Below are 144,179 nucleotides of genomic sequence, written 5' to 3'. Positions count from 1 at the left end.
GAGATGAAGTAAGATGAATGACATGGGCCAATGATGTAAAGTTAGGATACTATGTAAGAGCTACTTGAACACAAATTCTGTGATACTGCAATAATTCATCTGATAATTGAGAGGATCACTGTTGGGTAGGTATTATCTACAACAAGGATACACTCAACAAAGGGACGATATCTGTGCAAGATCTCACCAGATTTTGCCACACAGCTCACACCATCATGCAACTTAAAACTTGCAAAAATGTTTACTTCTGACACTTTCCATTCAGGTTGCATTTGACAATGGGTGACTAACAGCAACAGCAAAACTATAAATTAAAAAAAAACGGTGACTATAGAATGAATGGGAAAAAGGTGTTAGAGAAGAGAAAAAAGAACAAGTTATGTGGAAAGGTTACTTCAATTTCCTACTCAATTTTGAAAATCATGAATTCGTATTTCCCAAAGTTTTGTATCATTTTGAAAGTTGAACACTGAAAAGAAAAATGTTGGTATTTTTACTTATAGGTTATCAATTATTTTCTTTAAAGACTAAGAATTGTGAACGAAGTTCTTTCGATGGGGGCAAATTTTGGTAACAGAGAATACAAGACAAGACTCAAAAAGTTCTGCCCATTTTAAGTGCATCATTTGAAACTGAGACTGCATCATAATGGCAATTGGCAGATAAAAACATGAAGCAGCTAATAATTTTGAGCCTTTCTTGCTTCTGCAGCATAGTGTAAAATACACAGATTTGACAACTGTGATTTTTAAAGATTTATTTATCTATCAGAAAGACAGAACAAAAGAGAGAGGCGGGAGGGAGGTAAAGAGAGAGCTACCATCTCCTGGCTCACTTGTCAATGTCCACAATAGCCAAGTCTGGCAAGTCTGGCAAGTCTGGGTCAAAGCCAGGAATTTCTTCCTGGTCTCACATTTGCCTTTGCCTAGCAGAGACCCCATTACTTGGGTTCTCTTCTGCTGCTTTTCTAGGTAGACTGGCAGAAGTAGATTAGAAATGGGCCAGCTGAGACTTGAACCAGCACTTGGATATGACATGTTTGCATTGCCAGATGTAGGTTAACCCACTGTACCACAAAGTAATCTTTAGTTTTAATGATACATGTTATCGAACGAATCTTTGATAAATGATCGTATATATGTTTCATATCCTTTGACTTCACCTTCCATTTTGGCTTTACCAAATAGTAATTGCAATACCAGGCCATGTGGCAATTGGCCAAAATGAATATTCGGTGCATCATCACATGTATAATAAATACTCAGGGGCATTGAAAATCTAGTTTGTTTTCAAGGGCTTCGAGTGCCTGGAAGATGAGATCATGCTTAATTAGCAAAGGAAAATAACCGAAGACACTTGCTCAATTCCACAATGAGCTAGAAGTTTTATACTTTAAGTACATATTTAGTATGTGTTATAAAAATAACACTAGTTAGCCCGTCATTTTAGCTCAACTATGTTAAAGTCTCTCCTTCAATTTTAACATTCAAACAACTTGTTGGTTTTGCTATCACCACATTAAGAGCTTACTCTTATTTAAACTATAAATAACAATTATTTGTAGTCACTATGCCAATACCTCTGACAGGCATGATCTCTATTAATCCTTGAAAAAGCTTTACAGTAAATAAACTGTAATTACTCTCTTTATACTGGAATAAATAGGCAAATGGGGTTGCTCACTAATAGCAAGGATTGGAGTCCAGAAATTATGATTTCTCTAGTGTTAAAATGGCTTATAAGATGACGTAGAGCCTTAAATCAGGGTAGTTTGTAGCCATAAATTGTAGCCATTAACTGGTGTCCCTTGTTGTTTGTGTGTTGTAAGATTGGCTCTTAGGCAGGGTGGGAGGATCGGCGGAGTGGGGAAGCGATTCTCTCTATGACACGCTAATAGTGAATATGCATTTTACACACACGCACACACAGAGCGTTCTTCAACCTGCTCTCCTCCAGCTCTTGATCATCTTTTCACTTCTGGAGTCCTAGAAAAGTCCCTAAGTCTTGAGTCGGCCACCTATTTCCAGTCTGCCTTATGCCTCTTAAGTGATGTGAGACATTGTGAGGCGTGTCTCACCCATCAGCCTGTGCTAATGGCTTTGATGCAAAGCCAGGGTGTGGACTTAGAATCTCAGTGCTCAGCTAGGGCAGTGTTTTTTTTTTTTTTTTAAAGATTTATTTATTTTTGTTACAAAGTCAGATACACGGAGAGGAGGAGACAGAGGGGAAGATCCTGCCTCCAATGATTCACTCCCCAAGTGACCACAACGGCCGGTGCTGTGCCGATCTGAAGCTGGGAACCAGCAATCTCTTCCAGGTCTCCCACGTGGGTGCAGGGTCCCAAGGTTTTGGGCCATCCTCGACTGCTTTCCCATGGAGCTGCCGGGATTAGAACCGGTGCCCATATGGGATCCTGGCACGTTCAAGGCGAGGACTTTAGCCGCTAGGCCACACCGCCAGGCCCAGATAGGACAGTCTTAATGTGACAATTCCCAAGGAATTTTTTTTTCTGACTCTCAGCCAATCAAACACAGGTATGTGCGGTTAAAATCAGGACCAGACAACTGCTCCTAGGAACGGCACTCATATAACTTCTCCATTATGAATGCTGTACAGAGAAGCAATAACCTCTCCAATAAATCTACTGTGTGTACTCCACAGCCTCCATCAGCAACACAGGTATTCACTTAAGAATAGAAATAGTTATTTTGAAATATATATTCCTTTCTAGTGGAGCTTAAAAATGTGTGTGAACTCGATGCCAGCCTTTGACAGGGAAATTTAGTTTTAGGTCACTCCGTTTATGCTGCTGAGGGGAACAAATTCCCCAGAAGATTAAACTTTCATTAAGTTCTTTCTTTTATTTCCTGCCTTTGCACCCATCATATCATACATTCCATAACTGATGTCTTACTGTGGTCATAAAATGGTTGCACTTGAACTTTAGGGACCTGTCAAACACCTCTCCCTCTCCCCCTTACCCTCCAATAAAAAACCTTTTAGAGAACAGTTCTTAAGTTGACAGTCTCGATGGTCACTCTACCTGGCCTACGTCAAGGAGAATGTGCCTAGGAGAGGAGAAAAAGTCAATGTGCACTTTAGACAGTCACTTTGTGAGGCCAATGCAGCACACTCCTCTCGCTTCTACCCCCCTATTGTTTTGACTAGACAGGGGATCATACTGAATAGATTAACCAGTCATTGACTTGGGACACCTACTGTGTGGAATGCCATTGCACTTGGAGTGAAAGGGGATAAAAATGTCTCCCCTCTACCCCTGATCCCCTCCTCGGTGGTAATATTTCTGCCACAGAAACACTCGGCTGTCAGCTCCAGCAAAGCAACCCTGGAACGCCACAGTAGTTTGTTGTCAGAATGAAAAATGGCTCCGTGCAAAAGGTCTCTGGGTTGGGATGCTAACAATCAAGGAGCCTTAAGTCAGGCATTTGACACACAACTTTGGTCTTCCTGTTAAATACCACTTAATACTGTCCTGCCTGATAATCCCTGCTGTTAAACAACTGTGCAATCGTGGGCTAGCCAGGGCAGAATGCTCTTCCCATAGAGAGAAAATGTCCAGATGTCATGCATTGGCCTGGAAGAAAAGAAAATAACACATCTCTTTGTATCTAATGAAATAATAATGTTAGGAGTAAAGAAAGACAATGGTCAATCCATTATAGCTTTACTTCATCCTAAGAATTCACAGTCAAGAGAGAGAGAAATGAAATTCTAGCTGAGGTTGCATTAAGGTGAAGGCAAAGAATCTAGTTAGAGACGTCAGTACCCCAGTCAGTACTGCTGTTCTGAAGAGCTATCCGCTTAAGGAAACAAGTTCAGATTTAATGCCTCGTCATAAGCCGTCTTCTTTGCAGACTGCGTAGTTCTTGGACTTTGCATTCTATATATATATGCAACCGACAACAGCTGCTAATGTAACAGGTCAATAGTTCCTATAATACATGATAATAAGGGACTTCCACTAGTATTTATAATGTTCCACATGCTTTGTTATGGAATCAGTCCTTCAGTTGTCACGCAAACCTTCCAATCCCAATTTTTTAAATGAGTGAATTGAGATTCCAGGCTGTGAAGACATGTTTTGAAAGTGACATAGCTAAGCTCAGCATGATGGCTCAATTGCCTAATCCCCCACCTACAAGCAGCAGGATCCCCTATAGGCTCCGGTTTGTGTCCCGGCTGCTCCACTTCCCATCCAGCTCCGACTTGTAGCCCGACGAAGCAGCAGAAGATGAGCCAAAGCCTTGGGGCCCTGCACCAACATGGGAGACCTCGAAGAATTTCTTGGCTACTAACTTCAGATTGGCTGAGCTATGGCTGTCACAACCATCTGGGGAGTAGACCAGAGGACTGAAGATGTCTCTCTCTTTCTCTCTCTCTCTCTCTTTCTCTCCTTTTTTCTGTAAATCTTCTTTTCCAAAAAAAAATAATAATAAATCTTTAAAAAAAAAAAAAGGAGGAGGTGCTACAGATGAGTTGAATACCTGGATTAGTTGGATTTGAAAAAGGGCTGGTGTATTTTTGTTTTGGTTTATTCTATCCTAAAAACAGTTGAGGGCTAATTGCCAAGGATTAAAATTTGAATCAATAGCGACTATATAAAAGATGCATCCTAACCTTATTTCAGCCACACTCAACATCTTTAGGAAAACTGAAAACTGGTCTCAGTTATAGTAATTATATCCAAACTCGGCTTATTTGCTTTTCTGGTTGTACCCTCTTGCATCTTGGATCTCCAGACCATGTGCAGAAGAAAGCAGCTCAAACCCCTGTATCCTCTGCAGACACACCTAACTCACCAGGATGAGTCAGCACTGCCCCAGGACCTGTGTGTACCCTCCCAAGATTCCTTTCCTGCTGTCTCCTCGCTTTTGTTTGTGGTATATACCTTTGTTATCTGGAAGGATCAGCAGATGGAAACTCTAAGACTTGCTCATTAGATTCCCTACGGATAGTGTCAAATTAAAACCTGGGCCTTCAAATTTCACATAAACATCAAGGGATGCAGTGGCCAGAGATTAAGCTCTCCATGTGAGCTGGCAGCTCTTTTCTCGCTCTACGCTGAAGAGACCTGCCTCCAGCAAGCCATTGCCCCAAGCAGGTATTATACTTGAATAACCAGCAGTGATGCTGAGCTCAGGGTGTTTTCCTGGCCTTGGTGCCTCAACCTACTACAAATTAAATCCAGTGCTGAGATCTGGTGAAAGAAGTTAACATATCTGCGACTCAACCCAGTCATCATCTCCAGCCAGATCTCTCGGTACTTGAGCCGTCGGGAATCAGGTGGATTTGCCTTCACTCTCTGATACGCCATCATCTCAAGCAAATTAAACCCTCTCGTCTCCTGCCTGGTCCCCAGCTTTCTTCATTTGTGTAATGAAGATAACCGATTTCACAGGACTAATGTCAGTTTGGAAATTGCAAAGCATGCAGCCCAGGCTGGCTCTTCCAAGAGTCTTGAACAACTTAAGCTCTCATCTGTTATGCCTTTCGGTTTAGTTATTGTCCAGCTTGCTGGAAGAATAAGGGGAAGCATTGCCAAATCTTGTCTACAGACATAGATTTAAGCAGGCATGGGAGGTGACCTGGACCCAAAGATCTTGTCTCAGCCAAGAGATGAGCTAGAAATCTCTCGTGAATCTGTCACTTGCTTATTGGCTGGGTATAGACTTGAAGGGAGACTTGGGAGGACATGCCAGACACACACTCGGTGTGCAACATGGTGGAGAACAAAGCAGAAATTCTTTACACTCCAACACTCTTCCATCACTTTTGTTACGTTACTGCCCTCATACCTCAGTTCCTGATTTCTTTTTTCAAATAACTGTTAAACATTTCAATATTTCCAAAATGCTGCAATCTGTGCTCCCATTCCCCAGTGAGCAATAATATTACTTCTTTCACCATTAAATTTATTCCTCCCTTCACTCAAGTGTTAATATAAACGAAAGTAAAAAATATGTTGCATCAACATGAGCAAAAATTATCAGCAGAACTAATATAAACAGAAAAAAACAAGAGTATAAAATGAACTTTTGAAAGTCAAAAAATAATACAGTGTAAAACATTAGGCCAGTTCAGAGGGCGTTCGTTAGGATTTGGAAGTCTGATCAGTACAAAACACCATGTTTTCCAGCAAGGCATCCATGCCGCTGTGAGAGGTAAAATTATATTTTCATACCAGATGAAAACTGCATTACAAGTACATTTTCATACTGTGATATTCCAACATTTCAGTCTCCACAATTGATTTCACAGTTCCACTAAGGTCACTCATAATTTCAACCATACATTTATTTCAGAAACACAGCATTAACAAAAAAAAATGAAGGGGCATTCGCACAGTGATGGAATCTGCAGCTTTGTTTTTTTCAAGAGACTGAAGGAACTCGTAGTTTTTTCCCTTAGTCCCATCAAGGGCTCCACTCATTCTAGTTAAATGCGATAATGAGTAGACCTGCTTGCATGGACCACACAGGGGCTGCATCCTGACGCAGTGACTCCACAGGGCACCTGACGGATTGAGAAACGCTGGGCAAGTCAGCTCTGATTCATTGCACCTGATCAACAAGATATCATCATTCACCTTTTCCAGAGAGAAATCAGACCCACAGTAGGAGCTGCATCCCCCATGTCCCAAATGGGAAAAGCACCCAGGAAAGAAGACTCAAAGATATCTACCTAATTTTCAAAATCAAAACACATATTATCAGTACGGGTCATGCTAATTGAGATGAAAGGGAAGAATCTTTCATTCAGTATTCTTTATCTGTTCTATCATTGTAATTTTATAATCGTCACACCAGTCCTGCCTCGCAGGCAGTGTTTGAGAACTTTTCTTAAGCAATGCACATTGACCCAAGTGGACAGGCTATGGGTAAAAATTAGATTTTACAGCTTTTCTACTTGTTCATTGTATGTTAAACGTTTTCATTGTATTCCCTTAAATTGTATTCTTGACATGTGAGATTTAAGAGTTCCTAAATCCTTAGCCTGGTGGTATGGAGTTTGAAACTAGTGCCTTGGCCACTGTAAGAAACGGCAGTCAATCATTGCAGTGAAAGACCAATTATGCATGAAATGAGAAAAGCTCAGAGTTAGCTTGGTTTTCCTTTGGTGAGATGTGGCAGGGCTTTCTGTTCAGAGAACACTGGAGAAGGAGCATAATGATGAACTTGAAGAATTAGAAAAATCACCAATTGCCTCAAACCTACTTCCCAGCTCCGGGTCATCTCACATCTGTGCGTGTGTCTAGAGGATGTACCGTTGGGTACCACATGTGCAGACGAGCACTGACATCTTCTGGGCTGTAGCAAGGGATGGCAATAAGCATCGCGCAGTACACTGGCTAGCTCTATCTTCCCCCATTGCCCCACGATAGATAGATAGATAGATAGATAGATAGATAGATAGATAGATCAATAGATAGATAGATAGATAGATAGATAGATAGATAGATAGATAAAGCCGTCTGGTATTATAAGGTCAATAAGATTGCAAACTCTTTTGGAGATTTTAAACCCTTTGAGCAAAACTATAGGAAGATTAAAGGAGTTGGATACTTGCAAATGAACAAATGAGTAAATAAATGAATGAATGGTAAGATACACAAAACAATGACATGTGAACTAATACTTCAGTTATTAAATAAGCACATCTAGTTACACCAATAAGCCATGGGAAAATGGTCTTATGTTAGATGTTGTGTAAATGATATGTACAGTTATAAGCAGACAATAACTTCAGTTCATCAAGTGGACAATGGTGAAAGATATATTCACCCTCACCTTCAACTCTATGATAGTTTCTGCAGGTAATTAAGGTTTAAGTGAGAAACATATACTTACATATACCTCTTAAGGTTTCCAATATTTACTACATTATTTATTCTTTTAAAAAAATGTTTGAAGCCCATGTCTTTTACCATGCATGTTGCCCTAAGTTTGAATTCCAGAGGATACCACTATACCCTGGACATCGCTTGCGTTCATAAAGCAGTTGGGCTTTTCTAATTCTCTCGCCTTCGAGTAAAGTTGAGGCCACATCTTCAGCAGACATTAGTCAATTGTGAAGAGACAAGAGAAAAACAGAGTAGTATGTTTAACTGCACTCTGCATACGTGGAACACAGCTAACCAATAACTTTATTCCCTGGTATGATTGGTGTTATTACTGCGCAGCTCTTGCTTCTGAGTTTCATTACAGTAAACCCACAGTTTCACACGGACATTTTCCCATGAGAACATTTTAATTAATTTATTAATTGCAAATGAAACTACAGGTGTTTGAGTGGGTTGACTGTAGCGGTGCTGGGGTGTGTGGCACACAAGCAATACAGCACATGCGCTTCAGTGTAGCTGTGCTGTAATTGCTTCCATATCCAACACTCCGGTTCAGCCTGTCCAGGCCAGTTAGCAGTTCCCAGCACCCAATTCCCAGACAAGTCTGTGCTGGAGGCTCATCACATGATGGGATGATTTCATCAGGCCCCACAGCTCTGCAGGAAAACAACACTCTGATAACCAGTGCTAGCTTTTGGCAACTGGACGGCAGTTTGGGGGAAAAGGTTGGCAACAGTCGGTTTAGATTAAGGTGTTCCTTCTGACTGTGATTAAACGTTTAGATTTTTTTTAAAGCATTCTCTTTATGCAAAGGAAGGTTTGCTTTCGCACGCCAGCATTAGCACTTTGCAAATGATTTCCACATTATCAGTTTCCAGATATATTATTTTCTAACCTAGAGATATCACGTAAGGGGCGGGCCTGATAGCTGGGTTTTGAGATTTTGGCAAAATGCCACAAAAGACTGAGAAATATTTGAATATGGCTCTTTCTTGGGACCAATGAGGTATGGTTAAGGAAAAAAAAAAGCTAGGACTTAGGAATAAAATGAACTCAGCCTTAATCCAAGTTCTCTTTTCAGTTGGATGTTCAGCTACTTGCTCACATACTTTGGAGTCTTGCTGTGCCCATAACTAAAATGCCAATGAAAGTTTCCGACCATTCCCAGTACCAGCAGAATGTGAACATGACCTGTTTGATACATACTGACACTCTGTAAAGGTCTATTATCAATTACTATTGTTACTTTTAAAATTTTTATTTTTCATGATACAGTCCCGTAGGTTCTGCCCTCACCATTTATGCTCCCCTCCCCCGCTGTTTTCTCCTCTATTATTACAATAGTATAGTCCTTCAGCAAAGTCTTAAGTCCATCATTCTTCTATTTAAGTGTATCATGACATTGTAGGTATAGACAACAGTAGAGTCCAGCATCCTATTGTCAAGATATCTTTAAGAGTTCCATCTTTTGTTCAGAAGCAGAGATGCGTTATACAATATATATTCACTTCTCATTGTTAATAGTCTCCAGTATACAACTCCTCTGGAACAATATATGTACACGCATGTTTACTTATATGTCTATTGATCTTATATTTTCCTTAAAGGTTGCCTTATATCAGAGAGCGCATGTGATATTTGTCCAGTAGGGATTGGTTTATTTCATTCAGCGTAATTTACTACAGTTGGGTGCATTCGATTGCAAATGGTAGAATTTCATTCTTTTTAATGGCTGAGTACTAGTCCATGCAATAAATGCACTGCAATTTCTTTATCCATTCCTCTTTCAATGGGCACCTGGATTGTTTTCATGCCCTCACTATTGTAGATTCTGCTGTTGCAACATAGGATTACAAGTCACTTCCTCATATGCAGATTTCATTTCCTGTGGATATATTTGTGCAAGTGGGATAGCTGGTAGATCAATTTTCAATTGTCTCGATACTGATTTCCTTAGTGGCTGTACTAGGCTACATTCCCACCAACAGTGGAGTAAGGTATTTTTCTCCCTACATTCATGCCAGCAGGTGTTGCTAGTAGAGTTCTGAATGTAGGCCAATCGCACTGGAATTTTATTACGTGTTCTATTACTAATTTATTATTACTATTATTTTTCTGTAAGCCTTACAATTACTACTGATCTGTTCTCATTCCCAACTCTATGGCTTCCATTAAAAAATGTATTTATTTCCACTTTTCAATTGATTATGGAAAATCAAATAATTAAAGCAAGACTGTCTACTTCTGTACTGCTCTTTCCCTTATAATCTTATTACTATCCTGGAATGATGCATTATTTATCAGTGTGGTTGTTTTACATTGCTTAGATCAAAATGTAAGTTCCTATAGAGTAGAAAACACCCCTTTATTATAACAGGAACTATTAACTGTTGGTATATCTCTAAGATGTTTTTTATGTATCATAATCAACAGCTTAGGCAGTAAAATCACTCAATTTAAAACTATTATATTACCAATTCATGACCCCCAAAGTGTCTCCCAAACAATCTCAAGTAGTGATTGTAATTCTTAAACAGGTAAACAAATAAACAATTAACACAGAGAGTATTTTTAGCATTTATCTTGCACAGGTGGAATGTGATATGGTAATATGATATATATCCATGTGTTTTCCTTTTCAAAAGCTTGTTACTAATTAAAGTAAATATTAGATTCCTGAGGTCTATTGGAACTTCATTGCATTAAAAAAAAAATAAGTGTGTGTGTGTGAGAGAGGGAAAAAGAGCAAGAGAGAGATAAAAGTTAATTAATAGAATCTGGCCTTCCTCCAAAATATACTGTGTGAGTTTGAGGAACTTGAGATTGGGCAATTCAGATTGATTGGTATGTGGAAAACATCTGTCATGATGGATCTTGCTATAAAATACACCTCACTGGGAAGGCACAGCAGCGTCTTCCACATCTTCCTGAGGCCTTTGTAAACGCAGGACCTCCTATATGACACTAGGAAGTTTCTGGGTCCTGGTTGGACAATATTCTATATTGATTATAATGCATTTCACCTTCTGACATTGTCATAGAAAGTTGAATGGCAAGAGAAATCATTAGTTCTTCTTGCTGATTTATGTTTCTACCAGGAGCTAGTCTTTCCACCACTTTTTCTTACATGAAGTTGGGTATGGGGTACCCTATCTGCTCCTCTTTATAATCTATTAGTCCCCATTTACTACAGGGGCTGGAACTAATTGCACATAAAAATTCCCAACTAGTTTCTGAGTTGAAACAGTTATTTTTATGGCTACATTTGGGTTTCCCAAGGGGTGTTCCATGAAATAGTAGTACCATGAGATGCTCCCCGCAAAGAAGTTCATTGTTAAATAAATTTAAGGATAAAATGGTCCATTGAGTCTGTTAATTACATATTATTAGTTTTTAGGATCCACTATTGTAGGATCAGTGTAAATACTACTTATCATGGTAGCACCAGTAAATATTACTGATGAATAGTACTGATACATTTTAAATTAGTGGAAGTTTAGAAAATCCTTTGGAAAACTTATTTTGCTATGCTCAAGCATTTTCCAAAGTTTAATTATTCCAGAAGCACTATCTTTGAATAAAGCTATTAATGTTGTGCAAAGCATACCTTATCTGAAAAAAAAAATTAAGGACCCTATCATCTAGGGTATTAAAAATATTAACTCTAAAAATGTATTGAATATATTTAAGTGTAATTTTTAAATGCAATATTTTTATATATATGTATAAAAATTCATTCAAGAAATGTTTTAGTATCTACTATGCATTATGCTCTTGACTCATACCAATAAAATCTAAGTTCTGTCCTGTCTGTTGTAATGTAGTGCTGTTCCCTACCTGTGAAGTTTTTACCTGTTGATCTGCAGCCCATGTGAGATACAGGGTCTATGGAGTGAGGCACAATAGACAAGGGCAGGAACGTAGGTTCTATAATAAAAGCAAGAGATCAAAGAACCAATATGTGTGCTGAATCTTACAAAAAGGCAACCTTCACACAACCTTCCTTCTCCACTTGCCTCTAAAGATAATGGTGGTCTAACCTTTAATTGTTACAGAGGAAATCTATTCTCTGGCCAATGTCCCCCTCGGATACTGATATTATGGCTTACCAAATAGTTCTGTTAACAGTAATATTAGATAAAAAAAGAAACTGCAAGATGAGGGTGAAAGGATGGAGTTGTTTATGGTATAGATGAAGCAGGGAAATCTATAACACAAATGCTACATGTTTGTAATGTCTGATTCCTCTTTAAACCAAATAGCAGAGAGTACAGGAATACCAGGCAGGGGCTCAACTATATTCATCACTTGCTGACTCTAATTCTTCCTCCCCTCTCAATTCCCCACTGTTTGGGTAAAACTAAGATATTTATTGCATGTGTATTTATGTATTTAGATTTTTATTTATGTATATTCTGCTTTGTTTTGGTTTAGAGCTAGAGACAGTCCTCTGTGAATTTACTTCCTGGAGCTTAGAAGCGAGTGATACTATTACAGATTATGTAGTACCAAGCTAATGCTGTAGCTGTACCAGCTGCCCCTGCTCAGTGAGTCTTCAGTGACTCAAGTCTTATTCATGAACTTGCTCGTTGGTTGATCCAGACGATTTTGTAAACTCTCTGGGAACTAACTCAGGTCTTCTGCTTTGCTTATGTTATCTATGGAATTCTTATTTAATGTGCAGCAACGCTGCCCTTTTGTGACACAGGATAGCAATGGATGGTTTAGATATACACGCTAGGTGACACTACTTCGCAACCGAATGAACCAGCAGGTGAAGGCTGATTCACGGATGTCAGGAAAGTTTTTATTTCTGGGAGAGGGAGGCTGTATTGCATTTCTTCAGCTGTTATAATAAATTTAGTGATACAAAATAATGCAAATTTATTCTTTCACACTTCTAGAAGTCAAAATTTTGAAAACAAGACTCCAACAAGAGTATATATTTTTTTGGCTCCTTTGGGGGAAAATGATTCCTTTTTGCTAGCTTCCATACATCATACATCTTGTGCTACCTCTGATTATATATATATATATATGTGTGTGTGTGTGTGTGTATTTATATATTTATATATATGTAAATGTTATATGCATGTATATATATGCTTTATACATATAATTTATATAATTTTCTGATTCTGATTTCCTCTGTATCCACCTTAAAAAACCTTTTTGAGATCATGGAGCCATATAGATAAGCTAGGGTCATCTTTTCATCCTTGCTACCATTGATTCAATGACATGTGCAGAATCATTTGGCAGGGAAGGTGAACTATTGAAAGGTTCTGAGGATTAGGACACAGACATCTTTGGCGGGACGTTCCATTTCATCCTAAAAGAGGCTGTAAACCAAGTAAGTCACTTGCAGGCCCAGAGGGGTTCCTGAAGACAGTTTTCTGTTTCTTAAGCTGATCATGAGTGGGACATGTCCATTTGGTTGTTTATCCCTAATGTGAGCCTGGGTGTTCTATATTGTTTTCTATACCTTCTGGGACTGATTTTCTAATTTCCTATTTTTCCGTCTGACTAATTCTCTGTTCAGCTGTGGCTGTGAGTGAGGACATATCTCTGAATCAAGCCTGTCTCCTGAAATGCAGTAAGTACTTCATCAGCACTGACAACCTTGCTATCTGGTCTTTCGGATTAGACTTTCACACTAAGAATGAGTTTTTGCTTTGTGTTGGGGGAGACATTCCAGGGGGTCTTTGCAAGAAACCAACAACATCCAACACCATTTTGTATCCTTCACTTTTCCCATATGTTTCCTCACCTTAACAGGCTTTATGAAGAGCCAAGTGCAGGGCTCCAACAAATATTGAGTTTCAAGGCAGATGAATAATTTCTCTTTGCTTGTGACACAATAGAATTTTCCTGGCCAGTCTCTTAAAGGTTTCAGATGCCAATTTTTTTGTTTTTCTTCCATGTAAGGCAAGCAGTTCTCCAGGGATGTTGGGAAACCCCCAAGCTTGTATAATACATAACTTGAAAGTGAAATATCAGTTAAAAATAATAATAACATCAAAATCTGACCAGAAACAAAGGGGGCAGGATATCTGTTAGGTGAGGATATTCCAACAAAAGTATCCCCATCTTAGTAGCTCACTTTTCATGCAACAGAAATAACCTGGAATAAGCCGGGGTTGCATCTAGGAGCTGGGACCGCAGTCCAGGCCTCCTACATGGGTGACAAGAATCCAACTATTTGAATCATTGCCACTCTTTCCCAGAGTTGCATTAGAATAAAGTTGGAGGTGGGATCTGGATGTGGACATACAACTCAAGCACTACAATGTAGCTTGCAAACAGCTTAGCCAAGTCTGATTTCCAGTTTCAAGAGATCACAGCTAGTCTTGGCAGTAAATGGTAGGTTCTAGCTCTGATTGAAGGGATAAATGAGTGACGAAGGTTCAGAGAAGCTAACTTAGGCCAATATTATTTATAGCAAATCACATATCTAAATTTCAATTTCCTAATAGGCACTTTTAAAAAGTTTGAAAAAATCAAGTGCAGCTCAAACTAGTAATACGGTGACTAACAGTGGCATGAAGGAGCTGGCTTGTACTTTTAAGAGTTGGTAGTTACATTTTCAAGAATTCTGAGAGGATCACATTGAGCTTGAAACTGATGGGTACTTCTCTAACGAATATTCATGCAATGGAAATGGGTGTACACCATATATATGTATGTATATGTATATATGAAGGCTGAAGATAACAGGATGACAATGATGATTTGGGAAGGCACTTATTAGGGAAAGACAAGAGCGTGAGAAGAGAATATGAAGAAAGCACCTTGCACATACATTGAACATGCAAGAGCACGCCGTAAAACAGGAGAAAACAATGACTACAACAGGACCATAACCCCTCAGGTAACACGAATGAAAAGAAACTCAGGACAATGTATTTGAGCTGAAGCATTTAGGCACAAAATTATTCATTCTGGAAGAAATATTGCTGATACTGTAACCCCCTTTGTCCCCATCCTAAATACAAGGGACCTGGAACCGGGTTTCCCGTATGTTTAACCCCAGATTTTAGAAGGGTTATCTAATAATCTTACTGTTAATAAAGTCAGATTGAACTATTGTATGTGTTGTTACAGAAATCTGAAATTGCATATTCAATATCAAAATGTAAGGTTAATCCTGAAAGGATAAAAGCAGTATGACTTGCAAACAGTATTGGAAGGAAAATACATTTTTAAAAATGAAAAGATCAGGAACGAAATAAAAAATAATTAAATGTATTTTCTATTTTCATTTCCTATTTTCTAAAAATTAAGAAGGCAAAATTCACAATAGTAACAACTAGAACTTGGATAGGCTAAACTTGCTATTAAATATATAAAAAACATGGAACTTTTAAGTTCCAAACACATTTCAGGGAAAAAAATGACATGTTTTTTATAATTGCAACTTCTAAATAGATGGAAAAGGTATGGTGCACAAATGTTAATGAATATAAAGCTGATAGGTCAGCATATTTATAGAAAAATACAAATATATAGAATATTAGGAAATTATTTTTATCATTAATAATTATGTTATAGTAATTGTAGAAACTATGTAATAACAAGAATTAGCATGCATATACCAATGCAGTAAAAATATATATAAGGCGATAAGTGACAGAATAAAAATGAAAACGGCTGCTTCACTTCTAGCCTTTCTATCCAGCTCCCTGCTAATGGCCTGGGAAAGCAGAGGAGGATGGCTCAAGTCCTTGGGCACCTGCATCCATGTGGGAGACCCAGAAGAGGCTCCTGGCCCCTGGCACCTTGCTTCAGACCAATTCAGCAATGTCTCATAGCAGATATCTGGTGGGTGAGGCAGCAGATGGAAGACATCTTTTTCTCTGTTTCTCCTTCTCCCTTCAGGCTCTGGAGTTCAATATTCTCCAAGTCCATTTGTTGTAGCCATTTGTGGAGTGGACCACAGTATAGAAGGGTTGTACATGTGTGTGTGCACACCTCTGTATCACTTGGCCTTTCAAGCAGATGACAAATAAGCATTAAAATATTACCAGAAAATCTTTAAAATAGTATACAACATGTTTAAAGAAACCAAGACTAGATAAATTTAAGAAACCATAGTTGAGCAAGAAAACTTCTATAACCATAAATATTTGCAATAAAAACTGGTTCAGGATGGTCCTGCTCACCGCAGCATCTAGGTTATATTGATATTCAGAGGAAAGGAAGTGACATATAGAAATAACCCGATCAGATGAGGTTGCCACTTTCTATAATCAAGATTTGACAGCTTTCAACGTTTGATTGGTTGGCTGCTCAGCTGCTGTAATTCGCTGACATTCAGTTGATTGGTTATTGGGTCTTGGGCAAGGTTACAATCTACATGGTCAAGCAAAGATACAATGCGCTGTGTGGGTTGCTTTGCATCAATCTATTACCCAAGTACAGAGACAGGTGTAAGCTACACTTACAATTTAGCTTCAGCAATTCACCAAAGAATGAAGCTCACTGATCAATAAGTGAGTGAGAAAATGCACTCTAATAAAAAAATATGAAACAGCATAATATGTCACTTTGCACATATTAGATTTGCAAAAAAAAAATAGATGAAATAAATGGACTACTAATACCAATAGCTGAAAGTGCCCTAAATGAACAACAGTGTTCACTCACTATAAGAGATTCAGTTACTATGCAGCCGTATAACTCATGAACACACATACATTTCCTTATGTCCTGCTAATGCATTAGTGGGGTTGCAGATTTGTGGGACTTTATTTCAGATTTAAACTTACATACACAGGCTCTTTATCATACACAAATCATGTCCGTAGCGGAAGCAGGGACTGAGACAATCCACTCCGCTCCCCACAAATCCTCTGCCCACATCCGATTCTTAACGTCTACTCTACAACTGGCCCTCGTGGAACAATTTTTTTTTTTACATTGAAATCAAAATGGGCTGGATTGGTTTTGTTGTATTTTAAGTAGCTTTCCTTCCTATGTGAGATTTCTGGCACATGGCCTGAGAAGCCTAGAGTAATGAAATGCCATTTAGTGCGGAGAAGGGAAATAAAAAAATCTTTTTCTTAATTTTTTTTTCCATGCCTGTAAACACTCCATTTCACCTGGCAGAAAGTTGTTCGTGACCAAAGACTCATGGGAGAAGCAGGTTCGGACCCAAAGAAAATAAAAGAAGTTCTTGTCTTTCCTGTTCTGCGGGGTGATTTCATCCGGCACCAACCCATTGACGGAGAGAAGGAAGATTTTTATCCCCATTCGCTTTCCCAGGATGGCCTGGCCCAAGTCAAACAGGTATGATTTACAAGGGTAAATCCCAAGGGACAGCCACAGCCTGCCTTTTTAGCAGACGGAGTGCCCTTGTGTCAGGTTTGCTCTGGGAATCCTTGCCAGAAAAACAGTCCACGGCTTGCTGTGTTCCTCGCCACTTGTGCGTGTGGACGACAGTGCAGCGAGCCACGCGAGGCTGAGTTTATCAGATGTGTTTACAGGCTAGTGCTTCACAAGTGCTTCAAGGTGTAGCAAGGCGGAGGAAACAGGGCTGTCTTGCTGCCTGAATCACTCTCCCAGGCGCAAGACAGAGTAACACAGGTGTGGCTCATCTCCTCAGGGGGTTGATTATCTTCGGATAACCACATCCTCTGTAGTTCCCTAACTGCTTCCCCCGCCCCCCAGGTTCAGATACAAAGGAGTGATTTAGATGATTGGATTGACTGACAAAAAACTGTCAACCGGTCTGTAACCTGACATTCTCAAGGAGAGTATCCACTTTCTGTTCAACTGCCAATACCCCCGTGTCAGCACGTTCAAGTCTTCCTGGATGAAGGCGGTTCCTTCCCAGGGCCCTTTGCACAGGCGCTTCAGGACTTGAAAATGTTCACTGCTCTTGAGAGTATAAAGGACAGAGTTTGCAAGACTACCTGAGAAATGAGCTCCTGTGTCTGAGTTTTATGTTGGATTTGGGGAGGCACACGGGGTGTCACTATGACCCCCAAAGTGACAGAGGACTTCGGCTACTACATAGGACACTTTCTAAGATTCAGGCTGGGGCAGGAAAAGTCTGTGGGTAGAACATAGAGAACAGAGCAGATCTTTGCGGGATATTGGCATATCTGATAGCGGGATACAGCAGTTGTTACTATATCAAACCGGCTTGACTCAAAATTAGAGATTATGACAACACTTACTTCCTGTTGTTGCCTGAGCTCTTTTTAAAAAAAATTTGTGTTCATTATTTTCAGCGACTTTACAAAGGGAAAATTAAGTCAATTCTGGAGAAATGGCTATTCCTTTAGCATTTGTTTTCTCTCTCAAGTAGGAGGATAATGTAAGGAACTTCTCACTGTGGCCATCTTTAAATGAAGAAGATGCAGTGACATATTTTCATGTTCCCTTGATTGCATACAAAAGTATCTTTAACTGTAGGTAAACTGTTTTCTTTAAAGTAAGTGCCATTATTATTATTATTATTATTGCCTATAAACTAATGGCGCCCATCATCACTAGTTCTTGTTTCCATATTTCCATCTGTTTTTTTTTTTTTGAGAACATATGTCTGAAAAATATACTGTATGTGAAGGTCTGTTCTACAAGTTGAGAATACATGGGAAGGCAAAATCTCTATTCAAACCAGTACGAACAGCGTCCTATTCTAGGCGGCTTGTTATTAGGGATAAGATTAGGTAGCTGACCCCACAGGTTTTTTTGTATAGGATTTCTACAGCAGCCATTCTTTGCAGCACTAAAGTATCTTGACTGTGGGTTCCTTTCTTGGACATTTTTACAGGCAAATAAATACTTGCATGGTACATCAGCATACAGAAGACAAGTTTTATAAAAACCCAGCCCAACATTACTGTGGACAACAGCGGCAACTGGAATGATGGAACAAAGCATTACACGGATACTTAAGTTAACAGATTTTTAAATTACATTTGTTCAAATATCATCAGACTTTCATAATGTTTCGTGAACTTTTTTTCTTCTATCTGTTTGGAAATCCACACTCAGATCATTGCATATAATAAGGATTTAGAAAATGCTTGTCGGTGGGTTAACTGTCATTTTCCCTTAATATCTATGGTTTTATTGCCTAATAGAAGAAAAGCAGCAACAGCAACAAATATATGGATTCATTTGCTAAGTCAGCATGAATTTATAGAGAGATTAGAATATCAAGGAAGAAGCTTCTCACCTAGTTGAATGACAGTTCAGCCAGAAAACATACACGGTTATCAAGGAGCCTGACCAGGAAACAGTGAGATACAACACATGAGAAGATGGGCTCTTGCAGGTTGCAACTGAGGGGCCACAAGACAAACTTCTCTCTTTACACGTAGGGATAAAAGACATAACTGTAATAGGGATAATATTTATGTAACACTGACTGTTGTGTCTCTGAATTGGAAGAGTAGGTGTTTGCGATGGTTTATTATAGAAGAACCAGGTATAAATTCATTTTACTGAAAAACAGGGCAGCTAGCTGTGGACTACATATTTTTGTCATGATTATTAATAATTTTACAGATATGTTTTCATTTACACTGAAATAGTTATTAACAGTAAAATGACCTAAAGCAAATACATACAAATTTTCATTTCTTTTTTCCTGCCATATTTCTGAACATCTGAATGAAACATTTTTATGAATGGAAAGCTAATCTACCAAAGCCTAATTGCTTAAAACATTATAAGAAATTAGATGCGTTTGTGGGGGGGGGTACAGATTTAGTAAGTCACATGGGAATATTGTGCAAAATGTTAGGATAGGGACTTGATCTCAAAGTTCAGAGCTTGAGTAATAATCGAAATAACCACGGTGTGTATCTCCTTTAGTTTGTCATGTGTATGGATTCAAATGATTGGCTTGCTCAATTTCTACCCAGAACTAAACACACTGTGTAATCCCAGGATATAGAATTATCATTGCAGATGAATGACTTCTGCTGACAGATGTTCTTAATGACATGCAGAATGCAGCATTCTGTAATTCCTGCTCTCCGTGGATCCATCTGGTTGTGGATGGACTGGAACGCAGCAGGGTTATGCAGTTCTCTGGTGTGCCTCATTAGACATGTAGCCTAGGTAAACAAACAACAGGCTAAGCTTCAGACAGAGATATGCACTGTATTATCTGAGCAGCCCCATTCACATATCTTTTCGTTTGTTTTGTTGTTTTAACATAATAGAGACAAGGTTGTAGACCTTTGTTGAAGGTAAGATGAGCAGTTGAGTGTCAGACTGATACCTTGATCTTGATTAGACTCTAACCGTGACCACCACCATGACGCACAGCTCTAGCAACATGCTACTGGATAGTTTTATTCCTGCCACTAAGTAGCATAAGATGAAATTAAAGGTGAGTAGGGCTTACAAAAAGAACAAAGCAACAATAATAAACCAATAAATATAAACAATTGCATACATTGACATTTTGGCTTATTTTATACTTCCTGGTAATTAAAAAAACTTGCAAAATATACATAGAGTGCAAAAATAAATATAATAATGATGATCCATTTCCCTATCATAGCATTTAGGAAATCCTATGTTTTAATTGTTCTTGGCAGTCAATTTTTATGTGAAAAACTGAGAAGCAAATAAAAAATGTACTTGATGGGCTGGGTGCAATGGCTCAATTGTCTAATCCTCCACCTTCCGGCACTAGGTTCCCACATGGGTGGTCGCTCTACTTCCCATCCAGCTCCCTGCTTGTGGCCTGGAATAGCAGTTGAGGATGGTCCAAAGCCTTCAGACCCTGCACCCGCATAGGAGACCTGAAAGAAGCAACTAGCTCATGAGTTCAGATCACCTCAGATCTGGCCATTGTAGTCACTTGGGGAGTGAATCAAGAGAAGAAAGATCTTTCTCTGTGTCTCTCCTTCTCTCTGTGATATGTCTTTGCAATTAAAAATAAAGCTTTAAAATATTTTTACTTGACTAAAAGATATAACCGGCCATAGCAGGATGTTGCTGCTCAACTTAATTTGCATGATTTTGAAAGCCAGATAATGACCAAAGATCTTATTTCATCAAAACATTTGTTTTGGGGGTCCGAATTGTGGTGCAGCCAGTTAAGGCACTCCCTGAAATGTCAACATCCTATGTTGGCTCTGGTTTGAGTCTTGGCTGCTCCACTTTCAATCCAGCCCCCTGCTGACGGACTGGGATGACAGCGAAGGGTGCTCTGACTGCTTGGCATTAGTCTGGCTTAGTTAGGAATGAACCAACAGATGGACTCTGTATGTGTGTGTGTTCGCTGTTCTGTAATCCTATTTTTCAAATAAGTAAATGAACCTTAGGAATAAAGACATACTGAATTTTCAAATTTTTTATTTCCCAAAGCACAAGAATCAGGCACAGCAAAGATGTCCTTACAATAAAGCTAGAAATTATTTAATTCTTGCAACAAATCAGCAAACAAAAATCTATCACCAATATTCAAATGACATTCAACATATCTGTACCTGACATGTTCTTGGTAGTTAGTCTGTATTTTTCACTTTGGAATTCTTCTATAGCCTACTATCTGTTTCGGTTCTGTTTCAGTGTCTTCTACAATAGAGATCCAACATATGAAGAGGAAGGAAGGAAGCCCAGCATATGAAGAAACACTTCTTCAACCCATTCTCTGCTTGTGTTCTGTGTTAAGGAGAAAGTTTCTGTTGCTGTCACCACATGAGTGTGGTTGCATTTGAATTTGCCCTGGGCTATGAGGAAGGAGACAGCATCGCATAACTGCAAATGAGGAAAAATAGGGAAAATTAAGCAAAGCATCCTGTTTACTTTGAGTTGGAAAGCCACATAGAACAACCTGTTAAGCCACAGCCTTGTTTTTGGACAGATTATACATTTCATTAGCAAAAAGGTGGTTTTTAGAAGAATCTTTGTGAAAAAATAATCACAGGAGGCGAAGAAAAAAAGTGTCATTTTAGGGACCTTTCCTGGAATAGGTAGACCTCTTAATTTATTTTAACTACTTAGGCAGGAGTATTTCAAAGATAATCTCTGGGTACTTTGGCCAGAAGGATAAATTGGGATGTTGAAATAACACTATTGCTGAGCAACTTAATTTGCATGATTTTGAAAATAACATGATAGCCAAAGATCCTACTTCATCAAAACATTTGTTTGAGGATCTGTTTTGAACTGTCATTCCAGTCCATTAGCAAGAGTTGTATCTAAGCTATTCCTTAGGGAGCAGCAGCTGTGCACCGCTTCCACAGCCATTCTTTCAAAAGTGCTCACCCTGAGTAACTCTGCAGAAAATTATGCCTCTCTCTGTAAATAACATGGGTTATTTCAAATTGGGACGAAGTCACTGATGGTTGCGTGTGAAAATTTACAAAATAATTACTGCCAAAATATGAAATCTTTAAATGCAGTAGGGAGGCTCAGATTGAGAAATTAAATGACAATTTTGCTATGCAATCTGGCCACTTCTACAGGGAAATTGGGATAGGCTTAATTTCAAGAGATACTGAAGAATGCGGTGGGAAAAAAAATCCCAGGATAAGAGGAGAGGGACATGGCACTTGGTCCTCAGTTAATTTTACGGTCAAAAACAAGAGACAATTTCACAAATTCGTGACTCCATGAATTCACACATTGTAAAAGGAATTCTCATCAAACTGGTGGTAAATGGATTACAATGAGAGCTTCATGGCGTGTCTGTGAAACATTGAGAGATTGATGCACCATTGCATTTCAGCTTGGACACAGATTGGAGATCGATTGAAGGTGGAGTAAGCATGGTCAGTTTTAGAACAGACATTTCATAGCAACCACAGCAGAGAGCTAGACTAAAAACAATTGCTTTAGAAGATCAGAAGAGAACCTATCATTCAGGTAGCGTGGCTGGAAGCCATGCGAGATACAAGGCATGAAGAAGGCACTCTAGGTGTCACTCTAGGAGTTAGGTGGAGAAATCAGTACGTAAATAAAAGAAAATTGTGACAAGTAATAGAAAGCATAAAACCTCCCCTGGGGGAGGCAGGTTCTAAAAACATTGGACGGAATAATTGAACACAACTAAGTAAGTACCTGTTCACTACTGGTAACCTTTCCCTAACGTTATATCTAATTCTGCAGTTAGAGTCATAGAAAACAGAACAAATATGTTATTCTAAGAATAGAACTCTCTTGGCTCACCTATGAAGAATTTATTGGAAATGGAAGAACTTAATCAGTTGGTCTACTACTAACCTTCTAACTTTATTAACATTACTGATAAACTCTTGAAAGAGTTGTCAAAGTAGGATTACTATTTTGACTGTATGGAGCCAGATTATATGGGATTTCCAGCCTTCAAATTCAAGTGCTGATGGATAACTCTGACCTGGGGTCATTTTGTCCTTTTTACCCAGTTACTCCACATCATCAGCCTGTTCTCTCTTTTCAAGGGATTTCCCCACAGAAACAGGGTGATGCAGCTTAAAGGGGGGTTATTTATAGTTTAAAAGGATTATTGTAAGTGTTTATGAAATTATATTCATTCAAGAAAGCTAATAAAATTTTAAGTGGAAGATCATTGATAGATTTATTTCAAAATGTTTCTATATAGTCTTTATAGGGAAAAAAAAACCTAAAAACATACATTTCTTGTGATGGTGGAAGAACGGCAACCTGAGCCAGAAGGAACTCAGAAATGAGAGCTCAGGTGTGATCACCGCTGGTTGGCCATTTTCTAGACCCTGATGTGACCTCATCCACCATGGGTTGAGTGACAGTTTCTTATGTGAAAAAAACAGATATGCAGTAAACATAAAGTTTCTTGCAAGCTGAAAATTCTTGGAGGCTGAGGATTATTGCTGCTGCTGCTGCTGCTGTAATTATTAAGAAATTATTCATCAACATGGTATTATATGTTGATAATTTTTTATAACATATAATGATGAAGTAACAATATATTAAAATATCATTTGCTTTCATGTGTGTGGTTATGATATAAACATCTAGCACTGAATCTCATGGACTTAGTAAGAAATGACTTGAAAATTCAGGAAACGAATCCCAGAGAAATTATGTGTCTGAACTTTCAGCAACTAGTAAGGAGAAATCATAGCTTTGTGTTTCCAATTGAAAAGAGTGCTGTGTGGGCCCGGCGCGATAGCATAGCAGTTAATGTCATTGCACTGGGATCCCATATGGTTTCTGGTTCTAATCCCGGAGGCATCATTTCGCATCCGCCTCCCTGCTTGTGGCCTGGGAAAGCAGTCAAGGAGAACCAAAAGCTTTGGGACCCTGCACCCACTTGGGAGACCCGGAAGAAGCTCCTGGCTCCTGACTTTGGACTGGCTCAGCTCTGGCCATTACAGCCACTAGGGGACAGAAGATCTTCCTCTCTGTCTCCCTTCCTCTCTGTATTAGCTGCCTTTCCAATAAAAATAAATGAATCTTAAAAGAGAGAAAAGAGTGCTGTGCAAAATCATTACTGTGCACACACAGATTAAAATCTAATCTTAGAAACCTGGTTAAAATGTCATGCGCTTATCCATAACCTTGCTTCAAGATTCAAACTCTGCAGGGGGGCACTCCAGAGTGGAGCAGGTGGTAAGGAGGAAGCTTGGATCCCAACCATGAAGACTCCCAGACCTTCACCGCAAACTATTAATACGAGCAAGAAGGACTATATCCCAACTGCCAAGGAGGCCACAGGGAATTGGATGCCGTCGGAGGCCGAGTACTCTGAGGTCACCCACCCCCAACCGGAGCTTCCGCAGGGGATGGAAGAAGTCCAAACACTACCATGCAGAAACCAACGTCATCGGAAAGGCAACCAGAAGCCCTGAGCGGTCCGCAGAAACAGAAGAACAATAAATGTCCTTCGGGACCAGGGAGGAGAGCTTTCTCTGGTCCGAGCCTGGCTCCAACTCTGGACCCCCACCCTCCCTCGCAATGACCATCGGGATCGCTTCGAAAACCCCACAGCAAACGAACAATCATACAAACTAAAAAGACCTAAAATAAGTAGACAAACAACAGAAAGTAGAGCTTGAAATTTGACAGGAAAGAGCTGGCGTGGATTGGCTCATGCCTCGCTGGGTGGGACACAAAGATTAGTTACTCCTCACCATGGTGTTGAGGATTTTCCTGCACACCCCCCCCCCAAAAAAATGTTCTGCACCTTAAATGTCGACAAATGTCTTGTTAGAGTTACAAGCCAGTCTAGATTATCCTAAAATCTGCCAAGATCAGCAAAATTATACTTCAACACAACAAATGGCTAAATACTAAAATGAAATAGACACGAGACAGCTGAATGGTACCTTATAGCCATTTTAAGGTATATAGCAGCCGGTGCTGTATATAAACTAAAATTGAAATGTCAATGAGCTAATCATAGGTTGTGGTTAGGACTTGCTTTTTTTTTTTTAACATACTGGTTACTCAAAACCATGTCAATTCCATAATATTGCAAACTGCTGTTGATGTTCTATTGGGACTCTTAATTGACTGGGATGATATTCTACCAGCTCTAACTTTGGACCAGAAATGGTCTCCCCAAGAAACTGTTCAACCCATCTGGACAATAAGTAGCTGGACTCTGCTTGGTATATGTTTGCAAGGAAAGAATCTTGATTGAATTTGAACTGTAATACTGCATCAAGGTGGAGGAATCCACCAGGGGTAGGGGAGGGAGAGGGGTAGGGGAATTCCCAGAGCCTATGAAACTGTCACATAATGCAAAATAATTAATAATAATAAAAAAAGATTCAAGCTCTGGGTCCTGTAATCCAGCACACATATATGAGAAGTTCAAGATGATTCCAAGCTCAATAGATAAGTGAAAGAGAAATGTAACATTTGCCATTCAAAAGTGGCTCGGAACCAATATAGTTATCATACTTACATCTATGAACACTTGTGTATTTGAAACCACATATTTCTATATGTTTACTTAATTTTATACTGATGAATCATCCCCTTAGAAATGAAACCACTGAAGATTCCATGAAAGGTTGGATGCTTTTTATTTTTGAAACAGAATCCAAACCCTGCAGCAAGAAAACCATGCTCATTGGAGGTGCAGGTGGTATTTTGGAAAATGAGTGTGGGTAGAAGCCTGCTTTGCCCTCTGCAAGCTTCAACAGGGTCCTACACATGAAGGTCCAGTAAAAAACTGGAAACCCCCCACCTGCGTAACACTCCAAAGTTCTCTTTTGGCATATCAGAGAGGAATGAGTCCATTCTGAAGATAGTTCTCAGAGCGAGAACCTGTATTATCTCTCCTGAATCAGTATTTGCTTCAAAAATAGTTCTAATTATAGATACTATCCAGTTGAACGCAGAAAAAAAGAATTAGACACCTCTACCTTCATATACACCTGAAACAGAAGGGGGCTCTGGAAAGATGATCATCCAGGTGTTCTGGCTGTGTGTCAAAATCGGCAACTGTCACCAAAATTCCCCCAGAATTTTGATTGTCACATGAAGTTACCCCTTCCTTTGTAACGGAGGACATCTGCAGCTGGTTGGTAGGAGCCTGCTAAAGTTACTTTCAAGCCTGTTGGGTGAGAAAAAAGGCTGTTCCAGTGAGGGAAGCACCCTGGCACAGAGCTGTCCTTCCTCCACCTCCAGAGAACGCTAGGACTGAGACAGGCTGGACACCTCCTCCTCAGCATTCAGGCTGACTTCAGATGGTTTTGCAAAGGGTGTCTTATAAGAGTGATTTCATTGTATTGTATGGATGTACTTTTGAGGGAAAAACATAGGTTTATAAATTCTCATTATCTAAAGAATATAAAACTAATTTAATTTCTAAGACTAGGACAAGCCATGAAAACTATTAGATATTTTATAATAATTTAAAACATCATGTTGGATATAATTTTATGCATATGAAGGTACATTCATATTATATTTATATACATATGCATATATGTATGACATACCTTATGCCCCTGCTCTATCTGCTCTTCTACACTTCTCAGTCTTCTCACTTGTTTCTTGTACAACCATAGACTTTTTAAACCAGTAGAAACTATTATATGTTTCTGCTTTTGGAAGTTTTGTGTAGCTGTGGAGAGATGTGCGGAGAAGCATCCATTCACTCATTCATTCCTCAAGTGCCAATAGCTGGGCCGGGCCCAGAGCTAATTCCAGAAGCTGGAAACAATTTAGGTTCCCCACGTGAGCGACAGGAACTGAATTTCTTGAATATCACCATTGCTCTCAGGGTCTACATTGGCGGGAAACTACGAACAAAAGCCAGAGACGGCAATGCAACCCAGGTAACTCACCGTGTGGGGTGGGTACCTTAATCACCAGGCTAACCATCCACCCGTTGATATGCTTTTATAATCTTGCATTTTTATACAAATGACCTGCACTAACCCGTTCTGGTGTTCACCCAACGCTATACCCCAGAAGTTGAGACAAAGGGATGGTTCATGTCTCCTCTTATTCCCCACGCTATGTAAAGCACGGCCTAGACTTTGTAAAATTATGGATCCTTGAGTAGTGTCTGATTATTTAAAATTAAAATATGTGAGCCCAGTACAGTGGCCTGATGGCTAATTCCTCACCTTGTACATGCCAGCATCCCATTTGGGGGAGACAGTTCATGTCCCAAGTGCTCCACTTCTCACCTAGCTTCCTGCTTGTGACCTGGGAGAACAGTGGAGGACTGCCCGAACCCCTGAAAGCCTGCATCCACTTGGGAGACACGGAGGAGGTCCTGACTCCTGGCTTTGGATCAGCTTGTCTCCAGCAGTTGTGGCCACTTGGGGAATGAATGAGTGGACAGAGAACTTTCTGTCTTTTGTGTTTTCTGTGGATCTACCTTTCCAATTAATTAATTGGTTAATAAACATTAAAAACCAAAAGGATAAAATATGTGTATTTTCAGGTATACAGATAAAATGGATCATTATAAGTGGCTTTTCTTGCAGAAGCACATAAATTTGTAATTTCACACAATTATTGATTTGCTTATTGAACATTATTATACATGCTTGAGACACAAGTACTAATTGTATCTGAAACATTCTGTGTGAATGGATTTTGACAAAACTTTTCCTTTTTTATGTTTCGTAGTCATGTATATTATATGTATATATATATATATATATATAATATATATAAATAAAATATTTACTTTTTATTGGAAAGAGATTTACAGACAAAAGGAGAGACAGAAAGAGTTTGCATTTATCCACTGGTTCACTCTCCAAATGGCTACAAAAACCAGAGCTGAGCCAATCTAAGCCAGGAACCAGGAACTTCTTTTGAGTCTCCCAAATGGGTGCAGGGTCCCAAGGTTTTAGGCCAACCTCTACTGCCTTTTCAGGCCACAAATGGAGCTGGATGGAAAATGGAGCATTTGGGACATAAACTGGCACCCACATGGGATCCTGGCACATGCAAGGTGAGGATTTTGTCACTGAGCTGTGGCACTGGGCCTCTAACAAAACTCTTAGTGTCAGTGCAGGCAAAAAAGTTGACTCTGATTCATTTTTTCTTTAAATTTAAACTTATAATGTTGCTTACATAGTTGTTCAGCATGCATGCCCCTGAGGACCACTGATTAGAGTGGGGAGGGTTGAGGCATGGGGAAAGATGGGTGGGGCAAATGTTTGTTTCCTTTCCTTTTCTGCTATATCCAGCCATTGAGGGTGGAAGTGGGGTGGAGTTCATAAAGAAGGAGGTGGGGGATGCTTCCAGTTGCCAAACTACATGAGCACCCGGGGATGGGGGATATTCACTTAATGCTGACTTAGAAACTCCAATTTGGAGAAGAATGTTCTGAGGGTATTGTTTGAATGGTTTTGGTTTTGTTGCTCCAAGTCTGAGAAAATCCTTCCAAAGACCATTGGCTAATGAATCCCACCCTAGTGCATCCACTCATCCAGACACTTGCTGCCCAATTTAGCCAGGAGAGTTGCTCTCCATCTTCTGACATGACACTCAACATCTTCCGCAGGCTTAAATGAGCTGGCCATCATGTCCCCCATACTCATCAGTGCATAATATATACTACATAAGCATCGGCCATCAAGAAGGTCCAGTCCCAGTACATGCATTCCAATGTTGGACCACAAATCCTAGGAATTTCCCAGTGGCCAGAGTTTTGAGTCCAACAATCCATTTGGGGGGATCCCCCAAGAAACCTCACCTGATTCACATGTGTCAGGCAGTGCAGGGTCCACTTCAGTCTGATGGTTGCATTTGCCTGGTCAGTTCCATCTCCAGACCCATGTCTTATGCAGGCCAATGGGTGCTATGGTGTTGGGCTGGTGTTGGGCTAACATTAGGGAGGAAGTGAAGCTGCTGTCTGAATGGCTTCATTTCTACAGACTAGAGATTTCATCCCGGTTTCCACAATTCACACCATTGGAGTGTGGAGAGGGTTTAAGTAAGAAACAGAATGAGAATGGAGACATTCGTTTTTGTCCCAACTGCCAAGAAATGACAATTCAAATGGGTGCCCTGCCAGTGGCACCCTGGTCTGTGTGTGTGTCGAGAATATCTCCCCAAATTTTGAAATGAGATGTATTCCTATTTTATCAGATTCTCAATTAACTTTACAAATATATAATAAACACATAAAATAATAAAAGGATATGGCTGTACAAATTGCCCTGATACTCCCATTCATTCATTAGGTGATCATTTACACTGACATCAATGCAAAGAATCAGCAAATTTAATTTTAGGTCTGAATCTGCTTTCTTTGGTGTCTTTGTTGTTTACATTTTTAAATCTAATTATTTCCACCTATTTTGGAAAAAGTTAAAATTCAAATGAGAGTAATCGAATCACAAGATCACAAATTATTGATGCCTTGCTAAAGTGGCCTTACAGTACAAGCAATGTCGAGGACTTAAGCGATTGTTAGAGTAACAGACTAGCCTTAGAGTTGTTTATATTTTTGCCAAAAAGAAAAAGGAAAGTGATTTCATGGAGATATCGAAACATGTGGTTATCCTGGTACACTCATTAAGTAATAGCAAATTGAGGAGTAATTGCCTCTATGTTAGAAATTCTTAATTTTGGGCATTGCAGAAGCGTCACAGATCCATCACGAGTCAGTCGGTTTGCATTATCAGTCACTCATGCTTCAAGTACCAACAAGTGGTAGGGAGTGTAAGAGAACTTGCTTTGGTAAGGGATTCAGACTTTGAGATAAAGACTTCAGAAAGAATCGAATTACTACATTTCCTTCGTCTCATTTGCATTCAAGTATAGCAGTGACTAATAGGGAAGCCAGGTAAATTTTCCAGGCAGACATGTGGGGCTACGTTGGATGGAAACTTTTAAAATTCCATACAGTTTGTTCAGGCAGAACCAATGATTTTAAAATGAACAGTGACAGATCAATTTTTAATGGTAACTCTATTATTTTTCTCCATTATGAATACTACTTCTTACCAGACCATGGAAATTATGTTGACATTTGAAAAGCATGTGATTAATTGTAGCAGAACAAACATTCTGAGTGAAGCCTTCATTGAGGAAGGTGATACCGAGTAGGGGCCCAGATTATAATATTGTTGGCACACTCGGATGTCTGCTGGTCTACCCTGCCCCTTGGTGTATGAAATGTTAAAGATTCTAGGTGGACCACTGATGAACTGATACACATGTGAGGCCCAGCTGGTTGTAGAGATGCTGTTCTGAAAACAGCCATGCATTCATCTAGAATCTGAGTACATTTCAGAAGCGAAAACAAGCAGCAGGAACAACTCTGAGGTACATAGGCCAAAATGGTCAGCGATGTTTATAGCGTAGCATCTGCAGTGTTCTCTCGTCTTTCCTGAAAGGTCTTTGCTCAGGCACTACAAAGCAATCATTGTGTGCCAAAATTCATGCGAAAAAATTTTAAATTTGGGGGACCAACTTTGTGGTGTAGTGCGTTAAGCTGCCCCCTGCGATGCCAGCATCCTCTATGGATTCTGGTTTGTATCCCAGCTGCTCCACTTTGGATCCAGCTCCCTGTGAATGTCCTACAAAAAGCTATGAAAGATGACTCCAATATGTGGGGCCCTGCCACTCATGTGGGAGACCTGGAAGAAGTTCTTGGCTCCTGGTTACAGTATGGTCCAGCCCAGATCATTGTGAGTGAGAAACAGAAAGACAGAGAGTAGCAGATATAGTTCTGGTTCACTCTCAGGAAGCAGCTGCGGTGGTAGGAACTCTGTTGCTTGAGCCATCACCTTATGCCTTCTAGGGGCATATTAGCAAAATCAGAATCAGGAACAGACCCAAGCCTCATATCCGGACACCGTGATGTGGAAATGTAGGCATCCCATCAGACTGTAGTTACCAGGCCAAATGTCTGCATAAAAAAGTTTAGATTTAATGTGACGTAATCATCCCCTGTGCTTCTTCCTGAAGATCTGCATTGTTGCTGTAAGTAGTGAGACACTTGCATAAGGCTGCAACAACTGTCCATATCGTACTGATAGCCCTGGTTGTAGATGTCTTGTCCAGCTACATTGTTTTCTTCGATATTCTGTCTTTTAAGTGCATGGTTGAAAGCTGTATTAGCCACAAAGAGGACACATTGAATCAATCCATACAAGAATCAGAAAGGAAATTGCATGCATTGTCACTTAAATATTCATGAAAAATGAAGTCAAATGTATTAATTTATTATGCAAATTTATAAAAATATATGTAAGCTGTAATATTTAGCCCCTACATACTATGAACAAAAACTTCTCATACCCCCCCAAGAAATTTTGGACCAAAACATTAATCAGATTTTCCATGAACTATTTGAAGTACTCCCACACTTAGTGTCATACAAAAATCACCTGGGTTAAATGGCCTGGAATACACTATGTTTATAAACTCACTTTTTATCCTCTTATGTAAAAAGTCAAGGATTTAGAAAACTACCTTGTGGAAAAGGAAACCTGTGAGGAAAATCAAATTAGAACCAGAATGAGAACTGAACCACCGAATGATTTGACTCTGTCAGGACGACTGAAAAGTCTCCAATGTTGCCTTTTCATCAAAATCTACCAAACTTAGAACAATGTCTGCCCCCAGTCTGGGCTGTCTGGAAGCCCTGAGTATGGAAAAAGTGTGCATGACTGGAGTAGTGTTGAATGTGGAAGGGAAGCCAAGGTTAACCAGCCAGCTTTTGCTGAAGGAAAATACAGTTTTGAGGATAATGTACACAACATTGTTTCATGTTCTTAGCGGAGACAGGAAGTATTAGAATTTTAGTTTCTGGGCCCCAGTGTAGGTCTGCAAGCTTTTAAGGGTAAAGCTTTCTCACAAGACAATGAATTGCATGGTACTGAATAAACCTAAGCCATGTGGCATTGCGAGACCTGGAAGAAGCTCTTGGTTTCTGACGGTTCACCTTCAACCTTTGCAGCAATTTGGGGAGTGAATCAGAGGATGGGACATCTCTGTCTCTTTCTTTCTCTATAATCCTGCCTTTCAAATACATAAAATAAATCTTTTTAAAAAAAAAATAGTGTAGTGTGGTACAGGTTTTGATCTCTGCAATGACATCCATATGTGCTCATTGTAGGAAAACATGTAGAAAATTCATTTTCACTATCAAAAATTCAGCTCTACTCTCCTGTTCTTTAAATCCTGAAGAAATCAAGAAAATAAAAAAAAAGAAACATAGCTTAAGGTGAACTGCTTTTGCTAAGAGGGAAATATTTGGGCTAATACAAGCCTAGGTCTAACAAGATTTCAAGAAAAGAAGAAAGAAAAAAATCTCTTTAAGCTTCTTGTTGCCATTGTTGCTGTAGAGCTCTACTTGAGTGTCAACCGTTTCACCATTCTGCAAGTGGGATTCATATACTACTATTGATCTTTTTGCAGTGAACGAGATTTGGAAGGGTGGCAACTCTGGAAGCTCAGTGACTGGATAGACAGCACGGAGTAGAATTGAGGGATCCATGCCACTATTATTACGGTTGTGTACATTGCTAATACAAATACATGTGTATTTACGAGGAGGTGTATGTTATTCAAGGTTTTAATTTTTGCATCCGCCTGCATAGTCACCTAATGGGTTTTGGTGACAGGCGGTGGACTCAAGATGACTTTATATCTGCATTTTGTGCCCTGCGATCATTGCTGTGTCCCGAAAGGCAGGCTATTCTTTCATTGTGTTTCTGAATGAATGGCTTTTGAATATGAAGCTCACTTATCTCTTGGTTTCAGACAAGTCTGGGCCATTATTTATTTTAGTATCATTTATGGAGGATTTCTTCTGTCCTTCAGGGTTCTATAACATGTTTGAGAAAGAGGCTTACATCTTGTTTCTATCCTCCCTCTCATTCTTTCTTTCATCTTACTTTCCTCCCTTTCATGTTATTTGTAGGAAAATAAATTAGAAAAATTTGAGGTTCAGTTTTGTTTAACTTAGGGGTCACTGGTTCTGATAAGTGCTTTTCTGTAAGTCTCTCGACTTGGGTGTCCCTGAAACATAACAATAGTTTGAATTTTAGCTTCAAATCCATAAGAGTCTTAGTATGATAGGATTTCTATCTTCTCTCCAACTTTCTCTGTGTTGTGCAAGGGTTTCAGTTCTACTCTTCCGCACTGCATTGTCTCTGGTCAACCCCACTGCCGAGTTACAAGATCTGAAGAGCGTGTCTCCAGACTTCCAAAGCATGACACACTTGTGACAATAGTCTTCAAGCCACATTTTCCTATCTGTTTGAAAATTCAACCGGAAGCAGATCTCATAAACACCCCCCAAATTTAGTCTTACTTATTCAGAATTTATGGGTGACCATAATATCAGATGCTCTAGACATGGTGTTCTGATTTTTACAGCTTTAACTTTGACAATAAGGAAAAACCCTCTCAGTTTTAAAATCTCTGAACCCATTGTAAGGAGGAATACAAGAGTATTTGGAAATATTCATGGGAAGATGGAATTATAAGATAATGTGCATATCCCATCAACTTCCTGCAACCCCTTTATCTGCATTCCCCGGGATCATTTGACAACATATCTGAAACAGAATCCAGTGAGCAAACCAGCTGTGTTTCAGTCACCATGGGTGGGTTGAGCTCCTGCCTGCCCAACCCGACAGAGTCTGAACTTCCCGTGGCTTGAGCTTTGAGCATGTGGTGGATTTTCTCTTGCTATAAGGTCAGGCCTCTATGTTCCTCTCTTTTCCTCAACACTTTTCACACATCCTCTCCCCAGAGAAATGTGAGACGCGGTCTGGAAAAACACCAGCGTTACCTATGTCAGAGACTGCTTACACAGGATGCCAACAGATGGCAATATTTTATCATTCTTACACAATCCAGAGACCCTTCCTCTGTGGCCTCAGGAAACATGAGGAGTCAGCTCTTTGGTGTTGCCGAAGCTTTACCCCCCATTAACTGTGCTGTTGTTTGTGATGGTTAAGCTGCGTGTCTCGCCGTGTGTCACATTCTTGACTTGCACAAGGGTCCATTAGTAAGTAGCATCTGAGTACCGTGAGTCATCGAAGGCTTCATTCTTGGAAAAATAAACATTGCACATTCGTCCGAGATTAGAGCCACTGGCTGGTCGTGAACGGGAGGGTGTTTCATGTAAAGCTGTTCCTGTGGTTCTTCAAGGCCTTCCACCTCTATCCATACCAGAAATGCACACTATGGTGACAACACACTTCCGGTTCACAAATGCACACTGTTGTGGAGCTGGTAGGACTTGATCCACAATGATACAGCAATGCTTTGAAGCCATCAGCACACATAATGATGTTGGCTTCTTGGCTTTAAATACAAGAGATTGGATTTTCAGGTCAATTTTCCTGGGACTTGCTTCTTCTTTTACTCCCTGTGTTTGTAAATCACTTATTGATTCTTTATTTTTTTCTTTCACCCCTTCTGACTTCTCCTCGTCTCCCTTTAACTTGTCTTTCCCATATTTTTAGACTTGTCACACCAAACCCTCTCAGTCTCATTTTTTTTTCTTCTCCCCAGCTTGCATCTCCAAACTCTGATCCACAGGACTCCAGCCCAGAAGTGGTGTCCTGGTTCTTTGCAGCTGGTGCCAAAAGCGTATAACGGTTATGCCAACATCACCTACTCCAGGAATCAAGTTTAAACAGAGAATTCCCTCCAGTCACCATCTAAGCTGGCCATTGCCAACACTATACTTGTAAATCATCTAATAGTTTAAAACTGGCCTGAGACAAAAGAAAGCGAGGCAGATAAATGACCCTGGGTGGGTGCAGGGAACGAGCCAGGATTTCTCTGTGTACATTCAGCTTCTGAGGTTGTATTCCAATCCTGGATCTCCCTCAGCCATCTGGCTCCTTTTTTGTGTGTGTGTTTCTCTTTTGTAACTCTCTCTCTCTCTCTTTTTTTTTTTTCCCTCATTCTCACTCTCTCCAGAAGCAAAATTCTGGCATTTCTTCAGGAGGGAGGAACTGGAGGGCTTCAGGCACTGCTGGGAGGCATGAAGGCGAAACTGCAGGAGCATCTTCACAGACCATCTACCCCACTCAACATCAGGTCATGACCACAGAGCCAAACGACACAGGGTCAGAGGGGAGAAAGCAGATGGGGACCATAGGGCTGCAGATCGCATGCCTTTCAACACCCAACAAAGGCAGCAGTTCACTGTGAACGTCCATTTCTGAGGGTAGGATAAACACTCTGCTTACGGCTTCAGCCTTCCAGACGTGTTTTGCATGTGAGCGTTTGTCATCAAACAAGATTTTTTTTTTTAAATCATCTTTGTTGTTTTTGTAATAATCCATGCTGATATAAACCGTGCTCCATAAAATGCCATAATACACACAACTGGGCAACGCCACGAGGCCGACTCAAGCAAAGGCTCCTCGGGCAATAAAACAGAGCCCGCCAGAAACCAGGCTGCCATTTATTTCCCCGTAATGTGCTTTCTCTTTTTCTCTCTCTAGGCAGATTTTCCTCGTGTTGAAAGGGAACCTCTGGTCAAAAGTCAGCAAGCAAAGTTGTAGAAAGCTTTGATAGTCAGTGAAGTGAATCATGGCTACACATGGCGGTGGCATGCACCAATGGAGCCTCTTGCTGGGCGGACCTCCCTCTAAGAGCTACTAACGCTCATCAGTCATAGGGCCCCCAACGACTTCTTATAGCCAATGGTTTCACCAGCTCCATGGTGCCGGGTCCCAAGTTGCCCTTTTCCACAGGTATTGCTAAAGCAAATAGCAGACGGTATTTACTGGGTGTGATGCTTTCAATCACATTAATCTAGCCAGTAAAAAAATTTATGAGCAATAAAAATTCCACCATGACATGGCTGATTGGAGGGAAGTCTGTGTGATAGAAATCCAAGCCACGCCTCTGCCTCTGGCTAGACTGCCACAGGCCCCTGGAAGGAAGTAGGAGTCGGGGAAGAGAAAGACAGAAAAATCTCTGGGGTTGTTAAAAGTAACTCAAGGGTAGATGGATAAAACTCTTAAATCATTTAATAAAGCCAAACTCGGGAGAGCGATTGACTGAACACCTACTTGGAAAAGCGATCTGGGAACATACAGATGGAGTCTTGCATCCACTAGAAAATTGCTCTGGGTTCCTTATAGTCCTATGATTCCATGGCTATTTGCTAATAATACAGTAAATATTTTTAAAGCTAGCCAACTTACAAAGGAGCTAGAACGATGGTTGGGCAGGGCCTTGCTCCCTCTGATTTGGTGTTGGCAAAGAAAGCACCTTCACATGGGCGTCTGGCCCCTGGTTGGCTTGTACATGGTTTATGAAGATCCAGAAGTATAGCAACTAAGTTCTGTTAACACCTGTGAGTCATTCTTTCTTTTTCTGATCCATGGCGTCAGTGCTCAGACTGCATGGTTCTCAAACATGCTGTCTCCAAATCCTCCCATTCCATGGCTTTTCCCTCGAGTGGGCAGCTGATCCAATTATTTGTTAATGATCCCAGACCACACATGGCAATGAGGATGTTATTTTAATGAATTCATATTGGAAGTTTTGCCACTGGGACCGAGTACCTGATTAGCTAATTGTGGTTAATACTTCAAGTAGCTTATCCAATATCCATTATCCCATTCTTTCTTAGTAATAGAACTCCCAAATTTAATCCATGTGGCAATATGCCCAGCCAAAAGATTTTATTTCCAAGCTCTCTTACTGCTAAGGGTGGCCAGTAAGATGTTAAGTTGAAATTGGTGTGTACAAATTTTGAGAAATCCCCTAAGAGGGGAAGAACAGCTGATGTCTGTCCTCGTTGCATTCTTCGGTCTTTTCCTGCTTCCTACCTAAGAGGAAGACCCAAAGGCTGGGACTCTGGTGTCTCGAAGTGTGTGATGAGTGTGAGTTCAGGAAATCTGCCCAGCTCACATCCTGGCAAGTTAATCTGATGCTTCTTCTGTTGGCATTCCAGCTGTTTTCTTTCTCCTCTAGCTCCCTGCTCACACACTTAGAAAAGGAACAGGTAATGGCTCAAGTGCTTGAGTCTCTGCCGTCCGTGGGTAAGTTCTGATGGAGTGCTGGGTTCATGGCTTTAGCCAGCCTGGGAGTAGCCTGAGCCTAGGCATTTGGTCGATTTTGGGAGTGAACCAGCAGATGAGCTTGTATTTCTCGCCATCTTTGTCTTACTTTTTCTCTGCTGCATGCTCAAGGATAGAGAAGAAGATGCGTGGAAGCAGAGGAACCCGTATTTCTGACGACCTTTTGACCACATACCTCTAGGCTATTTTATTTTAACAGAAAAAGAAACTTCAGCTATATAAGCCACTAAGCGTTCGAATATTAGCACTAGAATCCTATCCAAAATCAATGCTGTGCAGATGTAAAATGGCCCCAAAAGTCATTTTTAAGCATCTAAAATGTCCCCAGAAAATGTGCCTTCAGTCTCCCAAAGAGAATGACAAAAAAAAAAAAATCACTTGAAAGAATTTTCTAGTGATCAGCAATTTATTCCAAAGACCAGCCCTTGCCACACCGTGTCTCACATACAAAACATCTTAAAGTGTTTGCTGAGTTATGATTGACAGCGTGTAGAACTGATTTGGTCACGAGTTTTATCACAGAAAAGATCTGGCCTTTGAATCTGGGATATCTCTCACTAGCTACTAAGCTAACTTTAAAAGTTACTAAAATTTAGCTCTCAATGTTTCTGACTCTAAAATGAATACAACAATGTCAATTTGGCAAAAACAACCATTTACTTCAAGTAGATGTCCTAAAGCAAATGCTTAAGAAGTTGCATTTTGGGGACCAGCACAATGGTGGGGTAGCCTAAGTCCTCACCACCAGGGCTGCCAGCCTGTATGGAAGCTAGCTGGAGCCCGGGTAACTTCGATTCTAATCCTGCTCCCTGCTTATAGCCTGGGAAACAGTGTGCCATAGGCCAAGTGCTTGAGCCCTGCACCTGCTCAGAAGCTCCTGACTCCCAGCTTAAGACTAGTCCACCTCTGGCTGCTGTGGCTACTTGGGATGTGAAGTAGTGGATGGACTATCTCTCTCTCTATCTCTCCTTCTCTCTGTGTAACTCTGCCTTTCAGATGAAAATAAATAAATAAATAAATAATATTTAAGCACAAGCCGCTCCTGCCCCGAGAAAAAGAAATTACATTTTCTTCTGTTTCTTCACTTCTTAGCCAGAAATTCTTGTTTATCTGAAAGACCGAGTAAAAGAGAGAGGGGTGGGAGGGCAAAAGATAGTAGCAGAAAAGAGAGAGATGTTCCTCCCCGCTTGCTCAGTTTACTGCCCCGAATGGCTGAGGTGGCTGTGGTCAGGGCAGGCTGAAGTTTCCACTTGGTGACAGGGCCCCAAGTCTGGCCTGCCTTAAGATCAAGGCATATTAGCATTTTGCTGATTTTCTTTTGCTGTCACACCACACCGAAGCTGTCACATGTCCGTGGAAATGTCTCTGAAGTGACATTGCATTGCCCAACTAAGTGGTGCCTTGTTATCGCTCAGATGTGGAGAGTAGAGTCCAGTGAGGGAGGGTGAGAACAAGTCTAGACAGACTCGCTGGCTCATGGGTCCATGGAGACACCAATTAACTAACCAGTTAACCAACACCAATTAATTAACTGAAGCTAGATCTCTCGTGGGGTTATTGTGAAGATGTAAGGCAACACTGCATGATGCCTGATGTGGTTACTTTATCATCTTTGGATTTATTGCCCTTGGTCTTGAAGCAGACATGCCTCATTGTTAATATGAACTTGAGAACTTTCATCTCTGTCCCTTTTCCCCCACAACAACAGGAATATGTTTCTACAACTTAAACCAAGGAAAACTATCCTGTATGTGTATTTTCTCTGGAATCTTTAAAAGTATTTCTTTTAGAAAAATATGGAAAAGTTAGGCAGTCATTTCAGGGTCTAGAAAAATTTATGAAGAGCTCTTTAAATCAGAATTCATATCATGTGATTTTTATTACACCTAAATTAGATTTTATGGAGAGATCTTTTTAATAAACAGATTTTGATTTGGATCTTAACCCCACCACTAACCACTGTGTGGCTTCTTTGACCCAGTTCATCACCCCTGAGTTTCAGCTAGCATGTCTGCTTCTTGTATGTTCAGGATAATCAGACGAACTATATAAGCAGCGTATCTGGTGCAGTTTGGAACTATATATGTAGTTGCCATTTTTCCCCCCTTGCCCACGAAAAAGATTCTAGTGACTGTCAGCAAAATTGCAGGTCCTTTCTTGGGGAGAAATCAGGAGAAAAAGTGAAACTGTGAAGGTGGAAGAGGAAAGACAGAAGGTACGCAGCCAAGTGGCTCTGCAAACACAGACATAAAATGGCTCTGCTGTGTTTACCCTCCCTTGCCAGTCCTAATGCCAGTTTCAGCTTGGCACCTTGCTACTGTCTAGAGGTAGTATTTGAAAAACCACACCCAAGCCTGAGATCCCATCACAAACCACCACCTCTTACAATAATAGTCTCCTTGGTCTTTGTGTTTCTTAAACCTCTGACACAGGAATTAATCTGGAACAACACCCCAAATTAACCGAAATAGTCTATAATAGAGGTTTGCAACCCTATGATTTGGGACATCTGAAATCAAGATACTCTACCACTGTAACATTCAAGGTATTTTTCTAATATGTATGTGATGTGTTTTAGAATAAGAAATAATATAAAATAGTCCACACATGCGGGAAATTTTATTTTCCTTTGCAGCATCTAACATAAACCCCTCCCCCCATCTTTCTAGAAGTCTATTGCTCCCCAGGAACAGTAGGAGGTGTGTCAATTTCCCAATGAATGTTCACAACTTTCACAACCTGAAGTCACAGGGAAGGAGTGGTGCAGGTTTCTCATGCTCTCAACTACCGCTCGGATTTCTATCTAGAAATCCTGAAGACAGTTCTGAGCTTGAAATAAAGTCTCCAGTTTGGAGCTTGACATCATCCAATGAGTGTGGTCTAGAATAAAGTGGATTGTTAAGTATCCAAGCACATTATCTAAATCCATTTCAGGACAGGATCTGCAGACTCAAGTGCTGAACAGTACTTACACCAGTTGCCTTAATGTCATTGTCCAAGAATGTGAAATAAATGCTAGATATTGAGAGATGACAAGGGTGATCTATTATTTTCTTAGGAACTTAGGGGAACACTAGGCTGAATTATTTTTTCCTGCAGCATAACTTCATCCAATACTTTGTTCTGCTTCAGTTTCGCGTAGTCAACGACACCACACAGAAGATGAAGTCCATGTGGCAATGTCTTGGAAATTGCCATTCTGCAAACTCGTTTCTGTGACATTCGCAAGACAGCGGGTAAGATTCTCTCGCAAGAGAAAGAAACCCACAATATGGACGGCTATGTTATTGGAAACAGATGGCGTAATCATCTTGGCTAGGAATCTTTGCTAAACCATCGAAGGAGAAAATAACCTACCTGTGCTTCGGTTCTCCAGAAATTGTTTGCGGCTGACTGCCTGTGTACCCCTCCAAGTCTGACACAAAGCTAAACATTGACTCTGTTGCCTGCTCTTGCATGATTTTATGGCACAACTGTAACATGATTTTTATCTGCAATTGTGTCTTGGTGTGTGCGCAGACCATCCGTGTGACCGTCAGTGCATCTCCAAACTGCCATGGCCTAGATAGGGAGCTGGCAGGAGAGGCCGTCCACAGGAGTGGTGGTAACATCTGAGGGAACGCCTCGGCTTGCAAGAAGCACCAAGCTGGCCAGTACTTTCAGAAACAAAGATGCAAGTGACAGTTTGGAGCTTGACATCATCAAGATGCAGGAGAGAAAGCGACAGCGAGAGAGAGATGGAAGTCACATGATGATAAAAATTGTACTTGGATTCCTGAAAATGTGATTTTACTTTTTCAGAAATACAATTTTCTGAAAATCTGGATTGAAATGAACTCATTGCTTCCAAATTTCCCATAGGGTAAGAACTCTTGAATTCTCTGAAAAGGAAGGAAGGAAAGCAAGCAAGTTACTTTTGTCACAGTAGGCGATTATAATGATACAAAGTGCTACGGAGTTGAGCAGAAGTTACTTGGCATAAAAAGTATACACAACAGGAAAAACCCTGATACTTTCCTTACCATTGGATATTAATCTCTACAACTGCTCATTTCTGAGCAGGCCACATAGCACCGTGAGCCAGGGATGCATAAGTTTGAGAAAGCTCCACTGTTTCTCAAAAGACTGTGTTGGGACAGCACCAATAATCCCTCTACCTTTTCATGAGTGTCAAAGTAAAGATCTCAGTGTAGAGAAACAGGGCAAAGGAAACAAAAAATGAGCCAGGGTAAAGGACCTGGTATTCCCCACGCTGTCCGCCATTGCCATGAACAACATTGAATATCCTGCTTGAGTGTCAGCTTTGTATTCAGTTTGTTGTTATAACCAGGTATCTTGTTTGTTTAATGATACCACGATATGTTCCAGGTTTTATTGTGGTCTATTCAAAAGCCGAATGCTATGGGAAGTGTGGATAATAAGAATACAATGACGGGTTAGTGTCTAGATTAGTACAGGGGTTTTAGATGTGTGTGTTTGTTAAACTATCAAGGTAAGCAGCAGTTTTGAAGACTGGCTTCATGATACAACAGGGAAAGCCACCACTTTTGATTCTTGTGTGACCGCCAGTTTGAGTTCCAGCTTCTCCACTTCCTGTCCAGCCCCCTGCAAACATCCCTTGAAAAGCAACAGAAAATGATCCAAGAGTTCGTGTCTTTGCTACCTTCATGAGTGACCAGAAAGGAGTTCCTGGCTTCCTGGCCTTGTGACTGTGGTGGTCATTTGGAGAATGAGCCAGCAAATCAAAGATGTTTCTCCAGCATATTCTTGCTGATTTGGTCTTTCAGAACAAAAAGTAGTACTGATGTAGGAGACAGTTGAAGAAGCAATTGAAAAGAGAATGACTCCAGTCGGGCAGACTGAGCCTCACCAGGTGTGACTGACTTTAACTTGTCTAGGCCTCATGCCTTCCATATTCCTCAGTACCCTCTTAATCCCATAGTAGGTTTCCTAAAAATGCTAACAGATCTATTCATTGCTAGCAAAAACAGGCCTCGGTTAAGCCAAAGTCAATAAAGTCCCTGGTTTGAGTGTTGTATTTCATGGGCCATACATTTTTACCATTTATAACACATGCTTTTGAAATTGCAAAATAGAATGCATTTTAAAACTGAAATACCTTTTAAAGTCCTGCCCTGCTGATTTTCGGGTTGTTACTCATGCTTATATCTTAATGGATTCCACAAATCAAGTCTGTGTTTCTCTTGGTGAATGTTGCTGATACTTACAAATGAGTATCTTTTACCCCTCCCACTACCACCCCCACAGCATTTAAGGAAGAAATCAAAGCCCAAAGTTATAAATACAGAACCCCGCTGTTGGGGGCCTCCTTCTCCCTCCCTTACCCCCCCACCCAGGAGGTAATGGATTTCTCTTTTCACAGTGTTAAAAGCATCAGTAAATCATTGGGTCACCTATTGATATGAAAGTCTTTCATTTGCAATCATTAGCTTTAGCAAATTGCAGAAGAAAAATACAAAAGAGCAAATAAATCTAGGAAAAATTACACAGGTTTTTACGAAGTATGGGTGGAGTGGAAAAAGTGATGTTGGCTTAATTACCCACACTTAGTCATAAGGTGCAGGAAGCAGAGGCTTTAAAAAGTCCAGTTGGGGCTGTGTTTTATATATATACACACACATCCACGTAGATTTTAAGGTGTTAATTTCCATCACATCATTCTGTACCGGGTTACCATGTTAAAAACTGCTGCATCTTGACCTTCGTGTGAAATGTTAAAATCACACTCTCTTGGAAAGCCCAACTGTCATGAAACACGTTTTCTGCACAGTCATGGAGGAATTGCTCTAAACAAGCAGCAGACATGGGTGTCCAGGTGTACTGCGGAGGGAAGAAGACCATGCAGCCTGATATGTCTGGATTCCCTGTGTTTTGGCATCATCTCATTTTTACATCCATTTGTTGACTCACACCATGATGTGAACTTTAAGTATCCTAATCCCTATTGTCTCATCTGCTTCTAAATAACAGCCACTCCTTTAATGGCTCAAGTCAATCTAGGATCCTATCCATTGTACCACTAATTAAACAGTTGCAGCACTCATGGGCAGAACTACAATTGATTGTACACCAGCATTTAGTTATCTAATTCTTTGTACCTTATGTTTTCCCATGCCTGCACATGTCTCTCAAAGTTACTGAATATTCACTAAGGATTTACATGTGTCTGGAGTGTTTCGCAACCAGTCATCATCCTTGCAGAACACTGCATATAATAATTTCCAGAACAATGTCAACATGTGTTCCTCTGGGAACTTAGTATTTTCATTTCACTCAACTGAGTCTTTAAAAAAATCATGCATCTTTATTAGAAAGCAGATTTACAAAGAGAAGCAGAGACAGAGAGAGAGCTCTTTCGTCAGCTGGCTCACTGATGAAATGGCCGCAGCACCTAGGGCCTGGTTGAAATGAAGCCAGGAGGGCTTGGCAGTGTGGCCCAGTGGCTAAGGTCCTCGCCTTGATCCCATATGGCTGCTGGTTCTAATCCCGGCAGCTCCACTTCCTCTCTGTCTCTCCTCCTCTCAGTATATCTGACTTTGTAATAAAAATAAAATAAATCTTTAAAAAAAAAAAGAAATGAAGCCAGGAGCTTCTTTCTGGTCTTCCACAGAGGTACAGGGTCCCAAGGCTTTGGACCATCCTCCACTGCTTTTCCATGCCACAAGCAGGGAATTCGATGGAAAGTGGAACAGCCAAGATATGAACTGGCTCCCATTTGGGATGCCAGTACTTCAGATGGGAGGATTAACCTGTTATGCCATCACACAGGCTTCAGTCTTGAGTCTGAATAATGTTGAACTAAACTAAATGTTGGAGCAGGCAAAAATTTTACGAAAGTTGTGGGGCAGATCACTTCTTTCCTCAAGAAACCTTTGTTTTTGCTTTTAGAATCTTCCGATATCAGGAGGAGACACATCAAAATATCAAAGGTAATTTTCTTTACTTAGAGCCAATTAATTGTAAATGCTACCTTCACAGGCAACATTGGAACTAGTATTTGACCAAACAACTGGGTACTATGTGTTAGCCAAAAATCACCTCCAAAATTAACCACTGAAGAAACTTTATCAACAACGTAGAGGTATTACTTCATTCTTACCAATAACACTAGAGTCTCTCCTTGCAAGAGGTTTCTACAAGTAGACTGCTTTTTCTCTAACTAGTCCTAGGCTACTCTTCAATCACTTTTCAACCAACAGCCTTCAACATAGGGAATACTGGCATCTGATCCAGAGAGGAGCACAACACAGAATCCCACGTTGGAAAATCGGGAAAAGCCTGTGCTGAGTGCTCAGTGGTGATCCGCAGCATTCATTCTGATTGACAACGTAGGAATAAAAAACTCTATGTTCCTTTTTGGTTGAATACAAACATTTAACAAAAATGATATGGGAATCTAGGCTAACATGTGAGAGGTCGTTCTTGAATCTCCATGCACTGGCAAGTTACTACTGAATATAGAACAAAGTAGAGGTGCCTGTGCAGGGGATGGCAGAATTATGGGGAGATGGGATTGGCTTAGCTGCTTGACAGCCTGTGCACCTGCTGGGAGCTTGTGTAAATGCAAACCCTCAGATAACACTCCAGGCCTGCCATACCAAAGTTTGCATCTCTAATGATGTGTCCGAGGAGACTGTCACACACATTAAAAGGTGGCAAGTATTTCTGCAAGCATCTAGAATCTTGCCTTCGTTTCATCATTTCCTCCAACCAGCTTTCTGAGACATACTGGTGCCTTTAAAATCCAAATGAAGATCAACTTGTTTGAGTATCAGTAGTGGATATGAAAGACAACTGTCGTTGGCGTGGTGATTCACTCTGTGCGTCTCCCCCACCTCTCCTTTTGCTCCCTTTCCACAAGTCAATTAGGAAATGCCGAAGGAAGCACTAATATCAGACGATTCAGATCGCCTTGTTCTGATACAAGTGTGCTCACGTGCGCATTTGGGTATGTGTGCAAAGTCTGTGGGGGAAATGTGACTGGTTTGTAGGCTCTCTCAATAAAATAGAGGCATTGGGGAAAACAGCAGAAATGAAAGGTGGCTATCACGGGGTCCTTAGTATCAGCCTGCTTAGCTGTAAACTCCGTAGTCCTCCTGGCGGCTGTGCATGCTTCCGGTGTAAGCCATGGGCAAAGAGGAAGAAACAGGGCGTGGTCAACAAATGCTTCAGAACTTAGTAGAAGGAATAAATGCTAGAAGGGAAGAATTAAATGAGAAGCTGTCTCTACTTCATAATATTTGCACATACATTATATTATATATACACTATATATATGTTCATATATATAATTGGAATGCAACATTTTAAAGTGTCTTAACAATAGCTCATTAGGCCAAACATTAGATTTAGATTTATGTAGCATTATACATGGATAGTTTTGTCCTTCTCCATTTCCTTTAACAACATTCCCATTAACAAGTTTTGTCTCTTGATTACCCTCTTTATAACTTGTTTGTAACTTCTCAATATACAGAAAAGCATGATTTAAAAGAGACTAAGTATAGAAAACACTTATCTCAGTTTGTAAGAGTATGTGCTTAATTAAATGATGGCTCTGCAATAAAATCCAGTCCTTGAATTAAGTGTCTCATATTTAAACTTCAGAAATTAATTTATTTAAAAAAATTAACTGTAGGGCGCAGTGCAGTAGCCTCATGGCTAAAGTCCTCACTTTGCATGCTCCAGGATCCCATATGGATGCTGGTTCATGTCCTGGCTGCTCCACTTCCCATCCAGCTCCCTGCTTGTCACCTGGGAAAGCAGTTGAGAGATGGCCCAAAGCGTTGGGATCCTGCACCTGCGTGTGGGAGACCCAGAGGCAGCTCCTGGTTGCTGGCTTTGAATCGGCTCAGCTGCAGCCATTGCAGCCACTTGAGGTGTGAACCAGCGGATGGGAGATCTTCCTCTCTGTCTCTCCTCCTCTGTGTATAGCTGCCTCTCCAAGAAAAATAAACCTTTTTAAAAGAAATAACTGCAAAATGAATACAGTTAGTTTAAGGCAAAGCTCTTGAATGAGTTGAAAAATGTATTTAGTAAGTTGCAAAGCTCCACGATGGTCCAAGTAGGATCAAACACTGATGGAGTGAGAATTTGGAAGCAGGAGATGAAGTCAGATTCAGAGGGTCTGGGAACAGGAAGCTGTGAAGGATACCTTGCCAGAGGTATTGGTTTTATGAGAGTGAAGGCAGTAAAGCAGCTTTTCCTTCCGTAGGATTCTGTCCCAGGTGAGTAAAGCAGTTCTGTCGCTGTTGTTTATTTGTGTAGTGCCAAGCGAAAAAAAAATAGATGTCTATTAAACTGGCTGCATGCAGAATTATCTTTCAAACCAGTGTCCTTGTGAAACCAAGAGCTGTTTTCCAAGGTAAATGGTCAAACCACACACAACTTGTCACCTTCGAGAATAGATCATGAGGAATGTTCTAGCGCTGATTCTGGATAATTGAGGTGACATAATAAACAAACAGAAGTCACTTTAACCTTTCTAGTCTGACGTAGTGTCTTTTCTCCCAGGGGTTTGTGAGCAAATCTCAACAGTCAGAAAAAATACCAAAAGTGCTTTCTTTTTCCTTGCATTAAAACTGCTAGCTTTTTAAAAAAAAATGTATAATACAATTTTCTATTTCATACACCTATGGCCTTATCAGGCCAAAATATCCTATTACCTTCTCATAGGATGTGTAAGTCTCTATAAATAGGCCAAAAGGGTAATACTTCATGGAAATCCATTGTGTCACCTTAGTAAAACTGACTAAAAATTCTGATACTGAAAATGAGAGTCAAAGCAAAATCAATATTTTTTTAAAAAAAATTACTGCATCTTAGAACACACAATGTTGTTATCTACAGCTGAGCAAATTAACCCGGTTCACTGATGAATGAGCATCTTTCCATACAAATTCCATAAAAGCTGGGGTCACAGATTTCAGGATTCTAAGATGATATTTTTTTCTGTTTCCTCAATTAAAAAGATAAGGATTTAATCAGACAATTCAAGCCTTTTTTTATGTCAACAGTTTTATTCAGCAACAGATTGGTACTCATGTGCCTAATAGAATATAAAACCAATATCCAAATTCAAGAGCAGTCACGTCCACAGAATGTATGGTGTGGGTGTGTAGCTACTGTTGCCCAGTTGAGGCTTGATTTAAAGGAAAACAAATCCAAAGGATCACAGATGCTAGAGGGTGGTGTTTAGTGCTGAGTTCCCAGCATCCAGACGTTGGCATTTTATCAGACTGAGATTTGTGATTTTAACATCAAGCCTGGGCTTTCTCTAGTGAGGGAGCCGCAACACCCTCCTGCCACATCCTTTAATGTACCCTCTCTAAGCCAAGGCTGGTGGCTTTACTAATTAGAACAAACAAAGAGTCTCTCCAACAGAGTTTCCATCACCCTGTGTTAAAGTGACACCTTGTGTGTTCATTTTTGAAGGCTCCATGGTGTCAAAGCTGGGATGAAGTTCGCTGTTACCTGACTCTTTCCCACACCAAGTAGCCCATCTTAATATGATTGTGGAGGACCAAGGGATCTGCCCAGGTTCCCATTGCTAAGCATCCAGCACGTCCTGCACATGTTATCCAGAAAAAACTTAGGAAATAACAAAACTTTTCTATACACATACTTATCTTAGTAACTTGAGGGATAGAAACGTGGAGTAGAAGCCTGCTTCTCCAAAAAAACCCATCTGTAAGAAAATGACTCAGATGAAATGTATGTTACATACCATATGGATGAAGCGGAGTGGAGGAGAATTTACTCCATTTGACAGTGATGGGCAACCTGCTGATCCATGATTTATTTTCCACTGGTGACAGGGAAAGTGGGTTTACAAGGGAACAAGCCAATGAGCAAAGGCAGGAAGAGTGAGTAATGGTCTACAAACCACATAGCCCTGTTTCTGCAGGTCTTCTTCTCTTGAGGCTGGTAGTTGGAAGCCAGCCCACAAGATAAGAACACTACAGACAAGTTTGTAAGTAAGGTTGTTGTGCTCTCTTCGGCAGCACATATACTAAAAAAAAAAAAAAGTAAGTAAGGTTGTTATTGACTGTGTGAAAGAGAAAGAAGAGGCTTAATGCCACGGTGAGGATATTCAGAGCATCTGTATAAGAAGGTTCCAGTAATCTCTCATGTTTTTCCTAGGCAGATTTCCATCCAGTAGTATCTTGTAGTATTTTAGCAAAGGCCATTCTACTAACCTCATTGGAAAGGAGTGAGTTTTAATTGCAGTGAAATCAGTATTTCTTTCTCAGCTACCTGAGTAGGACGAAGCATCTTAAAAATTAGATTCTATGAGATACAATGTCTATGAGATATCTGATATCATTACATAATATCAGAAGGTGAATGATTTTCTTATGTGTTCCACACTATACGTTATAGCCTTTCTCTCATTCTATTTTTTTAAAAAAACAAAAAGAAAAAAAATTCAGATAACCAATGAGATAAAAGGACTTTTCTGTCTAGATTTGTTCAAGGAAATTACATTTCCAAAGAACAGATGAAAGGTAGAAAAGTAAAGAATTACAACAATATTAGATAAGATTAACCTGAAACTTTTCAGCTACAAATAGGAAATAAATTAGTAGTCTTAATGGTAATTAAAAGTTGGCATTTTCATTTAACCATGGATTTAATTTATTTTCAACAGAAAAGCACTCTTCCAAAAATGAGCATGATTGCCTGTTAACATGTTTTAGCCCTTTACAAAAGAAAGAGGCACACAGAAAATTACAATATGTATGACAATTTAATTTTCTGAAAAAGTATTACATGTGAGACATGGTCAGTTTAGAGTAAAAAGTAACAAATGTTTCCATCAAAAGTTGATTTTCAATTTCAAGTGAAAATACAGGAGTCTTTGCATTGTGTTTTCAGAATCCAGGGACCCTGGCTTCAGCATTGTCTTCTTTCTAAATCTGTAGAAAAATCAGTTAAGCCCAAATGAGTTCTTTTTTCTCTATTTCAATGTAAGTAGTTTAATGCAGTTTTTTTCAGAATCAATAAAAAAACTGTATTATCCATAATCTATATCTCACCCTTTTTCAAGAATGTGTGGCCGAGCATAACCATAAATGACATATTTTAAGCTCTGACATAACCAGCATTTGTATTCTGAAGAATGACTAGTAAAGGCAAAAAAACAAATTATTGGATGCAGTAGAACCCAAATCCACACCAAATCCTGTCTGTTTAGTGTTTTGAGCCTTTTTGCTGCGTGAGCTGGCATCCTAATTTCTCTACGAGTGGTCACCATTTTTCTGTTTTGTCCCAGCACAGCTGGGATTAACAGTGCTACCTTTCAGTCTCAGTTGATATAATAAAATATAAGCAAAGTATGAGGTGTAGATTAGGCATTCACAAAGTTTAGTCTCTTTTTAAAGTAATCAACTACTGAATAAACTATTAAATATTGAGAAATGTGGCTATTCTGTCACAATCACTCTGCAACTCATGGATAGGTCTTTTTCCAAGAAGTCCCTCAGGAAAACTATCCAGCTATTCCCAAAGTGCATCCTAACACAACCGTAAGAGTATTCCAAACAGAGTCAGAGGGTATCCATGGGCATCGAGAGGAACACCGCATTTCTCAATGTACTAATTACGTTCAATCAAAAGCCAACTTGCCCAGCTCAATTCCAATGATAAGTTCAAATGACTTTTCTATTTAGTTTAAGGAAACCCACATGCTTAAAATGCATCTATGTTGATCTGTTATAGTGAAGTATATTATCTGTTGTTTATTCTCTCTGAGCAGTCACTTTCTCTTATTCACCAGTGTGTCCCCCACAATCTAGTCCATTACTTACATGTCTTTGTCAGGTGGGACACATTTGTGAAGTCATATTATTATGTCATAATTGAAGTAGACTTCATTCTTGAGTCTTTATGGACAATTTCAAAAAAGAATGGAAAAAAGTGGAAACAACAAGCCAAAATTGTTTTGAAGGGAACAATACTAGCATTCACACGTAAATCCTGGTATAATTGCTCATTCTGATACACTATACCTTACCTCAAACAACTAGACTTCCTTCTAAGAATGAGTTCAGTCCGCCACTCTAGAAATTGATCTAGGTGAATTGGCAACCCAGCGTATGCTAGATTTCTATACTAAATGTGGTCCACAGATGAATGAGGCCGTGTGATCCATGAGCTTCTCAGAAGAAAGTCTTAGTTCAAATGTATTAAATCAAAACTGGGATGCTATCAAGACCCTCAGGCATGGTGTTTAGACGTAAGCTATGATTATGGTGTGAGTGGCCACAAGATTTAAACCCACACAAGGACACAACAAGGGAACAAAGGGCTAGAATGACGGACATAAAATGACAAATGACTTTTTTATCTCCTCAGGATTGTATTGTCTAGAGAGGCTGACAGACATATTTCTGTCAAACCTCAACACTCAGGGTAAAATTAAATTACAATATCACAGAGAATGATGTTCGTATAGGAGTAAGAAGGAAAAAGCAACAGCCCTCTGCCTTAGAGGAAGATCAGCAGACCACAGAGCGGAGGGCAGAAGCTTGGCTGTGTGTTCATGAATGTAAGCACATCATGTGTGCCTTCCCTCCCACACACACTAGTACACTTTTGCCTCCAGTTCTCCTGAAACGAATTCCGTGCAATTGAAATGTGCATCGTAGCTATTCCTCACACAGTTATACGTTTCTCCTAATAATGTAGTTAAGCCCCAACTTCAATGGCCTCATTAGTAACCTGAACATTTTAAAACTATCCATAGGGATGTAAATGTTGAATAAAAATAAATGCTGTTGACACAGATTGACCATGCTAACCTTCCAGGTAAAGGCTCATGGGGCAAATAAATGTCATGTCGCTGGTGTAAGGAGTGAGCCCCAACGCACACAGTTAGGGTGTTTTAGCTGCTGTTCATTTCTTCTTGTGCAGATGTACTAAGATTGTCACAAAACTCACTCAGAAATACACAAAAGCTTATCATGCAGAACCCAGGACACTGAAATCAGAATGCAAGCCTAGGATACCTGGATTAGCAGAAAAAAATGCATTTGCAAAGTACTTGTACTTCCTGAAGTTAGACTTATAAAAACCATCTAAAAATGTCCACTTTCAGTTGGCCAGACTTGTTATCCAAAGCCAATACAACTGTGCAATAACATGTGATTTTACTCTTATTGAAAACCATGTACACTGAGAAAACTGCATTGAGCTATTTGTGGTACAATTGGTTATGAAGCATCTTTTGAAAGTTTGGAACCAGAAAATATTTCAGATGGATTGTATGGTCATGTATCATTTATGCATTTTATATTAGTCCAAAAAAATCAATTAAAGGAAGGTCTGGTCCCCCTGTTCATTTAACATGAAAACCTCTGCAATGTGTATTTGAATCCAACTATGACTTCCCAGCAGGAAAAGTTTCCTAGACCTCCCTTGTGGACTAGAATCAATGCTTCTTTCTTGCACCATTGCTGTGTTTCTGTAAAGATGAATACATTTGGGCTAAGCATATGATGCAAGCATTCCCTTCCATGCTTTTGTCAATCATTGTATGATGAGTTTCTTACCTAAGGATACTTCAGAAAGTTAGTGGAAATGACATTCAATGATTTTATTTGGGTGCCTAAAATTAGAGTTCCACACATTTTTTACATAATACTTGACTTCTACTGAGTTTTTAGTCCCCAATTAAGTGTGAATTTAAAAATATATATACACCAGATAAATTGATGCTCCATTGTTGAAAATCCTCTTAAAGAACAGCACATAGTGAACATATTGTTCACTTTGCTTCCTTAAATCCTAGTATGGTTTCCAACGTCACAAGTGTTAAGGAAGCTAAACAAACTAAGAATACAATGATGGAAGTAACTCACACATAAGCTAAAAGGCTGCTTTGATTATTCATGTGAATAATCTAGGGCTAATCCCAATCATGCTTTTAAGAATGAGAAAAGCATAGTCAAAATTAACGATCAAAGTTCAAAACTGTGAACATAATAGATTTGCACTTCTCACCTTGAGAAATCTGTTTGATAAGAAATGTCACCTGAAGTTCCAGGCAGGCGATGGTTTTCTTTCCTTCTTTCTTTCTTTTTTTTTTTACATGACAATGAAGAGTTCTCAAGATAAAATGAATTCGAACTTTCTGGTGATATTTGAATAGCAGATTCTTTCAACTTCCAGGATCCTGTCACTGTGAGAATATTACATTGGAATTATACCATGACCGTTTTCCTTGGGGATTAAATGCCCTGAAAAATTTCTATGTACACTGAAGAGCTCACAGGAGAAATGCAAAGAAGACTGAAACTGGCTTCAAAATACTTCAGCAAATATCAAATTTGACAATCATTGAAATGCCCTTTCTGGTAAAACTTTCTTATTAATTTATTCAGATTCTTTGATAGAAGACTTTGTTCACTGGAAATTGTCTCGTAATGTATTAGGTTTTCAAGTTTTGTCAAATCTGTCTTCAGTCCAAAAACTCAAATATGAACATTCACACAGTAATCAATAACCACACATATGTGAATACACAAAGGAAGAATACAGCGCACACCACAAAAACAATGGAAGTTTCCTCCCGGGCATCTTGCCCCTCTAGTGCCTGACTCTCTGCATAAAGATTGGTAAATATATATGCTGAGAATAGGCACACAAACTTTTTTGCTTCATATTCACCAAGGATGAAATATACTTTGGACAGAGTGACTTAAAACCCAAGTTATTCCAACTTGAATTAATTCAGATCTTGAATTTTGCAGTGCGAAGCTGACTCTCATTGACTGGCTGAAATAATAAAACAATTACAAGGAATTAGAAATGTATTGCTTTTTGTTCTACTACTCACAAAGCTGATTTTTTTTTGCTTTTTTGAAATGATAATATGTGCTGCTAACCTTTAAATATAAATATAGGCACAGACTGGACAAATTTGGGCATAGATTGGCCAGAAAATAGAAAACATACCTGTGGTTGTGTGTTGACACAGTTACTGCTCGATTGAAGTGTTTCTTGTCCTATAATTAACTGATTTTAGAATCTTTTGGTATGTATAATTCCTACTCAATTTATTTAATAATGACAAAGTAGAGTTTTAATCAACACACCAATATGTTGCTCTAAAAATAAAGCCAATGAGCTTTTCGAAAGTTTTTTTTTTAATTTTCAAATATTGTTTTCCTCTCAGTGAATTCCAACTCCAAAATGATTTTATCATCAGAAACCATTACCACCACTGCTGTTGCTCAAAGTTACTCTGGATTATCCTGTGAGTGAGTGCAATCTGTAGAACTCAGGCTTTTGTTAACATTTGCTATTACAACACTTTGTAGCATTGAAGTGCTGGTGGAAGTTCCAGAAAATTTTCAGTGGACATTTGCTACCTAGAAGAGTGGACAATGTTTTGAGGTCAAGTGAGAAGTAGAATCAATGTGCTCATACCCTGCCCCATGAGGAGACATTAAACTTTTTCATTTACAAAAAGTAGAAGCGATTCATAGCAATTTTCTTTGTGTGATGAAGAATTGGTTTCTGTGATGTAGCTCTGTGTTTTTAATTTTTAATTTATAGGGTTTATAATCCACATTTTTTTTGGTAGAAGTAACAGACTCTGATTATCCAGCAGCAAATCCTCCTCTAATGTTCATTACGTTCTTGAAGGAGAGTGGAATGTTCGCAAATGTAATTGTATTTGTTCAGTCACTCCAAGCAAAGCAATGACTTACTTAGGTTGGCACCTGTGAGACCAAATATTGTTTTTACTTAACTGAATTAGCAATTATGGATCAGGAAAGAAATATTAAGACCCACTGAGACCTGATGCCCAGGTGATGTTTTCCCAGGTTGGATCTTACGTGGGCCAATTAAAAAAAAAAGTGAAATTATATCTGCTTTTAACTTTCTCCATCTCTATGACCCCCATGTATTTTGTAGAAGTAATTAGTACTTTCAGTAATGGGACCTCACACTCCCCATGGCTTAAGTCCCTAGTTACGGGTATAACTGTAGAATATCTTTGAGCCTTGATGGGGAAACTTTACTGTGACAAGGATTATCAAATTAAATTGGATACTGGAGTTTCTGACCTAATGTGTTTTTCACAGAGGCACAGGGGGTCCAGTTGTGGAATTTCATCAAGGACTACCTTCTGGGTATGAAATAGGGAAAAGAAGAATGACCAGAAACAGGGCCACCATACTGCACACCTCTGCCTCCTAGGGTGCCCTAGGCTGCAAGGCCTGTTGGGTGTTCAGCCTTTCCTAAATTATGGTTAGTCATAAACTCTTCTACAGGCACCACTGTAGACTTGCCTTGGCTTGTCTTACAGAAAAAATATTCCCACAGACAGAACAACTGGGAGGGTCAATGGCAGGTTACAGACTCTCAGCCAGCCAGAAAATGACAGTCATCACACCACATGGATAAACGCAATCTCCTTGATTATTTGTTTGTTTGTTTGTTTGTTTGTTTATTTTTACCATTTTGGACTCATACTGATCTTCCTGGATACTATCCCTCTTCTGTTATTTATTTGTAAATACCTAGAAAATAATACAACCACCACATTTTGCTTGCCACCAAGATTTTGCAAAGGTTAGTTTCCCATATTGATTTTAAATGCCTCACAAATCTTCTTTATGTATCCTAAAAACTATAAACTCTAAGCAATCGTCCCTAAAACATCTCCCCTCAGTGAAGATGGTACTCATTTTAAGCCAATTTTGAATACTTACACTTTTCTCCTAGGCTAGGATGCATTGAAAATGTTGTGGGAACATGGAATATTAATATATATATATATATATATATGTACAAATAGTCATCCATGCACACAGACACATTGAACACAAGTGCTTCAGGTCTGTTTTGTGCCTGTGAGTGGCCCTGTGTCACGCCCTTCACCAGACACAATGTGCACTGAACACAGGAAACCTTTACAGAGATTACTGTACCATTTGTCACATACATCACTGTGGGACGAGTTAAGACAGTGCTTTGATTTCTGGCTATTCGTGCCATACAAAAATTAATGTTCTTGGGTATTTTGATTGATGACTCCATTCTTCAGCCATTCGTGTATTCAAACATAAACTTGGAAAAAATGAATTCATTGTTGTCTTTGTCCTCAAGGGAACTAAAAATCTGAGAGAGTTGGACTTTAAATTTCTTAGGTTTTAGAGTCATGAAGGTCCTCAGAGAAGGTGACCTTAAGTTTGGCACAGAAATACGATCAAGAGAGAATCCAGACACAGGAAATTTTGGAGAGAAGCACAAGAAACTAACAAACCTATAGCTGTAAAATGGGACCCCTGGTTAAAAAGAAAGTATAGAAACATAAAACAACAACGACAACAACAAACAAATAAAAAGGCCATCGAGTGGTGGCAGAGAACAGAGATGGTCAGTTAGAGGACATTGCTATACCCTCTTGCATGTGCCCAACCGGAACAGCGTTTTCTGGTGAAACTGATTTTCGTCAGCACTTCTTTGATAGGGCCCGAGACCCTGACTCTCTGACAAAATCCAGGCAATGCTGGTTGTAGCCCTCAGATCAGACTTACAGGAGTCAGACGCTAAAGTTTGGCACAGCACAACGCGTCGATCTTTCATTCTCTTGGGGACCATGTGTGTTTTGCCCCTTTTTGCTCGATCTGCGTCCTAACTTCCTTTCATTTCAGTCTGAAGTGTTTGAGTTCAAGTTGTGTTGGGTGATGCTAAAAATTTCTGTCGTTTCCAAAGATTCTCAGACAAATTCTATCTCATCTGTTGTCCTCGCCCCTCCCGCCAAAAAAAAATCTGTATGGGACTCCCCTGGAGTTGCTGAAATGGTGCTGCACATTTTTCGGAGAAATACCAGAATTCTAAGATCATTCGTTATGCACTATACACCTGGTGGAATTGACACACAGCACAAGGTTTATGACAAAACATTTAAAACGAGTCACTCTATTGGCTGCATTAGAGAGTTTCAAAAGAAAAGAAAGTGAATAAATCCAACAGACCCGGGGAAATGAATAGCCCTCGACGGTGCCCTCTAGCTGTAGGTCTGCTAAAATATTAGGGGAAAATGCCAGTTTGACAATCTTCCTTTGAGAAGCACGGATGAATTCTTTTATTCCCTTAGAACATAAAGGTTGTTTGTTTTGTTTGTCAAATATTCAGAGTCATTGGCTATCTCACTGGGCAACCAGAGTGGGTGATAAAACTGAGCTGGGGTATAGCCACCTGAACTTGCCCCAACCACTGCAAGTGTGGACAAAAGGACAGATAGGGCTCCAGACACATGAGTAGCTCCTTGCTGTGTTCCTTTGGCCCGTCATACAGTGAATTGGGCCACAGTTGTTTATTTTGAGACATTTAACTAGAGACCTTCTTGAGAGAGGTCTACGCTAGAGGTTTGCCCTGATTTTTCTCTAAGTGTGGGAACCTTTGTCTAATTGGATTGACTGTAAGTGTAATGATCATGATGTGAGTCCTGTGAGCAATGCATAAGCCATGGACATTCACATGGAAATGAGGTTAATTACACAGCATAGATGCATCTAATGGTTGCACCTGCAGCGCACAACAACCTCTCTTTAACTCAGTTTCACAAACAATTACAAAGAGCAGCTGCATTGGTTACCACAGTTAGAGTTAAAAAATCTGTAATGATCCCCAACAGAATAGAGGTACTGGGGCTAGGAGTGACGAAGGAGAGGATTCTTCCGGTTCAAATGTCCTTCTCCAGCCACCTGCTGATTGTGCTAATCCCGGGAGCCTTCAACACAGACATGCAGCTATAATCAGTGGTTGTCAGTCCTGCTGGACTTGGCCCTCCCCTTCTGAGTGGGATTAGAGTTTCTCATCTGTCAAGATTCATTCACATGTTGATGGAGATGGAGATATAGCAAGGGCAAGGTCAGCAAAACCCCAGACTACAAGAGAATTATGAGAACCCAAACTGTATTAGTCAGAACCAATACAATGTATGTGTGTGTTTATGTGTGTACATGTGTGCATGCATAAACATGTGGAGGGAAGGAGAGGGGAAAAGAGAGAGATATTGCAAGGAATATTCCATCATAATTACAGAGGCTGATGATTCAGGAGACGTGATGGCACAGTTGTATTTCAAAAGCCGGCAGGCTAAAGATGGAGGAAGAGCCCATGTAAACGATCAACTTCAAGCTGTCGTGTAACAGCTAACAGTGAAGTCAGGTTGAAGAAAAACTCAGCTTTATTTTTGTTCTATGCAAGACTTTAACTGATAATATGGAGCCCAAGAAATTCAATGAGGGGAATTCAATTTTACTCAACCTACCTATTTATTTATTTATTTATTTTTTAGAATGACTACTTTTTATTGTTATGTAATTTATTTATTTTTTTTATTCATTGATTACATTGTATTATGTGATACAGTTTCGTTGGAACTGGGAATCACCCCATCCCTCCCCCCACCCTCCCCCATGTTTAGATGTTATACTCCTTCAAAATGATTCCCATAAAAATCTATGAATAATGTTTGGTCAAATATCTGGGCACTTCATGGCCCAGTCAAGTTGACACATAAACTGTCATCTAAGTTGTTCTCTAAATCACAGGCCTGGTTCGTAATGTTGTGACTGAGCATTATGGAATATCAGCACCACATGCAGTGGCTTAACCTAATACACCACTGTGCTGGCCCCTGCTATTAATCCTATTATCCACTCTTTCCTCCTCCACATCATTAAAACATTATCTTTCCATTTTTAAAGTTTTTTCTTTTCTTTGTTTTGTTCATTTTTTCTTTCACAGTATCTATTATATCCATGGACATGAGAAGAAATTTCAATGCAGTCAGCACTGGTTTCATCACTAAACATGATGAAAATTGGCATAGACAATCTGCACTGATGTGTCTCACCTGATCAATATTCAACTCCCAGGGTAGAGAAGTTCTGTATCAATGTCTACAAGGTTTGTTGAATAAATCATTGACATGGCCAGGCCCACATGTATTCAAAATCTTCTTGGAGTTCTAGAAATGCTGTATTACCGACATAAAAATATTCATCTCATTATCTTATATCTGTGATTCTTTGGGGGATTTAGATGAGATGCCCAGCCGTGACAAAATAATGAACTAATCTCCAAGTCAAATCTGCACCCCTAAAATATTTAAAAATTAAAGAGTTTCTGAAAAGAAGAGCTTGGAATCTTTGCAACAATTCTATAAATTTTCAAAGTAATGGAGTAGGAACTGAGGTGAAATCTGGAGATGTGTAACTATTTGATATTTGCTAACATGAATGAATCTATTGGCTTCTTACCTTTGTCTCTTGCTTCTTTCGTTTTCCTACTGCGCCCCAAAGACAAGCATGACAAACATGCTTCATCTACCAGGCAACTGCAACTCATGTTACTATCCTGACCTCTGCTCAGTGTGAAAGCGGCTTCAGAGAGGAAGGGTACGAGATGAAATAAGCTTAACTCAGAGAAGAGCCGTCTCAACTGCACTGGGCATCTCTGCAGGTCTCCTCTTATGAAGATCTGAAGGGAGAGAGGTTCCCATGAGACCATGTCTACCGAAAAAGGGAAAGTGGCAACTTCGGATTGCATTTCATTTTGAGAGTCATTCCCCCTTGGCATGGGCAAGTGAATTTACTCCCCAATTTCGAAGGAGCATAGATATACCAACTGGACTTTTGCACACTATCTTACCTGCCACTCTCTGCCTTAACACAAGCTGAACCGATAACCTGCGAAAAAGAAGATTCTATGCATTTTTTGAAACAACCTAGAAAAGGCAAAATGGGCTGTTTGGAAAATGTGCATTCCTTGTTATCCCTAACTTACCCTCTCACAGGTTAATTACCATGCAATATTCAGGCCAGTGAGCCTAACCTCCAAATGCGTTGCCATCACTAACAATGATTTATGTGGAGGAGAAACATCAGCCTTCGTGACAGAATGCACGATGCAGGCACTTGAGGAAGGTGTACCCAAGGTGGGAAAATACGGACAGGAATTATTGCTGGCAAAAACATGTTAGGAACCTGCCCATCTCTGCTCAAACAGTGGCACTCAGCTGGTTTCCCCAGGGCTTTGTTACCCACATTGGTTCTTGGTGATACCCGAACAGATATAATGATTAAGACACCTCAAAGCCTTCAGTTATCACTGGTGACTCCTGCCGAATGTATGAAAGCCATTTATACCCAGGACAATTTTAAAAAGCCACAGCCTAACTGGGATGTTTGGGATATAAAAATAATTGCAGGCACATAATATAGTGTTAGCACTTAAGGGAAACATGCACGTACTTTAAAAGGCCGCCACTTGATTTAATTTGGGATCTGCAAAACAGTTCATCCAAACAAGAGTTCTGTTTACACTTGGGGAGGCTCATTCAACTTGTTCTGTTTTGCGAAGTCCAATGTTTCTCTAATATGTTTTCGTGGCATCGTTTCAAATCAAAACAAGGAAAGTGGTTCTCAAAAATAAAACCAGAGGCCAGCTAAATAAGGATTTGCTAAGTCCATTGGTCGTTTGCTTATTTACACTGCACTTCCTTTCCTCCCTGCATTGGGAACCTGTGCGAAGGTACAACACACACACAAACTTTGACAGAGACTTTGCAACGGGGACACATCACACTTTCGGTTCTGCTTTAAAACAAAAACAGGTGAAATGTGTGTGTGTGTGTGTGTGTGTGTGTGTTGTTGTGTGTGTATAAACCTAGTTACTTACCTATCTGTCTCTGTGTGTGCATGTGAATTTTATAGATTCAAAGGAAAGGGGGTAGAGAGAAGCTGGATGAACGGTTAGGATGTAAAACAAAGAAACTTTCACCAAGTCCTGCCTGTTCAAACATGCTATCTTTCTTTCTTTCTTTCTTTCTTTTTTTTTATTCTTTAAGGGGAAACCTCTGAAGCTGCTTTGCAATGGTTAAGCTAATCTTTGACCTAGGGGAGAAAAAAAAGCCACCAAACCTTATAGAAATGAAGAAAATTACAGACATGCCCACACCCAGATGTAACATTCCGCTTCCATGTGGTTTTAGAACACATGAAGAGTTTGAGTTTTCCTTGGAACACACACACACACACACACACACACACACCCACACAATTGTTGCTGTCCTTCTCTGTACCAGATATTGCAAACAAGAAAAACGTAAGTATCTTAGATTGAGAATAGTTGTAAATTGAGCATTGACTAAACACATTGCAGTTCATTCACTTCTCACTGTCTGTTGTCACTTTGCCACTACGTGCCAAATCTTAGTTAACAAAAAGCATCAAGGAAGGTGAGGTCTCTGTTATCAGCGCCCACATTTTAGAAGGCGAGTGACTGGCAGCCAGTAAAGACAATAACATACAAGCTAGACAGTTCTAGATTGTCATTTTTTTTCACTAGAATTATACATGATTGAGAGTCCGTAAGGAATTAAGAGTGCTTTTGATGAAGCAGTCAGACAAGGACTCGATGTAGACACAGTGCTTGACCTAAAGTCTGAATACAAGAGGGATCCAGTCAAGTTTTACCTGCAAAGCAGTTTCTTTCACATGTTTTAAAATTCCTGTTGCCTAGCCATTGCATTTCCAGCTCTAGGGCTGGTCATCGTTGACCCTGCCAGTCCAACAACCACATTCTCCAAACCTTCCCCCCTGTTTCATTGAAAATACCTCAGCTCCTGTTCTGAGTGAAGGCTCTTTGTTCATGTTCTTATGCTTTGTTTGCACAGTTCTAACCCAATGGATTGTTTTCCCCACCTCCGTTTCTATGTCCTAGTTCTGCCATCCTTTAAGAGCTGTTACAAACCCATCTCCCTCCTGAGACCTTTTCTAAAACCACTTAGATAATCCCTGCTGTCTTGAATTCCCATGAGCGACGTGAAAATATCTTCTCCACATCACTTTGTGATCTCTCTTCCTTAGAATGCTTTAGCTATTTTTATCCTTCACCTCCTTCTCCTACTTGACTGTAAAGTCTTTAAAAATGATCCCCTTTGCTTTGAACACTAGTTTTTTTTCCCCAAGTCCTCAGTAAAAGTTCTGCCAGGTCTTGAAGAACAGCATAAACATATTTATAAAAACTCGTCTGTGAACATTAAAAGGAATTGTGTGTGTGTAAGACATAGAGAAAAAGAGACAGTGATAGGGTAGGAGAATGAATGATGGGTTCAATAGACTTGGGGCTACCAGAGACGCTAAGATAACTGAATGAGAACAGTTAAGAAGGAATCCTTTCTGCTTCCTTTTCACTGTCGGTCATCTTCATTCAACATTTTAGGTCAATGAATTGGCATCCAGTGTTCATGCAGCCAAGATCCCTGCTTACTCTCGGTAAAAGCAGCTTCACTTGTGAAAAGAAAAACTTGCTTCTAGTCGTAAGTCCAATCAGTGACTGACCAGGTGGTGTGTCTTAACCAGTGGAAAAGCCAGGACCTCAGCTTCTCCTTTGCACAGGTCAGTAGTCATACCCGTACAGGGAAACAACAAGGATGCCCACCTTGGCTGTCGGGGTACTTCATCGTTTATCTTGCTCACGAGAATTCTGAATTAACATTCGATGGCTGCATTTCTCAGCAGTGCTGTATACTCACCGAGTATGCAAACCCAAAGTGACCTCAGGGTACCTTCAGGAACAGAAATTTGAAGCTTGGAGAGAGATGATTGACCCACAATCTCACACGTAATATCAGAAAAATCAAGCAGGACACCAACCTAGAGGACAATGTTTTGACACCATGCTGCCTTGTTCTCCATTGTACTATAATTTTAAATATAAAGAAAGTCTGTTTTTTTTCTTTCTTTCACATTATCTTTAAAGATTGTAGACAAACTGCTTCTGGGGGGAAAACAACCCCTTCATTATGAAGATATGCAAATGCAGAGTCCTCAAAAAACCCTGTTGATGAAGCTTTCCACCAGTTGCGTCACTTCTGGCACCGAGCCACCCAAAACAGAGCAAGTAGGTGGTGTTTATCTCTTTATGCCTCTTTATGTTTCAAAATAACTGACTTTCAGGAAGAGCTGCAACTGAAATTGTTCCCAACATCACTCAAAAGGAACTGGGTGCAACGAGGCGCTATGGGAAAGTGAAAAGAAAGAAAGAAAGAGGAAAAAAAAACCACATTGATGCATAGTATAAGCCAGCCGAGGGACAGAGATCTGGAGGGGCTTGTCGGTTCCAGCAATAACAAGAGTTGACATTTGTTACATGTTAATTACACGGTATTGTCTTTTGGAGGTTAAATCAATCAGAAATTTCCTGTACAGCTAATAAAATTGGAACCCATCTGTGGTTTGCCAAGTCACGTTAGCCACTGTCTCAGGACAGAGGAAGAATGCGTAGCCTTTAATTTGTTCTGGGCAGAAGGAACGAGAAACCGAGTCTTTAACTGAATTAGGCTTGTTAGTGCTGTCCGCGAGTAAAGTGTAATAAGAAGTATTATTATAGCTGCCATCTATTGAAAAGGCACTGACTACCAGGCATTTTTTAAGCACTTCACAATAGAATCTCATTTGCTTGAGACTAATCCTGAGGCATAGCTGTTATCTCTATTCTGTGGAAACCGAAAGTGGGTTTCAGAGAGGTGCGCTGAGGGCCCAAGGTCACACAGCTGGGAAACACTACACTCGGAACTGGAGCATATGTTTGCCAAATACCCAAATCGTGTTCTATCACTAAGAAACTCTAGGGTACTTACAAAATATTCAGATAACACTTGGAGACTGCAATTAGACACTTGTGTGCCATCTTCGATGGGAAGCTTCTCACAGTCTATCAAATAAGAATATTGGTATAATTGTTCTTTGTTATAAGGACGCTCCTTACCACAGCACCAGTTCTTTTGGGAAGTGCTTCCCAAAACATTCGGATGTTTTATTTATTGAAATAATTCCTCAGCAAATGATACCGGGAGACAGATTAAATTAAACTCAAGGAGTTTAGCACTGGTAAGATAATTAGGTAATGCGTAACCAGACACATTGACTACCTCACCATGACTTGTGTCTGCTGTATCCTGGCTGGTAAGGAGCAGTTTATGAACACCAACACCAACCTTGTGCTCTCTGTAATCCTTTAAGATGATTTTATTTTATTTTTATTTTTTAAAATATTTGTTATTTTTTTAAAGTTGTTTTGGAAAGTCAGATATACAGAAAGGAGAAGAGAGACAGAGGAAGATCTTCCATCTGATGGTTCACTCCCCAAGCGGTCACAATGGCCAGAACTGAATCGATCTGAAGGCAGGAGCCTGAAGCTTCTTCTGGGTCTCCCACATGGGTGCAGGGTCCCAAGGCTTTGGGCTGTGCTTGACTGCTTTCCCAGGCTACAAGCAGGGAGCTGGATGGGAAGCGGGCTGCCAGGATTAGAACCGGTGTCCATATGGGATTCTGGCGCGTTCAAGGCGAGAACTTCAGCTTCTAGGCTTCTGAACTGGGCCCTAATTTTAATTCTTAACTGACAAGTAAAATCGCATACATCTATGGGATACCTTTCAGTTAAGGCCTGGGTGTGGTGACTGCGGACACTGCGTGTGATCCTGGCAGCGCATGTGAGTGCCGATTCTAGTCCGGGCTCTTCTGTTGCCGATTCAGCTCCCTGCTAATGGTCTGGGAAAAGCAGCAAATGATGAGCTAAACACAAGGGCTGCTGCTTCCCATAGGAGAGCCGGGGTGAATCCCTGGGCTTCCGACCTCAGCGCGGCCCAGCCCTGGCAGTTAAGGCCATCCGGGAAGGGATCTCACAGCTCAAATATCTCCTTCTGTCATCTCTCTGCGATCATTCCATCTCTCTGTCTGTATCTTTGATTTTCAAATAAATAATTTCCTAAAACACTAACCACTTCTCCTAAGCAGAGATAGTTAGCCTGGCAGTTAAGAGCCACCTCAGATACCCAGGTCCTGCAGCGGAGCACCTGGATTCAATTACTGAGTCAGCCTGCTGGCTTTAGCTTCCTGCTAAAATAATAGCTCGAGTATGAGTTCCCGTCACCAGCCAGGGAGATCGAGACTGGGTTTCCAGGTTCTAACCTCAGTCCCTGAGCCCAATCATTCTGGATCAGCTGGTGGAGTGATCCAGCAGGACTCTTTCTCTCTCTCTCTCTCTCTCTCTGGTTCTCTGGTGTAGTGATTAAAAATTTCCCTGAGGGCCCAGCATAATAACCCAGTGGCTAAAGTCTCAGCCTTGCACACACTGGGATCCCATATGGGCACCGGGTCTAATCCTGGCAGCCCCACTTCCCATCCAGCTCCCTGCTTGTGGCCTGGGAAAGCAGTCAAGGACAGCCCAAAGCCTTGGGACCCTGCACCCACGTGGGAGACCTGGGAGAGGCCCATGGCCTTGGGACCCTGCACCCATGTGGGAGACCCGGAAGAAGCTCCAGGCTCCTGCCTTCAGAGTGACTCAGTTCCAGCCATTGCAGCCGCTTGGGGAGTGAACCATCAGACAAAAGATCTTCCTCTCTGTCTCTCTTCTCCTCTCTGTATATTTGACTTTCCAATTAAAAAAAATAAATAAATAAATCTTTTTTTTTTTCTGAAGAGAATTTTTTTGGATGGGCCAGCACAGTGGCTTATCAGGCTCATCCTCTGCCTTCAGGACCACCATCCCACAAGGGCATGGTTCCAGTCCAGGCATCTCCATTTCTGATCTTGCTCATTGATCATGGACTGAGAAAACAGCAGAGACCAGTGGCTCATGTCCTTGGGTACCTGCATCCCGGGGGTGAACTAGACGAAGCTCCTGACCTCTGGCTTCAGACTGATTCAGCTCTGGCCATATGGCTATTTAGAGAGTGAACCAGCAAATGGAAGATTCCTCTTCCTGTCTCTTCTTGTTTCTGTGAATCTGCCTTTCTAAGAAAAAAAAAAAAAAGCTTTTTTGAAAAGATATTTCTTGAAATATTTGCATCCTATATCAAAGTGAATAGTTCCACTCTAGGTATGATTTTAGTTTCTAGCCAATGTGTACTCTGTGAAGCAGTGGATGATGATTTAAATATTTGGGTTCTTGGGGCCAGTGTTGTGGTGTTGTGGGTTAAACCACTGCCTGCAGTACCTGCATTCCATATAGGCAATGGTTCCAGTTCCAGCTGCTCCACTTCCAATCCAACTCCCTACTAATCCACCAGTGGACGCAACTGAAGATGGCCCAAGTTCTTGGGCCCATGCACCCTCATGGGAGACCCAGAAGAAGCTCCTGGCTTTTTGGCCTGGCCCAAGCCCAGCACTTGTGGCCTTTTGGGGAATAAATCAGCAGATGTAGAATCTCTCTATATCATCTCCTCTCCCCTCCCTCCTCCTCTTCTCTTCCTCCTTCTTCTTCTCCCTCTTTCTCTCTCTCTCTCTGGAACTCTGTCTTTCTTTTTAAACACTTGTAAAGGAGAAATATTGAAAAATTGATCTTTAAAAAGAAAGGGCTTACATCAAGTGAATACACCAGAGAATGGAAACTCTCTCCCTATGTTTCTGTAACTTACAAATAAAATGAAAAGAAAAATGTATTTTTAAAAATGCAAAGGCTCATAAAACATAAAATTTTAAAAACATGCTTTCTTCCTTTTGAAGAAAACTAGGCAATATGTTATCGATAGTCATTCCATTGAGTCTATTTACCTAATGGGTTATTTGGAAATTATTTCATACAAATAATTTTTTTGGTAGGTGGGTGAAATTCCTTTCCTCAATTTACTTAAAAATCTATTCCTGTATTCCTTCTTATTCCAAAGATTGTAAGTCATATAATTAATTGATTTAGGGCTAAAACGGTGATAACAACAGCACTGATATGTTGGACACTGTTTTACAACCACATCAGTTTTTTAAACTCAGCCAAACTTCAGAGATGTCAAAATGGAATGTGTAAGTTTGTCTTGGAAGCCATGAAACACATGTTTTCTTCCTGGTACACGCAAGTGAAGCCATACTTTGGATTAATTGACCAGCTACCATGTGGCTGTAGTGTTTAATAACCTGTGGATGAAAAAATATTACATGGTGCTTTCACTGGTTGAGGTGCCCACAATCAGTACAAGCCTGGTGCTTCTTGTAACTGTTTGCAGGAGATGGACTTGTTGACTCTTCTCACAATTGAGAATATGAAAGTTCCTGCCAACTCTGTCCATGGATCAGACAGGTTCTGTTAAAGCCTGGATGAAGATACCAAGAGAGTCACAGAATCTCTGTCTTCACTTTGTATTCTGCTTTCAAATGATGAGCAGGCTTTAGGAGTGAAAGCAAATACTCAAGGTAATCGGTCTCCTGACAACTCAGAGATGTCCTGTGATGGTCACACCTGTCAAGTGAGCTTTCTTCTTTCTTACACCCTGATGCTCCAAGAAACACATGTGAAGGAGAAACATTGAAATGTTACCCAAATCCTCCTCAGTGAGGTCTTTTATCAATGAACCACAACCGATTCCCCTGAATCTCCTCCTGGCCCATTCTGAATTGATCCCATTCTGCTTTGGCTGTGAGAACTCATTTCCAACTCTTCTGGTACCGTAGTGGATCTTTAATTGACTGGCTGTTCAATGACACATTGTATTCTTTTATTGGGATAGTTCCCAGACAACTGATTGGGTACATGGAAATGACATTGCTGGCGGAGTTAAAGTCTTATTAACCAACACAGGTGGGACTGGTATCTGTCAGCCCGAATTTCCTTCTTTTTTTTTTTTTTTTTGGTAAGACAGGCTGCAGACTTCTGGCTCACATCAAACATGTTCCAAGTCTGAAACTTGACTTTTTCTCGGAGGCCATATCAACACGGCCAAGACAAAAGAGAAGTTGGCATGCTGTCACAGAGTCAAGGCTCCACTACTGATAAGGAATGGGAGCTGCGTGTGGAAGCAGAAGGAAGGGTTATTTCACTGTATGTATACTGCGTAAACTTTCAGATAGCTAGGTCAAAGAGATTTCTCCAGAGAGCTGTGTTACTCTCCTGAGAGTTTACCAAAATCAGCACAATTTCCTGTTCCCTTTTATGTCACACATGTGAAAAAACATGTTTCTTTTTCCAACAAAGTACACATTTGCCTACCTGGAGTTAGGGGCTTTTGCCCATCTAGTTACACAGACATTGATCTAAGCCTGTTTTCTCCCCGCGTTTAAGGTTGAAATGATGTGCACATTTTATAATACCACCTTTAGACTACCCTGGGTAATTTGTGATGGGCTGCCTCAGACACCGTGTAGTATGTAGACACAGAATGACTGAAGACTGCATGAATCCTGCCCATGGGCTTGGAAAGCTATTAACTGGTGTTTGGAAACAGTGCATGGCTGAAAATTAGGAGCTCACTTGAAACTTACCCGAAAGACATCCGCTGGGACTATCTCAAGAACGGGCCAGCGAAAACACACACTAGAGGCAGGTGGGCTCCGTGACATCTCACCCGTCCTCCCCAGCCCTCCTCCCCACTGGCGTTTCCTCCTTCCCTCTCTGCCAGGCTAGCAATGAACAGGATTTTCTTGTGCTGTGGTAGATTTTTCTGCAAGGCACCCCTAGAGGGAGCAGTAACTCTCCTCCTTATATTCTCAACTAAAGGCCAAGGGTACGCATATTATTGGAAAGTTCATTTATTCTAAGCAACAGCGGGCTACATAGGGTTCAAATTTTAGTTGCAAAAAGCTTAGATTGAATTCCAGTTGGTTAACCACATGATCTAGAGGCTGCAAAGTGCCTACTAGGTGCCTGTTTTTTTGTTCATTTGTTTCATTTCTGGAAGCGCAATTTTTCAGGTTAGACATGATCAAGACTATCACTCGATTGTCAAAATCTGACCTCTACATTTCTAGGTCTGAGAGATGAGAAATTTTAAAATCTATGATTTTATTTAAAGTAAGTGTTCTTTGTCTCATTTTCCAAATAAAAACATGTCAACACTGAATAGCAAAATATTGAAGTGGTACAAATCAGCTAATCATATTTTCATAACTTCTGTGTAGATTGTCCTAGTTCTTATTTTTGTAATTACTTCAAATTTTTATATAATCACTCTATTTATCAATTAAAATTTTTATCTTTCTTTTTACTCAGCCATCTACTAGAAACAGAGATTTCATAATCAGTATTTATGCTTCTTCACTGTACCATTGTAGCAAAATGGGAAAAATCTGTCAGTTGTGGGAGTTTGGGAGGGAATCCCAATCTATATGAAATTGTACCACATAATTCAAAAATTTAAAATAAGAATTTTTAAAAAATTAAATAAAGAGGCAAATATTTGTCACGGCAGTTAAGACACTGGCATCAGCTCCGGGAGTGCCAGGGTTTAAGCGCCAACTGTTTCATGTTTGACTACAGATACTTGATTGCATGTCCCCTGAGAGGCAATAGGTACGGGCCCAAGGACTTGTGTTCCTTGTGAGGGAGATGTGGGGGCATTTTTAGACTCCTGCTTCAGGCTGGCCCGAGGCTAGCTGCAGTGGGCATTGGAGGAGTCCAGCAGAACCTCACCAGAGTCCACATCAGATGCAGCGCCACTGAGCTTTCAGGATGCAGCTCTGCAGGGTTTGGGCTGTGGCTGGAGAATTAGATCTTCATGACTAAATAAATCCTTCTCATCCGCTAATAGAGATTGGAAATTCCACTTATGAAGCTGTTTCCTTTCCTTGCAAGTGTTTTTATTTTTTTAACATTTAATTTATTTATTTGAAATCCAAAATTACAGAAAGACACACACACACACACACACACACACACACACACACACAAACCCTCAGAGAAAGAGAGAGAGAGGCCGGGGGTCTTCCATCCACTGGTTCACTACCCCAAAGCTGGGCCAAACAAAAGCAAGAACTTCTTCCTGGGATCCCATATGCTTCAGGAATCCAAGCACTTGAGAAGTTCTCCACTACTTTCTATGTCTCACTAGTAAGAAAATAAATTGGAATTGGAGCAGCCAGGATTTGAACTGGCACTCTTGTGGAATAACAGTGAAACAAGCAGTGGGACAGCTGGCTAAGCCACAACAATCATCCCTCCTGGGAGATATGATTTCTGCGAGGAGAACAACTTTTTCATGCTTTCTGTTATTTGGAAATTTAACAAACATACAGACCTTTAAACAGTTCAGTAGTAAGAGACTAAGAGAGGTGCTTTGGAAAATGGAGGACAGTAAAACATCTCAGGAAAAAGGTTGCAACTCAATGCTGACATTTCCCAGAGCATAATGTCAATTGCTTTCAAGTTTAGTCCATGTATCCCTAAGAATGTGTGAGATTGCATGGCTGGTGTCTTGCTGCCCAGTATTCTCTGGGAGTGGGCCTTCAGCTTTGTGTTGAAGATGCCTATGTGGGGTTCTATTCCTGGTTCTGGCTTCTGACTCAAGCTTCCTGCCAATGCACACACTAGGAGGAAGAGGTGATAGGATGACTCCAGTCACTGTGTCCTTACAACTCATGTGGGAGTCCTCGAGTGCATCCCCGACTCCAGGCTTTAGCTCTGACCCAGTTCCAGACATTGTTGGCATTCAGGGAGTGAACCAGCAAGTGCACTTGCTGTCTCTCTCTCTCCCCCTACACCCATCTCTCTCTGTATCTAAACATAATGGAAAAAAAAATTTAGATGATGAGTATGTGGCGATAGTCTTCATTATCTCAGTCTCTTTCTGTCTTCAAACCATACCATCATTTTAGCTTTTGGGACGCAAACACGCCAATAAACACATGAGTATGATTCCTTAGTTACTTCTGGGTGTCTAGCGGAACGTGTACGTGATCTGTAGCTTTGGCGTACTGCTATTAGTTTTGCCCTTGAGAAAAACTCCAATTATGATGTGTGTGTGTAGTAAATGAAGCATAGTAATGGCATAATTTGGACACAGTGTATCATGCTGTAAACTTGGGTTGCACAGATACCTCAAGAGCAAGTTGACTTAGGAACAGCACGTTGCTCTTGGCCTCCAGTAACCTCCTTGAGCGTTTCTGTCCCAAGTCAGATGTGTACAGCTGGAGGTTAGCTGGGGTTCTTGACAGCAGGCCTTGTTCCAAGCCCACATAAGATGCTTACATAATAAAAACTATACTCTGCACCTGAAATAAAAGTCTCTATCTTGAGGATTATCTGCGTCAGTCTCCACCCTCTCCCAAGGTGTCACTGCTCTGTGCAAGCAGAGAGGCTCTGAAAGCTGTCAGAACACCTGCTTCATCCACTGTACAAAGGTGCCTTTTGTCTGTGAGGGTTTCAAGTAACATATGACCTTGTATTACCTAAGTAGATCCCAGAAAGTGACTCAGGAAAGATTCTTCACTTGAGCTAAGATAAGTCGGTCATCTTTGGATCAAGAGCTGAGTATCTGGAAATCAAAGAAAACTTTCCTCTGGAATATATGAATCCAAAATAATGAATTCCAGGTAGAAAAGAATCCTGATGTCATAAAAGGGGTGAGTGTATTCGATGTACTCAAGTGTCCCCAGAAACACTAAGGTGCGGAAGCAGGTGTTCTTCTTAGATGCTTGGTGATAGATAGATAGATAGATAGATAGATAGATAGATAGATAGATAGATAGACAAAGTTGTTGTTTCCAAGATTAAGGTAGCAAACATCTGTTTTGCCCAGAATTGAGGAAGTTACTAAATCAGATCAGGCTCAGACACACTGGGAAAGTTTATCGTTTTATGGAAAACCCTGAAGTCGGATCAAACCAAGCACTCGTGAGAATTTGGTTTAAAAGAACAACAACAACAACAAAATGTTGAAAGTGATTGTTCTAATAATCGCGCCATCTGTCGGTATGTAATTCAGCTACCCTAGTTCTCCTAGCCGGATGATTTTCCACATCGAGAAATATGCTATCCCGTTTCCCAAGATCCTGATATTTTTCATTGTTAGCTGAAAATCCATATTTTGCACATGACTAGAGTTTCCCAACTGGTATGCAACTGGCCAGCTTTTATTTTTCCAGTTTACTTGATTTTTGGTCTTCCCTACAGCCGTTTTGAGTTAAAGTGAGCATTGCCAAGGGGAAAAAAAAAACAGTGCAGATGCCTAATTCTTTGCAGGATTTATGATATTATATAGAGCCTGTTTTATAGACCATTACAGTAAAATGAGTTGAATTTATTACATGCTAAACAACAACAAAAAAATCACAAGTTAGATAGTAATTAGCCTGAATAGACATTTATTTTATCCTTTTACTAGCAAAACAATTGAGATTTTATGCTGCAGAAAACTCATTCTTAAATTTTATGTCCGAGGTTGATTTGCCAAACTTATGCCAATATTGTTATTAGTAGCTGGTAAAACACGCTCTGGAGGCCTCGATCCCAGAAAGGACTCAGGAAACATGGTTAATATTAGCCTCTTGCACAGACTTGTCCTGCTACAGAAATCTCCGTGTTGCCTTTTTCCTCTTATATCCATCATTTTCTCTAAGCATTTCTAGCTGTTTGTTTTTCACAAGTCTTCTTCTCCAGGCAGCGCAGCCTGGAGCAGAGTGGCTGGGTCTTGTACTACTAGTTGTATATAGAACAGCAGCATCCCAAGCAGTGGCTGGATTGCTGCACCGTGGCACAGACCCCCTGAGTCAACTTTGTGAATACATGTTGCACGGTAGATATCAATGAAGTCATCAGACCTTGATGGGTAGCTTTTCAAAAACCAACGTGCAGAGCCAAACGGCCTGGCCATTTGTTAGAGCAGAAACTGTCTCTGAGCCTGAGCACCACTCCAAGAAGTTCAGGGAGACTATGTGCTCCATATCAAGAGCAACTCTCCTTTTGTGTTCATTTGTTTGTTTCCTACCCCTGTTCACTGACACTGTTGTAACTCCATGAGTCTAATTATGGAGTGTAGCTCTCCAGCACCTGGATTGCCTGTCACTCTTACCGCAGACACCAAGTGCCTCCTTGAAGGTTCTCTTCTTGATTGCAATGGCAGCTCCACAAACCCCACCTCCAATTAAAGACCCAGAAGGTTCAACAGCATTTGATATAGTTCATCAAAGACCCCTTACTAGTACATGTTGGTGAGGGTCGTTTCCATGAATAGTAATAAAAAAGAAAGATGCGTGTATTGCACTGAATTGTTTAGTTGGTAAGTTTAATAGGGGTTAAATGATATACTCGTCTTACAAGCAGCTCTTCTCTCTCTCTCTCTCTCTCTATATATATATATATATATGTATGTATGTATATCACACACACACACACAATAAATTTTTCTCCATTATTTTCCTTCTTTTGCATGCATATCAAATTGTCCTGATCATGAACAGCGAGCTTTCAGGAAAACACAGAAGCGCAATTGAGTATTTAACTAAGCAACTAAAATACTCTGAGAATTTTAACTGTCCATGGGTCTATGTCAGTAGACTTTATATCTCAGAATACAGCCTTGTCTCTGAGTGAATCAGGTCCCAGCAGGGACTGGAATATGGGGTTCAAGTCAATATTCCGGGCTCACAATGTCGTATCTGGTCTTTTTCTGTTTTAACTGTTTTTGGTAGGAGATGGCTTAGACCTCCTGCAGTTTTTAGTTATGGCTATGCATTTCAAGGTGCTTTTTAATCTAGGCAATTTTATTTAAAAAGGAAAAGCACACAATGATTCTGGTTAAAGAAGGGTGTACCCAAACACTTACCATGAGCAGCAAATCGCCCATCATTTAACCTTTTCATGTAGTTCACTCCTCTGCTAGTAGCTGGATATAAGCTTGTAATGGTTATGGATATTTATGAAGTTCAAGCAAACAGTACAAAAGGCATCAAAGAAATGTTTACTTAAGGAATTGAAAGGAGGAAAAAATCTCTTTTCCTAGAAACAGTAAAAACAAAAGTAAGTTTGTTCTGAAATGAATATAAGCATATCATATGTACAAAACATATGGGACCCAGGACTGAGAAGTTGGTAACCAAATCCAGTTGTCCACACCATGCAAAACTTACTGACATAGTCTGTGCTGTTTACATTGAAATAACCGTTGATATCGAAAGAATAAGACTTTGATTCAGATAACACTTTGCAGAAAACACATATGTACCTCTTTGGATGGAAGCTACTTCAATGAAAAATAATAGAAAATTCTGATAAAATTAATGCCAACATTTAACAAATATAACCAACTCTTTAAAGATTCCTTAGACAAACGTAAGTCATGTCTAAAAATCAGCAGTTCAGTGAGTTTCCAAGAGATGATCTTGCAGCTTCATAGTGGACATAATATAGGCCCGGCCAGGTGAAACGTCACGTCACATAGTCTGGTCTTGAAGTGGTTGTCTGCTTTCTATGTCCAAGTTCAAGTCTCTGAGAAGAAGCATGGCCTCAATGTTAAAATAACCATTGCAGTGATTATTGACTCGTAGGGAGTGGCGTGAACTCCCCGTATATAGACTCAGTGCATTAACCTTCGCACTTGAAACCAGTTAAGCAAGCACGAACAATACATTGAAGGAAGAAGAGATAATTACTGGGAAAATAGGTCTGCATGGGAGGTTGGAAGCTGCCTGCGGTGAAAGGGCCGGTTGTAAACATCAAGTTGTGGATGCTGCCATTTCCACATCATTATGTTCTATTTCTGGTGGCCTAACCACAACCTTGAAAGAATAATGACTGCAACAGGTGTTCACAGGATACAGGTCACACCGTCTCTGCTCCAGGGTGGAAATTACCAATAATCTCATCCATGGTTTAATTATGATTGCTCATGAAGCTTATACCCTAGGCAGAAGTTTTTTCATTTTTTAACTGGTTTAAGATTCACATATAAGGGAAAATTTTCAATCAACTGAAACAATCCAACCCTAAAAATTCAATCCCTAAACATTTCCACATAAGAAACATGGTATGTCATCTTTTCTGTTATTTTATTCCCCAAATTTATTGCATAATATAGACAGTTGAAAACTATCCAATTAATGATCTCTAGGAAAATTGTTTCAAATTGGTACCTCTCTCCTATTTTTCTCTCATAATGGCCTCCACAAATGAACTTGAAATAGACCAAAGCTTCAAGAATATTTTTGTTCATTTGTTTATTTTGTTTTGTTCTCAAATGGCAAGTAGAAGCAAACACTATATGAGCTTGGACATTCTAGACTTCTGTAATTTATCCTAATGATTTTAGCATTTCATTTGGTTCTTTGTTGTGAAGCATGGAGGTTCTTCATTCTGTTGAATTCAGGATGGTCAATGGAAATGTGTTTTTTTTTCTATCTACCTGTTCAATGAATGTGTGATTGTGCATAACTTCGTCTTAATAAAACCATCAACACCCTCTTTAAACATTTCCATCTCCAGATGGTTTCATTAACTTGGCTTTCATTTTTAGTAGTCTTGAAGTAAACCACGATGTTTGCTGCATAACAAAATTATCTCACTGGAAGTGAAGCCAGCAATACTGTGCCTTTAAAATAATAATACATTTGAAATCTTGAACACACGCTTTACAAATTTTTAAATACATTTCAGAATCCCAGCACAATAATGAACATATATTCTACGGTAAAGCCTTTCGTGATGCCATCTAGACACACATAACATTATGAACCAAACCTTTGTTGTCAAGGGTTGTCTTCACATACAAATTTAGCAACCATCCTGGTCTCTACTCACACCATACCAGTCATGCTTCCCATTGCCACACCAAGCTGTGGCAGCTAAAACGATCTCCCTCTGCAGAGTATCCCCTGCAGAATAAACTCACCTGCAGTTTGGAGCCATTTGTTAAGTGTCATAGAAGGATTTGCGTTTTTTTTTTTCTGAACCCTCAAGATCTTAGAAAGTTTATGGAAACTATTATTTCAAAGTTGTGTATGTGAACCAAGGCAATATTGATTTTTTTTCCCAACTTGGAATTATTAGAATCAAACTTCGGCATAAAATACTGGATGAGGCAGGTACATAAAAGGAAGAAATTAAGATAGGTTCAACAAGTTTTCAAGAAGTTTCTATCAAAAATCTAATTATATTTAGTAACAAATCTGAACCAGAGTTATAAATGCTAACTTGGATGGTAGACCTATTGGCATGCAAGGTTGAGTTGCCACTTTTGTATCCAAACAAGTAAAAGCCTGCAGAGGCAGAATTCAGGTGAGACTCAAATAAAGCAAGCCAGAGCATCACACGCGTTCCCTTGGTTACTCACAACGTCTGGAATACATGTAGGGAGATGGAGCTTGTAGAGAGGCATGGAAGGAAACTACCATTTTGAAAATCCTCATGAGTTGGTAGTTGATTTAAAAGTCAAAGGAATAGGAACAGGTGTTTTCTTTGTGTGTATAACTGACATCCGTGTAACTTATAAAGCTTCAGTGCTATTGTAGGCAAATACAGATTCCTCTTCTTTTTGGTTCAATGTAATTCATAAAATTCAGGGCTTAATAATGGTTTGATGATTATGGCAAACAGGAAAACCTACATTGGGACCCTATAATTTTCCACATGGAGAGTCTTAGGCAGGCCGTGAATTATTATTCATTGCGCCCCAAAGAAAGCCTTTCACCATATCATATGCACTGATGCCAGTGCTTCTCCGCCGTGGCTTCTCTCAGTTCCAAAGGCTTCCTGTAGCTTGCAAGGTCTGCATTTTTCAATTTCTTTCTCTAAAGCGTCTACTCTCTCCCTACTCTTCTGTCATTTCATCCTTCTTGTCCTTTCTCTTTCAGCTCCGAGACTTCAGATTCACCATCCTTCTCTCTAGAATTGCTCATGTAAATTTGACACAGTTCTCCTTACAACCTGGTGAGTTTCCAGCCCCTTCAATGATACATTTTCAATTTGGTCTTCTGGTTAATTTTTACTCAACCTGACACAAATTCCCTATTTGTTCTTCTCAAAGTCACACTTTGGTTTTATATTTCTCCTAAACATTTCATCATTCGGGATTTTCTTAACAAATTCTTGATTTTATATTTATTCTTAGCCTCTACTTGCTGGAATGTAAGCTCCATGGAGCGTGCAATTTTGTCATCTTCTTGACTGTTCAGAATTGTTTTGGGAACACACAGTCTCAACTCCTTGAAAGAAACTTAAAACTGTGTTTGCTGGGATAGGAAGTAAAGTTATCTCTGTATTGTCACTATAATATGCTCTAGAGAACAATGAACAAATAATATTTGAAAAGCAGAAGTGTTCCTGATCAAGCAATGCTAGTCTTGACTAGTGATCGATCAGCAAGTTTCGGTTTTCAACATGGCTGTATCATGTTACGCCCTACCCCAACAGAGTCTCCTCAAAGGCAATGATGGGAGCATTCACCCAGAGTTTTCACTTTTCTACAATGGAAGGCGGCAGGGGGAGCCTGAGTCCCACTGATTTCTGACCCACTGTCATGAGGATTTGGGCAACCAACAAAAGATTTCTCTGTCCTGCTTTAGACTGAATAAAAAAAAAAATGCTTTAGATATTTGAGGCGCTTTGATTGGCTCATAAAGGACAGTTAAAGAAGATCTAGTGTGTGTGGCCCATTTAGAAAATGAAAAAAATAAAATGAATAAAAAGAAAGAAACACAGCTGTGGCAAAGTTAAAATGCTTTCCATATTTAGACATCAACTCTAAAAAGTCGTATCTAGAAGTACTAAATTTTCTAGAAATGGTCTCCAAAACTGTTAATTTTTCAGAGGCACAACTGGTAAGAACACTGGACTGGATGTGGAATCTTCAGCTGGGTCTCTGCAACTGAAAAGATCAATGGAAAAGTTTGTTGCAATTGCAGGCAGATAGCTGAGGAATGAGAAGGCCGTGTTGGCTTGTGAAAGCAGACCACAACAATGGTGCTATGATAAAAACTATGAAAGCATCTTTAGACTTCAAACTATAAGTTCTGCAAACACGCACATTGCCTTTATACTTAGACAAACGTATCTTCCAATAAAAGGGATTCGGGGGCTTGGGGGGAGAGTAAGATAGTTCGTGAAAGAGAATTATATCAAGAGTGATGGCATGGAGCTGACAGGGGAACAATGGGAACAGCTGTAGAGTCCAGTTTAAAACAAGCAGCTGGAGGGGAGTATGCGGATGTCTGGGCAGCTCCAGTGTGTTCTAATCAGCCACGGGAAGGAGGGAGGCGTAAACATTATACCTTCCCTTTGTGAAAAAAGGTTTATTTTACCATGAAAGCTGTATTTTTGTTAAGAACTTGAAGCAAAAGATGAAAAAAAAAAAAGTTTGGTCCACAATTTGAAGACGCTTAGTTAAAATTTGAATTGAGTCATTTATTTGTTGCCAATATATCATAGTCAACAACTTAGATTTTAAATAAATCTTCAGAGTTAGGCCATTGTTTTAGTCATTAAAATAATACTTATAAAGCCCACCTTTTTTTTCCAATCACATACTGTATTACTGAAATAAATCAAATAAGACAAATCAAATGAACAAATATTTGATTTTATTTTTGAATGGCCTTTGCCCCTCAAAGTTTCCAAGAGCCCAAGGTCATTCCTAATATGCTTATTAGTTTATGCTCAAAGTAAGAAAGATGTGGTAGGCATTTATTATATATTCGTGGGTAAAATGAATACATAGACTCATTAATTTTCATTGCCAATCTGTGTGCTTTCCAGATTTCTACCTCCATTAATGAAGTAAATTTCTCTTTGTGGAGCTGGTATTGTGATAACAGATGCACACAAAAATCTAAGCAAAGTCCTTTGGCCCGTTTCTCATTCTTTGTCCATGACCTGTCGGCTGCAGCTAAAAAGAAATAGGGAGGCATCTGCCTAAATGAAAAGGAAGGCTGCGCATGTGGCACGGGAGTCAACACTCGGCTCGCCATAGCTTTTTCCCATGTCGGAACGCCTGGATCAGAGGCTGGCTCCATGTAGATGTGCAGCTTCCGGCTAATGAGTATCCTGAGCTGCCAGCATCCTGAAGTGTTCCACCAGTGAATCCAAACTCCCAGTAGGCTTCTGGCTTCAGACTCACCCAACCTTACCTGTTCTGAGTGTTTGGAGAGTGATCCAGTGCCTGGAAGATCTGTGTCTCTGTTTCTGCTTCTGTCTCTATATTCAACTTTCAAATCAAGGAAATTAAAATTGTAAAAAGAATGGAAGTAATTGTTCAAGAAATCTGCAGAAGGGGCTTTTAAGTAAGCTCTGGTGTTAAAACTTGAATGAATTTATTGACGTGGTGTGAAGTAAATCACTAAGAAGTTCATGGACATCTGTGCCTCGATAGTGCCTCAAAAGCAGGAGCAGTGATACTTCTTTGATGAATTACTTTACCTTTAAGAACATTTGATGGGATTATTCTAAAGTTTGAAGTACTTCGTTTTTTTTCCCCAAAATGTAACTAGCTCTCAGTATGTGGTTACTCATAAAGAAAGGGAAAACTTTTAGGATAGCCGTGGGTATTTTTAAAAATGGTGCCCATTAAAGGTCATAAGATTGACGCAATTTTCCAGGACTGGATTCATTTTTCCCACTGAGTAGTAATTAGGTCATTGGGCCAGTCCTTCTGTTGACTGACCAGTGTGATTTCACCAACATTTCTTCTAAAAATAGTCTTTTGTAGGAATTGTTAGTCACTATCAGCTTTTCCCCGAGTTAATTTGGCTCTCCTTGAAGGTGCCAGAAGTACCTCCCTGGAAACTTAAGTTTTCCATGTGTTCACAGAACAAGGGTACATTAATTTGCCCTACCACAGTCTGAATTTTTTTTACAGCCCTGATTTGCCAACCTAGCATTGTGGAAGATACAGTTCAAGTTTTAGTCTGTGGGTTTCCCCATGGGAGCAGGTGAAGGATTAGCAAGCATCGTTTTACGTTCATGTGTAGATTTTGCATCCTGGGACATAACTTCTGTTCAATTTGCACTGTTTGTCCTAAGTCCAGTAGATTGAGTGGGCCTCAAAGTAGGTCTGTTCCATCCCCAAAGCCAGTTTTATTTGGAGACTTAAATTTCATTTCAAGTGAAAAGAGCTTGTTTCTTTGGTTTTTTTTTTAAGATGTATTATTCATTTTTATTGGAAAGGCAGATATACAGACATAAGGAGAGATGAAGAGGAAGATCTTGTGTCCAATGACTCACTCCGCAAGTGGCCACAACAACTAGAGCTGAGCCAATCCGAAGCCAGGAGCCAGGAGCTTCTTTCGGGTACAGGGTCCCAAGGCTTTGGGCCTTCTTCGACTGCTTTCTCAGGTCACAGGCAGGGAGCTGGAATAGGACGTGGGGTCACTGGGATTAGAACCAGCGCCCATATGGGATCCCGGCTCATTCAAGGGGAGGACTTTAACTGCTACGCTATTGAGCCGGGCCCCAAAAACAGCTTGTTTCTTAGAGCTGTAGCTTGTGTTCACTCACAGATGCATGGGAGCCCAGCTTCAAACCAAGAAACTGGTATGTCTGAGGACATGGTCTACTTAGATTGAAATCAATGGAGTCCAAATTACCATGCCATAATGGAAGAGATCAAGGTCATGGCTCTGCCGTTCTCAAATTGGGGCTCATGGCATTTAGATGTCCCTATGATAAGGCTAAATTGTTTGAGTAATAAAAATCATTTTCAATATTATCAGAACAGCATGATTTGCCATTGTCTTCTGGGTTGACAATTACAGCACCACAGAGTGAATCAAGGCAGTGCATTTAAGAAGTCGGAATTACTCAGGAAGTATTTTATGAGGAACAAAAATGTCAATGTTATTATGTCCAGATTTTTGCATGTGTACCTTTTTCAGATAGCCTGTGTGATGAAACAGAAAGTGGACAGAAAACCTTGTTACTGCCTATACACAGAAAAGGTAAGGAATAATGATTTAATTCTCTGACGTTTGAGCTAACCTAACGATTTTCCTTTACAAATGTCTTTTTACTTGAAAGGAAAACTAAAAAAAAAATGATTATTCAGTTGTAAATATTTGATAATTTTGTGGAAAAAATGAAGTTAACGTTCACTTTAAAGAAAACAAAGTGAGAATTTGTTACTACCGGTAAAATATGATCTTTTAAGAGAAGACAAACTTTTAGGGAAACTTGTCTCCAAAACCACAAACATGACAATTTTCAAAAATGGACATTAGAGATGGAGAAACCTGCCATGTTCCTGGATTGGCAGGATTAACATCACCAAAATGTCTGAAATACCAAAAGTAACATACAGATTCAACGCAACCCCAATCAAAATCCCAACAATATCTCAGAAATAGAAAAAAATGATGAAAAAGTTCATCTGGAAGCACAAGAGTCCATGAGTTACAATCAAAGCTATCTTGAAGAATAAAAACCAAGCTGGAGGAATCACAGTCGCAGACCTCAGGACATATTAGAGGGAAGTTGTCATCAAAACAGTTTGATACTGGTACCAGAGAAGAAGAATCAAACAGAACAGAAACACCAGAAAGAAGCCCACACGTGTACAGCCAACTAAGCTTCAACAAGAGAACTGAAAACAATCCAGGGAAAAAGCCTGGTCTGTTCAGCATGTGCTCTTGGGATAATTGGACAGCAGCCTACAGAGGTAAAAAGCAAGACCCCCGACTGTCACCTTATAAAAAAAAATCAGCTCTAAATGCATCAAGGACTTAAATCTGCATCCAGAAACCATCAAACTATTGGAAGGAAATCATAGGAAGCACTCTCCAAGATAGAGGTTTCACACAGAAACCCACAGGTCTACAGTTCAATGTTACTTATTGCAGTTGGTACATGGCTCTTTGTTTGCAGTCACTTGTGCCACTTCCTCCAGTGAGTTCCAGGTCTGATTTCGTATGTTAGATTTCCACCATGGTCTCAGAAGCCTTAGCTCCTGGCTCACAAGTCTCCACTTCCCATGATACCGTGCTGAGGCCGCACCATTATTTGTACAACCTTTCTCCCACTTCCAGTTGGAGCAGGTCCCAGGATTAGGAAGGCACCAGGTGTCCTATATAACTAGATTATTGGTGGTGTTGATCTTGCCAGAATCTGTTGCTCATTAGGTCTGAGGGCCACACAGATGTATTTTGACCCATAGGATGCCAAACTCAGTATTATTTTCCCTATAGGATCAGTGCTATGCTTGAGCTTAGTGAGTTCGCTCCCAGCCCAGTGCATGCACAGCTCACTGTTGTCCCTGTAGCCTTAAAGCCTTTCCCACACTGTACAAAATGGTGCCTGATGTGCCACTACTAGAATTCTTGATCTGCTGGCTGTCAGGTCTGAGGGCTGCCAGTACCTATCTTGGGTGAAACCTGTAGGTTGCCACATTGTTGCAGTTCACTGAGTCAGAAATGAGTTCACTCCCAGCTCAGTGCATGCACAGCCCTGTCCCATAGCCTTTGCCTGCTTAAACAAAATGGCCACCAACTCGGCTCTATGGGGCAGACTGGGCTGTGAAATCCACCCTGTTCCCATACCACACCTCTGGGGCCTGCTGCCCTCTCTCTACTCCTGATCAAATAAATAGATCAGCAGGATGGGCAGTTCTTTGTCTGGGTTCACCTCCTGAGCTCCTGATGAACACTTCTTCCCACCTTGTTCTGGTAGTGTTCTGGCTGCTGATGGAGTTCATATCACCACTTACTGAATGCTGCTGGGGTATTAGTCACTGCAGCATCACACCATTGTGTCTGCTGCTTCCCTGTGTCTGTCAGTCGCCAGGTACCTCTTTGCTATTGTTCTGTCCTCTCCTATTCCCTAGAATGCGCCCTCTCTGCTTCATACTGGAAAATGTTTCTCCATCTGTTTAAATGTGTCCTTACCCTATTTTGCCATCTTGAATCTCCAGGTTTGGATATTTTTAAAATTTTTATTTCTTGAAAATAAATTTTTAACTACATTTATTTCATTTTGCGACACAGTTTCATAGCCTCTCTGATTCCCCCAACCCCTCCCCAAACCCTTCCCCCACATTGAATTCCTCCACCTTGTTACAGTAGTACAGATCGTAACCAGTCATGATTCCTTCATTGTGGGCATGGACCATGCATAGAGTCCAGCATCTTATTGTCCTGATAAATTCAACAGTTTTATTGGGAAAACCATCCATGGTCTGAAAGTAGGGCTGGCAGAATATCATCTCCCCCCCCCAATGAAAAACCACTACACAACTTCAACAACAATTTACAACATCATGAAGTTCATTGACATGCTGTTGAGTGACTGGCATGTTAGAAAACGGAAGTTCTTAACCACATCCTGTAACTACTTCCTTGACATCTCAATTCTAGTTTATACACAACCAGCTGCTATACACCTTATAATAGTTATGTAGTACTATTCAGCTGTCTTGTGTCTATTTTCAGTTATATATTTAGCAGCTTAAAGTATTCAAGTGTTTTAATAGCTGAGTAATATTCCATGGAGTACATGAACTATACCTTTCCTATCCAATCTTCTGTTGATGGGAACAATCAATAATCGCAAAAACTTAGAAGCAACCGAAATGCCCATCTTCAAAATAATTTTATGATCAATTTCTTCACTGACTCACAGGCCATTACAATACCAGTGTTTGCTTCAAGAACATTTTCTATTTACTTTTTCATTTCTTCGGTGACACATCAGTCGTTCTGTAGCATGTTATTTAACTTCATGTTGTTGTAAATTTCCTATTTTTCTTCAAGACATTTCTGATATAAATACCTCTGACAATAACTTAAGTGATTGTTTGATACAATAAAGTTATCAGTGATTGGAGGATCCAAAAGGTTTAGTGGGCAATATTCTCCATGTGACCCATACAGGATGCTTATAAATTTCTGCAGGCCTGAAAGATAAGCAGTTAATTTGTAATGTACTGCTATACAATGAATTCACTGATAATATTTTGCACTCCACATTGACTTCAAAAGTCTCTTTCCAACTTATTTTGCTCATTTGAAAGATGGAGTGACACAGCGAAAGGGAGAAAAAAGAGCCAGATGATCCACATGGTTCACTCCTCAAATGTCTGCAAAAGCTTTACATTCCTCTACTTGTCTGTTCCATGTGGATAGCAACAGCTCAAGTACAGTGGCCATCTTCTACTGCTTTCACAGTCACACTAACAGGGAACTGATTTGGAAGAGTAGCCAGGATACAAGCAAGCACTTCTATATGGGATGCAGTATGCAGCAACTTAACCCAATATCCCACAATGCAAATCAATGCCTGCTGTTGACAGCATTTGGAAGATGGCTGAGAACTTATTGTCTCTTTCTCTCTCTCTCTTTCTGTTTATCTCATTTTCTGTCTAGTATTTAAATAAAAGTTTGTCAGAGAAATTTCTAAAGTATAAAACAATGCAAACTTCTCATTGTTATAGGAACAAAATATGATCATGTGTCATTGAAAATTTACTAATCAGCTTAACATGTCATTATCACTTCTGTAAATGTGTTAGTAAACATTTTGTAAATGTCTAAAAGTTTCAAGATTTTTTTTTGTAATGCAGATTTATAGAGAGGAGAGACACAGAGAAAAGCTCTTACATCCGCTGGTTCACTCCCCAGATGTAATTTCTTCCATGTCTCCCACAGCGGTGCAGGTTCCCAAGGCTTTGAGCCATGCTCTGCTGCTTTCCCAGTCCATGAGCATGGAGCTGGATCAAAAGTGGAACAGCACACAAACTGGTGCCTACATCGAATGCCAGAACTGCAAGACAGAAGAATCCTTCTCCAGTCATCCCAGGGTGGAACTCAACAGGCCAAGAGCTTCAACGAACCCAGAAGTATAAGGACAAAGAGGAGAAGAAATAGGCAACAAAATCCAATACTGAATATTGATGTTGGTCACCTATGATTTTGGAGCCCACTCTAGTGAGGCCCTAATTTCTAGGACTCCATCCTTCTCTAAAAGAAGCTTGGCAGTTGAGAGAGAGATCTGCACGGCCAAACACCGTGAGCAATGAAATCACATGACTCTGAAGTTTGGTTCTACCATTTCCTTATTGTAAAATCATTTCAGCCTCTTTAGTTGTCATTTAATTCTTCTCAATGGATGCTGTCTGGACTGCTCACTACAGTGGACCCTTCACAGGTCCTTAAGGAAGCATGAGATCATATGATCTGAGTGACGGGAAGAATAAGTAATGGATTAGGATAAAAACAAATTCAAAATGGATATAGGGATAAAGGAGACAGGCGTCCGAGGCATGAAAGAAAATCACTCGGCTTTCTGGAGGAGTTGCTTAGCAGACCTCCAACAGCTAGAGAAGAGCATGCCGCGTATGTTCCATTGAGCTGAGTTGTCATCACTGTTGCCATAACCATCATCTCAGGACCTGCATAGCGTTCCCAGGTTTATGAGTTAAGTGACAAAGAGCCAACCAAGACATACTACTGTTGACTGCACACTCACTCACGTAGACTGAGAATTCATTTTCCAATAAGAGAGTGGAAAAAATAATAGAACATCACTCTCAGGAGAATTAAATAGCATCATTCACATGAAGTTTTAGCAAGGAACAGATTCTCAGTCAATTTCCATGCCATCATCATTAAAGAAACAAAACCCTATTTTCCTGTTGTGTGTAGTATTGGATAATTCAAGGAGAGATTTTGAATAGCTCAAGTCAATATTTTATGATGGCTATCAAGTAGATGGGTGGGTAGGAATGACAGGTAGGACTGCTATATCATCATGTGACAATTGTAGATGAAAAGAGATCATTGCACTCTCTAAATTATTTCTTAAAATGTTTACCTAATAATAATAGTGCAAGACTATTGCACTACTATTCTTCTCTAAGCAAAACTTCATAGTCCTGGTTATGTTGAATAGTTAAAAGTAGTTCTTTTTGTTGTACCCATGGTAGCTTACTCAATTTTTTAAAACTCTAATACACTACTCTTCACGGGCAAACCCTTGCCAGACAGATATTTGCCATTCCATTATTGTTTTAAAGTGTTGGGCCCAGACACATAAGCATTGTTGGAATGCAATGGAAAAAAAAAACGTTTTAAATCTCAAATGGGGTAATAAACTGCAGCCAGAAGCTAATTGTCCTGAAACTTGAGCTTTTATAACATGTTACTACTGTAGAGGGACCGCTCAGCACTCCTTCAGTGGGGTTGTTGTGTAATTGGTAGTATATTACATGGCAGACATATTTTTTTTAAAAAAGATGTCAAATCAGACATTTCTGCTTATTACTGTAGACCTCAGTATAATTCTTCAAGCAATCAATGCATTTCATCCATTAAACTATTGATGGGAGGTATTAATTCCTATAATGTTTAACTGCTCACTGTGGACTTTCTCTCTGCCAACTTTCTCTAACCCAAGAAGTCCTGAAATGTTGCTGCTGCTGTCACACAAGAAAATGAATGATTAATAAGAATCAACAAGGCCAGTGGCAAGCTACAAGCTGGGCCATGATATATAGAGGCTTCACATTCTTTTAATTGGGTGCTGAACCATATGTGCCAAAAGAGCATAGCCCAGTAGGGTTTCACCAAGAGCCTGAAATCCAAACCAGGAAGGGTATATCCATCAAGACTGTTTGTTGAATGTTTAAGGGACCAGGGAATACTTTTTGTTTGTAGATTATATATTTGCTAGACACTTTAGAGTCAATAAGAAAAAGAACTTGTACGTAATACTCCAGTCAAGCTCTGTACCCACAGGAGGCCAGAGACATGATCACAGCCATGTGTCAAATCTTAAAGGAAGTCGAGTCGGGTCTAGTTGAGAGTAGGCCAGTGTCCAAGGAAATGTGATAAAAATGTAAGAGATGTCTCATCTTCTCTTTGTTTTTTTTTATCATCTAAGCCCTAATCTCTGTTTATGTTTATTACTGCTTTTTCTTTCTTTTTAATGTATTTTTCTTCTGAGGGCTTTGCTCATCTGTGAGGGTCTATGAAAGGACCTTTGGCTGTTCAAAACCAGACATGCAGAAAACCAGGAGCACTGATTGAAATCTGAAATCTTGTGATTGTAAAATCATTTACCTCTGTGAGTTTCAAATTTTCCTGTTTTAAACGGTGTATAATAACACACACTGAGAGATCTGGTGAAGCATGAAGGAGTAATACGTGGAGTGCTGAGAGTGGCTTTGGCTACTAAGATCCTAGTTAGTGAAGTGTTAACCATGTGTACCATGACGGTAAAGGAAATTTTAAAAAGTCCACTTGATCAGATTGGACAGTTATTACACTTAACCAAAGTCCCAAATATTCTCAAAACATCCTGTCAGTCTAGTGTTTGCTTCACCTACCTGTTGTACGGTTAGATGTTGCACAGCAAAGAGGGAACCAGCCAAACAGATCAAGGTAAAGACTGAGAAAGCTTTTGCTCAAATATGTAGGGCTGAACTTTGAATCTAATCAAGAGAAAATATTTATCCTCTGTCATGTGGGAAGGCAGGAGTGAAATAGGAGATGATGTAAGGAGAGAGTGGGCAGCTTTGGGAGAGCTATGGAGCTAACTCTACACCAACAGAAAATAGACCAGTCTGAAGAACACGTGAAGTGTGATTAAGATGCCCCTGTGGATTTCCTTATAGAATTCTTGAAATGGCTCAGAAGGCAGGCAGATTTGCTGTCATGCGAAGGTTCATACACTGCGTATACTAACCTCACATTTCACTTCTAGTTTCCTTTTATTCTCTGCTGCATTCTTGATGAACACGGATGGAATTCGTCTCCTTTCATCCACCTTTATTCATTGATTTCTTGTTTTTACCCTAAATCTCTTGGTTCTAAAATGAAAATATCTATAGGGGTTGATACAGTTCCACTGCTCTGTATCTACTTACTCCAGGTCCTGCTCATGCTGTTGGCGTGAAGCATGCCAACAAACAGCTGCTGGATGGAAACAGTAACTATCTAAATTAAGACACCTAATCTGCATTATGATTGCATGCCTCCTTCACCTAACCACAGATGTATGTGGGTAAACAGTTTGTTAGTTCTTCTAGAAACTGAACATAAACTTTTCATATAACCAAGCAGTTTCACTGCTAAGTGAATATACTAAAGAAATGAAAACACTCATACACATCCCACAAATATTCACCTAATACTGCTAACTAATAAATAAAATGTGAAAGCATTCAAACATACAATGCAGAAGTATAGGTCTATCAGCAAGCGATGTTGAGAAAAATCAGGTATCTGTGCACAGAAGAAGGATGTTAGACTGTTGACTCCCATCATTTACAAAGTCCAGAACTGATTCAGGATATAGGCATAAGACCTGGAACTCCAAAACTTTGTGAAGAAACAAAGGGGAACAACTCTGAGGCAGAGTTCTGGGCAATAACTTTTTGAAAATGATCCCAAAAACACAGGCAGCAAAAGCAAAAATAGACAAATGGGTTTATGTCTGTCTTGAAATATAATAAGCTTAATATAATGACATGACAATACAAAATAGTATACATATTTGTAAACCATATAACTCCCTTTTAAAGACATATTTATTTTTATTAAAAAGCAAATGTACAAGGGAGGATAGATAGGCAGAAAGTTCTTCCATCCACTGGTTTACTCCCCAAGTGCCTGCAAGAGCTGGAGTTGAGACAACCTAAAAGCAGGAGCCAGGAGCTTCTTCCAGGTCTCCCCCATGAGTGCAGAGTTCCAAGGTTTTAAGGCATTCTTTGCTGCTTTCCCAGGCCACAAGCAGGGAGTTGGATTGAAAGTGACGCTTTTGGGACAGAAACAAGTGATCACATAGTATCTGAGCACTTGAAGAGGAAGGATTTGTTAATGGAGTCATTGCACCAGGCTCCAAATCATGCATCTAATAGAGATTTAATATCCCCAAACACACAGCAAACTCAAGCAACCCAACAGCAAGAAAGCAATAACCTCTTTATAAACTTAATAAAGGATTTGAATAAGTATTTCTCCCATCCAAGTACTAACCAGGCCCGACCCTGCTTAGCTTCCGAGATCAGACGAGATCGGGCGCGTTCAGGGTGGTATGGCCGTAGACATAAGTATTTCTCAAAAACACAAATGACCTATATATCCTAGAGCACTTAATTTTATTAATATTTAGGGATGCAATCTAAAAAGGTAATGATATCTCATGGGTGTTAAGTTGGCCATTACCCAAAAGCACAAGTAGTTACACTTGTTAGTGAATATGTGGACAATAGGAAATATTTGCACACTTGGAGAGCGACTTTAATACATAGCCATTATGAAAAACAGTAGGTATGTTCCTCACAAAATTAAAAATAAAACTACCCTGTGATCCAGCAATGTCACTACTGTGTGTGTGTGGGGGCTGCGTATAATAAATCAGTATGCTGAAAAGATAATTTTCTTTACATATCCATTGTAGCCAATTGTATATCCACAATAGCCAATATTTGTAACCAACCTGAGAACCTATCTAAAGTTAAATAGACAAAGAAGTCAGTATATGCACAGTGGATAAACATTCAACCTTAAATAAAAAATTCTTCTCACTAAGATGGACTTGGAAGCAATTAAATTAAATAAGACAGGAACCAAAAAAATATGTAAGTGTTACATTAGCTGTCTTATATATAAAATCTCAAAATGTTGAACTCATTGAAATAGGGGTACACATGGTGGTTATTAGGATTGGATGTGTAGTATTGGAAAGGATTTGGGAAGATGTTGGTGGAAAAAAAAACAGAACTACATTTAAACTGGACAGATTCAATTAAGTCCATTCTGTAACGTGGTGACTATAGTTGATTGTGTCTATGGTTCATGGTCATACATTCTATAATGAAAATTGCTTATGAGGTTTCAAATGTTCTCATTATACACAAAGTATATTACACATGTATATACATATACATTTATACATCACACTCACACACACACACACACCACACTGTGAACAAGCATTGTGCCATAGCAATAATTGATTTTCAATGCAGACATTTCACACAGAAGGCTTAGTTACTTCCTTTCTGATCCAAATCCTTGTTAGTGTGCCTGGGAAAGCAACAGAGGACATCACAAGTTCTTGAGCCCCAGCCATCCGTGTGGGAGACCCGTCAGAGGTGCTAACTTCAGCTTGGCTCTAACTAAGCTGTTGCAGTCATTTGGGGAGTGAGTGAGTGTATGGAAAACTTCTTTCCAGTGATTGCTCTTTCTCTCCCTCCCTGTCTCTCCACTCTGTCACTCTGCGTTTCAACTCAATCAATAAATCTTTAAGAAATGCACATGTTGTATATCATAAATGTGTATACTCTTTGTCAAATTAAGCAAGCATTACATTTAAAAAGAATCTTTGTAGATCATACATTCCTATATAACATTCATAGTACAGTAAAATTATCAAACATTTTGAGTAACAGAAAGTGGTACAGCAAATGCACATGTGTAATAGCATTCAGCTACCTATACCTGTGTGTTTATAATGCATAGCCATGTATGTATATGGCTCTATCTGTCCTCTTACAAGTGTATATTCCTTGGCATGTGTGTATATCTCCATCAATATACACACCTATTCATCTTTCTGAATCATTTTAAAATCTGTGTAAACACATCACCCTTTTGTTCGTAGACTCAATGGATATTTTATACAGCCCAAGAATACTAGTCTACTACTACCATCACAATTTTAAAAATCAGGTTGTTACTGTCAATACTAATGAACTCTCTTCTGTATCTCTTTTCACATTTTCTTACTTATTCAATTATACCTTTGAGTAGAAGAAAAAAAGAGCTCAAGCATATCTATGGATTGGAATATAAATGGTAAGTGGTGATTTTTGAAGACCCCCCCTCTGGTATCTATTCATTATATTCTTAATCTCCATGCCTGGGGTACACAAAGACTGAATGAAGAAATTAATTTATTTCAATTATTTAATCCCCAAAGTGGGTGCTTTTACAATGTGTAACCATGACTCACTCTTTTAAGAATAGAAAGAGAGCCAACCAAAAAACTTCATAAGAGCCTGAATATCTTTCAGCCTGAAAGTGTTCTCTGTTTGCTTTTTCTTTGATCACAAAAATCCACAGGCAGTCATAAAAATTTTACTGGAGCTATAATGATCTGAAACTTTCAGGGTGTCTTTAAAACACTTTATAACAGCCTCAAGTATCATAAGTTGATATTATTTCTACTTTTCCACTTACAATGAAAATAAGAGTTGTGAATCCCAGTCATTATTTCCACGTGAAAAAACAGTAGAAAAACTGGAGTGTTTATTCACCTAGAAAATGCCCAGCTGGGGTTTATTAACCATATTTTTAGCTACTCATCTTTATTGATGTTCAAATATAGATAAGATAAAATCACAAAGACCTCCCAGTTGGGTAAGGCCCAGGCAGGTCATCGGATTAGAGGGAAGCCAGACTGTTCTATGACTGCTTTATATCCAATAGCAAATCATCCATGTTCAGGATGTTGGTTCCCTAGGTATTTCAGCAAATTAAAACCCAGATCCTTTTGCACAAAGCTATCTGTGAACTAATCCTCTCTATACGGAGTTGTTGGGAACACCGAGTCTGCAAATTCATGTTAACATGGAGTTTTACAACCACACACAAACACACACACACACACCCACAGCTCTTACAAAAAGCAACTAGGTTATTGTACATTTTTAAATCCACCTGCGGCAGCTTCAGTGAAACATACTCTCTTAAGGCAAGCATACAGAATGCAATGTGCCTTAGAGAGCTCCCAATCTTGCTGGAATCACTGTCCTGTGATGAGATCAGTCACAAGAAGAACTCAAGAGTTTTGTGAAATAGAGCCAAACTGAGAGCTAATGGATGATAAAAGGGAATCTGGGTGTAGCACGTTGAGCCATCACCTGCAGTGCCAGCATCCCATATGGGGACCAATTGGAGTTTGGGCAGCTCTACCGCTGATTTATTCCATGCTAATGTGTCAGAAAAGTAGTGAAGGATGGCTCAACTGTCTGGGCTCCTGCACCCACCCACCCACCCACATGGGAGACTTGGAGGCACCCATGCACCCACCCACATGGGAGACTTGGAAGAAGCTCCCGGCAAAAAATGATGCAACCATGTGGAGAGAGAATCAGCAGATGGAAGATCTCTCTCCAACTTACTTTTCAAACATAGTTTTTAAATTGTTTTTAAATAGAATAATTTGGTTGATATTTTCTGAATGTATCTAGGGAAGTTTCTTTTTTTTCTGAAGTGTGTTGTCAGCAAGGTAGAATTAACTGATGTTTCCAATTTTGTCTAGAGTGCATCTTCTTTTAAAAGATTATTTACTTATTTGAAAGCCAAAGAAACAAGGAGAGAGAGGGATGGCAAGGCAGAAAGTCCTGCACCTGCTGGTTCACTTCTCCAAGAACTGCACTCCTCCAAGGGCAACGCAAGACCAAAGAAAGCCGGGAGCATTCATGTGGGTGGCAGAGATTCACAAACCTGGCCATCCTCTGCTGCTTACCAAGCACATTGTTAGGGAACTGGACTGGAAACAGATGGGACTCAAACTGCCACTCTGCTACAGGATGCCAGCACCAGAAACAGTGGCTTGACCAGCTTCACTATGACGCCAGCCCTAACAGAATTTCACAAGTAGGATAACACCACATATGGCTGAGCAAATTTCCCAGGGAAAATATATTATAAAGGACTTTTTCAAGCAGAAGCAGATACGCATACAGACAAGTACACACATTCACACATGTGTTTGTATATCGAAATGATGATTGCATACTGTGGCTACTCAGAAGTATATGTCTAGGCATATGCCTAACAGTTGTGAAATGCAGGCAAACATCGTTTTCATGGTCTACAAATTCCTAAAGGGTCCAGGGAGCAAGAAAAATCGGAGGTAGGTTCATTCCGATATCATGGCTTCTTATGAGTCCTTTCACATAATCTGAGTCACGTGTGCCAATACACTGTCCGGTGTTGACCAAAGGGAGACTGAAACCCACATCCAACAACAACCCATCCATAATCCAAGCCTATTATATGATCCAGCAAAGATAATCATCCAATATAAGATGGAAGGGGTGAATCACTTAGTAACTTTCAGCTTCTGCATGGGGGCCTGTCAGAGAGTTCACAAAGCAGAATCTATGAGATGGAGAAACGATGAGCCAGGCTGACGCGCTGAGTGGTTGTTCGACATCATCCCCATCGCTTCCCCAGCCACTCGTTCACCACGCCGGACTGCTACGCTCCTCCAAACTCTGCACATGTTCCTCTCGCTGCCTGCAACACTCCTTCCCAGCATGCTTCACTGCATGCCTCTTCATTACATCTTACCTCATCATCCTCAAAACCCCTCACAGAAGAAAGGAAACATCTCTAGCTACTCTCTCTGAGAATTCTAGTCTCTAATTTTCAGACTTTCTTTCCTGTTGCTTACTTTTTCCTTGGTGCTTATCACTATGGAACATATCGTGTCTCTCTCTTCTGCCTTTTTTTTTTTCTGCCTCTGTTTTGCACTGGAGTGTAAGACCTGTGCGTGCAGAATATGTGTTTGCTGAGACCACCCTGCTTAGATGAGGGGCACGAGACAGGTTGGCACTCCAGTTATCTTTTATGTCTAATTCACCTTATTACTTTGTGCCTTTCCCTGCCCTGGCTGTAGCCAGGAAGGTAGATGCTTGTGAAATATTTTCTTTTTTGAGGCGCCTGAATAATTTCAGGTAATGAGGGGTGCTGAGAAGATGCTGTTGAGAAGGGAGAGTGAGAAGTTCTGGTATTTCCTTCCACTCCAACATTGCCTCAGTCCTCACTGTTAGCATTCCTACAAACTAGAGTTCCTGCCAGGTGCCCTGCTCCTTAGAGGCCGCAGTTCTTACTTGGCTTTGATAAAAGCATTTCTTCTTCTAATTCCTTGCGTGCTGGGGGTGAATGGCTTCCTGCTGCTCCTAATATCTGGCTACTGAAGCCTCTCCAGAGTTTCACTTGTCATCTTGCCCACGTATCATTAAGTAGACCGTTCATTAAAGTGTTTTCATTTGTACCATCTGCAATGAGTTCTCCTCCATGCCAGGACTCTACCTGATAAAGAACGCAATAAAGACTTGATGAAACACCGTTGAATGGATGAGAAGTCTTGGCATCCTTTGAAAATGTGATTGATTGGTTCTGGCATTGGAACAGCCATTGGAGAGACTCTACAGGCTGAAAGTTGGCCCTGGGAAGAGAACTCCGGAATGCTCAGCCAAGTCCTGAACATGTATCCTTCACTCAATAGCCAATGGTTGAGGAGCAAAGAATGGAATCCAGAAGCAACCTTCTTTCTTTCTTACACCCATCCATAAGAATATTTTTGTAATGCTAAAATATATGGTTTAAAATAGATCACATTGTTTTTAGAGTGAGACACACAAGCGTCTGATATGCAATTAAATCTTGGTTAAATGACAATGTGTTGTGCTGACCAACGTGTTTAATCATCTTGAGCTCATTCATCTGGAAAACATCATCTGGCATTCCATGAAGAAGTTTTAACTTTACAAGTACGACTTGTGCAAACATCTCACAAGAGTACATGACATAGTATTTGCTCAGTAAATGCTCATTTATGTTTTCCTTAGCCTACTTCCCCTTTTTGTTTCTCAGTTCTTGGAACTTCCCTCAGTGAACTGAAATCAGGGAGTTATCCTTCTAAGACTCTTCAATTTCTTGATTCATAAACAAAAACAAACAAAATTATTCAATACTATGCTAAGCCAGGAAAGAGAAAGAAGGGGTTTCTCTCCGGTAGACATTTAAGACAATATGAGATTCCCAGACAAAGAAAAGTCACCAGAGACAGAGTAATACTAGTTCTCCCAGTCTACAATTTCCTGAAAGGTCTCCCTTTTCCACAAATAACTTACTATATTTGGTTTATCAGTAAAGTACACAGGAATCCAAAAGCATTAGGGCTGTATACCACCAGGTCAGAACTGAGCCCGTTCCAGGGTATTATAAAGGGAAAGTTGGTTGTCTGTCATTACTACAGGGAAAAACAAAGATTCCTCTTAGGTTATGAGTATCTGTTACTTACAACTTTTAACATATACCACTTTGTATGAACCTTAAAATTTTTTCTTTGTTTATAAATCAAAGAACATGGTATGCAACTTTAAAAAAAAAGATTATTTTCATCAGAAAGGCAGATTTACAGAGAGAAGAAACAGAAAGATCTTCCATCTATTGATTGATTCCCAAAATGACTGCCACAGCCAGAGCTGAGCAAATCTGAGGCCAGGAGCCAGGAGCTTCCTTCAGGTCCCCTACACAGGTGCCAGGTCCCAAGGCTTTGGGCCGTCTTTTACCATATCCCAGGCACAATAGAACGGTGCTAAATGGGAAGTGAAACAGCATCCACGTGGGATGCCAGCACTTGGAGGCAAAGGATTAGCTAGTTGAGTCCATGCACTGTCACCATGCTATGGAGGTTGTTAAGGAGGTTATATTAGGAAAAAAAACTGAGGCACTAGTGGGTAAAATAAGAGACCTGTATATACCTTCCAACAAGATGCTGTGAACAGTAATACTTAAGCTCATTCTTGCTCTCACTGCAACAGCTTGCACAAAGGAGAGGGGAGGGGACTGACTGCTTCTTGCTGACAACATTAGCACCAGGATGGGGGATGGTCAGTTGATGACACCTTAGAGGTAATGATGTGGGGAAGAATGTCCCAAGGGTGGTACTTGAGTGGGCTTGATAGTCTGAGGCATTGTTGGCTTCATTGCATGTGGGTTGAGAAATCTTTCCAAGACCTGTTGGCTGACCAAGTCTACTCTGGTGCATTGACAGACCCAGACACTTGATACTTAGCTTGGCCAAGAGAATTGTTCAACCTATTCTGCTTTCCATCCTCTGACTAGACACTCAACACACCGTGCTGGTCTAGATGAGCTGGTTGTCGTGTCCTCCACGTGCATCTGGTCATGCTGTTCACTGCACAGCCATCAGCAGCTAAGGAGGCCCAGTACCAACACATGGACTCCAAGGTAGGATCATGCATTGCTTGAGATTAGCAATATATTTGGGGAGTTCCTCAAGACACCTCACCGAGGGTGACTTCAGACATGGCCTTTGTGTGTGCCCGCAAGTGCAGGGTCAACTTCAGTCTGTCACCGCACATACTGGTACATATAGTTGCCTGGTTAGTTCTGTTATTGGCCTCATTTCTGATATGAACCAACCTGTGCTGGGGCCTGGCCCAGCTCAGTCCATCACAGGCACACCAGAGAACACCTTGCTCAGTTAAGGGCAACCTCTTAAACCAACCAGGCTACCTCCAATGACAGTTTTTACACCCCTACCTCTCCCAGTTATTCTGTGATCGAGTGATTCAGCTTCAACACATGAGGGAGAACTCGCAGTAACTGTGTTTGTGTGCATGGCTTATTGCGCCTAACACAATGTTTACTGTTTCCAATCATTTTGTCGCAAATTCCAGTTCCTCATTGTTTTATGCAGTTGACTAATTTCCTGTTGAGTATAAATACTTTTTGTATAAGCATTCCTATGGTGATGGAAACCTTGCTTGTTTCTGTAACCTTCTTGTCATGAACAGTATTGCAGATTGATCCATGCTTGGATCTTCTAAGTTTCTGATTGGAGAGAAGGTTATTATTGGCACGTATTGTGTGTATATTGATATAACTTTTTAGATGATGTCCAAAACACATTCCTGTACTCAGGGGTGCATTAATCATCAAGCATAAAAGAAGTAGTCTGTACCATATACAAAATGACATTTTGCAAGATCAGCATAAAGAGTGATGACCTCTTGTGAGAAACTGAGAGAACAGAATATTTCAGGAGGGAATACAATTTGAATACTGAATAAAATTTTGAGCAGGGGTGAAGTGAAGTACAGATGTTCAAAAAATGTGTGTGATAAATCAAAGATGAAAGACCTGAATAGAATGAAAAATTGAGATATATACTTCAATCATTTTTCAAGACCAGAATCAGCATTTAATCACAACTGCAGCACTGTCTGCTTTGTCTTCGTTTATATATCATAAGACTTTAAAGGACCGAACCACTGTTCTTTTCTGTGTTTAGACATGTATGTATTGATGCATTTCAAATTTGGTCTTACAGAGAGATTAGGTGAGACAGAGAGATCTCCAGTTCACCACCTCACTCCCTAAGTGGCCAGAATGGCAGTGGCTGGGCCAGTTGACATCCAAGAGGCAGGGCCTTCAACCTGGCCTATCATGTAAGTACGGTAACCCACATGCTTGGTTCGTCTTTTTTTGCTTTCTTAGGCACACTCCCAAAAAGCTGGATCAAAAGTGGTGTAGCTTGGACTTAAATTGGGATGCTGGCAAATTGTGGCTTAATTCCCTGGGCCACAACAGCATCCTCAAGCCACTGCTCTAACCCTGAATGCCCTGTGGTTTTCCTCCAGAGTTCAGAGACCCATCTGCATGTATTCAGCACTCTATCCTGATAGCTAGTCCACAACGTCGACCAACGGTTGACTCTTTCCTTAGTTCTGTTCTGCGTAGCATGGATGGTTCATTGTTTGAAACAGAACCGCTAAGGTCTTCTGCAAGTATTTGTATGGCAAACAATAATTTAAAACACTTGCCACCTGACTGGTAAGAATGACTGCCCCTAATTATTGTAAAAAACAATATTAAAAAATCGGGCCATGAATATGTATAGAACTCATGCAATTCAGCAAATGTTTCTGAGCACTTCTATGTCTGTTTATAATAAGCAATGTGTGGTTGTAGAAGTTGTAGCCCGGGGAAGCTTGATAAGCATCTGTCCGTGGCAACCAAGGGTTCAGAGCTTCAGATCTTGAGGATTGAAGATCTGAGTGCTTGAATGATAAGGTAACCTAGCTGAGTGTCTAGGATGGGTAGAAGAGAGCAAAGAAAAGGACTATCCATTAGTCTTAAAACCAGCTAAAGATGATGATATCCTACTAATCCTTTATTGATACTTTACTTTCTCAATGAATTGTGCCTGGCACCCACTTTAGATAATAGGTATGGGAATGAAATTAACTCAGAGCAAACGGTCTAATCTGCAGGATCTTCTCAGAAAATACTTTTTTTTGCCAGCACCTGTCCTTGTTCACACAAAGATTTCTTCAGGCTTCAGACAAATACCACCCTGGCAGCATGGAATCCTGAATTTATCCAAGAGTTAAAAAAAACAAAACAGCCTTAGCCATATAAGTAATTGAAATCTGTCTATTAGTCTCTCGGCGATCTCATCTTTCTTCAGGAGTAACTGTAAGTTACATGATTTTCACTGAATCCTGGAGTTTTCCCAGTGGGATTAATCTCCATTTATCCACAGTTGTAACTGGCTTGGCGACACACTCCTAACTGGCTGCCTTCCCTTCCTTGTCTCTCTTCCTTATTCGCCTCTACGTGTTTTTTCTTTCATCCCCTAAATAAAGCACTTTTACTCAAATCCTTGACTTGGGTTATGCTTCTGGGCAACCCAGACTGAGGCAGTCTGGTACTTGTCATCTGTGCATGCCATTGGCTGTTGTCCAGGAAATGGAGGTGATCCTGACTTTTAGGTCAATGGCTCTCCCAGAAAATGTGGACAGGAAGATAGAATTCTCATAATTTCACTGGCAGGAATCCATTTCTTTACTCTGTTTCTAGGCCACCTGTGAATGGGGCTGTAATATGATTTCTGGATACCGCAGGCATGTCACCTCGATCCTAATGAGAAATAGTAGATTACAGAAAATATTTAGGCTGTGATCAAGAGTCTGCTTCATGATTCGGCAGCAAGCAGACAAAAATTACAATCATGTCCTCCCTCCTTAGATTAAAAAAAAATCTGATCCATTCATCTGCTTCAAAATCTTACAACACAGTTGTGTGACATCTCCTACGTGTATGCCCATTCTTATAATATTTTAAAACATAATATTATTGCTGTATAAATCTGATCATTCAGCAGTAGCAATTGACTCAGTTTACTTTATCTGGTTGTAATTAAACCACACTTTTCAGATCTTGGATCCTCTCATCAGCGGTAACTGCCAAAGCAGATACCTGCCTTAACCTGATAAAACCTGAGTTCCCTCAACATAAATTCTGAGTTAAGCCTTGCAAAAAATGATCTCCTAGGAAGACTTTTTTCTTTAGTTGAGAGGTAGAAATGGGAGTGGGGAAAAAGTGTTTTCCTACTCTCTGCTCATTCCCCAAATGTTCATCAGAGCCCCTTCACTGGACCTGGCCAAAGCTCGTAGTCAGGAATTAACCAGATCTCCCCTCTGGAAGACATTAGCCATTGCCTGCTTTCTCCCTCATTGCACACTAGCAGGGTCCTGGAAAAAGAAACATATCCAGAATTCAAACTAACGTATTTGATATGCCAAATGCCCACTCTAACTCTATGTATTTTTGTGCATATCAATAAAAGAAACCCAGAAATTTTGGAGATCTCAAAAACAGGCTAATAAAGAACCCTCATAAAAACACAGAAAGAAGAGCCATGAGAGCTAGAGATTGAGAGCTTTTTATAAACTCAAATTGTTGATGTGTGTTTCTCCAGGATGTGTAGTAAGGTATTGATTCCCACTGAAGAATTTAAGCCTCTTTATCACTCTCACATGTCCAAAGATGTTCAGCAAAGAGGAGAGTTGAAGTGGATTTTAGAATGAATAAACCAAAGAAATGAGGTCTCAATCTTCATCAAACCCAATAGGAAGAGTGAACCGTTATGGGCTGTTGTTTCTTGAGATGTTTATTAAGGAAAGACTAAATTTAGTAAATTTTGAAGTCCCTCTTGTAATGTTTTATGATTGTTATAGTATTTGTTAACTTCTGTTTCCCTCTGGCTGTGATGTGAGAGGCCACCCCCTCTCTGTTCCCCCCATGACATCAATCCACAGTTGTAAAATAGTAAGACCATCAGCCAGCAATAATTTGCAATCCAAACAGACTTGACGCTCCCTGACATTTATTGAAACCTCAGACCCCATGCACTGGTTTCAGTTTTCCTCCCCTTGCTCTGTTTTTACAGACAGACAAGTGCTTAGATTTAGTTTAATAATGACAAGAAATTTCATCTTGGCCTACTTTTGCTTGTATTGGCTGCACTGGGGTTTGCAACAGACGGGTGGTTGGAGTTAATTATCCTGAATGGTGAGAACATGATTTGACCCCATGGGTTCAGCTCCACAACCTGTGTGCCTCTGTGCAGACATAGGCTGATGGGATGATCCTCAGGCTGGGCAGAGGACCACAGCCATGTAGAGAGCATGCTCTGCTTGAGAGCCGACAGAAACAGGGCTTATTCCTTAACACATGTCAAAGCCCTGCCCTTGTTTTGCATGCATAAGCCAATGAAGGGCAGAGAACCACAAGGTGACAACAGCAATCACGGAGGCACATTTAACCAACAGAATGACGTTCAAATGAGCTGGTTATTTTAGAGGGTGTGAAGCCTCACCATTTTTCAAAAAAAAAAAAAAGAATAGGAAGTTTTCACCAAAAATAAGACCCTGACAAGCCAATCGAGAGATTCTTAACACACATGTCACATGTCATTGTTGAAGACCTGGTGACAGTTATACCTGGAAGCAGCGAGGACTGCACGTTATTCTGCTCAGCGCACATTCAGTGCCCTAAAGTATTCTTGTGGTTGCGATTTATTTCTTTATTTCTTTCTGTCTTTAGATGAAAGAATGAGAGACACACAGTGTGTGTGTGTGTGTGTGTGTGTGTGTGTGTGTAAGAGAGAGAGAGAGAGAGAGAGAATAGAGTACAGGGAGGAGAGATGTTCAGTGGTTCACTCCCCAAATGCTTGCAATAGGCACAGCTAGATGTGGACAGATTTTAAGAGCCAGAAACAATCCATGTCTCCCTCAATTGTGGCAGGAACCCAAGGATTAACCATGTGCTGCTTTCCCAGGCAATTAAGAAGCTGGTTTGGAAGAGAAGTACTGACACTTGAACAGGGACTCTGACATGAAATGCCAGGTTCAAAGGCTGCCTTAACCCATTGTTACTACACTGGCTTTGTTGTGATTTCTGTTTCCAGTGATGATGGGGAGAACGGGAACTGTTACAACTCATTCTTGTCCTTAGATAAATCACTATCCATGAGTCAAAAAACATAATCAAATTGCCTTGGCCAATTGGTAGACACAGTGATTAAATTTATAGGGTGACTATGTTATAGTTTTGATTGATTAAGTTATACATTTGACAATAATACAGTTTTAAAAACACTAAGTTATAGCTCATTCTAAATTGGAATCAAACCAGAGAAAGACAACATCAAGACAGCCAGCCAGCTTCTATCCTCAGATTTTTGCTTTATCATTTTTGTCTGCAGTTTCCATGTAGAAGATGTAGAAAGCATTGGAAATCTCCAAGAAGAATAGTCTATACCATATGCCTGGCAATATTGATTCCACAAATAATACTGTGTAGCACCTAACTTTTAAAAGTTTTGTTATATTATCACTGACCCAGAGTATAAAACCCACCCTGTTATCAGAGAAGAGGGCAGCTGAGTAGCATCCCTGAAGATTGTCTCCACTTTGATCTAACAGGCAGAGATCCCAAACATTTTCCATCCTTATCCTTTCAGACAATCTCTTCTCTTGCACTGTAGCAACTCCCATACTCTCGCTTTAGATCCACGGTTAAAACTGAAGTGATACCTGAACCAACACTACGCTTCCTGGTAATGAATGAGTTGGGAAACAGTGGCTAAGAACTGGGATTGCATCCAGTCAGTGATCATACGCCACCATCTCATTCCTAGTCAGCTAGTATGCTTAGTTGTCATTATATCACATGATGCAGTGTTTCTCATCGTACAAAATGTCTCTTCCTAGGGATAAACCACTCATCGCTCAGGTAGCTCATGAGTCAGTAGCATCTTTCTCAAATGTTATGTCTATGCCCAATGTTGAGACAGGTAGGATCCAGAAATTACCCAGTATTCAACCCTCATAAAGATAATAACAATAACACATAAATAGGATTTGTTTTTGCACAATGCTTCCACAACACAAATGGACAATGCATATTTATTCTCAGTAAAAGATAATTAGGAGTGACAGGGTATGTTTTAAAGTTTAAGAGTTTACATATCATTATACTATCATAAGCTGAATATAAACAAGGAACAAATGTAGACATAAGTGATGCTTACTGAAAGAGTTGTCATGGTTTTAATGGACAAATGATGTTTATTTTGAATGCTTGTTTGCAGAAGTAAGTGCTAATAGCTATTCTATAGACTTCATTACAACAGTGTCTCTATTTTATTCCTGAAATGTTTATCCATGGGTTGAAGGTAATATTTGATTTATATTACTTATTTATTTTCATTTATCCTTGCTTCTGTTTTCTGGATGCCTAATCTTGTTGAACAATATGTAAGAAGTCAGGTCAGGCATCTTAAAGACGAAAGAAAATAAAACTAAAACATATTTTATTTTAATATCAAGGATAATTATTTGGAGAACAAAATAAAAACCTTTTTGGCTTTATATGATAATCATTTTCCAACTTCATACAAATACAATTGGGGGCCCTGCATGGTGGCCTAGTGGCTAAAGTCCTCACTTTGCACATGCTGTGAACCCATATGGGAGCCGGTTTGTGTCCCGGCACTCAGCTTCCCATCCAGCCCCCTGCTTCTGACTGGGAAAGCAGTAGACAATGGTCCAAAACCTTGAGACCCTGTGCCCACATGGGAGACCTGGAGGAAGCTCCTGGCTCCTAGCTCCTGGCTTCCAATTGACTCGGCTCTGACAGTTAGGGTCACTTGAGGAGTGAATTAGTGGGGAGATCTTTCTCTTTGTCTCTCCTCATCTCTGTATGTCTGACTTTCCAATAAAAAAATAAAATCTTTAAAAATTTAAAAAACATATATAATTGGGGAATTCATAAGACACATTGTTAAATCTGAATTGCAAAGTCTTTGTGGAAAGTGTTTGTCAAAGTTTGTTTCATTTTTGTTTGAATGCTTCTTGCTTATTTTTCAAAAGAAATGTCAGGAAATAGTTATTTAAGATAAAAAAAGAAGGGTGAGGAAATGTGAATCTGAAAGATTTCAGCCAATTAAGAAAACACAATGTGAATGGAGCCCACATATCAGGACCTAGAGCTGCACGGAACAAGATATTCCAGACACATGAGAACCCGGCTGAGAACTTGGCATTACTTATGGCAGAACGCAGCACGGCCAAGTGATCTTCTGGAGAGGATGAGCTGATGATGAAACTGGAGTCCGAGAGGTTATCTGGGGGTGTGTGGTGGGGCAAGCAGTCTATGGAACCATGAAGGAGGGTCTGAACTAAAGCAAAAGCAGTGGCAGAACGCAGTTATTGGGAAAATTGGCAGGCTTGAACGAAAAATAACAATAGCACGAGCGAAGGAGAGCCTGTCGTTACTGGCATTCTTCTGACATGAGTCAGAGCGTCTGGCAGCTGCACACATGGAGATAAGAAATATGAAAGAAGCAACAGATCCCAAAGAAACACAGATCTGAATTATGACTTGGATATAATGAGCTTGAAGCTCCTATGAGCACCTAACATGAGGATTCACATACCTAATGAATTTTAGAGGCAGGATTCAATCTCAATTCAACTAATCAGAAATAGTTAGGAGGATAATATGAATCCACTGAATTCAAAGTACCGACTCCTTTAGCAGAATCTTAATATTTTAAAATGTTTTCTTTGATTTATTTATGAGATAAAGTTATGAACAAAAAGAGGACAGAGAACAAGCAAGAGTTTTTCCATGACCGGTTCACCCCCCAAAATGGCTGCAATAGTTTCAGCTGAGCCAATCTGAAGCCAGGAGCCAGGAGCTTTGAGTCGGTTTCCCACATAGCTGCAGGGCCCCCAGTGCATGAGAAGGGAGCTGGAAGGGAAGTGGAATAGCCAGACCTCAAACCAGCACCTGTATGGAATGCCGACAACTTAACTCACTGTGCTACAGCACCGGCTCCCATAGTTTTATTCTTAATACTTTCTCATTTTTTTAACAAGTGGATTTTATATGCTTTACAATAACATGTCATTACAGAAACACCTTAAGCTTTTCAGTTAAGATTTAATGAACACATAAGCTCTAATGTTGGAAATTTGAATGAGATTTAAAGGAGACTATAGACTTCAACAAAAGAGAAATTTTCAGAAGTGAAATAGGCTGAAAGATTTATGATAGTACTTAGAAACATGAACCTTCTGACCGCATGCGCATGTATGACCAGAGAGCAGGTAATAACAGATTTCATTAGACACTGTTTATTTAATTTAACATTATCCTGTCAGGGTTGTTTCCCCTTATGGAAACGGGTAACTGTTTGAGGAAATAGTTTAAATAACACCCCTACACGCAAGCACATGTTTGTGAGGCAAAAAAAAAAAAAACTCGGAATGCAAGTTCAGAATCTCATGGAAGCATTCCAAAATCCCATTTGTATTTTTCTGCACCTTCTCCTTCATTTCCGAAGAGCTAGAATGGGAGTCAGATACACCAGCTGACAAAGGACTAACAACTGGAGTCCACACTGGAGGAAATGGAGACTCCCTGTCAGTTTTTCCCCTTGCATTTTTCTTTCTTTCTGGTGAACAATACACGCCAAAATCTTTTCATTTAGTGTAGTGCTTAAAAGAATCCTATGGTTTTCTTCAAGGCTCAAGGAGCCTCTGGTTGGAACAGTATAGAACATGCTGAGCCAATACTAATGATTTTTCTATAGAAATAATTATGATTTAATATTCAACTAATAAAGTAAATTATGACTTTACAAAGAACACAATGCTTAGATGATCACATTATTTTCTGCTTATGCCATTTCCACCTTCACTAAAATCTTTCTGTAATTGCCATGTTTCCTAGGTGTACGCATATATTTTTATATTCATATAAATAATATATACCTTTAGTAACTCATTGGAATAATATAATTTTACATTAGTGAGGTTATAAGATTGTAGTAGACATTATTATCCAGCTGATATGATCAAGAAACTATTTTCTTCTTACTTATATTGATAGTATCTTCAACATGAATACAGAAGTAATAATAGGGCCTTGCACGATAGCGTAATGGTTAAGGTCCTCGCCTTGAACGCGTCGGGATTCCATATGGGCACTGGTTCTAGTCCCGGCAGATCCACTTCCCATCCAGCTCCCTGCTTGTGGCTTGGGAAAGCAGTGGAGGATAGCCCAAAGCCTTGGGCCCCTGCACCCGTGTGGGAGACCCAGAAAGAGGTTCCTGACTCCTGGTTTCGGATCAGAGCAGCACCAGCCGTTGCGGCCACTTGGGGAGTGAATCATTGGACAGAAGATCTTCCTCTCTGCCTCTCTTCCTCTCTATACATCTGCCTTTCCAATAAAATAAGTAAATCTTTTTAAAAAAGAAGTAATAATAAAATTTGTTACATTGGAATTGTGCATGCTATCAAAACTTTTGAAGCAAAAAAAATTAATACACTGATAATGTTCACGAATATCTTTAAGAATGAGGAGGACAGAGTTCCACACTCTATAGGACTTGATACTTACAATGTGATCTAAAATCTTCTGATAAAAGTTCCTCAGTGAGCAACAGACAATCCACTGTGAAGAGATTCAGGCAACTCAAAGTGAGCAGTGTAGGGTGGCCCAAGTGTTGGGGTCCTGCCACCCACCCAAAAGACCTGAACAAAGCTCCATGCTCTAGGCATCAGCTTGGCCATGCCCTGGCTTCTGTGGCTGTCTCGCGAGTGAACTCTGTCCATCACTGCAACTCTTCTGTAATTCTGACTTTCAAAATAAACAGACATTTCTCTCTTTATATATTAAAAAAAAACACCCTTCAATATGTTTTCTGTCCCTTTGTTCTGCAGTGCTCTTATTTTTATCTTCACTTATCAAAGTTCTATTTGTAATTCTTCCAGGCCTTTGCTCCTTCGGTAACTATTTGACTTATCTGCTTGTAATGTTTACAGAGGAAAACTGAAATTATTAATGCAGAGGGGACAGCCAGGGCGGAAAAAACTAGAAATTACACAGAACCGAGCAAAGCACCTCAACATTTATTGCTTTTAGAGGACAAGTGGATTACTGGTTTAGGGGGAAACAATGAACAAGTAAAGACAAATGGAGAAACAACGACAGTTTATGATAAATATATGATAAAGCATATATCATCCTGAATTGTATGTATTATTTCTTTGAATGAATGCATATAATTCAATTAACTGAAAACATTTACAAGCAATTCAAGTTGTTTCTAATTTTACTGTTGTAAACAATGTGATTATGTAGTCCGTATTTATATAACAAATGTTTGAACAATTATTTAATAATCACCATTTGTCAGACACTACACAGTCATCTACATGACTGACAGTTCTTCTTAGTAAGCTATTATTCTGGAAATAACCCCTGAAGCTGGGCTTTCCCTCTAGTGCCTGAAGTTCCAGGAACAATGAGAATATAGTCTCACAAACTTGACTCATGCTTAATAACTCAAGGGTATGAATATAGACAGACCTATCCACTGGGAAAGTAAGAAAAACAGGAGTTAAGAAAATGATCCAGGAGATGATAATCCTGATATTTCAATCTTCTAGTTTGGGCTGCACCAGGGCAATAGAAGAGCATGCAACTATGTCTAACAGGTTTTTAAGATATCCTTAGTGCAGAATCTAATAAGGAGACATTATTAATACCAGCGGGAAAAATCCCAACTCACATCTTATGAAGAGGAAAAACTGAAGGCAATAAAACAGGTCAATGATCAAAATGGATATTTCTGATTTGTCTTGGTCACATGATTTGCCTTGATCGCATGATTTGCCTTGGTCACTGTGATAGTGACCAAAATACCAGCATTGGTAGTGCTGGTAATAGAGGAAGAAACAGAAGAAAAAGGGACAAGGAGGAGCAGCAGAGAGAGGAGGATGAGAAGGTGTTGGGGAGTGGAGAAAGAGACAAAAAAGAGAAGGGAGGAGGAGGAAGAATTGAGAGAGAGAGAGATATTCTTCATAGACCCTCATTTAACTTAATTATACCTTAAACCCTGTCTCCAAATATGGTCACACTAAGGGCCAATGCATCAATGTATGTATTGTAGAGAGGATGTGATCAGTGCAAATAACCATGTTCATTCCAAAGTCCCAATGGTGATCTTCATGTCCTTGAGGAACAGAAATGTCAGTGAACGTATTCGCACAATGCAATGCATCACACTCGAAAATTACGCAAATTGCTGGTTCTTTCACTGAAGGAAGCCAATCAACTCTTCTTTGTACAAAGCTCTTATAACATTGCAAAAAAATAGTAAAAATTGGTATTTTTCCCATCATTAGTAAATACTCATGGCTAAGAAAGAATTTGAGAAGTATGTGTTCATAGAAAATCACCACTGTACTTTGGGGAAAAAAGTCAAACCAATGAGGCTGTGGGTTTCTTGCCTAGAGGATTTCTATGGCCCTAATTCCAGCAATAGAATTCTATTGGCCGGAGGTGGTGCACTTGGTTTTGAGTGGGTGGCAAAGCAAGGGAAAAATTAATGAGGAGCTTTTGGAAGAAAGAGAACCATGTAAAAGTTGATATAATTCACTTTTACTTTTGGATAACTGCTAAACTACATGTGCATGTGGGGGGACAGCAGATACTCTTGCCAGGGAAAAAAATAGACTTTGTAAGTCTGTTTTGTCTTTAAATATGTTCTTCAACCTCCATATAGAATTTGTGTGGTAGAAGTTAAACTCTGGTTTCCTCAATAATTCGAGTATAGTACCTACACAGAACACTCCCATGAGAGACACATGGAGACAATTCTAGAAAAGCAAGTATTAAAAGCAAACAAATCAATAAACAAAAAAAGTTAGGGATGGATTTTAGTAATTACACACCTTTGAGAAGTTAGCTTTTCATTATGTGTATTCATGTCTATACATAGCCAACTAAAACGTAAAAACCACAACCCTCCAAGCCAAAAAAAAGTTGCAGTCACTACAATACACTGCCTAACATGCCTTCTTTTAATGCAAAAATTACTAGATCCAGAAATGAAAATTAGCTAGTCAAATCATAGCCTAATAGCCCAGATGTTGGGTTCAGTAAACAGCTATCACAGATATGTTCCAAAATTTAAAAGACCCTAAATATAAGTGAACGCATGAGGTCACTCAATAAAGTAGTAAAGTCTACTTTTAAAAGGTCTGCACATTATTCTAGAACTCAGAAGCACAACAGCTGAAATTGAAAATGAATGAGATGAGCTGGCTAGCCTAGATGGCAGAAATTGTTGAGTCTATTAAAGTAAAACCTTCACCAGTCTCTACTGACCTTTCTGGGGCTTTGTCAAGTGCTATCACATAAAATTAATCAAGAATTTCAGAAGTGGAGAAGTGGAGAGAAAGAAAATGTGTTTAAGGAAATAATACGTAAATTCTTCCCAGTAGTTGGAACATAATTATCGTGATTAAGACACTTGACAACCAGGAAAGAGACACAGACACATGGCATTCAAATGAGAAGAACAACATAATACATGGAGGTGAGATTTAGCAGAAATAATTGGGTTCAGAAGTCATCAAAACGGTATGAGAATAAAAACTCAAAAAACAAATAAGCAGACCAAAGCATTGACTAATAATTCCAAATCTATCAAAACTATTCTGTCAGAAATGAGAGCAAAATAAAGACATATCCAAAAAAAATAATAGAAAACTTGTTGTCCTCAGCTCTATGCCACAGACACACTGAAGGAATCCCTCATACTGAAGAGAAACCATGCCAGAACCTGCTCTGGATGCCTGAGCGATTGTAGATAATGTACAAATAGGAAAGTTCAATTTATACATATACCAACCGTCCCTATTGAAAAGACAACATAGCCTGAACATTTTCACACTAATGTTAAATTTCCAATGTCCACAGATATCCCTTATAGGAAAACAATAATATAAAATTGGCTGGTTTAAGAATCCTAGTGCAGCCAAACTCAACAATGACAAACAACTCTAATAAAAAATGGTTGAAGAAAAGAATAAATTCAAATGGCTAATAGACATGTGACAAAATGCTTAACTCCCTAATTGTTTAGGGAAATACAAATGAAAACCACATTGAGGTTCCACCTAACTCCAGCAAGATTGGCCTACATTCAGAACTCCACTAACAACACCTGCTTGTGTAAATAGGCTTCCTTCAGTGTTAGGAGTGTAGGCTAGTACAATCATTATGGAAGTCAATATGGAGAATGCTAAGATAGCTGATAATTGATCTGCCATATGACCCAGCTATCCCACCTCTGGGAATATATTCAAAAGAAATGTAATTTGCACATGAGAAGGGGATTTGTAATCCTGTAATGACAGCAGCACAATCTACAACAGCAAAGACATGGAAACAACCCAGATACCAATAGAAAGACGAGTGGATAAAGATAATGCAGTGTATCTACTCAGCCATAAAAAAAATGAAATTCTGCCATCTGCAACTAAATGGTCCCAACTAGAGACCATTATGCTCACTTAAATAGGGTAACCCATAAAGAACAAATATCGTTTGTTCTCTGATATAAGGCACCTTCATACAAAATACAAGATCAGTAGATACATAGGTAAGCATATATCTACGTATATTTATCTAGAGGATTTGGATATGGGAGGCAAGTATACCATGAAGTGGAGATATTTACAGTATGCATCTCTGCTTCTGAATTTAAAAAAGCACTCCCAATGAGACTGTTAAATACATCATGACACTAGAATGCTGGACTTTGTAACATTATCTACACCTACAGTGTCAGGATAAGCTTCAGTAGCATAATGATGGACTTACAACTACTGTTGAGGGACGAAATTGCTGTTATAATACGGAGGAAAACAGCAGAGTGGGGGTGGGGCAGAATGATGGAAGTGGATGAAAGGAAATCACTGAGCCTCGTGGCTAAATCATCACCTTGAAAGCCTGGATCTCAATGAGTGCCGGTTCACGTTCCGGCTGCTCACTTCCCACCCAGCTTCCGGCTTGTGGTCTGCGAAAATAGCAAAGGATAGCCTATAGCCTTGGGACTCTGCTCTGGCTCCTGGCTTCGCATCAGCTCAGCTGTGCCTGTTGAGCTCACTTGGGGAGTGAGCCAGCAGATGGAATCTGCCTTTCCAATACAGATAAACAAATAAATAAATAAATAAACCTTTTATAAAAATGAAGATTTAAACAAAAAAACTTTCCTCTCTGCATATCCTACTTTGTAATAAAAATAAATAAATCTTTAAAAAAATATTGGGTGTGGATAGCAGCATTCAAAAACCTGATTTTGGTAGTGGCATCATGACTAAAACTTACAGAATGATACAGTTAAAGAGAGTGGATTTCTGAACTGTTAATTATACTGATGGAATGTTTCCCTTTAAGACACTGGTTGAGATTCTCATGTCCAATATGGAAGTGGTTGGACGCAATCTCCTATTCAGGCTTCCAGGTCCAATACCTTGCTAATGGCAACACTGGAAAGCAGAGGTGACTGCTCAAGTAATTATATCTTTGCTACTCCTGTGGCATAACCTGAATTTATTCCCCACCTCCCTACCAGGCCCATTTGTTGCAGGTGCTAGTAGAGTAAATCAAAACATGAGAATTTCTCAAATGTTGTTCTTAAAGGACATTTGCCTTTAATAACCAATGTTTTCTTTTTTTTTAAGATTTGCTTTATTTTTATTGCAAAGTCAGTTATACAGAGAGGAACAGAGACAGTGAGAAAGATCTTCCGTCCGATGATTCACTCCCCAAGTGACCGCAACAGCCAGTGCTGTGCCGATCTGAAGCCGAAGCCAGGCGTTTCCTCCAGGTCTCCCACACAGGTGCAGGATTCCAAGTCTTTGGGCCATGCTCCACGGCTGCTTTCCCAGGCCACAAGCAGGGAGCTGGATGGGAAGTGGAGCTGCCGGGATTAGAACCAGTGCCCATACGGGATCCTGGCGTGTTCAAGGTGTGGACTATAGCCACTAGACCATAGCACCAGGCCCAATAACCATTATTTTCTTGTCTCCCAAAAAAATCAAATATCAGTCAGCTTATTAGTAGATAACCAAGGGTTACCAGTTACCAATCATGACTGTTAATAAGCACAAAATTTATTCATGCTTTGACCACCCATCCATTCCTTGTGGAATTGATTTACATTTGGGAGAGGAACCAATTGCCACCATGCGTACCTTGTAGGATAGCTGGAGAAGAGCCTTAGTATTGCTCCTCATTTTGGCTGTAGTGGTGGTCATGAAGGTACTGTGCATGGGGACGGTGACACAGGCAGAGAACGGGCAATGGCGGTGATCACAGTCAAAAACATACAAGCAGAAACAGCATGATTATAAAGAATAGTAAACCAACACAGACCTACTCTACATGTATACCTTAACTCTCCTGAAGTCTTTTTTTTTTCCATTTGTCACCAATAGTTGCTTCTAGACATGGTAACCCAAGCATGAACTTGGCATTCTTCATGACTTTTCCCACCACATAAATGGAAAAGGAGTTGGCATCTCCATGCAGCACGACTCTACACTTCTCATGCTGCATAGAAATACATCCTCATTTGAAAAGTTTCTTTAGTAATTCACCTCACTGTGTGTTGACATTTTAGCTTTGTGTATAGCAGGAAGGTCATGAAAACACCTTTGTGGTGACACCTTCGGTTAATCCTTAATATTCTCACTGGAAAAAATCTGCATCAACATGCTATATTGTGGCTTGTGCCATTTTGTTGTATTTTATTCTGTCTTTGAGACAGAACAATTCTTTTTTGGTTGAGGTGCTATATTGCCTGGGGAAGAAAGGGAAATATCTGTTATTGCTTGCTAAACATCTAGCAAGTAACCAGCCAAAACCACAGGAGCTAATCTCAAATCGGGGAGTTAACTTCTCAAGGAAGGAGTCCTGTGGCGTGCGTTCATTTCAAACATAGCCTCTTGAGTTTCCATGTTTTTCCCTGTAATGTTTCTAGGTACACTTCAATATGTAGCGTCTCATTTTAGATTAGGTGCTGTTGAAGTCTATAGTGTTTTATTTGGATTTTCTGTAAGAAAAGAAATATTTATCAGGCTGGTGCTAAGTTATTCTGTCTACACTGTTGACTACATGGGGACCCTGCCACACAATTCTCAGGACTACTTTTTTGTTTTTTTCAATTTTGCTTCTACCTCTGCAATTTTTGCTCAACTAATCTTAAAGACACATTCACACATATGTTTATTTTCTCCACAAACATTTTGTAACACTTCTTACAGACTCTTTTAGTGGACTATGGAAATAAAAGTTAAATAAATGTGTGTGATTCTTGTACTTAAAGAGCCTATAGTCTGGCAAAGATTCTTTCATCAGTGAACCTGGAGTAACTACAACATTTAATGAAACTGCTTATAAAAATGGGAATCAAAAAGTGGACTGTACAGTGAACTAGTCCAGTCTGCCTCACATCCCATTAATATCCCCTAAACATCACTGGGCATTGAAGCCTAACTCAATCCAACCAACGCCACCCTCCCAAACATAATCATGCCAGTCGGGCTACCAGCTGTCCCCAGTCCTGGTTCTCATGCCCACACTGGCAGTTGCAGCCCATCAGAGAGGTAACCACAATGCATTCCTGGACCTACTCTGCACCCAGCTCTAGCACTCTCCAGGTGTTTTTGCAGTCTAACCTGATAGAATTTGTCCTCAGAGGCCTGGCGGCATGGCCTGGCAGCTAGGGTCCTCGCCTTGGATGCCCCAGGATCCCATGTGGGCGCCAGTTCTAATCCCGGCAGCTCTACTTCCCATCCAGCTCCCTGCTTGTGGCCTGGGAAAGCAGTGGAGGACGGCCCAAGGCCTTGGGACCCTGCACCCGCGTGGGAGACCCGGAGGAGGTTCCTGGTTCCCTGCTTCAGATCGGTGCGCACCGGCCGTTGCAGCTCACTTGAGGAATGTAACATCTGACGAAGGATCTTCCTCTCTGTCTCTCCTCCTCTCTGTATATCTGACTTTGTAATAAAATAAATAAATCTTTAAAAAAAATTTGCCCTCAGTCCCAGCATTTGCCAACTGATGCTGTGGCAAAGCTCAACCCGCTTGGCCTTATTCTGGCTCATGCCTGTACCCATGGATACAATCGACTTTCCAACCTGGATCGCCTCTTAACCCAGTTCATATGTAGTCCAACAGGTGTTGTAGCCCTGCGCAACCTGTTCTACTCCCAGTTACACGCCCCCACTTCTCACACTCACCAGGATGAGCAGTGGCCCAGGAATGGAGTCCCTACTATTCCCTTACTAGACTCAACTCCCGTTCCGATCTTACTTGTGCTGGTGGGTACTGCAGCCCATCTGGTGCGAACTATGTCACCTCGGTATGTGCCAGTAGGTGCTGTAACCTGTTCTGGCCTGGTCTCCTCCCATTCTCGTTCATGCTGGTTGGAGATGCCAGTCATGGATTTTTTTTAATGGAAAACAGATTCCATGAGCAAACATAAACAAAACACATTGCATAGTTATTGTTTCTATAAGTTCATTTATGCATACATTTAATTGCATTAGACAAACAGTAAACACACGCTAACAGAGTATAGAAAGAGAAAGAGAAAATGGTATGTCAAAATGAGAATAGAAGGAAGAGAAGGGGAAAGAGATAAAAAAAGAAAATGGAAAAAAGGTTGTCAGTGAGTGAATAATATTTTTGCTATTATAGAAAATTCTAAGTATTGATAACTGTATCAGAAGAAAATGTTTCAACTGAGTAATCTGAAGTTCCATCAAACAGCAAATCCTACTCTGAATTTTATTTTACTACCTTTTCTTTTGATGTTACTGCTACTCTGAATTCTGTTTTGTAATGGTCTTGTTCTCTCATGTGATTTACAAAGGGGTTCATTTCTAGTTTTGACAATTACGTTTGGGTGATAGAAGATGTTAAATAAGTCTTGTTTGATGGCTAGGAAACTTTTAACATTGTAATTAGTAAATCTAAATTCTGAGCTTTGTTATACAAAGTGTTCCCTCATGTAAGCCTCACTACAAAGCAATTTCTAAGTCTCATTCGGGATGCAGCTCAAACTGCTTCAGTGGATTCCAAACTATTTTGGCACAATGGCTTACACTGATTTGGAGACTTGTTTCTCTGCCCATTGTAAGCCTCCACGTTGAATATTCCATGTGATATAGTTCTGCGTATCGAAGTTGGACATTTCCAAGTTAGGCTGGTTCACAGGAAAATCACCCCACAGCAAGCCAGCATGGTCTTTAGTTTAAAGTCAATGGTTGAGATGATCATCTGATGATCTGATCATCTGATAGTAAAGCCATGTTCTAGTAGCAAAATGTTCACTTACATTTGTTTGGAAGGCATGTAAGGCTGTCTCCTTTTAATTGTACTCCGAGTTATTTAAAAGCTTCAGAACCAGCGACAAATCTCTGCTGGCTTCTTGAAACACACACGCACAATCTTTCAAATCAACTCCTTTTTTTAACTGGACTTCAGTGCAGTGATATTGGGCACTTGCACTAATGAGCTTACTGTGAACAATTACTCGTGGGATAAAATATAGCTGAACCATGCTTGCATCAACAAGCTATAACTTGGGTTACATTTGCCTGTTGATTCATCCTTTGGCATCTTCAACTCTGTGAATCGTTGCCTCCCCTTAACCTTAGCTGTAGCCACGAACATTGTCTGGTCTTGCTGACACCTGTGTTGCCCTCACAATGATGAATGTAGAAACTGTGGCAAGGCACTAAAGTCACAACAGCCATGATTTGAGATCAGAGGAAGGAAGAATCTTGTGAATGAAGACAAGGCCAGTTTGCACCCCAAATTCTAAAACCTAGCACTATTCCTTAAGAGCCAAAACTGCCTGCTCAAAAGAGAAAATGGGGAAGACATTCAGATGTTAGAATTGTTCTTAATTTTTGATGTTACTTTTGTGTGTGTGTGTGTGCAGGTAGCTGGGGATGAAGAAGCAAGGCTTGCTTTACCAGCTTTCTATGAGGCTTTTAGTGTATTGGTCAGTATAGTTTAAGTATCCACTGAGGGGAAGTGCAGTAAGAAGAATTAGTTTATAAAAATATTATGAAATATACTCCTAATATCTTGACTTTGATGTTCATTCACTATCATTTCAAACCTGTTCAAAATTTAAGTTGAGTCAATTGATACTTGAGTTATGCTCCAAAGCTGTAATGCCAATTGCCCACCCACAGAAGGGCTATGCTAGAACCACCTGAAGAATCCTCACCATTCTGAATTTACTCTTTCAAGAGAACTGACTCAGCATATTCATGGTGACATCCAGAAACCTCTGTTAATGTCCTCCTGGCCATGGATTGTAAGGTACATGTCTGACTGCTATATTCTAGATTCTATAACCCTCTGTATAGATTTTTAAAAACAGGTAAATACCTTGTTCTTCTATGTTATTTTGGAACTTGTAAAATAACTGTTTGCAACTTCAGTAATACATATGTTTGTATTTATTCTCTCTAACTTACTTTCATGCAGCAATTCCTATGATAAGTTTACTGTTGGTTTAGTTTGCTTTATCTTCCAAGATGATCAAATACGAGCTCAGGAGTATTAATTAAGTAATTTGGGAGATGGCTACATTATCTATTGAATTTTAGTAACTGGCTCATTAATTTCAGTATACTATTGTGAGTACACTTTTACATGTTTTTTAATTAGACCGCTTTGACAATTTTTGGATGTGGAAGTGACACCAATTATGAATCATGAAATATGGGTAGAGGTGAATCAGCCAGCATGAGAGAAATGTTGGAACAGGAAACCAATTCAGTCATCACAATGGCAGACTAAAATGATGCACTATATTGATAGTAACTTGAAGCTACTAAACAGGACAATTTTAGGACTCAACTTTCACCAAATCCTCTACCTCTCAGGGTTTCACTTTCCTTTAATAAGGAAATAACAAAACATAAATCTCCATTCTATGCGACCTCAGGAAGCATCTAATGTAACAATGTTCAAGGTTCCTAAAACCTGCTCATAGGTAAATTGTTGCAGCGAAGGATCTTATGTTAGCTAGAGGCACCACCTGTGTTTTGATCACTCCGATGATTTAATAAGTAGACACTTGAATGTATACAAATTTAAATAATTTATAAACCCAACTGGTAGTGTCTCCATATGCCTGGGGTAGAATGCTCCAGTGCTGATTCTGTCCCATGTTCCAGCTGGCTGCCTGTGAGTACCCATGAGTGTCATCGTCAAATCATGGAACCTTCCATGACAGCCTTCTGAGCCAGTGCAGCAGGCTCTTTCCTGCAGCCACAGTTACAGCTACCATCAGGGTTGACACTTATCCAGGCTGTTCACATGGATAAGGGAGGCTCCCTGGATGTGAACGCTCTGTGGAAGGCTTGGCCTTAATGGGTTGTGATGGAAATCCACCATTGAGTTTTTGTGAAGGGGATGATAATTTTCAAGTCCACATGCTCTCTATTAACTATACAGTGTTTCATTTTCAAGTCTGAGTGCCTAGTTGGAGGTTGATAATCCCAGAGAACACGTTTCAGAAAACCCTTCAGTAGCACTAGGAACATGATTAGTGCTGTATTGAAATGCAGGTATGCAGTGACAGACAGTGCTGGGGATAAAGCCCTGTGGCTGTGTACTACGACATTCTGAGATTACAGATGGATCTGAGCATGTGGATAGTGCCCTGTGCCCATCGGCAGTATGTTGAACTTCAGAGTGGTCTCAGGAAGTCCAGAAATGGTGACCTTTTCATATAGAAAAGGCTGATGCATCAGTGGTATCAGCACCAATCAACTAACGATTCAAAGTTTCTATGAGGTAGCCTCTTTTTTCTTGAAGATGTTATTTCTCCTTATTGGAAAAGCAGATTTACAGAGACAAAGAGAGACAGAGAGAATCTTGCATCTACTATTTCATTTCCCCAAGTGGCCACGATAGCTGGAGCTGACTCAGTTTGAAGCCAGGAGCCACTTCTGAGTCTCCCATGAAGGTGCAGGATCCCAAGGCTTTGGACCATCTTTGACTGCTTTCCCAGGCCACAAGCTTGGAGTTGGATGGGAAGTGGGGCAGCCAAGACATGAAACCAGCACCTGTATTGGATCCTGGTGAGGTTCTAGCTCCTGAGCCATCACACTGGGGTCCTGATGTGGGTTTTGAATCCTGAATCAACAAAAGGGCTGAACTATGATGATGCTTCCCAAGTCCTTGGCACCAGACCAGCACACATTTTTGAGGAAACAAGCTGATGAGAGAGCAATGAGGTGCCCTAAATGAGCTAGCCAAGATCTTTCATGTCTGATGTCAATGAAATCAACCCTTGGGATTTCTGGAAAGAATGAGAGAATTTGCTGGGGACTTGGATTAGATTCTGCATAGGACCACAGGCCACAGACTATGTAGGAGGAAATACATGACTTTTATGTAAATGCCACCCAAGTCGTATCCTTAGGTTTCTGTGGTCTAAAGAAACAATGGTTTCATAATATGCAATGACTATGGTAGAGTTTTAGCCACTGTTTTTGTTTGTTTTTGTCATGCTTTTCAGATAGAAGTTGGTGTCAAATACAGTGAAGTTGCATTGAAAAGTTATAACTTTTTAAGATTTTGTTTATTTTTTATTGGAAAGTCAAATATACAGAGAGGAGGAAAAACAGAGAGGGAGATCTTCCATCTGCTGACTCACTCCTCAAGTGGCTGCAATAGCTGGAACTGACCCAATCCAAAGCTAGGAGCCAGCAGATTCTTCCAGGTCTCCCACACAGGTGCAAGGTCTCAACGCTTTGGGCCATTCTCAACTGCTTTTCTAAGCCACCAGCAGGGAGCTGAATAGGAATCGAGCCCCCTGGGATCAGAATCGGTGCCCACAAGGGATCCCAGCGTGTGCAAGGCGAGGACTTTAGCCACTAGGTTACCGTGCTGGGACCAAAAAATTTTATCTTAAGAGTACTAAGTAGAAACATTTTAACATTCCATACTGAATTCTCTACTAATCTGTCACAGAGCTCTGCTCTTGAGTTTGACTTTTCAAAAATTTTATTCTTTACGTGTGAAGAATAAATAAATAAATAGTCTACATTCCAAATATTTTTGAATACATACATATATGCACACACTAATATTTACACATGTATTAATGTACATATAAGGGATCTTTACAAAGTTCATACAAATGCACATTCTCTTCTAAATCCAATTTCTAGTTTTTGAGTACTCCCATATACAAATACTGTACACACATATATATATAGGTATACACACATGAACAGATGTACTAAAAAAGTTCTTAGAAGAAAATAATTGAATATAAATTTATTTTGTTTTAAAACATTAAAACGATGCATAGTTTTTCAAAATATGCATTTTTCCATGAACATTTAGAAGGCTTCTTTTCTGCATAGACTTCAAAATTCTTTGCAAAAAATTATCTTTGAATTCTGTTTTCCATGCATTGTCTGATTTACTCTCATGTGTTTATGTGTTCATTTGCCAGAGCGCTGTAACTATTCTGTTTGCCGCTGACACAAATCTGTAAGGTGTTTAGCACCACAACTGACCCAGAGATATTTAAGATCAGCTCACACTTTAGAATGATGAATCAGAATCTAAAAAATAGAAGTTATGTGGAGCTAAATCTAGAGTAATTCTCTTCCTTTAATTGATTGCACAAGCTCAACATGAGGGAAAGAATACTGTAAGAGGAGCTTGATTTCCTGTCTTTCCCCTGCCATTGACAGATCAAATTAGACAACCTCGGCCTTGGGAGATAAAGTAAATCCCTCTATCTGTAGCATGACAAAGCTTTGGATAGATCATTTCTGAAGTCCCTGAGGACTCTAAATCATGAGTGTGAAGGTTGGCTGTGGCTATGATAGGAAAAGCCCGGTTTGTATTCAACAGATGGAAATACAAGGTCTAATGCTTGGTAGCCATGTCACCATGAACATCTTACTCCAGCTTTCTGGCCTTTGATTTTCTCATTGGTAGCATGGAAATTACAACTATTCCCAGTTTTTGAGGATCCATAAAAGGAGGTAATACAAAAAAGGTAACAGTAAAGAGCCCAACATGAAGCAGAAATTTACAGGTGCAAATCCATTCTCCTGTTTGGCTCTCTTAGTTTATCGTCATGTTTGAAAACTAAAACAAAAAACAATTTAGGGTAAAAAATGTTCATCATTCACAAATGTAAATGAACCAATCAAAAACCTTCAGGCCCAGCACTATTGTTTTCTGCTCATAACAAGCTCTTTGTTGATTTTTCATACCTAGCACTAATTCAGGTGATCACATTTTGGAATGAACCTTAACAAGTTAGAACTTATTAAAAAGAATAAAATATAAAAAGAAAGCAAGGAAGCTGTGTCACACAATAATCTCTGAAGAAAATAGCACGCAACATGAGAGACACACAGATTATAATGGAAACTCAATAGTTTGGTATTTAGTAGGGAATAGCCTGGCTTTTTGCTATGTCCAAGCACAAGGCTTGGGGCAAATTCTGTAACGGATTCAGACCTAAAACTGAGAACTTGACCGTGTGCCCCAGTAACATCCTTGTCACTACAAACCTCAAGAAGAAATATGTGACTGCTAAGTAACATGGCAGAAAAAAAAAGTGATACATGGTTTTGGAGGTTCATCTTCTTGGTATTTTAGTTTTCCTGTATCTTGGAGACTGTAATTTTAAGAAGGAAGTGGGTTGTGAGGATTACATTCTGTAAACCAGTTTCATCAGAACTGCTTTGTTGTGACCTGAAATCTCCATGAGTTTTTCACAAACAATGAGACAGCCTCTTTCCCAGCACAAGAATTTCCCCTGAGGAAGTCTCAGATCTTGGCACATTTTGAAATAGTGCTTTGGCAACATACGTGTGCCTGGAGCAAATATCCCTGCATCCCACCTGGTTTGCTGCCTCCCCATCACCTTAGCTCTTCCTTCAGCCAACATGCACTACTTGGCTTTGCGAACTAGTTAGCATTCCTGTATGTTTATCCAAATCTCCAACTCCTTGATCCTCCTTCTCTCATCTCATACTGCACTGTTAAAGTGCTTGCCTGGTGTGGGTACAATCATTCCAATATAGTTTTTGGCTCTGGTTTCAACCACAGATGCTGGGTTTTGCTTTAGGCCTGTGTCTCTAAGAGTGACAGAGGAATGTGGCGGGAGTGGGAAGAGTTGGACAGCAAGACACACATTTGGAGATCTTTGTTTTTCTTATCGCAGCTACACTTGTGAAGCATTTGGGGAAACTGAAAAATCCATGTCCTGGACGGGGATATATTTCTTTGCTCAAATACTTCTGTCTCTTTGCCACCTTCTCACATCTTGGACACTCTATTCAAAAACTAGCTTCATTTTTCTTTGTGTGAAAATTAACGTGGTTGGCAATCTTCATGACAGTTCCCATTAATTACGACTGGCTGACATTCACAACCTTCATGCTCCTCCTCTGCATGGACTAGACCAACCCAGGAACTTCCTTCTGAAGCACAGAACACAGGACACGTGGTGCATGTCAGGCCTGTGATTACACTGCCAAAGTGTTCAGACATTCTAGCACTGTTTTTTGTTTGCTTTGATGAAGCAAGCTCCCACACTTTATGGGGCTGCATGGGATGAAACACGGTCGGCATTCTGTCAAAAAACACTTTGTTATGATCATCCCTGATACAGCCATCTCCAATATTGGAGAGCTATAGTTCATGTCTCTGCTACCCTTTCCCCAAACCAGTTTCCTGCTCTTTCAACTCTGGAGGTAGCAGAAGATCACTCAGGTTCATGAACGCCTTTCATCCTCATAGGAGACCTGGATGGATTTCTGGGCTTCTGGTTTCTGCCTGGCCTAGCCTTGGCTGAAGACATTTGAAGACTGTTGCAGGTATTTAGGAAGCAGACCAGCAGATGAAACTCTCTCTCTGTCTCTCTCTCTCACACACACACACACACACACACACACACACTCCTTCAAAAAGATGAAAGCAAATAAACCTTTTAAACAACTAAAAGGCAGCCAGGAAAGGAGGCGCTCAGTCCACAATGCACAAAGAGGCAAAGTCTGCCAAGCAACTGCAGTTTGGGAAGTGGATGCTCCCCCAGCGTAGCCTTGAAATAAGACTGTACCCCATTCACATCCTAATCACAGTTCTGAGAAATCCTGATTATCAAGAAGCCAGTGGGCCCATGCCTACACTTTTTATCCACAACAACTGCAAGATAAGAAATGTGGGTTGTTCTGAGTGAATAAAGCTTATGGAAATACACTAGGAGGAAACAGATCAATCCACTTGTTTCATTAGGTGAAATCCAAGCTTAGTATAGACAAAATTGAAATGGCTTTTTCTCATGTTCATACAGAACTCTAGTGCTCCTTTTAACTGAAATACCTCTTTCAGCAAGTTAGATGTTCTATGTCTTTGGTTACTAGAAGTAGGGATAAAATAAAATATTCATGATTTATTAAGATACAATGTACAATAGAGCATCTTTATAAGCATTGTGTGGGGGGGTCAGAATCTCACTAAAGAAATGAAACAAGTAGGAGGTTTGGGTTAAGGGATTTGTGACAAAGAATTGACGTACGCGTTTGCAAACAACGGAAATCCAGAATCTGAGAGAGACAGTGAATGAGCTGAGGGTGTCAGGTACAAACTGCAGCTGTCTTCCACATGCGACATGTCTTATTCCTCTGGGAAATTTTAGTTATGAAGCACAGGCCTCCCAAATGACTGGCTTAGGCTCATGAACATTGTCGAGGATGAATTATCCTACATCAAGTCACTGACATTGCAGTAGAGATTTTATTTTCTTTAACTATTTTTTAAATTTGGAATTGTATGGTATAATTCCATAGAGTGTGGAAAACCCCATCCCTCAAATCTCTACTCCCTGACTGATATCCCCATAATTTTACCATAGTATAGTCCTTCATAAGGAGTCATGATTCCATCAGCCTATTGTTTTAGCATGCTCCAACATTGCTGTTACAGACAATGTCAGACAGTCCAGCATCCCATTGTCTACATATGTCCAACAGTTTCATTAGGAGTCCATCATTGATTTGGAAGCAGGGATGTATATTGCATTGTATCTTCACATCTGGATATGGAAGTCTCTACTACATAATCACTATACATCCCCTTAAATGAGAAGCCACAAAACAAAATCAACAAAAGGTATGAAGTTAAAACAACAACAACAAATTACAGCACCATGGAGTCAAAAAAGCTCACCACTGAATAACCAGTGCATGGTTGATGAAAAGAAAACACCAAAGTCTCTTGCATAAAATGATGCCATTGTGCAATCCATGAGCCAGCGATGAATTTGACAAGAGAAAAGAAACCATTTGGAAGAAATGAAAATAAAATAAAAAACATCAAAACACATGGATGCAACAAAAACAGAATGGAAAGGATTACTGAACTTACAATATGCATGAAGCCTGCCTTGTGTCGGAGAGAACATGTGGTATTTGTTCTTCAGGACTGACTTATTTCACTGAACATAATGGTACTTGGTACCATCTAATGGCAGATGGTATGATTTCATTCTTTTTAATGGCTGAGTGATATTCAATGTAGTAGATGTACCACAGTTTCTTTAAACCACACCCCCTTGGATGGGTATCTGGATTGTTTCCATGTCTTTGCTGTTATAGATTGTGCTGCTGTGAATATAAGATTACAGGTCCCCTTCTCATATGCAGTTTTCATTTGCTTTGGATATATTCCTAGGAGCAGGATAGCTGAATGATATGGCAAGTTTATTTGCAATTCTCTAAGCATTCTCCATACTGATTTCCATAGTGATTGTACTGGCTTACATTCCCACCAGCAGTGAAGCAGGGTACCTTTCTCCCCACATCCATGCCAGCAGGTGTTATTAGTATTGTTCTGAATGTAGGCCAACCTCACTGGAGTTAGGAAGTATCTCAATGTGGTTTTTGTTTGTATTTCCCTGATGGCAAGGGAGCCTAGCATCTTTTCATACGTTTGTTAGTCATTTGAATCTGCTCTTTTGAAAAATGTCTGTTAGAGATTTTAATCACATCTCCTTTCATAGCAGCACCTACTGAAATGTTTGAATAGCTAGAGATGACATAAAGCTAATCATTACATTGCATTAATTAAAGCTGACCTATAAAACTGACCATCAATCACTTTTTAAAAACCCAATTTATAAAATTTTAAAATCTAACAATCATGGCTTGTGAAAAGTAAAACAAATATTTCATTTTCATCCTAAATATGGAAACTTTTGTGGCTGAAACATGAAGATAAGCCAACTCAACAACTAAATCAAAAATATATTTTCTCCTCAAGTTGGTATTTTATCATATTCTGAACTTGGACACCACTTCTGACTAACCTCCAAATATATAAAACCTCAAATCCAATAAAAATATTCAAATATTTAACTAGATATTTAACAGTTTTCTAAATTTTCAGCTATGTGGTAGAAAATGTTAAACGAAACACATTTTAAAATAACTGATTTGTTGATAAAAGAAGAAAACTAGTTAGGGCTCTGTAGACTGGTGAGGAACAGTGATCAATTTTCCTTTCCCTTTTTTACTTGTTAGAAAACTTGTTATTCAATATACAGCAATTAAACCATCCTGGGATAAGTTAATAATATAAAGTTTCTTTTCCATTTACATAGTCACCGTAGACACAGTCTCTACATAAGAAATACCCAAGTCTTTGGTAGGCAGCTGGATCAAATTTGGAACAGCTGGGATTCAAACTGGCACTTATAGGGGCTGCTGGTACCACAGGTGGCGGATTAGCGCACTATACCACTAATCAACATGCTAGCCCCAGAAGACTCCTTTTTGTTGTTGTTAATTAAGTGAAGGTGTTTCTCCTGGATGTTTGTTTTTTACAAGGATATATTCTCAAACATCTTATGTAGATTTGCCATAACAGGCATTAACACTCTGAAAGTTACTAAACATGGCTAGAAAAGTCAAGGCGGAAAACTTGGGATAGTGACAGTAGAGAAAGCAAAATGATAAATATCTGGGTGCTCCTAATAGACTATTATTCTTGTTTGAGTTAATTAAACCCAGTTAGACAGTGAAGAGCAGTATGCACCTACAGATGGTCAGTCTCTGGAGATGAGCTACTTCTGCAAGTTGGACACTCCTTGTTCTGGCAGAAACAGCCTTGAAATGGCTGGGATTCCATGTGGTAACTATGTTGCAGCGAATACTGCAGACAGCTAAGAAACCTATTCAGATACAGCTTATGAGGAGGTATTTTGAGATACTTTGTTATCAAAGAGACCTTGAGCCTTTCAGTTTGTGAAGACCTTATCAGAGAAATAGAAATTCTACAGTTTCACAGTGTGCTGTTGCCTTGCAAGCAGTGAAGGATGTGGGTGGCTAATACACAGGCTTTATTTCCTCTATCTCCCTCCTCAAATACATGATACAAACAGCTAGCTCAGTGGACACAAGGTGGCCTACTAATGATGGCCTATCTGAGAATTCTTCAAGAAGCTCCAAGCCGAAAGAGACTTGCTTCCTTTATCTAAAACATGGATACAAATTAATATGAAAAAACATACTCTTAACAGCAGCAGAAAAGTATCGTTTTCACCAGTCACATAGAATACATGGAAGAAATGAGAATCCACTTCTCACTGACTCACAGTATAGAGTCATTTTACCAAAGGATCCTTACAACATTTCCTAGAAAAGGAAGGAACTAGAAACAAGAAAAAAGCAACAAAGCAGGACCAGGACAAAAACACATGCAGGAGCAAATGGAGAAAAACATGTTTACATCTCAGAGGAGATGATGAATATGATCTGTGCCCTTGACCCTGCACTTGTTCATTCCAAGAAAGGAAGGAAACAAACCCACTTTCAGCTACTTTGCTAGGAGCAACTCTTGATCACTTAGTTAATTCCCTTTCCCTGGATTCTTCTTGGATTAAGGCATTATCTATCTATCTATCTATCTCTCTATCTATCTATCTATCATCTGTCATCTATCTTATCCATCATCTATCTTTCCATTTGTGTGTCATCTGTATCTCCCTACTCTCTGCCATTTCCAAGACATCTGCAGTTCTCACACAGCCTTTGTATTTAATCTTTAACTAAATCTGTCCTGTTGAAAGTAATAACATTTCCTTGAGTCAGCAAGGCGAAGAGCATTTTCTCTCTCATGTTTGGTGGCTATCATCTTTGAGAAAGCAAGCAACTGTGCTTGCGAGCCAATGTGTTTAAGAGAGTGTTTACACAATGCATGCTCTTGCTTTCCTCTGCCCATTCCCCATTTGCTTACACAGAAACTTTCCATATCTTTGATCCACATGCTGAGTAATGAACTTGGGATTATCACAGTATCATTTTACTGTTATTCTATATCTTTTCTTTCCAAAGTGGGTTAAATTTATTCCTTTTTTATTAAAGATTTATTTATTATTGGAAAGTCAGATTTACAGAGAGGGGAGACAGAGAGGAAGATCTTCCATTTACTGATTCACTCCCCAAGTGGCCACAATGGCCAGAGATGAGATGAGCTGAAGCCAGGAGCCAGGGATACAGGGTCCTAAGGCCTTGGGCCATCCTCTACTGCTTTCCCAGGTAACACGCAGGGAGCTGGATGGGAAGTAGAGCAGCCGGGATGCACCAGCGCCCAAATGAGATCCCAACACTTGCAAGGTAAGGACTTTAGGCACTAGGCTACTGTGCTGGGCCCTAGTCTAGATCTTCAAACCAAATATCGGGGTCTGTATTGGAGGCTTAGCAAGGGTTCCCATATGGGCATTGGTCCACGTCCCAACCATTGGTGCTTCCAATCCAGCTCACTGCTAAAGGCCTGGGACAACAAGCAGAAGGTGGTGTCTGGGTCCCTGTCTCCTACGTTGGAGGTCTGAATAAAGCTGCTGACTTGGCCTTCGTCCTGGCTTAGTCCTAGCCACTGTGACATCTGGGGAGTAACCCAGCAAATGGGGAATCTCTCTCAGTCTATTTCTCCCTTTTTTGTAACACTAAACTTCAAATACATTGATAAATCTTACAAAACTAAACATCTGAAAATATTCTGAATAACACACACCAGTATTATATAATCATGTCTTCTAAGAGCGAAACTTCAAAGTCAGCTGCTTATAGATAGAATTATTAAACTTAGGGTATGTCTGCGTATGGATGTAAATAACCTACAGTGAGTACCACTTAGAGATAAAGTAGCAAAAATAATTTTTTTGTTACATGCAGTCTGATCAGTGCACATCTTTGCCACCTGCCCGATTCCTTTTACCTGTACAGGCTGAGACACGCACCCCTTTCTTTAAAAACAGCTGAGATCACTGCTCTCCTTTCCCATGGTGTGTGGATGGTGTTTCATACACATTCCTGTCTATGTCTTATGTTTTCAAAACTCAATTTTTGCTGATTCTTTCTTCACAACTTACAATAATGTCCAGCCATCTATCCATTTCAAAGCGAAGAGTAGGAAGAGTTGCCCACAATAAAAGGTAACACCATCCTAGGCTGCAGTCCAACCACTAATTACCAAGAGTGGCCATGTAAGCTTACTTAAAAATTAGTATACATGCCAAAGAAACAATTTTCGAACAACCTTGTCAGGCTTCTTTTTCAATAAGCAGAACAATTCATAATTAAACATTCAGAATGAAACATCTCAGAATTAAACATTCCTTGTCTATGTTTGACCCACACAGAGGCAAACATGTGCAGATCAGTAAGGGGAGTTGAGTCATTGACAAAAGAAAAAGAAAATCATCCCAATTTATATTTTGTTGGGGCTAAAAATGAAGACAACAGTGGAGGAAGAAAATTATAGAAATAGCCTTCATTGTCTAGAAATATCCAAAATTTTGCATTTCTTTGGCATTTATGATTGTTTCTTATCTAATAATCTCTGAACCATTAAAATGCTGACTGACCGAGATTAATAGACAATGCTAATAAAAATCTAAAGCAAAATACTCCTGAAATTTTCATCCAGGTAATCCCCCATGGTCATGTTGTTGCTTTTCAGAAATGCCAGGGAAGTCGGGCAGTGGTGGAGGAGAAGCTATACAGTCTACTGATCATTGTGGGCACTTAAGACTCACCACTAAATGCAGGTTTTGAATCTCTGCCCAGCACAGCTTTGAATTATGCAATGAAGTGCTAATTGTTAACTAACTGTTCAACCCTATTTTTCCATAATGGGAAGATGAATTTTAAAACCAACACTTAGTGGGAGAAAGTGTGTATCATTTTGATAGAGAAGCTACAGGTCTTAGGTACAATCTTGTGTTGAAGATCATTGCTCTTGTGCATATAACTGAACATTGGATGTTTATTATTTTTTTAATTTTTAAAGATTTAATTATACAGAGAGGAGAGATCTTCCATCTGCTGATTAACTCCCCAAGTAGCTACAATGGCCAGAGCTGAGCTCATCTGAAGCCAGGAGCCAGGAGTTTCTTCCAGGTCTCCCATGTGGGTGCAGGTCCCAACGTCCTGAGCCATCCTCAACTGCTTTCCCAGCTCACAAGCATGGAGCTGGATGTGAAGCTGGGCTGTTCAGATATGAACTGGTTCCCATATGGGATCCTGGCATGTGCAAGATGAGGACTTTAGCCACTAGACTACCTCACCAGACCCTGAACATTGGATTTTAAAGTAAAACATGAGACTCATGTTTCTAGGACTTTCCACCCCCCCCCAAAATATCATCTTTTTCCCATCTCATAGCCTACTCTCCATTATATACATAAAATAACATTTACTCATCATTATTTGCTAAGAAGAATGGATTCCAATATCTCCTTGCCATTTGGTGAGCTTTGGTTACTTTCTGTTTAATCTTTGATTGAAAAAAAATTCTTCCATCAATAAATTAAGGACCTGAGACTGTTTGATTTGTTGTGGTTATCCTGAAGATTGTTGGATGGCAAAACTGACAGTAAGTATGTTTGGCTCAAATACATAAGTACAAGTACAAAAACAAAATACATAATATTCCATCCTTAGGGCATCGAATACAATAAATAGCAGAAAATAATTCATTATCAACCTGGATGTTTCCCTAGATACTGTCTCATAAATGATATTTATTATTTTTACTTGCTCTAGGATTTCAAAATCCAATAAGCAGCCACCATTTTCTTCTCAAGTGTCTCAACTCTGTCAAAAAGAAACGATAGGCGATCAGTTCCAACGTAGAAGGAACTAGAAGGAAGGTGGGATAGAACCTAAAGTTTCCACCCTACTACCGGTGTCACTTTTATCCAGTTATTTAACCAGTCTGAGCCTCTGTTCCTCCACCTATGTAATAAAAACGGGTAACAAAATCGGCCCCAAAAGTTGCCAGGTATGAAGTCACTTGATTAATGTGCAAGCACTTGGTTATTGCTGGTTGTTACTGTCATGATCTTCCTGAAGTTTGATTGCTGCTCAAGAGTTCAGATAAACATTCTGCCTCATTCTATGTATTTTATGGGAATGAGCACTTTAATTCCTCCATTGGCTGTTTCAAGAATGACTTCCAAGCGAGTTACAATACTTGTTGACTCTTAGATGTGGATAAATTGCCACATGTATTTTTCCTGTAAGAAAATGAATTCTCCAGGATGAGGATCTAGGACCCTACCTAGACTAAGAGGTAACGGAACAGGACTGTTTCTATTCACCCAGCCACATCAGGTCCTCTGTTGAAAGAGCCCCAAAGAGAGCAGGAAGAGAACACTCCATGTGAAGAAAAGTAGATAAGTAGAGGCCAGAGAACTTGGAAAAGATTTAAACACTTATTTAACACTTATTTAAACACTTCCTTGTAGTGTGTGGTGGGGCAATGGAACCTTTCTTGTGCATGATTACACTGCTGCTGCTGTTGCTGCTACGGCTGTGACAATGCCTACAGAAGTGAAAACGTTGAAAAATGACCTTTGGAATTAGCTGTGGCCTTCAAGGAAGAGTATTCTAAGACAAACAGTGTTGCAATCCACATCCATGAGCTTTCACAATTTAAGTTTCCGTAGGTAGCTTTGAGACATAACCACAAGGGATTTGTAGTGTGACAGGGAAAGAGACCAGGTAGGCATCAATCCCCTACACTCCACTGGAAGACTGTGAGGAGTAGAGCCATGTTGCTAACAATCTGGTGAGCTCATTACACTGCAAATGGTGGAAGCTATGGTAACTAATGAATGAGACCATAGCATTGGACTTCTTGGCACGCCTTCTGTTCTTATCCAAACCCCATAAAGAAGATGCAGTGATCACACAGAAAGCTGCAGCACACGGGCATCCATTAGATAAGTGGCTCTACAGAGACCAGGTAGATGGGGGGTTGAAGAGAGAGTCCTCAGTCATTTGTGACCCAAGTCATGAAACTTCCTGAAATGTAGGAAATAGTGGTCCTTGTAAATTCTATAAATAGTTGTATAACTCAAAGTTCCTTTTCATACCAGAAAAAAAATATTAAAACATTCTCTGGAGAAAACATGATCTTTTCTCCATGTTTTCGTTGTCAGTTTTGACAAGAATGATACAAGCTAATTAAATTTTTGTTAATTTATTTTGTCTGATTCAATGACTGCTTGTCACACAAATCCCTCAATAAGTAAGATTTCTCTTTGCTATAAACTTTCTAGTCTTTCCTTGAAATGCCATTAAGTAAACACACGAAAAGTGGACCTGTTTTACTCAAATAAACATTAAAAGCACTTAAACGCAATCTATCCTCAAAACTTCAACTCCTCATGTCTGCTTTGGAGAGAATCTAGCTCATTCCAGCTTATAAATCTCCAATCTGGATTATTACTCTTTAAAATAAAAGCCCTTATGCAGATAAAATGCAAAGATGGATTAAAAATGGATGGGAGAGAAAGCAGATTGTCTTCCTGCTTGCCCTGCAGCTTCCCAAGAATACCTCTCACATCGTTCCTCTTTGAAACAAAATTTGAGAATGACACTGTGTAATCACTTCAATCTAAGAGCACTAGAGTGATTGAAGTCTTTATCTACCTGCCAAGAGGGATATAATGAAGTCACATTATCATACATGAACAAAGCTTGATGCTTGAATAAAAAAACATATTTGACAGTGGTGGTTATCTGATTGAACTTTCTTTTGTGTGTGTGTGTGTGTGTGTGTGTGTGTGTGTGCAAAGCTCAATTCTTCCTCAACTTTTGAGGCTTAGACTGAACATGGCCCTCCTGGCAAACCCTCTTTATCTGTCTTCTCTCTATTTCTACTGCTCCCCGGCTTTTTCTCACTCAGAATGGCTATATTTCTTTGCTTGTCTGTTCATTTACTACAGTCTTTTGGAAACCATAGCCTCAATTCCCTCATTGAGAGGAAACAAGAAATTTAAAAAGAAGCAGCAGCAAAATAGAGCAAAGATAAGAGAAGGGCAGGAAGTGAAAGAGGGAGAGAATATCTTTGTTGGAAGACTAAATAGGTGGTATTTTCTTGATTTCCTGCTTTTTATGCAGGAAATTTTATGTGCACTGCTTTATATGCATTGGTTATTATTATATACAAGATTTGTACTTCATTAGCATATATTCAGTATACATTGCTCGGATTTGACAGTATTCTAAACCAACCTTTCAAACCGGAATGAAATTGTGTTGTATCTGGTTGATAGCGCTATTCTTTCATACATTCAAGGCAGTTTGCATCCACTGTCTGAAAGTTGAAGTGATAACATTCACAATGATAATTAATTTCTTGGTATTGTGAATTGTCATCATTTCCATTTTAGAGATGAGAAAAACCAGACAAGACGATAGCAGAGAAATTGCCTTTGGTTACATGGTTAGACCAAGAGCTTGAAGTGAGACCCAGACAACAATTTACCTAAACAGATCTGCACACTGCTAAATAGCCTAGCTGGGAAGCACAAACAGGCTCGATAACCACCTATTTCATGTTTTGACATTTGATAATTCAGCTTGGTAGGGAAACCATGGTTACAATCTAAAGTATAATGCCAACAGGTGGCACTTCAGTCTCTTTCCTGTCTACTTTAACTATAGAACTTGCTTTTCTGTCTTATAATTTTTCTGTGGACATCTGTGCTGTTTTGCTAAACACCAAGATTTATGGGTGTCTATTCATCATGGCATCTTTTAAAAATGCTTTTAGTAAATAAAATAAAGTGGTTTATGACATAAAAAAAACCCTACCTTCCTATAGTTGCCCACTGTAGCAATGATTATGAATGCATGCCTGCATTTATCTGACTTGCTCTCATGTTCAGGGGTATAATATTAACTTTGCACGTTATCATGATGGTAGACATCGTTTCAAGGCCTTTGCTACAAATACAACTTTGATGAACTTTCATCTTCTCTGAAAATGCTTTTAGCATAGCTACCCTGACGATGTTCAAAGAAGGAAAGAAAGCACCTTACCAATTTCCAAGAAGGTTGTGACACATCTTCGATTGATTTCCTCAAACAGCCATCATTTTCTTCTTTTGGAATTAGTCATTTGGTAAGAACATTTCTTTCATGCAAAAAAAAAAAATAACCTTTTCATATCAGCCCAGGAGTTTTGTTATGCTCTCTTGCATAATGTGGTCACCTCTGCACAAAGGCAGCTGCAGTTTTTAATTCTTCTTGGCAGCAGAACACTCAAGTACGTGACTCTGCACTCATAGACATTGTGGCTCATTAGCTGCCTCCTCCCCACTGCACTTCTCCATGGCTGGAACTCACTGCCAGTACACAGTGCACTCCCCTTCCACTCAAACTGAATATCCAGGGTCAAGAAATTAAAAAGCAGTCAGAGAGTGTGATAGTCTCCCTTTGGCATCTGTTGATTCATGAATGCCCAGGAAGTCCTGCTTACTCCAGCAGCACTGCCAATACACATTGACTACAAAGAATGATACCTTGCGACAGTCTCTGCAATGAACTTTCTTTTATTTTACATCACTTTCAGTCTCCAGACGTTAATGGCTGCCCCCTGGAGCTTCAGTTGGTATTCCCAGGAGTTTTATCAGGGACAGAAAACTACTTTTTGTATTATCATTGCATACCCAGGTATCCAGACCTGTGCTTGGGTGACTGCATAGCTTCATTGTGGACAAAACCTTGCTGGAGAATGGAACACATAACATGTGGAAGAGGGTAGCAAGTATCTTCTCAGTGGCGAGGGTAAGTTGACATCCAGGCCTCTTCAGAAAGCCAGTCATCTGCTCTCTTCCAAAGAGAGCCAGGCCCATTATTTTATGGTATAAATCTACAAAGAAACATGAATGCTAACAGCTTACATTCTATGTAAACTCCTTTCTGGGAGCAGAAACTCTGTAGAGCAAAGAGAGGATCCAGGAGGTGAGCCCAGAACCATGTAGGGTGTCAAAGTAAGGCCTCCCTGATTTAAGTCAAGGGGCTATCCAAATTCAAAGAAAATGAGTATTGTGTTACAGCTATAAGCTTCATTTCCTTTCTGACCTTGGATGTACTTCAGTGCTCTTTCTACATCTGCCCAGGAAGATGTTAATATCCATACCAGACCAGAAAAAAGAACAAGGTTTTACATGCCCTAGCCTAAAATTATCATATGGTGGCTTCCCCCCCTTGAGCCAGCAATTTCTGCAGTTCAATGGGAGAGGACAAATGGCCTAGGTTCCTTGGAGAGGATACAAGGATGAGTTCTCAGTCTGGGGCATAATGGATCATGTCCCAGGTTCACAGTCTCCTAATCCCTCCCAACCTCAGTGACTTTAAATGTTCAGTCACTTCATAAGTGGCCTTTTTGGGGGGAAATTTGCCAGGACAACTGTTGAGTGATGTCTCAATTTATGGCTCAAGGGGGACAAGGCATCTCTGGTAATGCCATTAAGTGGAGAAAGATGAATGTAAATGTACCGTTTTCTCCTTTCAGTGGTAACTTGAAAATGTTTTTAAGTAGTTTTGGCCCCAATGTCACGGCGTTTTTGCTGGCCGTGGAGGAAGAAATGGAGGCGCCAGAGGAAAACGGGGAACACTTAAACTGGGCTCCTCAGATTTCTCCAGTTCTCCTGCGCAAGAAAGCTTTTCCTCCGTCTAGTGTGGAAAAAAAATAATATTCACCTCTAAAATTTGGATTCTCCAGGAACTATTGCCAAGGAATTCCTAAAGATGCAATACAGTTCCTACAGTGACTAATAGTGCAGTCCACATGGCGCAAGAAAGGATGACAATTGAGAAGGCCATACTCCCTTTGCCTTCCTTCTTTCTGCAGGCAAGGAGCTGCTCTGTAGGGCACACAAGGATTTGCTATCTTCAAGAAAGATTAAATTGTTAGATATACTCACCTGCACTTCTTTTTTTTTTTTTTTTAATTTTTATTTGAAAGGCAGACTTACACAGAGAAGGAGAGACAGAGAGAAACATCTGCCATGTGCTGAATCACTCCCCAAATGGCCCCCTGGTCAAAGCTGAGCTACTCCAGAGCCAGGAACCAGGAACCACACGGGTACAGGGTCCAAGAGCTTTCCTAGTTGTTAATATGAGCCTGAAGAGAGTAGAATAATTTTCTCTGGTAGAAAAAAAAATGAGGGACAAACCTATCTAGGGCAGAAGGGCAGGGTTCGGTCTGTCACCCAGACCCATAACTTGGCAGAGTGATTCAAAGGAGAGATGAAGAAGCAGCGGCAGGCTCGTCTCATTCAACAAGATCTCGACTGCATCGCTGTGTAGTGATACTAGGAAAGAAGGGGGTGCAGCGCCTAAATCCACTAGTTACTACAGAAACTTCATCAAAAAGATGTGACTGAAGACAAGTGTTTGGGTTTTTTTGCTCAAAAATACGTAATGCATGAGTTATTTTATCATCATACGTATTTCAAGAGGTAGGTCCTCTTGTATATACAAGAATTTCAAAATATTTTGAACCTAAAAAAATTGAGTTCCAAATTTCATGAACGTTTCAAAGTACCATCACGTTATTGATAAATATTTTCACTCAAATGCATTATCTCCTCATGCACAAAGCAGTTTTGATTATGGACTTCTCTAGGTTCCTTTAGAGAGAAGATCGCTAATAACAAAGTAAGGATACCCACAACAAAATGAGAAAAAAAACCAAGAGTTAGCATTTGGGACTTACCTGGGGAGGATGGGATCCTCCAGAGACGAGAAATGCATGCCACAAACGACTTTGGCCTTTCAAATTAGCTCAGTTCCTCTTTGCTGTTACCCAGTACTTGTTCTTATTGGATTATCTAGAAAGCTCCTGTGTTTTCAATTTGATCCTCCCTAGATGAGAAAGGTAGCGCAGATATTATTAATCCCACTGCTGCAATGCCATTGATGGAAGTCACGTAGCTGATGGGTAGTTCTAAATCTCTGGACATGTAACAGACTTGCATAATTTGGCAATTCATTTCTTGAGACTGCAAGTTGCTCAGACTGTCCACAACAGCCACACAGACTGCAATTCTGCAGCGTCCCTCCATGAGTTTCTCAAGGGGATTGTAATGTTCTCCGGAAAATCCAATGACATAGAATGGCACAAGCACCTTGACTTTCATCTGTGGGCTAAGTACTTAGTTTTCAGCACATTGGAATCTCAGTGAAACTTGAGAACAGCTGCCTGAACAGATGCTGGAGGTTGTCATGGTTCTGTGTACCCAAGGCTTTTCTTTTCTTTTTTTTTTAAAAGATTTATTCATATATACAGAGAGGAGGAGAGACAGAGAGGAAGATCCTCCGTCCCATGATTCACTCCCCAAGTGAGCCGCAACGGTCAGTGCGTGCCGATCCGAAGCCAGGAACCTGGAACCTCTTCCAGGTCTCCCACGCGGGTGCAGGGTCCCAATGCATTGGGCCGTCCTCAACTGCTTTCCCAGGCCACAAGCAGGGAGCTGGATGGGAAGTGGAGCTGCCGGGATTAGAACCGGCGCCTATATGGGATCCCGGGGCTTTCAAGGTGAGGACTTTAGCCGCTAGGCCACGCCGCCGGGCCCAAGGCTTTTCAACCTGGGATGCCAAAAGGAAGAGTTAAATGACCATAGGAAAACGAGGAAGCCCTTGTGTTTACTGTTATTTACCTTCAAACCACATGGACACACCTTGCAAAGCCAGCATCTGTGCAGGGGTTCCTCTTCTTCCCCTAGTAGCCACTCCTTATGTGGAAGGACACATTTCTAAAAGCATGGGAAGGAAATGGTGGCTTTGGTTCCTGGCTTACTGAATAGCCTGCAGAAAAGAGGTTTTTCTCACCTGAATTTCCAGTTCTTGGAGAAAATGGGCATTGGAATGGATAAAGATCACAGAGTTTGAGACAGGTTGGCCAAAGTTAGGGAGTAGGGGAACTGAGGCAGTGCGCAAAGAAGTTGTCCATCAACAGGATGTGGAAAGATGTTTATCTTTCAACCACCACGGGTACAAATCGGCCAAGCTGGCGAGCTGCATTTCCCCCATTTATGCCTCTGCCAAAACCACCTAACATGAAGAACATTTGCTGCCTTAGCATGAGGCCTCCCTGGAGATCAACAGCTAGGTAAAAGTGCTTCCTCTCCAAGGTCAGGCAGTCCAGACGTGGTCCATCAGGTGTCCGGTCTGCTGTCAGATACTTCCACCCTGAGTCACTGGGGTTCAGGGTCACGAACAAAAACAGCCCAACAACTCATGCTTTCCTGTAACTCTGCAGTCCAAGGAAAAAAATGATGTCGACTATGGAATTACTCGGTACTCAAGATGTAATGTGGTCTACAGAGAAGCCTGCAGTGCTGGGCATTTTGAATTTTTTCACTCATTCTCTGATCTTGGGCACACTAAGTAATTGCTCAGAAGGCTGGTATTGTGGTACAGTGGGTTCAGCTGTTCTTTGACATGCTGGCATCCCATGTCAGAGTATTGGTTCAAGTCCTGGCCTCTTTGCTTCCCATCCAGCTTCCTATTAATATGAAAAGATAGCCTGGGAAGGCGGATCCCTGTCATGTATGTGAGATACAAGGATGGAATACAAAGACTGTGGCTTTGATGTAGTCCAGTCTGCACGGTCTCTCTCTTTCTCTCTCTCTCTTTCTCTGTGAATACTCAGTTTCTACTTGAGTTATCTGCACTGTAACTTAGATTCCAAAAACACAACACCCAGTGTGGTGCTGAGAACATATCATGGCAACCATCAGCCATTTCCCTCTGAGATTGTACTTATTCTAGGAAAAAATAATAATGAGTGGGTTTAACATAATGTAACTCCTGCAATAAAAGCTACAATGGTTTTCTTGAAATGAAAGGAGAAATGCAGAAACTTTCTTGTCTTAAAAATCTCATTTTTTGTTTACTATCTGTATTTTATGTTACTTAACATATTCTTTTTTAAGTATATGAAAGAATTTCAAAATTCCCCTCACCCCGCCCTTGCCCACAGACATGAACAGAACAGTTTCCACACTTTCTGTTTTTGTTTGTTCGCTTGCTTGAAATATTTGCTTGAAAGACACAGAGACAGACACACATAATGAGAGTTTCTTTCTACTAGTTTGCTCCCCAAATGCCGGCTGTGGTCTGACCATAGCCAACCCAAAATCAGGAGAGAGGAACTGAGTCTGCTATCGCACATGAGTGGCCAAGACCCAGCTGCTTGAGGCATCAATTTGGCCCCCCAGGGCACACTTTAGAAGGATGATGGAATCTGGAGCAGAGTTGCAACTTGAGCTCATGCTTGTCAATATGGGAGGTAGGCATCGGCCTGCTGTCTTAACCACTATAGCAAGCACCTACCCCTTCCCAAACTTTTTCAAAGTACCCCCTCCCATATAGAGCCAATGGGTTGAATACAAAAATACATTAAGACAGGTTGGTTAGGGCCTGGCATAATGGCTCAGTGGTTAAACCCTCACCTTGTATAAACTGGGACTCCGTATGGGCGCTGGTTCATGTCCTGGTCATTCTGCTTCCCAGTCAGCTCCCTGCTTGTGGCCTGGGAAAGCAGTATGGAATGGCCCAAAGCCTTGGGACCCAGCACCCTTGTGGGAGACCCGGAAGAAGCTCCTGGCTCCTAGCTTCGGGTCAGCTCAGCTCCAGTTATTGTGACTGCTTGGGGAATGAACCAACAGATGCAAGATCTTTCTGTCTCTCTTTCTCTATGTTAACATCTTTCCAATAAAAATAAATACATCTTTTTTTTAAAAGGTAGGTTAAATTTGGCAGAGCAACTGTGAATCTCTACTGCGGGATTTCTCTTGCAAACAAAAAATTAATTAATGAGCAGAAATGTCTGAATCTTTGAATGTTAGCTTAATTTTCATGCTCTTGCTTGATGTCGAAACAGCTGCCACTGCATAATGATAAAAGAACACAATGGCACCACTTCAATAGATATTTCTTGGTAATAACTTTAAGAACGTGCACTGCTTGGCACTTGGTTCCACCTTCATTTATCCCAGGTGCCCTGAGAAATAATGCTGGTTATCAAGATAGGGAGACTTAATAAAATAAAAACGGAGAGCAAGAGGATCCAAAAGTCATGGCTTGAATAGTCCGTTGACTTGCAAGGATTGTGTTGTATTTTCTAAGGGTTGTTTTGTACTGTGAAAAAAAAAATTGCATCTCCGTTTCATGTCAATTACAGGGACTTAATTGGTTTGAAGCAAAGCATATCATTTATCAAGACACATTGAAAAAAAAATCACAAAGCCAACCTTAGAAGCAAGGCTGTAACTGGTGCAAAGCCAATCTGGCCTTTTCCCAGCCTCTAAAATACAAAGAAGAGTACACTTGTAAGTGTTTTCCTGTACAATATTTACATTTGCATCAAAACTGAATAAATGGGAAACTTGGCCCTAAATGTGTACAACATGTGGGCAGATGTCAGCTTACAGGGTCACTTGAATGGCAGGTTACGGCCGAGGACACACGGGGCAGCTTGTTTGAGCCCATTGGAGCGGCGTGTCAGTCCCATCACTCCTTGCTCTTTAGCAGATGGTGGCACGTCATTAACCCAGGAGACTGACAGAACCATGAAAGTGGAACCATATGTGTTGTAGCAAGAAGAAATTCATTTTCCTCGCTAGTCCATTGTACATGCAAGTGTGTACTCTCTGCTAATGGTTCCTTTTTGTACTAAATATTACGGTAACATGCTGAGACGTGTTCTTTAATAAGCGTAGTATGTATGGGTACTCAGCACTGTTCAGGGATGGACCTCCTGAGTTTGAAGTGGGAAACTTAGAGACAAAATGTGGGGGCAGATGGACCGAAGAGCCCCAGGTGCTTCTTTCATCAATATGTTTAATGATCACCAAAGAAGGCTGAGCTCTTGGTCTGTCATCACAGGGGTCATATCGAGCAGGACCTTGGATACTTGAAACCATCTGGAGCCACTCCTAGCTACTAACAAATAAGGCTCTTTAGTGATGAGTTTGACGATACTGGTTCAACTTTACATGTTCTTCTTTTGCTGTTGGATTTGATAAGCCTTCCCTTTCCATATGAGTTGATGAATGTTTCATAAGGTGATGAATTTGTCTGTTGGTACTCTTGACTCTTGTTCTCCTGGCTGCGGTGGTTGTCTTACCTGACTACATTGTGTTTTGAGAAGTGACTTGAAAGCTTAAGGATCTATTTGTAAAGTGGGTTGTCCTTTATGGGGCCCAAGAGTCATACATTTCCCTTGGGGAGTTGTTTTGGGGTGCTTTAGAAATTTGGCCATGTATTTGTACTTTGAGGCAGTCAGATTTGTTCTTAGCTTTGCCTTCTGTTTATTTGTTTGTTTGTTTGTTGTTTATATTTACTTATTTATTTTTAGAGTTTGGTGATCCAGTCAGGTTCAAGTTATATGAAACCAAGGATGATGAATAGTAATTTAAATGGAATCTTTAAAATTAAAACAAAGTCATTTAAAACCATCTGCATCAAGTCCTTATCTAGATAATTTTTTTTCATAGCTTCTCCCAACTTACTTGTAATAGCTAACACTGAATGCCTTCTTCTTTAGGGATAGAAAGATTGAATTCAGAGTGAGTGTGAAAGGACCATTACTTTGATATTTTCTTGTGTTCCAAAATCAAGTTCTCTCTGTTTTAGAGGATCCAAATAAAAATGATTATTGATATACACATGTCAAACAGGTGAGGTGTAATTCTGTATGAGGTGCATTTGGCTATGTTGTTGTTTCATATTGTTTATGTTACAGATGCTTTGCTAGGTTATATTTTTCAGAGCCTTTATCCCTGCTAAATGCTTCTAATAACTGTAAATTTGACCATATTGTGAAAATAGTAGTCTCCATATGTAATCCTAGCAGACTGTTGTATCATAGAAATCCTATTTTCTACCATGTTTAAACAGGTGCAAATTTATCCTAATATATACTGCATGATCATTCTTATATAAAATGGACCAACAAGCCAATGATGGAGACAGAAAGCAGATTGGTTAGTAAGAACAGAAAATGTCTCTAAATGAGCAGAGTTTTTCTTAGTCATGAAATAGTCTAAGATCAGAGTATAGCAATGATTGTACAACTCTGTAACTATACTGAAATTTATTGAATCACACACAATCCAGCTAAGTTTGTGATAGATTATTTCACAGTAAATTAAAATTGCTTAAATGAACACTAATAATCTAGAGAATAGCTTTAAACCTCTCTCATTTCACAAAAATATAAAAGCAATAGATTTTATCTAATGAACTAAAGCTAGATTTAATAATATTTGAAAGTACTATATTCTCTGGGATTCTGAATGCATTGTTTACTTTGTCTTTAGAGACTGGAATCAGAGAATATGTTAGTGCGCTATTGCCATCAAGCAAAAGACCAGCACACTGACTTATGGTCCCATCACCATTTTTGACATTATTTAGCCAAGCCAACTGACATTTGCTTATTTTTGTTTTCATTATTGAGTAAACTATAGGAACCCAATAGATTTAAGCCTTTTCTTCATTCAGGAGGACCAAGAGGTCTCTAGGCTGTTCTAAAATACACTACTGGTCTCCTATAGTTGCTGGTAATGGGGAGAATTTATCTTATCTATTGCAAGGGTTGTTTAAGTTTTGTTTTTTATACTAGTAGTACACTCTACACTTTCTTTATAGCAGTTCTTATATCTATAGATTATTCTTGTCACAGAAATTCAAATACTAAAAGGAACTTAAAGATAAGATGTTTGTCAGGTCTCAGTTCAAAATTGACCTTAATAATGCCATGTATGGAATATTCCCCATGATGATCTCCTTGTTGTATTCCTGAAGATACGTTCCAACAGGATCTGCATTAATGGAAGAAAGAATGTATCTACTTGTGTATGTGTTATTTAAGATTGACAATTAAGGGCCCGGCGGCGTGGCCTAGCGGCTAAAGTCCTCGCCTTGGACGCCCCGGGATCCCAAATGGGCACCAGTTCTAATCCCGGCAGCTCCACTTCCCATCCAGCTCCCTGCTTGTGGCCTGGGAACGCAGTTGAGGATGGCCCAAAGCCTTGGAATCCTGCACCCGTGTGGGAGACCTGGGGGAGGTTCCAGGTTCCTGGCTTTGGATCGGTGCAGCACCTGCCGTTGCGCTCACTTGGGGAGTGAATCATCGGATGGAAGATCTTCCTCTCTGTCTCTCCTCCTCTATATATATCTGCCTTTCCAATAAAAATCTAAAAAAAAAAAAGATTGACAATTAAAATTTTCCTCTACGTAACTGTCATGGATTCCCAGCTGACTCTTTTCACTGTAGTGCAATATACTTTGCAATCTCAAAGATTGCTCATCAACGTTGTTGTGTATGGATTGATTTCTTCTTCTATAAGATGTACAGACTGATAAAAGACAGTTTATTGAAATGTTTATTAAATATCTTACATTCAGACTACAACAGAACATGGAGGAACAGATGTTTAATTATTAAACATATTATAAAAGATGTTTGATATATTGTTAGTAGTTATATTAAAAAATACATCACGCTTGAGAGACAGATAGGCAACTCCCATGGACTGGTTCTTGCCCCTAAATGCCCATGACAGTCTGGGCTGGATCACGGTGAAACTGAATTAAGGTCTCAGGCATCCAACTGCTTGAGCCATCACTGCTGCCTCTTAGGATTTACATTAGCAGGAAGCTAGAGTCAGTAGCTCAAGCTGAAAATTGAACTTCGGTGTCACTTATGGATATAGATAGATTTTCAATAAAAAGCACATGACAACAGTGATAACTTTATGCAGTTTGAACTTTCAAGTTCAAGTCTAATTCATTCTTAAAATAGTGAGGTCTTAATTATTTAATTAGAGAATTAATTAGCTATTTAATTAGCTATTTAATTAGAGAACTATTTAATTAAATTAGCTATTTAATTGGAGAACTCGGAGAAGTTGCCACAGTCCTATTTACCAATACTGTAATAAGGAAATCCTCCCACTTCTGCTACACATCAGAGAACTCTACCGAAAAACAGTGTTTTACAAGTAGGGTTGCAGGGTTCAGCAAAGAAAAACACATTAGCAACGATCATTGCTGAAATTTGAACTTCAAAGAAATAATGAAGGATTCTTAGTATTTCTATCCTACATCATGGTCATGAACCAAGGCCCAGAAATGTCAGGAGGCCTGGATTTCTTGGTAGCAGGAAGCAGACAGATCAGCAAGGTTCAGGGTTTCCCCATTCCTTCTCCTATTTTAAAAAATGATTTAATTAAATTGTATCCCCTAAAAAATGATTATAAGTTTCTATGTAAGATGTCCTTTGAGGATATTTCTCTATCATGGTAAGTGGGAGGTTTGAAGACCTGTTTCCACCATTATTAGACTTCTTACCTTTGATGTAGGAACCTCGACTGGGCAGACACATAAAGATGCTGAGAATTGAATGAAACCTACATTTTTATCATTTTTTAAGCAATTGCTTCCATTTCTGCTGATTTCAAGGGGGTGACAACTTTTTTATAACCAGAAAAAAAACTGTTTGTATATTTACATGCTTAGTTATAACAAGAAATAGGAGTATTTTGTGAAACAATTCTATTGGAACTAAGCAGGAAATAGATGTGCCACAAATATGTTGAGAAACTGTCACAGAGATGTTGGGATATATAGTCACATACACAAATATAAACGTGCATATGGCAAAAACTGTACCTAAATAAGAAGGAATGATATTGGATATGTCACATACTTTATAGAGATATATGGCCATTTTTTGTAGGAAAAAAATCTGTTTTTAAATTAATGAAAAGGCCAAAATTGTATTTAATCCTTAGCATCCCTCAAAATAATGGAATTTTATGTAGATTGAAATTGTAAAGATAAGTGTACTTGTATTCCTCTTTTGCAAATTAGGAACATAAGCCAATAACTTCTGTTTACTTCCAAAACTTTTCAATTTTTAATTCTTGCGAAGACAGCGGAAGTTGTGAGGGCTTTATCTGAAATCAGAACCAATTTTGATTTGCAACAGATTCTCCCATTTGGATTTGTCAGCTTGGTCCATCAATTAATGGTGATATTCTTTTAAAAATGTCCCCATTTCAGTGCACAAAATAACAACCAAGGTATTGACACCTGTTTGTGTAACTATCACATCACTGGTCTACTCACTTCGTCGAATTATCTCTGGGGAAAGAATAGAAAGCAGATAGAAAAACAACAGCAGGACTTGACCAAGTTTATATCTAGTGTTAGAGGCCAGAATGGGGTCACGGGGCTGACACGTGCACTGACATTATAGGTGTTTATGAGAAAAGAAACTAAAACAGACAGAAAACTGTGCAAAGGACACCAGTGCTGAGCTTCCCCTGACAAAGAAGGGGCTGTTGTTCCTGGCCATGACATGGTAGGTCCCTTCCCACGACAGTGTCCCAGCAGCCACAGCCCCAAGGCTAAGAGCACGGGTTCCTGGAGTTTCCAATTCCTGAATTTAGGAAAACAACATTCTTGCTGTCGGCACACACACACACACAAATACTCAGGCCCACAGTTCATAAAACATCTTCCTAAAGGGCTCTGGGAAGGGAGCGGGAAGCCGGTGTGGGGAGGAGTAGGTCCGAATGAATGGTCCCTTAGAGTAGACGAAAGGCTGCTGGTGCCAGCAGTCTGCCTGTGGCCGTGTCTGAGCACCCGTGGGCGCCTTTCGGCGAAGTGCTCTGGGTAAATATTTGAGCTCCTCTGCCCCTCAGAACCTCGATCAACACACTGGCGCATTTTCCCACAGCGCTGAGTCTGCCAAACCTTTCACGTCTCCTTGCGACTTTCCTGGAAAGGGGAAAGATCGGGCTAGGCATGCAGCACAAACGTTAAATAAGAGAAAAAATGGTGTTCATGTTTGCACCGTGATGCCCTGGAGATCTTCTCACAAGAGAATCAGAGACGTCGGCTGCTCTCTCCTCAGCACAGGGGTGAATCTGCCACGATGAGACCTTTGGAGGGCAATTCACAGAGGCCGTTCAGGGAAAAAGAAATCACCCCAAAGTCGCAAATGAATCCACACACGCTGTGATTGCGCTTGCGCCCGCGCGTGTGTGTGTGTGTGTGTTGGGGGAAGATGCGCCTCTCATTTGAATAATACTGAATACATTTTTGTTATGACTTCTGACTTCTTTCTAGGTTTCTAAAACTTGGGCTGAAGGGAAAGCACAGGATTTAGAGTGGGTGTCCGAGAGGCCCAGAAGAGAAAAAATTTACTTCTGGCTTGTGCCAGCCCTGCTTGCTTCTGACAGGCACAGAGTAGAATCATTGCTGTCTAGAGTAAGGTTGTAGAAACCTACAAATGATTGCAAGACTCCCTTTCCTTTTCTTGCCTTGGTATCTCAGAACACTCGTGTCAGAATCACTCTGGGGGGAAGAGGCATAATGCCCAAGGAACAAAGCTGAAAGCAGGTGAAGAGTAAACAAAAACATTAACCTCAGCCAGATCCCCTCCAGTTTTAGCAGCTTGAGAATTGATGATAAGGAATTGGAAATCATAGTAAAACATAATTGATCATTTTCTGTGTAAGACACTTTTTGAACTATTAACTAATTTTTTCCTTTCAATAATAATATGATGCAGATACTTAACTATATCTGTGTGTTCGTTGGAAACGTGAAGTTACACAGAAACAGCAAGAGAGACGGAGCTCTTGTCCACCTGTTGGTTCACTCCCCAAACAGCCACAACGGTCAGGGTCGCACCAGGCTGAAGGAACATGAGTGACAGGGCCTCAATCGCCTGCTCCAGAGCTTTGCCAGGCCAAAGCTGAACTGGAAGTGGGGCCACCGTGACACAAACCAGCAACCATACGGGATGCTGACACAGTGGGTAGTAGCTGGGTAGCTTTTAAGAAATAATTGACCTCCTATTTCTGTAAGGGCAGTGGAAGAATACATTGCTAACACCCACAGTGTAAACTTGAAGTTCATAATGTAATCAAATGTGGCGTTTGCAAACACTTTCTCCCATGCTGCAGGTTGTCTTTGGCCCTGTGGACTCATGTCCATTTCTACACGGAAGTTCCTTAGCTTGATGTTCCATTAGTCAATTTTTGCTTTTGTTGCCTGTGCTTTTGGGGAGTTATGCACAAAAAATGCTTCCCAGATCAATTTCCTGAAGCATTTCCTCTAAGAGCTCTTCCAACAGTGTCATTCGTTTTACAGCTTCCATGTATGACTTCCATTCATTCTGAGTTAATTTTATGTATGGTAAGAGATGGTATGTATTGAGGGAGTGGCAACACTGAATTATTTTTCTTTATGTGTGGGCGTTGCTTTTTGAAGAGGCTACCTCTTCTTCATTTTCTATTCCTGACATCTTTGTCAAAAATCATTAATAGTACTGGTTATTTTTGGGCTGTTAATCATGGTTCGTTAGTCTGAGTCCATTTTTACATCCATACTGTGCTGTATGAGCAAGTACAGCTTTGCACTATTAAAGGGAAAAAATACACTGAAAAAGAAACAAAAGTTACTCAAGAAGAGAAGCAAACTTGTGCATCAACCGGAAGAGTTGTGTGCTAGTCCAGAACTACACATAAAGAATAGAGCTTTATGATACTCTGCTTTTTCAGAATCCTAATCTTCTTTGATATTCCATTTGCCTTTGAAAATCAGTTACTGGACTTGATGTTTAAGGATCGTTACAGTGCCAGGATAGTTATTCTGATAATTTTTCATTTATTTTCTTTTTCAGATTTAAAGCTTGAAGTTGTTGCTCTCATGTAAATGGACAGCATGTCCACGTCCAGTACTGCCAAGTTTCATTAAGCAATTGAAGCAAGCAGTCAAGGGAGAT

This window comes from Ochotona princeps, chromosome 17 (genome assembly GCF_030435755.1).
Source record: "Ochotona princeps isolate mOchPri1 chromosome 17, mOchPri1.hap1, whole genome shotgun sequence".
Taxonomy (NCBI): domain Eukaryota; kingdom Metazoa; phylum Chordata; class Mammalia; order Lagomorpha; family Ochotonidae; genus Ochotona; species Ochotona princeps.
This window is presented reverse-complemented; position numbering follows the sequence as displayed.